This window comes from Nuphar pumila, chromosome 15 (genome assembly GCF_984573655.1).
Source record: "Nuphar pumila chromosome 15, dmNupPumi1.hap1.1, whole genome shotgun sequence".
Taxonomy (NCBI): domain Eukaryota; kingdom Viridiplantae; phylum Streptophyta; class Magnoliopsida; order Nymphaeales; family Nymphaeaceae; genus Nuphar; species Nuphar pumila.
In genome coordinates, this window is record NC_143263.1 from 88,235,363 (window position 1) to 88,362,360 (window position 126,998).

The window sequence follows — 126,998 nt, forward strand, 5'->3', positions numbered from 1 at the left end:
AACCCGACTTCCATTCCCTAGTGGATCCATTGCTTCATCAAAGCCTTTTCAACTCATTCATTGTGAGATTTGGGGAGGATACCAAACCACTTCTTTATCCAAAGCACAATATTTTTTAACCATTGTTGATGATTATTCCAAAACCACATGGGTCCACCTTATGCGGCACAAATATGAAACCATAGTTCAGATCAAAAACTTTTTCTCTATTATTGAAAACCAATTCAACAGTAAGATTTCTAGTCTTAGATTTGACAATGGAACTGAGATCTTTTCCAATGACATGCAAAATTTTTTGAGAGAAAAGGATGTTGAGCATCAACAAAGTTGTGTTGCAACCCCCCAACAAAATGGTGTGGTAGAACGCAAGCACAAAGATCTACTTAATGTCGCTAGGGCCATGCATTTTTAGGCTTTCCTATATATTAAGTTTTGGGGAGAATGTGTTTTAACAGTTTCATACATCATTAATTGCATCCCTTCAAAACCATTATTTGGGAAAACACCATATGAGTTACTACATAAAAAAAAAAAAACTATGATTGTCTTCAAGTTTTTGGATGTTTGTGCTATGCTCATAATAACCATTACTCTCACAAATTTGACAACCGTTCCCACAAAGAAATATTCATAGGGTACTCATATGGTCAAGTGGGATACCATGTGTATGATCTTGAAACACAAAAGATTTTTGTCAGTCGAGATGTCAAGTTTTATGAAAAGGTTTTTCCTTTTCAAGATCATAAAACTCTGAATGATGAAGAAGGGAGTCTCCTACCCATTCCCTTTTTTGAGTCTCAGTCCTACAAGACTCACGAATCCAATGAAAGCATTGTCGATGAAACACCTTCATTCGTTCATGTTGATCCCAGTCTCGACACCATTGAGCCCATTCAAGTCTGAAGATCTAAAAGAAATCGACAGCCACCACTATATCTCAAGGACTACAGTTGCTATATTGTTGCTCCCATACTCCAATCAATCGACGCGAGAGAAAAGGCCCACAGCACAAATCATGCTCTGTCCAAAGTCATAAGGTATGATCGTTTCTCTCAAAAACATTATGCTTTTCTAAGTGCTATTTCCTAATGTCCCGAACCAAAAACCCTTTCCCAAGCCATGAAGTTCTAGTATTGGCGTGATTCCATGACTGCAGAGATTAGGGCATTAGAAGAGAACCACACATGGTCGATTGTGGATTTACCCACCGGCAAACACCCTGTTGGATGCAAATGAGTATACAAAACAAAGTATCGTTCTAATGGCTCTATTGAAAGACATAAAGCCTGCCTCATGGCCAAGGGCTATACTCAGATTGAAGGACTAGACTACAATGAAACTTTTGCTCTGGTTGCTAAATTGGTCATTGTTTGATGCCTAATAGCTATTTCAGCAATAAAGCATTGGCATATTTATCAAATAAACGTTAACAATGCCTTTTATATAGGGATCTCAATAAAGAATTATACATGGACTTGCCACCGGGTTTTTCAGTTCAGGGGGGGTATAAAGTTTGCAAGTTGCATAAATCATTGTATGGTCTCAAATAGTCTTCTCGGAACTGGTTTGCTAAACTATCACATTATATGTTTTAAGAAGATTTTGCTCAGTCTAAGGCTGACTACTCTCTCTTTTCAAAGGCCACTAACGGAGCACACATCTTTGTTTTGGTTTATGTGGACGATATTATTATTGCATGAGATGATCTTACCTACATCGAGAAACTTAAAGTTCACATAAATCACCAATTTTGGCTAAAAGACCTCAGACGATTACAATATTTCCTCAGAATTGAAGTCGCCAGATCGAAGAATGGCATCTTTCTATCTCAACGTAAGTATGCTCTTGATATTCTTCAGGACATGGGATTTCTTAGAGCAAAACTAAGCAAAACACCCATGGAATCCAAGCTTAATCATGAAGATGACGTTTTATTGGACGACTCGGGGCCGTACAGACATTTGGTGGGTCGCTTGCTATACCTGACCATAACCCGTCCAAATATAGTCTTTGTGGTAAACATTCTCAGCCAATTCAGTAGCCAGCTGCGATAACCGTATATGGATGCAGCTATTCAGGTCCTTCGATATATCAAAAGTAGCCCCAAGGAAGGGATTTTAATGTCCTCCACAAGCAGCATCCACGTGACTGGTTATTGCGATTCTGATTGAGCCTCCTGCCCGATCACTCGCAGGTCCACATCTGGTTATTGTATTATGATTGGAGATAACCCCGTTTCATGAAAGACCAAAAAGCACTCTACTGTGTCTCTCTCCTCAACTGAAGTTGAGTACCGATCCATGGCCTCGGCATGTTGAGAACTTACATGGCTCAAGTACCTACTGATGGATCTTGGCATCAGTCACCCCCAGCCCATGAGATCGTATTGCGACAACCAAGCATCCCTTCACATTGCTGCAAATCCAGTCTATCACGAGCACATCACGCACATCAAAATCGATTGCCATTTTGTGCGCGAAAAAATTTAGAGTGGACTGATCAAAACCAGTTTTGTTCCCACGCATTCGCAGTATGCGGATCACTTCACCAAGGCTCTTGGCATTGACTGTTTCTCGCATCTCAAGCCCATCCGCTCCAACTTGAGGGGGAGTAAAAGAAACCTTGTGTATTACCGAATACATGGTATGTCATGTTCCTATGGTATACTGAACTCAATGACTTTCTGTTCATATAGTAAGTCTGTAGAAACCAGAACTCTCTCATTGTTATCTGAATGTAGTCTCTCTTGTATCGGTATTCTAGAGGAAACCGTGCACCTCTAATATAAATAAGGCCTCTTGTATCCAATGTATTCATTCAATTTTTAACACAGTAAAGAAGAATTCTTCTCCTTCTCAGTTCACGTTTTCTTCATTTCCCATAGAGTGACATCATTTCGGCCAAAAACAATCCTGTGGGCGACCTGGCCAGCCATCTTCTGGCAAACCACTGGCCAGGAAATGGTCAGTGACCCAACCATTTTTCGTCCCCGGAATATAGACAGCCACCATTTTTTTGTTTTCAAGTTTTTTTTTTTGTTTTTCATTTGCCAGGTCACCCACTGGCCAGAAAATGGCCGGGTTGGTGTCACCCGGTGAAGGCAACACTGACTCGGCCATTTTATGGCCGGTGACTAGCCGAAAAATAGCCTCTCTTTTTATTTAATTTTTGAGATCAAAACTTAGTTTTGGTCATCCAAACACTTGGACACTCGAGTTTTTGGCAAACCAAGTTTGCCAATAACCTGGTTTCGCTCCATGTCATCCAAGCAGGGCCTTAAAGTGCGCAATCATAGTTTACTTGATCTGAATTCCATCCAATCCCCACCTCCAATATCTTTCCTCTGATATGTTGAACTTGTTAGGTAAAACTATGCATAAAAAAGTTTGTCAACTTCCTTCCAAAGGAGGGGGTAGCATGTCAAACTTTGAAGTTACAGCTGCTGGAAGCAACCCCCTATGCCTCGTGAGAATAGTAATCATGATGGTCACATTTTATGACACCAACTGCATTTTTCCTTACTCATGAAAACAAGTGAAAAATAGAGTCGCCTATCGTCCACGGTCCAAACCTATTGAAATCAATGGCCTGGTCTAGGCTTATGCCTACTATGGTCACACTTATGGGGCAACAACCTTCGATTTTATGTGCATACGTTGAATGTGCTTTGCCACGTTTAAGATGGCTCAGTGATTCATGCATGTTGACGTTGGAGGCAGTAGATAAAGAAGGAAATCAAAGGCGACACAATGATGAAGATTGAAAGAATAGAACTTGACAGAAGGAAAAATAGAATCAAGGAATATGGCCCATGTGACCATCTCCAGTCATACATGGTGAATTATGACATTGTTTGTCTAGGTGTTCCATGCCTTTTTGAATTCTTTTCTTTCCTTTTCTTTTTTAAAAAGCACGATAAAAATAAGTTGGTTGTAAAATAACAATCTTCTTTTCTTTTCTTTTTAAAGGCACACTGGGGTTAGGCAAAGGGATGGCAGTGGGGCGGGGCGGTCCACCCCCGCCCCGCCTCAAGATTTTATCCTCCACCCCCGCCTCCATCCCCGGCGGGGAATGGATTTTATCCTCCATCCCCGCCTTCATCCCTGTTTCATGTCCTCCATCCCTGGTTCAAACGGGGATGAGGCGGGGTGGGGCGGGGATATTGCAGGAAAAAATGGTCGGGGCGGGGACGGGGCGGGGAAAAATTCACGTCCATCCCCGCCTCCACCCCCGGAAGGGGATGGATTTTAACCTTCGTCTCCGCCTCCATCCCCGTTTCATACCCTTCATCCCCGGTCCAAACGGGGCGAGGCCCCGCTTTCCGCCGGTCCACTGCCATCTCTAGTTAGGCAGACCCCTACCAGTTATACAACTATACTATTGGGTTTTGAACCGGCAACGTCCCAACACAAGGTGATCCTACCAGACAAGCTAAGCCCCCGTTGGTAATTTTCTTATTTTTTTGTGTATCCCTTTAAGTCAATAAATCTATCCAGTTTGCATTTAAAGTCAAAGACAAATTTGAGTGGCCTTGACCCCACCACTATAATCAGGTAGCAGAAAAAAGCATTCAAAAAGTTGCAGGTCCATAACTGCCGTTGGTGTAGGACAGCAGGAGTGTCCCCTAGAATCACGAGCAGCATCAATGTGCATGGGTCTACTGTACACAAACAGCTCGGGCTATTAAGTTTAACTTGACATGATCCGAGGAAGTGAAGCAATGCAAACAGGTGACAGGAAAATTGAACAGCTTTCCAGCATTGAAATAAACGAGATGCCAGTCAAAATCTAACGTTGTATACAAAATTTAAAATAATTAGAAATTGGCAGATCAATTGAAGAGTTTTGATATCTCTCTCTCTCTCTCTCTCTCTCTCTCTCTCTCTCTCTCTCTCTCTCTCTCTCTCTCTCTCTCTCTCTCTTGCAAGTTGCTTCTTTTGGAGTGAAGGGAAAAGGATAAAGTCACTTGTCGAAATGGACAAGAGAAGTCTAGCACTACAAGTAAAATCACAAAAAAGAGGGAACAAATAAGACAAGAACGTCCAACTTCCCCCCGACTACTGGAAAGGCAACAAAGCGTCCGATAAATAATATGATATAATTGATATCTACTGGAGACAATGATCCAACAATGGTGGTAGTGAATCTGGTGATGATGACTTTGTTTAATATTACCACTATTGGCGTACTATATTATTAGTCGATTTCTCAGGTATTAGGAAAGGGCAGTGCATCCTGAGAATGTATATATTACTCAAATACTAATTACTCTTTTGGCGTTGCGATTTCTTCCAAGTAATACTCGTTAAAATCTGGCTTGGCATCGTGCTAAACAATCAAACCGATATGAATTTCAGGCAGCTTTTTACTTGGACCCCAAATCCTTCAATACTCAAAGAAATGGCTCATGGTTTGGAGATGGTGGATCTGCGCTGCATGGTGGCGGGTTTGAGAAGCGATGAATTGTAGAATATTCAGAGGAATGATCTCTCAACCTTGCAAAGTAGCTAGATTAATCAAAAGTGAATGAAGGTGTGGCTGAATGAAGGTTTAAATTGGACGCCAATGCATAAATATCACCCTTTGTTCACTGATACAGCAAATATACCAAGCTGACCCTGTGTGGACCTCTCTAATCGGTATATCTGTCATGTAGCTTCTAACTTCATTTGGAGGGGCTTGCGGCATCCTCAGACTTGTATCTTCTAATCATTTTCAATATATTATTTTCTCCATTGCCTCAAAAGAAAACCTAATAACTATGTTGATCCTTCATTTGGTTTTTGAAAACAAACAACTAAAAAGAAAAGGGGTTTTCTAAGAAAAATGCTTTTCTTTTAGAAATAGATTCAATCAATGGGATCCCAACTTGAGATGCGGAGGTTGTTCAGATCTCGCGTCTTTCTTCTTTCTTCCTCTATTGAGAAGGGATCAGCCGGATTAAGGACTTTAGATCTTTATTTTTAGGGTGGCGGCATTGTGAAAGTACTTACCTCGGGTGCAAATCTACTAAAAAGATGAGTTCAATGATGAGAGCCACCAAAACTAAAAAAAAACATGAAAACACAAACAATATATTAATGTTAGCAAGATCTAAACTTATGAAAATGAATAGAATAGATAAAATATAAATAAAAAAGCAACAAATCTCACATGAGGCTTGATTAGCCCTTTCTACCGTCGACAAACGAGAGAGCACAGATGGCACTTCGACTTGGCACGGGCTCAAAATAGATATAAGATTGGAGATTTGGGTTCTAGACTAGGCTCAAACTAGGCTAGATCATCTAGGTTAGGCTAGGCTCTACAGAGATTTCGGCAGAGTAAGGGTGTTAGGAGAGACAAAAACCATATCTTTAATAAGGGTGACCTCCTTATTTATAGTTTTTCTAATGAATTCAGATATGTTTTTTGCATATCTAGGATCCAAATTGATGAACAGTTCCTATTAGATTGATTCAAATGAAGGGCTATGATGAATCCAATGCATGTTGCCTTGAATAAGAGTTTGTTTTTGTAAATAGGATTTAGAAAAGATGATATTTTGATGTATTTTCAGAAGGTAAGTGGCACAGATAAGGGATGGGTGCGCTTTCTAAAAAAAATGCTCAAAATCTGATAACAATAAATGATTTTTTCATTAAAAAGGTGGTTGACGATGCATTTTGCGTTAATGACAAATGAATGTGTCATTAAACCATATAGTGATGACAAACCATGGAGAATGACAGTTGTTGACAGTAATTTATGGGAAGTGATAGGTCTTAACGACAATGGAATGTGTAGCTAATGAATGTTGATGTCACAATCCAGAAGATGGAGGATACTGACTACAATTCAAAGTGTGATAACAATAATTGAATGTGTCGAAATCACTATGAAACTCATTTTGGTCATAACTTCTGATTTTGATGTCAGTTTGACCTGATTTTTGGCTTGTTGAAAAGACAAAAACCTCTTTGACTTTTCTTTTGCTCAAAAACCTTAAAGAGGTTGTTTTGAATGTCAAAAATCATATTGAAATTAACTTAGTGATAAAATTTAAGAATTTTGATATGAAGAATATCATGGTACAAAATGAGGTATCTACAGAATGCCCCTCTTTGTTGTCGAGTGTGAGAAGCTCGATCGATAACAAATAAGTAGACACAACGGCTTTAAAAGAGTGAAAAGTTGGCTCTGGCAAACTTTTTTTGAAAAAGAGGTCTTTGACAATGACGAAAACATAGGCAGCTTGACGATGCAAGATGATAGATAAAGACATGTACGTAGATTAATATAAGGGACTCATTGTGATGCTTGTCATATAGGTAGAGAGGTCTGGCCAAATAAGGTTAGTTTGCATACTAAGCTCGTACATTGTTTCACATGAAAGCTTTTTCTTGAACTCGGTAATGTGAGTGGAAAGTCTTGTTGAGTGGTGTCAAACAAAGATGAAACAAGTACCTTTTTCTTGAAAATCGCATGAAAGGTGAGTGATGATTTTGACAAATTTAAAGACTTCTTTTTTAAAAGACAACGATAGAGACAAACTTTTGGAGACAAAGGCATCAAAAAAATGACTTAAGATATTTTTTTTATTTTTTTAAAAGACATGGAATAAATCTACTTCAAAAAGGCATCGTTGGAAAAAAATGGGGTTGTAATGGTTTACGCGCTCTTCAAATGGATTTCAGATTGCTTTATCAATCTGTAGGATAACCTATGGATCTAATGTCTATCTATGTACAGGATGATCCTAAAATTGTGACATGGATATGCTTTTTCTAAGGGTTTTGACTCGACTTTTTGCAAGAAAATAGGTCAAAGATGTAATATGCATAAAATGCATGAACAAGTGCATTAGGAAATGCTTAAATGAATGAGGAAACATAGGAAAATGCATGAATAAGTGCATTAGAGAATGCTTAAAATGAGAAAATGACACAAAATGCATGAAATGTATGAGAACAATTCTTAAAATAGGAGAAACGATCACTTTGGAATTCCTTGAGAAGGAAAAAATCATCTTGAGGAGTCGGTTGTTGACAACACATTAATGTGTCGTTAAGAGATCTGATAACGATAAATATTGAGTGGAATATGGCATTGCCTTTGTTTTCATTTCTATTGAAGACAAATGAATGTGTTGTTAATGGACTTTCCTTTTTACTAAGAGCACATCTCACTTTTCAACCATCTTTTTGGAAAGTTGCCTTGTGGGCTGCTAACACTTCATGAACCTACTATTTCTTTCGACAACACATGATGTCTACTGATAACAAATTCATTTGTTGTTAACAAGTTTCTGACAGTTTTTTTTATGTCTAGGGCTTCTCTTTTGTTCCAAACTAATAGTGTGTCTTTTATGTCCTCCTTTTATTTAGTTGGCACGTCATTTTTCCTCTTTAACCATGTTGATGATCAAAGGGATGACGTCTTTCTTTGATTTGACATTTTGGGGTTGATCCATGAATACTACTGAATGAAGGAAGGGGATGTGAATTCGTGGAGCATCATCCCTTCTGGCACTCTTTCTTCTTTGTTTATCCAATGGGTGTCGGGTTTCAGTTTTTCATCAAGAGTGTTTGACTGAATTTCACCTCTTGCGTGTTGCTCACCTTTACAATTTAAAGGTTAATGGCTCGTTCATTTTGACTTTAGCGAAAAGATGGAATCCACATACCAACACTTTTTGGCTTCTAATGGGGGAGTTGACTATTATGAGTGCATTTTAATCCTGGGGATTACTATCTCACCTCGAGGTGTAACTGTTTAAAACCAATTTCTTAAATTGTCCTCCCTATGATTAGTGGATAGCTCTGTGAAACCTAACTGGTGGAATAGAATTGCTCCAAATGTACCATGACGAAGTCCCTTGTATGATGTTATGATCTTTTTGTGAAACTATTCACGAGCTCACGGACAGACCTGAGTTGTGTGAGTGCTCCTTGAATAATCTTAGAGGCAACTTCACTTTATGATTGGACTCTTTCATCTTTTTTAGTGAAACCTATTAATCATTGATTCATTCGTCTTTTGAAGCATTGGTTTCGCCAAGGAAAGCAACTGATCTAGACCAAATTTCTACATACCCATAACCATATTCAATCCACCAAGTACTTGAACTTGTGAGACCCACCCATGGGTTGCCACCCCAACCTTAGAGCATTGAAGCACAAGTGGGTCCAAGGGAGCTTAGTGGGACCCACCTCCTTGGTGCCCCAACCATAATTAGAGCTTAAGGAAGGATATGTAAAGGGCCTTAAGTGTTTCTCTATAAGTAGAAGATGGAAGTCCAAGAGAAAAAACTATTTTTGAGTAGAAGTCCATATTTAAGGATTGGTCCAAGTAGGCTTACCCAAAGATATCCTAGGTTCTCAAGACTTTATCTAAAATTAGAGTTTTTCTATTACATTGACATTATAACTTGTGTTGGCTTTATGAGCCCACTCTTGGCCTATACATAGGCCTTTATATTTGAGGTTGAGCTAAGGAATGAAAATTTGGAATCTGCCTCTCTCTCTCAAAATTGTCCATCTCTCTCTCCCTATCTAGCTTGAGTCCTTCTCTCCCTTTACTCGATTCTCTCTCGCTCACTCTTCTAATGAGTCCCTACCTCCTGACTCCTTTCTCTCTCTCTCTCAATGTAACGCTCCAAAAATTTAACACAAAAATACAATAATTTTTTTAAAGTGAATGATGCAAGGCTTTATCGATGACAATGCTCTCAACCAGACTTAGCACTAGAGGCCTGCTGCCTGCCTGAGCGCAAGCACAAGCGTATATTAGCTCACTAGAACTAAGTTGGTGAATGAGATAACTAAAGACAAGAACCCATTAGAATATAACAGAAACATTCATTTTGGTTTCAGTTAGAATTTTGGGCGTGTTACAGGTATTCTAACTCAGCATGGTATTAGAACCATTCCTTGTATAGGACTTAAGTCTGTATCTAAATCGTTAATCAGTTCTAATTTAGGATTCATAATCCAAGATTGAAATAGACATTTCAATTTATGAACCAAATCAAATCGTTCATCAATTAATGAATTATTTGTAAACATTTATCAAAATAAATTAATAAGTCTTGATATTCAAAACAAATTCCAAATCTAAAATAGTTAGTTCATGGCATCAGTTGTAGCATCCTGCCATCACTCTAGCTCATTTACTCATTACCTTAATGTTTATGATATAGAGGTCAGACTCATCAAGTCTTAGTAAGAACATAATAGCATTGCATATATGTACAAGACTAAGCATATATGAAATCATACATCCTTTCAGAATATGTGCAATGCAATATAACAATCATAAGTGTAATACCTGCAAAATTTTATAATTATTTAATAATTACAGATGAAATTTATGTCTTGAATTTGGGTTGAATTTGAATGTCAATTTGAATTTGAATCTCACATTAATTTAAATCTTAATTTGAATTTGAGTTGCAATTTGATTTGAGATTTAATTGAATTTGAACTTGGAATGTGAATTTGAATTTGCGATTTAATTAAACTTGAATTTAGAATTTAATTTAGATTGGATTTCAATTTGAATTTAATTAGGAATTTATTTGACTTAATTAGGAAATTGATTATATAGGGTGGGATGCCCTCCCCCTACCTGGGCCCTCTTGAGGTTAGACACAAATATGGGAAGGATTCAAGTAGGTTCTCAAAATGTTCTACTTTGTTCTAAAGTCAAACTAGGTCATTATTTTCCTATTTCATAAATGAGATTAGTTAGCTTAGGTGTTTCATAGTTTTTTAATTACCTAGAAATTCTATTTAGCTATGATTTTTATATTTACACCTAAAAATCATTGTGTGATTGATGAATACAAATCATTGGATGCATATTCATGGTGTTTTTAATTAAAAAATATAAAGTTATAATGTGTTTTGTTAAAGAATAATCTGGTTCTCCAAAATGGTGAACCCATAAATCTTAAAAATTTAGTAAGATGTTCCAAACACATAGAAGCAATCCTAAAAACAAAAAATTTGGGCGTAATTGAGTTTCTGGTTGGGAGATATGACCTCTACAAGTCGACACAAAATTTTTGTTGTGAAAGAAAATCTATGTATATTGTATATTTTTGTAAAGCTCCCAATATATTCAAGATTTATTATTAAAATTGTTATGTGTGTTAGTTTGTATATTGAACAACAGGCAATAAAAATCTTATGTACTAATTACTTATGGTTTAGAAATTAAAAATCACTCAAATATCATTCAATAACCTGTAATTTTTGAAAAATGGTTTGTTAAAGAACATAAATAACCTATATTGCATGAATTTTAATTATCTATTGAAAATGAGTTTTAAGTCAATGTTTTTGAGCTTCTGTTAGACATGCAAAGCCACCCTCAGTAAAACTCTTAAAATTTATTTAATTATGTATAATACGTGAGTGATATTTTTCTAAAAAGACAACTGAATAGGACTATTCTGTGAACATAAAATAGTTGGTGGTTCCAAAATTTTTATTCTCTGATCCAGAATGAGTTTGGATCTAGGTTTTTTTTATAAACAACTAACATGTATGTGAATCTACAATAAAAATCTTAGAGATAAATTCATTCTATACAAATTATGATAGAATTTCTATTGACTGAGAAATTTGTCTATATAGTCCCGAATAGTGAACTTGGGTTTGCATGCTTGTCATGGTTATAGAAGTGAACCAGTTGGACATAATTTTGTTCCAGAGTTGAACCAGATGGACACACGACATGTTAGTGTACAGTGTAAGCGCCTGATGAGACTGTATGGTTGTTTCATCATTTATAAATATAATTTTATCTTTATGTTGTAATTTTCTATTATAATGCTAAAATAGATAATTTTATGATATGCTTGCATGATAATATGGTATGCAGTATGATGTTTTGCTTACATGCAACATGATATGAAATATGTGAAACATGATGATATGCATATGTATGCATACACGAAGTGACTTATGTGTTGATATTATATTTGAATTATTGCATGCTTGTGCTTGAAAGGTGACAATGTTTGTGCCTGAAAGATGGCTATTGTTGTGCCTAATTTGGTGGCAAAAAGACCTTGTGTGTAATTAATTATCTTTATGCATTCATGGCAAGAGAATTAATTAAATAAATGAAATATGCATTAATTCTCTTATGGGTTACAAAGAGAGTGTAAGCGGTATACTAGACTTTGTGAGATTTCTTATAGCATAAAAGGTTGTTTCCCCATCCACGGAGAGAGAGGGGACTAGGCTACCACTGCAACCATGGGGTGGTAAGTATGGACTTCAACTGAAATAAATTCTGATATATCAGGTTGGTGGGTTTGGGACTCTCTCGATGTTGGATCGCCCCATACCCCGGGATCGGTGATGTTATGCAAGGTTAGGTTAATAAGTCACAAATTGGTTGAAAACACACCTTGGGTCATTGCCTCTTATTCGAATTGATCTGTGTAGTACTCACATAATGGTTTGTGATAGAGGAGCAATATTGTGATGTGCATGTAGTTAGATCATTGCATGCATCATCTAAGTAAGAAAAAAAAAAGTTGTTCATACATTAATTAATTGGGCGTGCATAAAAGGTGATATAAATGTGTGAATTATTGAATATTATGTAAATGTTATTCTTTAGATGTACATGTGTTAATTATTACAATTGGGTCTAATTCTGATTAATGCATGTTGTATTCGAGTTAGTAAGTAACTAAAATTATTTGATGATATATTAGTTTATGCGCATAAATTTTTGCATACTTAGGGGCCTTGTTTAAGATGCTATGGGGGTTTTGGCACTGGGCTCTGATATTGACTTATTGGTTTTGAACCCGGCCTATTATGAATAATTTTACTTAATTGAGTGTGAATGATGATTTTTAAATTTATAAAATTTATTTGAATAATTGTTGGTTTGATATGATATCTATAGCATTCTCGAATTCACATTTTATGCCCTCTTTTTGTTTTCTTGATAAAGGATTCTTGTCCTTGGATGTCTCTTTCTCCAACGTAGCTCTAGTGGGCAATTAAATACTAGCGCTAGCGTGCAAGTTGACTCTCTAGAGCTTAGTTTGGTTAGAGCAATATCATAGATAAGGCCTAACATAAAAAAAATTACTCCAAAAATTGAGTTATAAATCAGGAGTGTTACAATAAGGCATTCAACTGGATAATTATAGCAAATAAATTCATGTATTCATATTTTCAAAACATGAATATATCAATAATTAAGCACTTGAATCATTAAGGGCATGTTTTCAACACAAAATGCATAAGGTGATATTTATCTTCCTTATTAATACTTACTTTTGAATGCATAAACATGTAAGTTTTCTCATGACTCCTCTATGGGTATTGTCACAGGCAAAATTGAAGTACAAGGCAATGCCAGGGGTATTTTCACCCACACACAATTTGTGTTTTATTAATCTGGTATGCACATGTTCCACGGGCTATCATCAGGAATCACCACCTTAAACAACCACCGTCAGAAAATCATCACCCTAGATGGCCACCTTCGGAGAATCACCACTCTAGACGACACTACTTGGTATACTAAGAATGCTTAACAGTTGAAGCCAATCACATCATTCTCAGGTATCAATGGTGGAAAAAGTTCTCTACCATCACGGTTGAGGACACGAGCCCCAATACTATGTTCTTTGGGAAAACACCACCACAAATTTTAGTACCACCATGTCCTCCACAACAACCATCTAAGAATTTCACCTTCTTAGAGGGCAACCAAGGATAGAATTAGCACATTGTTTGGGTATTTTTATACATCTTTAATTTTCATATGTTCTTTTCACATAGAATGGATTTAGAACCACAATATTTATAGCAAGCAATCATGCCACATGAGCCCTATATTCAACTCAAACATGCATATCATCTTGTGCAACATTCGATTGAGTAATCTCCCAGCTTGAACATAAAGTATATTCATCATGTGTCAATAAATGCAAATTATGTCATTCATCATATGGATCCTAACAGAATTTAAACTTTACATTAAATATAATTTTTACAAAAGATTGCATTAGCACACAACCTCAATAGTCTCACATGTTGCCTAACAACATGTCACAAAATATACTTGTGCACTTATGACACTGCATGCATCCTTTTTATAACTTATTGCACACTATCATATACCACATATCATAACGTCATGTTGCACATTATAATATCATGAAAGAATTTAAATCTTTATATAAAAAAAGAATTTATAAAAGATAACATCATGCCTCAGTAGGCCTACATATTATACATCAGTATATCACATGTTCATCTGGTTCACTTCTGAAACCATCACATATCCATCCAGTTCACTTCTGGAATCATCACATGCATTCAAACACAATCCTCTAATTCAAGTTTTTTAACATAGAATTTACTTATCATTGTAAATTTTGTCATAGAATCACACATAACGATTTAGGCTCTAGAATTTTAATAGAAGATTCTTACATATGTTATATGCGTATAAACAAAAAACCAAACCTTAACTCATTACAACTCGGGAATTAAAATTTTTGTAAGCTAAACTATTTTTTGTTCACAGAACAATTTTGTTAAAATTTGTATTTTAAATAAAAATCAATTAAAAATTATACATAATGAACTAGATGTTGGGATTTTTATTATAGGTGCATTGATATGTCTGATTCAAGCACACAAAAACCCATAATGTAATTTGATTTCAGCAAAGAGCTAAATATCTCGTAACACATACAAGTTTTGTTATTTGACAGAATATGTTCCTGAACATGGCAAAATCTAGATTAACTTCTATAAATATTTTTTTTAAACCATGATGAATCGACTTCTAAGATTTTAACATGTGTTCTTTCATCTCTAGGCTAATACACATTAAAATCTTAGCTTCAAATCTAGAGTATTTTGGGAGATATGATTTTTACAAGAATTTGTTGTCTCCGCAGACTTACTGTCCGAACAAGATTTCTATGCTGACTTATAGAGGGCATATCTCACAATCCACGACTCATCTAAGTATGAGATTTAAACTGTGATTACTTTCATATATATGAAATATCTTCATAATTTTCAAAGATTTATGAATTTATGGTTTGGAAAAAATGAATTTATCTTTCTCACTGGTCGGATCATAATACAGTTTTTCAAAAATCAAACGAGAACTTCATGATTTCAACAAAAATATTAAAAAAAACACATCCAATAATTTTCAAACCATCAAGAACACACCAAATTCATGCATATAATTATTTAATCATGTTATAATGACAGAAATACAACACATAACATGAATCTACATCCAAAATCAACCATTTTTCTAAAAAGAACACATTTTCTCAAAAATCAATTTTTGAAAAAGAAATTTGGGTTTTTAAAACCTTCATGCATAATACAATGTTAGTGCTTATGTGAATCTAGGTGGATATGTGTTGATACACATTTGAAGATCATCTCACAACATGCTCATATATCTTAACACTCTACACACGTACAAAGTTACGGTGTACCTACCTTAAAAATCATTGAACCTATGAATACTCTTCTTTAATCATCTTCACATATTGGACTCTCCTTTAGATTGACTAGGTCTCATAATGAGATAAGAAAACAAATTAAATAAATTGACTAAGCTAAGAAGGTGGAAAAAGGGGTGGGGACGTCCCCCGCTTGGATTTACTTTGACTGGTTGAATCCTTCCCAGACCTCATAATCCAAGAGGGCCCATATCCTATTGGTCGTCCCACCCTATGGATCCTATTTATCATATTTGATATAAATTTCTGTATCCAGATGCAATTATCCAAACCCAAATTAAATTTCAAACCAAATTTGATACATAAATTTAATCTTTATTTCTAAAAAAATATCAAAAATTCTCAAGTGTTACACTCAAGGGATAGTCCCTTTCATATTGATGCATTGATCCATGGTGAATATAGCTCACCCAAGTGGACCAAGGTCCACCTCAAACCGGCGCGGTCAACACCGACTCTCCTAAGGTCTCGACCTTACTAAGCCCAACTTGTGGAGCCCTAACTTTCCTCCGTTGAACCAACACATAACTTGGGACTGCAAGAGGCTAAGAGCAAACCTAATCCGGATTTGACAACTCAGAACTTGGACCTGAAGGGACCTCTAGGCTGGCAACATACACATACTCTAGTTGGAGCATGACAAAAGCAAGAGAATTGTGCTTGTGGTTCCAGACTTTGTGGGCCTATGGCTAACGTGTCTGGGGTGTTGTACCTTAATTGATACAGTGTGTTAAGGGTCGAAGGTCTCTAATGGTGATAGTTTAGGAGGTACAGAAAACAACATGATCAATCTAGCTAAATTGGGCAGGACCATTTTGGGTTCGGTGAGTGGTTTGAGCACAAGTTTCAGTCCAGATATGAAAGAATATGATCCCAAGGTTTTGAAACAATCTAAGGATGTATGTTTAGATTTGGTACTAATGTTGGGATTAGAGAGGTCAAATTGTGGTGTTGGAGAGGCAGATAAGGTCAAATGGTCAAAACTATGTGTCCTACCAAATCGGCAGGGTATGGTTTTGGTGTTTCGGGTCCTGAACGTGGATATGGTCTTAACTAAGGCTATGATCAGTTTTAAGAGTTGTGTAGAAGGTCTAGGTAGGTCTTAAAGGGGTCTACATGTTCATGCGTGGTCAAAGTATGTGCAAGATATTAGAAAAAATAAAACAGCCTGCAGAATAGGACTGCACACTTCTTCGAGTGCAGTCTTGGGCTAGGGGACTAGGACGACTTTAGAAAAGGCAAGGGTTGATGATAATGGATTAAGAGAGGTCCAGAGAGTGGATAGATACCTGGGACAAATCTGGAAGGATGACTGATTAGCTGAACCATGGCTGACATGGCTGACATGGCTTCAACTTTAGCTTTTGCTGGTAATGAGGCACTTCGCTACATTTCAAGAATATAAGATGTGTTTGGACTCTTAGCCGAGGTGGACAACCATATCCATGGGTCTGGTCCACATGTTAGCTCAAAGATGTGAGAGGGAAAGACATGAGAGAGGAGAGAGACAGTAGAGAGATGTCAATAGGGTAAGGACATCTGAAGAGGGAGAAGAGAGTGAGAGAGAAAGAGAGGGGGACGGCTAGAGAGAGACTGGAGAAAAGAATTAACTTTATTTCATACTTTAATTGAGTTCTCCAACCCTCTATTTTTAGAGTGGAGGTTTGGAGTCTAATCATAAACCAATTGTGACTTCAAAAAGAATCTTACAAAGAATAATAAACTTAATAAGAGAGAGGTTCATAGAGGTTAATCTCTTTCAGGATTCTTATATTAATTAAAACTTCTTAACAATTAAGAAAGAGAAACAATTAAGTCTCTAGCTAATTAATGATTAATTATTTTTCTAAAAAATCAGGAATCCTTTGAAAGTGGGGGACGTCTCATACTGGTCTCTTAGTTCACGCCTTCTATGTGGGGCCCCACCTGTTGACTCAAGTTCATCCTCCTCAAGATTAACATATATGACTTTTGACTTTTCAATATGTAGGGAGGCCACCTCAACTGTTACATCACCCTTATGGGTCCCACCTAGGCATGGACAACTGTCACTGTCTGCAAGAAAGGCATATAGATCTTGGAGCTCAAAACTTCATCATCTTTTGAAACTTGTGCCATAACAATTTTTGGTCTCCTGTATTAGAAATCTGAGGCAACAACAAAAATAACATAAAAATATCAGAATGTCAGCTTTCCAACTCCACCAAGATCACCTTGATCTAATGAATGGTTGGAGAGAAATGCCTCCAAGAAGCAAACTAGTCGATTGTCAGATTCTCTAGAATGATTTTCTGGTTTCATTTTTTGATCTCATAAATGAGAACCCGAGCGTGGTTTTTGGTTTTGGGTCAAAACTGAAAAGTTTCATATATACTTCACATTTTTCCAACGAATGTGAAAATGTGAATTTTTATTGTCAGATCGTAGAGATATTGGTCTGAGAATAGAAAATTTTCTACAAGAAAGCCATAAAACTTATTGTTTCTTCTGTTTAAGAGTGTTTTCAGAGATAGTAAAACTAGAATAAGAAAATACGCTAAACATGAAAATTGAATAGCTGACTGTCTGCTTTCCAACGAATCCTAAAATGTTAGAACAAAAACTTATAGTCATGAAAATATGACCCTGTCAATCTGGCAATGTTAGGGAAGACAAAAAATAGGAAATGAGGGATTTGGATCCTAGGTGGGTCCAAATTCGAAAATCTAAAAAAACCCACCAAAGCTACTAACCTCACAACACTAAATCCTAGAAACTTGGTTTTTTAGATCACACAAATAGTCCCACCGTGATCATAATTTTGTGGATCCCTCTTTTGGTTTTTGAAAATAAATAACTAAATAAAGGGGTTTTCCACAAAATATATTTTTCTTCTAGAAATGGATCCAATCACTCTAATCCAAACTTGAGATTTAGGGGTTATTCTTCAAGATCCTGCACTTTTCCTCCTCTGCTAAGCAAGGATTAACCAGACTAGAGACCTTTGATCTTCATTTTTTGGGGTGGCGACATTGCGACAATATATGCCTTGGGTGTAAATCTACAAAAAAGATGAGTTCAATGGCAGGAAACACCAAAACTTGGGAAAAACACAAAAACACAAACAATATACCAACATTAGTAAGATCTAAACTTACAAAAATGAATGGAATAGATAAAATATAAACCAAAAAGCACCAAAATCTCACGTCAGGCTTGGGCAACCATGTCTATGGTCGACAAGCGCAGGAGCATGAACGACACTTCGACTTAACATGAGCTCAAAATAGGTGTGAGATTGGGGATCTGGGTCCTAGATTAGGCTCGATATGTGCTCAAACTAGGCTGGGTCAGCTAGGGTAGGCTCTGCAGGGATTTTAGCTGAGTAACAATGCTAGGAGAGACAATTAGATCCTTAATAGAGTGTGGCCTTCCTATTTATAGTTTTTCAAATGGATCTAGATACGTTTCCTGCATAGGTTTCTATTGGATTGATTCAAATGAAGGGCTACGATGAATCCAAGGAATGTTGCCTTGAATAAAAGTTTATTTTTATAATTAAGATTTGGAAAAAATGATGTTTTGATGTATTTTCATAAGATAAGTGACACAAATGAGGGTTAGACACTCTTTCTAAAAAGAACGCTAAGAATATGATAATGACAAATGATTTTGCCATTAAAAAAAGGCGGCTAACAACACATTATGCGTTAACAACAAATGAATGCGTCATTAACCCATATAGTGCTAACAAACTATGGAGAATGATAGTTGTTGACGAGAAATTATGGGAAGTGTCAGGTCTTAACAACAATGGAATGTGTCATTGAGGATGTTGATGTCACAATCCAGAAGACAGAAGAAGCTGATGACAATTCAAAGTGTGATGACGACAATTGAATGTATCATTATCACCTTGAAGCTCATTTTGGTCATAACTTTTGATTTCTATATCAATTTGACATGATTTTTGGTTTGTCGAAAAACCCAAAACTTTTTCTGTAACTTTTGTTTTATCAAAAACTTAAAGAGGTCGATTTGAAGGTTAAAAAATTATATTTAATTTATCTTAGTGATGAAATTTGAGAAGTTTAGTAGGGAGAATATCTTGATCCAAAATGGAGTGCCTAAAACCAATGATGCCTCAATTGCTACTATTAAGAGAGAGAGAGTATTTGGAAATTAAATATGGACAATATGCTGTTATTTAAAGTAGAGAAGAGAAGTGACAAAAAAAAGACATGATAATTAATATACCAAACAAACACACGTCATTTCAAAATGATACCAGAGATACGAATACGAATGTTTTCCTCCTCTCCTCTTGATTTTTATTTCCTAACGATCCTTTCCTGCTTAATTAAATGAATCATAGACAAAAATACTTGCGTCCGCACGATTCGGTGCTTGGAGTGGATTTCCTCATGTCATTTAGCTCCCTTCCTTTGACTACGGGTTTAAATCTCTAATCTGGATTAACCAAAACACTTTCAAATTCAGAGTGTATGGTTGATTTAGTGGTACATCTAATGTACCTTGATGACGTGCATTCCTTTTGCTTTTACAAAGTTAATCTTGAGATTGATTAGGGAAATATTTCCTTCCTGCAATTTCCTGGTTTAGTTTTTTCAATGTAGGCATTACATACGGTTATTGTCCACGAGGTGAAAAAAAAAAACTTGTGAAGTCTTGATGAACAAGCGATAGGGGAGCGTAAAAGAGTGGGTTCCTTTCTTGTTGCCAGAGGAATTTCGGCCAATTTCCAATGGTAGCATATAATCAGATATTTGGAAGCTTTATAGTCTTTGTCGGCAGTAGGGGTGGCAAAATCTGACAGGACCCGCTATCCCGACCCGCCAACCCGCTTCTTAGCTGGGTTTGGGTTTGACTTAAACGGGTTTGTGTCGTAAACGGGTCGACCCGCCTAACCCGTTTATTAAACGGGTCAGGTTCGTGTTAGGGGTCTGCCAACCCGGCTGACCCGTTTAATAAACGGGTTAGGCAGACGGGTCAACCCGTTTACCCGAACCCGACCCACCAACCCGTTTACCTGACCCGCCTGTCAACCCGTTTACTCGTACCCGACACGCCAACCCGTTTACCCGAACCTGACCCGCCAATCCACCCACTAACCCGCCAACACGTTTACCTGACCCGACCCGTTTATTAAACGGGTTAACCATGTCGTGTCGGGTTACCCGTTTAATAAATGGGTCGGGCTCGTGTTTGCCATAACTGACCCGTTTAATAAACGGGTCGGGTTCGTGTTGAGGTATGCCGACCCATCAACTCGCCGACACGACCCGCCAACCCGACCCGATTGCCACCCCTAGTTGGCAGGTGTGAACAATTTGACCAACATTACGATCGTGGGAAGTTTTTTTTTCACCCCTTTTTTCCTGAAAGCATATCAGGTCATGCTGAACATAAGCGTTTTTTCTCGTGCTGACATCTGTTTGCATTTTGGATGAATGCCGCGTGGTTTTGTTGGCTTTTGATCTTTTTAAAATGCAAATCGGATGGCCAGGATGTCCGCATGAGCGAAAACGCTCATGTTCAGAATGACCTCATCTGCTTCCTTTTTTCCCTTGTGTCCTTAGCACTAAAACTGAATCTCATCTGCTTAATTTCTTGAGATTTGCAAGAAAAATTAAATTTTCTGTACTGCAATTGTGGTAGTTGAGATCGTTCATTTGGAGGGACAATGATTATCATTGGGGATTAAATTATTGAGGCGTTTGCTCACAACTTCACATGCAATGTATATAAGTTTTTATCAATTGGTTGAATAAATCAATTGGAGGAAGAAGGAAGGTCAATGTATATAAGTTTTATGGCAAAGCATTCTTTGCTAAAGTAATCGCGTCCAACCATCCTACAAGGCATGGCTTTGGTGAACTTGGTCATGTAAACTGCAAGTGCATTTTTATAATATAACATAATTTCTAAGATACTATTCCTGAAACATGTATTTAGCACTCAGGCCGTGTCATCCAGTATTTCAATTTTCATAAAATCCCATTAAATTTTCTCCGTAATGCGCCACGTAAATGCACCTGAAACTTCATATAAATATCACTAAACATCCTCCAATCTTTTACTATCGTTATCATTGTGATAAATGATGATGAGGGTGATGAATCAAAAAGTTAAAAAGTTTGCCTACACTCCTCTTTTCATAATTTGGATTTTTCTACCTTCCCTTCAACTACTCGACTTGCATTGACCATAATGTCCTCAATTACTATCGACGCTTTTGGCTTAGAAATTTATTTACTCGACTCCAGCTGCTACTGTTTACTTGGCTTAGAAAACAACACGCCTCTTTGAGGCCTTTGGCGTGGTGGTTATCCACGATGTGGATACATCCCCACATTAGGGATGATCCATTCGATAAATGTGCATGCGATTAGGGGGAACGGTTACGCAAACCGTTCCCACCGTATGCTTTAAATTGACTGGGTATCATGAGCGACCCAAGTCTAGCGCAATACAGAAATTAAAAAGGGGAAAAAGGTCGATTTACCGGTAGCATTCGGAGGCCTGCGCTCTTGGTGGCTGCATACCGGATAAGTTGAAGCAAATCTCCTCTCCGGCAAGCACAGCTCTTTCAATGGCCGCCTCAGGTACGCCCTGCGTGTTTTCTGTTTTCTGTTTGCAATGCAGGGCCACTGCTACAAGAAGGCCGTCTAGTATGCCGCCTCGCCGGAAAACTGTCGCCGGACCCATCATTGGGTTATGGGCCCACACCCCGTTTCCTGTTGCCCGGGGTGTGCTCCGGTTTTGACCAGAAACGCAGGTCACCGTGGGGTGACCCTGCTGCTGGTCACCGGCGCCTGTCGCCGGCACCGGCGACTGTCGCCGTTGGGCGACAGTATATAAAAAAAAAAAAAAAAATTCTTACCTCTGTTCATGGGGGTTTTTTTTCCTGTCGGCGAGGATCCCGCCGGCATCTTCATCTTCATCCGCCATCAGGAGGCTGCGGGAGCCGTCGCCGGCGACTATTGAGTCGCCGGATTTCAGAAAAACTTCTGCGGCAACCATTTTGGCCGGCGGATGGTTGTTTTCGCCGGAGTTGGAGCTCCATCTGATGGCGGCGTTGGTCGCCGTCGGATGACGGTGTTTTGGTCGCCGGCGAATGGCAGCGTTGGTCGCCGGTAGGCGCCGGCGCTGGTTGCCGGCAGGCGGCGGCAACACCCTGCAAAATTTTGAAAAAAAGGGGCGAAATGGGGTTCTGTAAACCCTAACTCGACCCTTAATTTTTGTTTTTTTCGGGTCGGGTTCATTTTTGAACCGGACCCAACCACCTGAAATCGATCCACAAAGTGATTCGGATCGGATCAGGGATTCGGGTGGGGACCCGCTCGGGTCCGACCCGGATAAGGAAAACCCCGGGTCAGACCCGGATCCAGCGGTAACCGGGTCCGACCCGGATCCGGTATGTACCGGGTCTGGCCCGGATACAGTTGTTACCGGGTCTGACCCGGATCCGGTTAGTACCGGGTCTGACCCGGATCCGGTTAGTACCGGGTCCGACTCGGATCCAGTTGTTACCGGGTCCGACCCGGATCCGGTTAGTACCGGGTCTGACCCGGATCCGGTCAGTACCGGGTCTGACTCGGATCCAGCTGTAACCGGGTCCGACCCGGATAAGGACAGTACCGGATCCGACCCGGATCCGGATAACCCCGGGTCTGACCCGGATCTAGTAAGCAGTCGGGTCTGACCCGGATCCAGAAGGGTCCAGGCACTATTTGGCCTGAACCGGATCAGGGACTGACTCAGTCCCCTTCCGAGACCGGTTCGAAGCCGTTTTTGGCCGGTTCCTTCCATTTTCTCACCGGTTCCGAGATGCTAAGACCCTATTTTCTTAAATATAAGAAAATATAGGGGTTTTGGCATACGGTTATAGGGTTTTTAATGAACTTTTGTTCATATTTGACCCGGTTCATAAGGTTCAGAACCGGTTCGGACCATTGGATGACCGGTTCGGGGCTGTTTCAGATCGGTTCAGAGTGCTTTAAGACCGGTTCGTGATACATATGACTGGTTCATTCAGTTTAAGAACCATTTCGAGGGTCATATGTCTAGTCCATTCGGTTTACGGACTATTTTAAGATATAATTTTGCATATTAGCATTAAGGATAGTTAAATGAATCAGTGTTTTCATGTCACCAAAGTGACTGAATACACGTGAGTCATGAATGAATTTTATACTATCATACAGTTCCTAAGCCGATATGCACATTGTACTTATATTCATGAAACGATAGACGACCCAAAGGTAGTTTTATCGTGTTTGGAATTTAAGTAGGGTAGAATAAGGTAAATGTGTCGAGATACATCACACATGTGTATCCAAAGATACCTTGTGTTGATGGTCTATCTTCATAAAAACCTTAGTTTTACCGAATATGGTCGGTAGGCGAAGTGGTTTCGCGTGTCGGAGCTCTTACCAAAGTAGGACTCCGATGACCCCCTTCACTCGCCTGGAAAGAAGCATATCAAGGGCCTTTATTATTTTGCTTTTTTCACTAAAGTTTTAGTCTCGTATGAATGTTTCCTGATACGTGTCTTTTGTCATGCAGTTTCTAGTTCTGTGATTTTAGATGGCTCTAGCTCCATACCTTTTCTAGATGGATCCAATTTTAGTGATTGAAAAGAAACTGTTTTATTTGCATTAGGGTATATGGATCTAGATCTGGCCCTAAGAATAGATGAACCCGCTGCCCTCACTGATCAGAGTACTGTTGATCAAAAGATTGCTTTTGAGAAGTGGGAGCGCTCGAATAGACTTAGCTTATTGTTTTTGCAATCTAAAGTAGCTAAGAACATTCGGAGTGTTATCCCACAATGCAGAACAGTGAGGGAATTCATGAATGCCATTGAGGCACAGTTTGTGAGTTCAAACAAGGCCAGAGCCAGTACCCTGATGTCAAAACTGATATCTATGAAATATACTGGAGGGGGAAACATTCGCCAGCACATTTTGGAGATGAGAAACATAGCATCTCAGCTGAATGACATGAAACTCACTATCTCTGATTCTTTCCTAGTGCATTTAGTTCTAACGTCCTTACCCTTGGAATACGGACCTTTCAAAATCTCGTACAACACACATAATGATGAATGGAATTTAATGAACTCATGTCTAAGTGTGTTGAAGAAGAAGAGAGGATGAAAGGTGAGAAGGTGCAAAGTGCACATATGGCTTCTCATACGTCCAAGGTAGGACCAAGGAAGAATGCATTTAAGAGAAATGCTAGGAAAAAGGCAACTGGGGATAAGTCATCCCAAGATAAGCAATCAAACTCTGTTCCCATAAAGTGCTTCTTTTGCAAGAAGAAGGGACACATAAAAGCAGATTGCATAAAGTACAAGAAGTGGTTGGAAAAGAGAGGTAATTTGTCATTTGTTTCTCATGAATGTAATTTATTACAATTTCCTGAAAATAGCTGGTGGATTGATTCTGGTGCTACTGTTCATATTTACAACTGTCTACAGCTGTTCCTGAGCAGAAGGGAACCAACAATGCATGAGAAAAGCATCTATTCGGGAAACAAGATGCGTTCACATGTGAAGGGTGTTGGAACCTGCAGGATTACTCTGGATACAGGCGTAGTTTTAGATCTTCATGATGTCTTTTATATTCCATCGTATAGTAGAAACTTAATTTCAATTTCAAAGTTGGATAAATTTGGATATTGTTTTAAGTTTGAAAATTCCAAATTGTTCATATTCAGAAATTCAATTGAAATTGGTTCTGCATCTGTTTATGATGGTTTATATAGATTGAATGTGAAGATCCAAACTCAGGAGTCTTTGACTTCTGAATACGCATTAGTTGAAAATAAACGCAGCATGATGAATGATAAATCTTACATGCTTTGGCATCGAAGGTTGGGTCATATCTCTGAAAAGAGAATAAAGAGACTGGTAAATGAAGGGATCTTGTAATCTCTAGATTTTACTAACAATGACCCATGTGTTGATTGCATAAAGGCTAAGCATACAAACACATATAAAGAGGGTGCCAAACGCAGTAGTGAGATATTAGAAATAGTTCATACGGATGTATGTGGACCATTTTCCCCCTGTTACACAGGCGAAAAATATTTCGTTACCTTTATTGATGACTATTCTCGGTATATGTATCTCTACTTGATTTTCGAAAAATCTGATGTTTTTCAGATGTTTAAGGAATTTAAGAAAGAAGTAGAGAAACAAACCGATAAGGTTATTAAAATAGTCAGGTCTGATAGAGGTGGCGAATATTATGGTAGGTTTACTGAGATGGGGCAAAGGGAAGAACCATTAGCGCGATTTCTTAAAGAGGAAGGCATTGTGCCTCAATATACCATGCCTGGTAGTGCCTATCAGAATGGTGTAGCTGAAAGGAGAAATCGTACGCTTAAAGAAATGGTCAGGGCTATGTTGAATTATTCAACACTTCCCATAAAGTTGTGGGGTGAAGCCTTAAGGACAACTGTGTATATTTTGAATAAGGTTCCTACGAAATCTGTGCCTAAAACTCCTTACGAGTTGTGGACAGGTAGGAAACCATCACTGTCTTATATGCACATATGGGGATGTCCTGCAGAGGCTAAATTATATAACCCTCACATTAAAGCCTTTGATCCAAGAACAACCAGTGGATATTTCATTGGTTATCCAGAAAGATCAAAAGGGTACAGGTTTTATTGCCCATCTCACTCACCACAGATTGTTGAAACGGATAAGGCTAAATTCCTAGAAGATGGTTCAGTAGGATTAAGTGCACTTCAAAGCATTGGTTTTGAGGAAATATAGGATTCAGTTTCATCACCTGTTAAGGAAAACATCGAAAGATACCACATTGTTATTCCTAATGATGGTGTGGTTGATCATTCGATTGTTAATGCACAAATCCAAAGTGAACCTATTGTGGACAATGCGGAAGAGCACGAACAGGATGATCAGGTTCAATCTGAGCCTGAGGAACGACCTGTTTGGAGATCCACAAGGATTAGGAGATCTGCAATACATCCTGATTATGTGGTGTACCTTCAGGAGCCTGGTGATTTCATAGATATGGATGATGACCCGTTGAATTTTATGGAAGCTGTTGAGAGCAAACAATCTTCGCACTGGATTGAAGCCATGAAAGAAGAGTTAGACTCTATGGCTAAAAATCAAGTGTGGGATCTTGTCACGTTACCTAAAGGAGTAAAGCTCGTAGGGTGTAAATGGGTCTTTAAGACCAAGAAGGACTCCAAAGGTAACATAGAGAGACATAAAGCAAGATTGGTTGCTAAAGGATTCACCCAGATGGAGGGCATTGACTATAATGAGACATTTTCTCCTGTCTCAACTAAGGAGTCAATGAGGATAATTCTGGCCCTCGTAGCTCATTATGACTTAGAGCTACATCAGATGGATGTGAAAACAGCGTTCCTCAACGGGGATCTGAATGAAGAGGTATACATGTAACAACCTTTTGGTTTCTCTGAAAATGATCGTTTGGTTTGTAAGCTTAACAAATCAATATATGGACTTAAACAGGCCTCCCGACAATGGTATATTAAATTTTCCCAAGTCATTGTGACTTTCGGGTTTACAAAAAACATTATTGATCAATGTATATACCTTAAGGAAAGTGGGAGTAAGTTCATTATATTGATGTTGTATGTGGATGACATCTTACTTGCAACCAACGATATTAAGTTACTTTCAGAGACAAAACAGTTTCTTGCATCACATTTTGATATGAAAGATATGGGTGAGGCTGCTTATGTTCTTGGCATTGAGATTCGTCGAGACCGAGCAAAATGGTTTTTAGGCCTCTCCCAAAGATCGTATATAGAAAAGGTGTTAAAGAGATATGGGATGGAGAATTGTTCTCCTACTTCTACACCCATATCAAAAGGTGACAAGCTGAGCCTAAAGGATTGTCCACAGAACGATATTGACAAAGCACAGATGAGTGCTTATCCATATGCATCAGTTGTTGGCAGCTTGCAGTACGCGCAGACATGTTCTCGACCAGATATTTCTTTTGCAGTAGGGGTACTTGGTAGATTTCAGTCTAATCCAGGTTTACCCCATTGGAAGGCTGCCAAGAAAGTCTTGCGATATTTGCAAGGGACAAAAGACTATATGTTAACATATCATAAAGTTGATCACCTCGAGGTCATTGGCTACTCAGATGCGGATTTAGGAGGATGCCTTGATAGTAGAAAGTCTACTACTGGGTACGTCTTCTTACTTGCTGGGGGAGCGATCTCTTGGAGGAGTGGAAAGCAGACGACCACTGTTGCCCACACCATGGAGGCAGAATTCATTACATTGTACGAGACTACTTCGCAGGCTATATGGTTAAAGAACTTCATATCACAGTTAATGGTGGTCGATTCCATTGGGAAGCCACTGAAGGTCTACTGTGATAATGAAGCTGTGGTGTCCTTTTCAAACAACAACAAAAGTACTACCTCATGCAAGCATATGGAATTGAAGTATTTTGTTGTTAAAGAAAGGACGGAGAATCATTTAGTGCATATTGTCAATATTGGTACCAAAGAGATGATCGCTGATCCTCTTACTAAAGGGCTAGCACCGGGATTATATTCTGAACATGTAATGAGGATGGGATTGTTAAACTCTTTTTGACATATGCATATAAATAAAGTGATCACTTTCAGTCTTTTGATTCTCATTATGGTTGTTGTTAATCTCATAAGGATTAGAGATTCAACTAAGGACCTTTAGAATAGAATATAAAGGTCATTCTATTCATCAAGTTATTCCTATAAAGTTTTTTCTGGTTAAAGAATTTATCGTCGGATCAAGTGGGAGAATGTTGGATTAACCACCACGATTGGCGTCACGATTGGCGTGGTGGTTATCCACGATGTGGATACATCCCCACATTAGGGATGATCCATCCGATAAATGTGCATGCGATTAGGGGAAACGGTTACGCAAACCGTTCCCACCGTATGCTTTAAATTGACTGGGTATCATGAGCGACCCAAGTCTAGCGCAATACAGAAATTAAAAAGGGAAAAAAGGTCGACTTACCGGTAGCATTCGGAGGCCTGCGCTCTTGGTGGCTGCATACCGGCTAAGTTGAAGCAAATCTCTTCTCCGGCAAGCACAGCTCTTTCAATGGCCGCCTCAGGTACGCCCTGCGTGTTTTGTGTTTTCTGTTTGCAATGCAGGGCCACTGCTACAAGAAGGCCGTCTAGTATGCCGCCTCGCCGGAAAACTGTCGCCGGACCCATCACTTACTACATGCCACTGTTTCAATCAATCAGAACCTTGCGTCCGATCTGAATCGCGTAAACTGAGCTTTGAACCAGCAGACTTAGCTGAAGTAATTGGCAACCCAGAGCCAAGGGAGTAGTTGGCTCGAGTCAATCTGAGCCGCGCGGTACACACACGAGGTACGGGACGTCAGTGGGTACCAGATCCAGAGGTATTTTAGTCATTTCAACAGATAGAGTTTAATTAGTCCAGTGGTACCATCGAAATTTAGCTAAGAAAAGAGGTTTTGATTGTAAGTCTTTCAGTATATCATTCCCTTTTCTCGCACCCTCTTCCCCCCCCCCAACCCCGCTCCCCCTCTCTCTCTCTCTCTGTTTGCGTTTGTTCGTCGTCTTCCCTCCGTTCCTCTCTTGTTCCCTCACCCGATATGGATCTTAGGATTTCTAATACGATCCGTTTTTTCCCTAATTAATCGCATTGTATGTATTCTTCTTCTCATATCATTTTCTCATTCTCTTGTGTCTCTGTCTTGTTTTGTTCGATTACCAATTTTTTTGTACCCATTTTCAACGTAGCTAACGTTTGTTTCAATTTGGGAAGGTTTTCGTTTGTGTTTCCTTTTTTCGGTGATTTTTTTAATGTTTTTCTTTGTTGGTACGAAGATTTCGGGTTTGTATTCGGTGCCTAGTGACAAATATCCGCGATGGTTTAGAAAACCATCTGGCCCAAGTAAAATTGGGATATATTTCATAGTACAACTTGTTTTTAGAAAAATGTGATAATACCGCGATATTACCATCTTTTTAATATATATATATATATATATATATATATATATATATATATATATATATATATATATATATATTTGTCTCATTTGTTTTTTTAGTTGTATCTACGCCAAGTTATTCTCAAAAGTCATTTTTTTTAAATATCGCGAGGTTTTTCTCTCACGGAGAAGTTCCGGAGACCAAGATTTCTTACACTGGTTCAAGGTTGACCGGTTTATTTTCTGCGAATTTTCGTTCAAGCCGAGATTCATTTTTTTTGTGTGGTTCGATTGGCGTCCGCCCTAATCTAAAAGCATTGTTTTTAGCTAGGTTTGAAAATTGATGTTGAGAATATTTCTGTTGGCAGATGCATAGCGGAGGCGGGAGGCAAGTGTTTTTAACTCGTTTGAATCGATAGCCTTTGATTTGTGCATTTCTTTCGATTTTGTTGGGATTTGGATCGGGATATTCGGCTGATATTGAGAGGTACGGCAGTGGTGAAAAGCTCTGGTTATAGTTCCGGGTCTTTTTCTGTTGTGATTTCTAGTGCATTTGATGAGAAAATGCTTGCTGTGTTTTTTTTTAATTCGCTAGCTTAGGGCTTGAATTGGAGACAATGACGGTGGACTCTCCCTCCGTGACGTCGCAAAGCATGGAAATCAGAAGGTCATTGCTGAGTTCTAGTGAAGGGACTCCTTCACACAATGGAGATGCTGTTTCCAACGGGGATGAGTATGACAGCGATTGTTCTAATTGTTCTAATTTTGCTCCGTGAGTCCTCCCCCACCCCAACTTTTAACTCTCTTTCATTTATTGATTTTAAACCTCTGGTTCTTGGTGGACGTTACGCGCTTCGTACTCTTTGATGGATTGGCGCATGTTAAATTTTTAGTAGCTTGGTCACCCACTTTTGTAGCTCTGTTCTATCCTTCGTGTTATGATTCTGCCAAATATGCTCTAGTTTTGAATAGAAATCAAGATTCTAAATTTCTACCAAATATGATTGTAAAATCCACCCATTCTTTAACCCTTTTTTTAAACATGGAAGCTAAGTTTGCTTAAAGTGGTTTGTCCATGCTTCTGCCTTAATTTATTATTAATATTCAATATGTATTGTTTCCTTGGAAAATATTTTAATATTCATGATTTTATGTGGCACATTATTGTTATTTTCTTGCATGTTTTTGTCTTTCACTTTGCATTTTATGTTAGAGTTTGACGTATGCATTTTGCATTTTTTATATTTACATGAAAAAACCACCCCCAAGATCAGAGACCTAGCTGCGCTGGCTCTGCCTGCCGTACTTACAGTCTCTATTCTGGCAGTGTAAAACTCTGTGAGCTTACCCCTTGCTCCCAGAGAGTTGCCATGCTTCGGCTTGTGCAATGGGTGACGCCCAAGAGATTTGAACCTAGACCACCTGCCTAGCGGCCTAGGTCCCATCCCACTACGCCAAACCCTTTTGGGGCGCATTTTGCATGCTTGAGTTATTGGTTTCCGTACTTGCTCTTGGTCTGTACGTTTACCTTCTTTCCACTTGTTACGCATTGCATTTCCCACTGCATGGTGGCAGAAGCTTGTTGATCATACTATCATGTTACCAAGCCTAAATATGCACTCCTTGTAACATGAGAAATGATGCTATGTTAGTTTTGATCCTTGTTGCAGTACTCCGAGGTGTCTATCACTGTCCGTACCAGCTGAGTTGGCAGGTGCAGTACCTCTTCTAGAGAGGTTTCAGGTGGGGCTTTTTGACTTAAAGTAAACTAAAGATGACCTATTCTCCCTTCTTTAGCATGAAAATATATACTTTTGTTTTCTTAGTAATTAGTCAGATGAGAAGATCCATAATTGAGTCTTAGTTTTAGCAATCAATGCAAACCACATTTTTTTCTCTATTTAATTTATTTTATTTAGACCTGGTTTTGTGATGCTGATGGAAAGCACAGTATGGAATTATCAAATGTGTTTGGTTTCACTAGAGAAAGGTAGTTTTTTTGTGTCTACAGTAATTTTTTTTATTCCTTTCCTTTTTGTAAAACTTGAAGAACTATTTCCTTGTGGTGCGCATGTTGACTGATCTCTTTCATAGAAATGAAATAACATTTATTTGGAATATACTATCATTCGTGAGCTTTTATTGATGCGTGTGCTTCTATTACTAAGTTAATGCATGAATTTGGCAGATGCTTCTGTTCTTTGTTTTAGATGTTTTTTTTTACATTAGTAATTTCATATGAAAGTTCGAAAATCCATTATGGAACACATGCCTTGGTGCATTGTTGATGTTAGCCTCTGTGGGGATAGGGCCTACTAGGATAGTGTTCCATCATAGACAGAAGAAAGAATCAAGGTTATAATGTTGCAGTGGCATTATAAGTTTTGCTCATTATAACAATTGGTAGTGTCCCATAATGGGTTGTGAGAAGAATCAAGGTTTAATGTATCAATGGCATTCCATGCTTTGCTCATTATGCCACAAATTCTGTGCAGTTATATGATAGTTGCTAATGTTGTTTTGTCATTTTCAAATATAAGATGGTGTTTGGAATATATCACAACAGCATATTCTGTTGATTTTTCGCTATCCAATTTTCTACAAAGTTTTCTCTTAATCGTTGTTCTCAATATTCCTTCATAATTATTCATGAAAGATCCTTTCTTGGAACCTTTGGTTCGTATCTAGACCAATCTATGCTTCAATTAATCCAGAGGTTTAATTATGGCAGGATGACTAGATCTCTTGAAAGATATGTGAGGTGTGCTAATTGTAGTGAGAAATTTATTCCAAAACTGGCTATATTTCATGAAGGTTTTTTTGGTTTGCTTGAAACCAAACTTTTGAAGTTCAGAACCATGTTTTTTACTTGATTTTGTATGATCTTACTGGAACATGGATTTGTTAATCAGCCAGTTGAGCAATGTGTTTATGGTTATTTAGGCCATTGCATTAAATAAAATTTTGCTAATCAACATGAAAATGCCTTTTACTTTTTGAAAGAAAAAAGAAATAAAAAAGGTCCTTATGTAGTTATGTTGAAAATGTCCTGGCTGGCCTATTTTTCCTTGAAAATTTCTTTTTAACTTTCTGAAAGTGTCACTGCAAAAAGGATGTTATAAAGTCTCACTAAATTTTATAAAAAGTGGTCACTTTTTTCCTGGACTCAGTCTGGTTCTTGGCCTGTGTGAATGAGAAGTCCCTTATTACTAGTTCTATCATACTCAATGTCAGCTATCACACAAATGTTTATATTGAAATTTGAAAGATACTTGAGTTTGGTCTCTTAAAATTGGATTTGAATAGTATCTCATTTGTATGATCCCATGTTGATTCAACCTAGCTGGCTCTACCAAGGTTTGTCTTGAGTATGCTATCTTGGAAATACAACATGAACCAAAAGCTGCAAATGCCATAGACAAACATTATCATCATCTTCTGAACTTTGTATTTGTATTTGTAGCTTTGTACTATTGCTTGCTGCTATGAGCTGATTTTAGATCTTCAGTTTGTTTGAGTGTGGTTCTTCCATTGCTTTTAGTACCACAGATCATGCTTTTGGAGAAAGTATGATTGTATTTTAATATTTATAAAAGTAAAAGTGCCAACATCAACAATATAGATGAATTTCATGCAGTAAAAAAAGTGCAACCACTAGTACTTTACAATGCTAAAAGATATAATTTTGGTAAACAAGGGATGAAAGGAAAAAGATAAGATGTCTATGAATACTATGAAATATGTGCAAGATATGTAACGACCCCAACTTATCCTCGTGAAAAGTGATTTTTTTTAACAATTACGGAAACCAAACCCAAGGATCCGGGGTCTCACAGATTTAATAAATACCAAACCACGAGAGATAGTGCATTGAATCAAAGAAGGAATAAACAAACTTTATTACTCAATAGAATAAATGTCATAACAGCAGAAATAAATAAATAGTTTGTAGCATAGAGCCACTCTGTCAAGAATTCAAAATACGTCACACAAACTCGCAAGCTCCATGTAGTAAGTCACCCCATCACTGAGCTCCCGGTCCTGAAAAATATTTTTGAAATAAAGGGTAAGAACCAAAGTCTTTTGTACGAATTTGTCTAAAATCCAAATAAAAAAGAAAGAGCATAAACCAAATTCTTGCTTAATTTCAGAAGAATGCAACAACAACAATTTCATTATCAACTTATCAGTCAAACACTTAACACAAGTATCATTCATAACAAATATCATGCGAAACCGAATAAGCAAGAATGCATGAACTAATGCGGAACAATAAAGATGCATGATTAATGCACATGCATGGATAACTTATTAAGTTATTATCAAAGTTTCTTTTGTATGTACATTTTTATTAAATGACGTAATTTTAGTTTTCACTTTTTCTTAAATCCGCAGATAATCAAAACGGGTACCACAATTCTTGAAGTTCAAGTTAGGTTCCCAGTTGTAGCTTAACACACAATTTATATTTTATTATTGAGTTTCACACTTGTTCCTCGACCGATATCAGGAATTAATACCGTCTATCGGAACATTATAAATCAACATCTAATGTCGGGACATTAGAGAATCAACATCCACTGATGCTACTTTCTTGGTATACCAATAATTACAGCTGTGTCAACAACACCACTCCCAGGCAAAGTGACTGAAGTTTTCCTAAAACCGCGGCCGAGAGGTGAACCACCATATTGGGTTTAGGGGCACAATCGCACATGGAGTTTTAGTATCCTTACGGTTTCTCTAAAATCGTCATATATGCCACCTTGCAATCTATATGATTCAAATCTGAACATAGCTACATTGTTCAGAAAAATAACATACCACACTGCCAATCTGATTAAAATCCATGTATCACAAACCATGAAAATATGATCAGATTGCACAAGACTTATCATTCGACAAATTTGATTGGAGTACACATGTGCAATCATTGTCAAATTCGATCAGATTTGTACCTGCACAAACAATGCACAAGTCTGGACAACTTGTACACTCGCAAAGAGTGGCCAGAACTGATGATAAATAAGTATGTATCATCATGTCACTGCTGCACTAAGGCAAACAACAGTGCATAGGAGTGTGCTGTCCACAATGCACAGGAGTGTGCTGTCCACAATGCACAACAATGTGCCGTGAACAATACCTAAAGCTGCACACAGGTGCAACTCGGCTGCTCCTAACAGTTCACCAAAATACAAACTAAATATGCAGCCGAAAACAGGCTGCAACAACAGAGTTATAGGCAGTCAAAAAAAGCATAAACAAAACAGTTTTGACATGTATATTAACAACACCAAATCCCGTTTTGATATGCATAACACTAAAACACCTTTTTTTTATATACATAATCAGCAAAAGAGTCTGTTATACATAATTAACACAACAGTTTGGTATCTATAACACTAAAACAACTTAACAAGCAAAACAACAAATCAAATTTTTGATATACATAATAGCAAAACATGTTTTTGATATACATAATCAGCAAAATAGTTTACATCTACTACATGATGCTAATCTGATCAGCATAGTGGCATGTCACAGTTTGGTTAAGACAGTCACATAATATTCTCAAAATTGAGTTTCACAAAGTGAAACTCAACTAATGACAGTTGGCCAGAAACCAACCAATAATACAACAGTTCACGGTGTGGTTTAACCAATCTGATTTTCAGTCAGGAAAATAAAATTTCATAACAGTTTACGTATAAGTGTCAAAACCAATTTTATGACATGAAATCGAGCTGATGACAGTCGGCCAGCAATCAACCACTATCATGACCAAAAATATGCTCAACACAGTCTACAGTGAGGCATGAAAAAATTCTGGTTATCAGTCCTACAATGATGGGTTTAATAACAGTCCATAACATAGTCTATCAAGTCTGATTTTTGGTCAAAAATTTAGTCTAATAACAGCCCATAATAAACCATTTTTAAATCTAATTTTTCAGTCAAACAAATTGAATTTAATAACAGTCCACTATATGGTTTAACAAATCTGATTATCAGTCAGAAAAATAAAATTTTCATAACACCACAGTTTTGTGTGCATGAGACACTTGGCAGATCTGGGCCAGATCTGTACACATATAGATACGTTGCAGATCTGTACCAGATCTGCATACATAACTATATACTGTAGACCTGTATCAGATCTACTGGCATATATGTATATATGTTGTAGGTCAGATCCCAACAGAATAAAAAATAAATGCAGCTATTGGCTGCATGTGTGAACCGTGACATCTCTTGATGAAATAGGCTAAGAACATGAACCTGTATAATTTATTTTTGTGTCAAAAAGATAACAAAACTAATATATGCCGATTTTATATGAAGAAGAAAATAATAACACATGTAACCGAATCTACACCATGAGCATACATATATATTTTTTTGATGCATGAACCATGAGATTCGATAATATGCCTATACAATGATCACTAAGGTCGATAGATCTGAATATGTTCACACATATTTATACCCTCTTTTTTTTTAACATGAGTGTTTAAAACCCAGCCAATGCCAAAATTGGCAGGGCTAAGAATTCATATATATATATATATACACACAGCACATACGTAACTGAAAGATACTTCATGTTAAACCCTTGATTAAACATAGAAATTGTGGGTAGGATTACTTCATCCAAGGATTTACAAAACCATGATTCAAAATGTTGAGACGTGTTTATAAGGGTCTCGTGGGCTTTCGTATTAATGCCCATTTGGTATGGGTCTTTTTGTAATTTGGTGCTCATGGTTAATCTCTATTTAAGAAGAGATTAACCCTAATATGATAGAACTATTCTTCCTCTCTCTCTGATTTGCTAGAAACCCTAGCCGGTTTCAACATGGTATCAGAGCAGGACATAACTCTGGGCGTCTGACTTGATCGATCCACACACTGATCGATCGGGTGGCACTGTGTACATCGTGAAGAGTGATCCGAACAACGATAAAGTTGATCGCTGTGTGCAGCGACTATAACTATCGCTGTGTACAGAGTATGGATCCAGCATGAACGAGATCGGGTGGCGCTGTGTAACAACATGAACAATGATCAGCCTCTCCAGCAGAAAGTTGATCGGGCGTGTGTTGTGTGTGTAGTAGTAGCAGAAATGCAGATCGGGTGGTGATCGTTGACAGTGTCTACAATGACTGGTGTGCACAGTGGAAGTCGAGTTCTTGTCGTTGCTCGTCGTGGAGTCGAAAACCCTAAAATCTGTCGAAGATGGTGTGTTGTGATTTGGCAGGTTGGAGGCAACATGCTGATATCGTGGCATTGATGCGTACTTTGTTGTTGCATCTGTCGATTTAGTGTCTGTCACATGGTGTTGATCAGATCTGTCTTCAGAACAGATCTGTTAATGTAGTGGATCAGATTTGATCCGTTGTGGACGTGAGGGGGTTGTTGGTGTTTCCGGCGAGCATCAGTCTCTGTGTTGTCGTGTATTGCTATACAGATCACTTGTCAGATCGTGGATCGTGATCTACCTAATTCAGATCATCACACTCGTGGATTCTGCTGTAGATTTAAAAAAAAAAGGTGTTTGGTGTCGTGACCGTGACTGTGGTGCAGTGAGTGCGGATTCTGCTGTTGGCTGACTGTGAGAAGTTACTGCAAGTGTCGTTAAAACGTGGATGAAAGCAATCAGATCAGGTGAAGATCTGATTCTTTGGTTGACGTTGTTGACACAGAAGTCGCAGGGATCTGTCAATCGTTGAAAATCCAAATCTGAAATCAGATTTTACATGAGAAAATCTGTGAAAATCTGATCAGTGTAGGTCAAAATCAAATGGTCGCGGATACAGGTATGAGTTTTGTGTTGAAGTTATGAAGTTGGTAAGAGATTAAATACATATTTTAGTCATGGATCTGCATTTTTTTTTGAGATCTGATCACAGATCCGAGTGTGGTGAATATTATTTTTTTTTGTGAACCTGCATTCTACCTTTTTGGTCTGCTCATATCTGGTCGTCGTGAAAGATTGTTTATATTAAATAGTCGTAGTAATGGCTGATTCATGAAAAGGGGAGCAAAAAGCAGATGGCGTAGATTATTCCAATGATACTGTTACTCTTAGCAGGGCTGAATATGACGAGCTTCTAGCCTTACGCCTATCTACTTCAAATTTTCCTGTGGCCAAGGTTGCGTACTCGGCAGGTGATGGCCTATTTGGCCAAGGTGGTAGGTGGATTATTGATTCAGGAGCATCTAGACACTTATATGGAAATTCGTGTAACTTTTTAAGTTTAAAACCTATGCCTGATCATAAAGGCGTTGTTCTTGCTTATGGGAGTTCTTCTCCAATTGTAGGGCAGGGAAACATGTCTATTTCTCCTACTCTTCAATTGTCAAATGTTCTTTATGCTTTTTCTTTTCCACAAAATCTATTATCTGTCAGTCGAATGACAAAAGAGCTGAATTGTAGGGTGATTTTTGATCCTATGGGTTGCACGCTTCAGGACTTGCTGACGGGGAAGAGAATTGGTGGCGGCTATGAGGAAGGTGGTGTGTATTATCTATATCAACCAGTGGGTTCGGTCTATTCTGCTGTTACATCATCCTAAAGTCCTATATTGTGGCATCATCGCCTGGGTCACCTTCCAGTGCCAAAAGTTCATCATGTCATTCCTCATATACCTCCTTCTGTTTCGTTTCAGTGTGAAACATGTCAATTGGGAAAACATTGCCGAAGCTCCTTTCTCTCTAGTCAGAGTCCGTCGAGTTAAAGAGTCTTTGATCTTCTTCATGTCGATGTATGGGGTCCGAGTAAGATTCCTAGTAGGACTTAGTGTCATTATTTGGTTATTGTTGATGACTTCTCAAGGTTATCGTGCTGATAATGCTCTTGAGTTCAAATCCAAGGACTTGCTTCAATTCTATTCTGCCAATGGGATTCAACCTCAGTTTACATGTCCCCCTACATCCCGCAAAATGATGTAGCTGAGAGGAAACATAGACAAATTCTTAATGTCGCTCGGTGCCTAATGATTCAATCCAATATGCCTGCATCATATTGGGGCGATGCGGTTTTGACTGCCGGCTTTCTTATAAATCGCATGCCTTCAAGTTCTCTAGAAGACTAGATCCCAATTCAAATTCTCCATCCAGAGGTTCCTCTCTTTCCTATCCCCTTAAAGTTTTTGGATGTGCGTGTTTTGTGCATAAGCTGGGTTCTGATCGCGATAAACTTGCTTCGCAGTCTATTAAATGTGTTTTCCTTGGGTATCTTAAGAATAAAAAAGGATATCGTTGCTATGACCCTATATCCCATAAAGAGTATGTCAGTGCGGACGTTACCTTCTTTGAGTCTATTCCATATTTTTCAAGTATTACTCTAAGGTTAAAGGAGAGTCATGGCGATGTCCTTCTTCTGCCGATTCCTCTTTTTCCGTTAGAGTCGTTTTCTCCACAGTCATTGACTCCATCCTTTGGTGAGTCTCGCTACTGAAACCCTCCTATAGTATACACTCACAGGTTACCACCTACCTCCATGCCTCCATTATCTCCTTCTCCTGAGGTAAGCATCTTTGAGCATCCTGAAGTTTCTGCTCTTGATGATGATCTTCCTATTGCTCTGCGCAAAGAAAAAAGACAGTGCACCCTTCATCCCATTTCTCAGTTTGTTTCAGAAGTTAATCTTGGGGCATCTATGAAGAATTTTATTTCGGCTCTGTCTGCCTCCTCTGTTCTGCTTCATCATAGTCAAGCTTTATTCGACCCCAAATGGATGCAGGCTATGCGGGATGAGATGGATGCCCTATGCTCTCGGGGTACTTGGGACTTGGTTGATCCTCCTTCTGATGCAGATATTGTTGGCTGCAAATGGGTATATACCATTAAATATAACTCGGATGGGTCAATTGAACGGTACAAAGCCCGATTGGTTGCAAAAGTCTATACTCAGACTTATGATGTTGACTTTTTTGAAACTTTTTCCCCAATTGCTCGTCTTGGCACTATTTGTCTCGTTCTTTCTGTTGCTGTGCACTATGGATGGCTCTTGTTTTAGTTGGATGTCAAAAATGCCTTTTTGTATGAGGACTTGCATGAAACAGTTTACATACAACAACCCCTAGGCTTTGAGGTTCAGGGGGAGTGTCAGAAGGTGTGCAAGTTGAAGAAGGCTATTTATGGCCTGAAGCAGAGCCTTCGAGCATGGTTTCACAAATTATTTGAGGTAATGTCGAGTTTTGGATTTGTCAGATCAACTTTAGACCATTCCTTATTTATCAAGAAAACTAGTGTTGGAATTGTTGTTATGGTGGTATATGTCGATGACATCATATTGACAGGGAGCAGTGCCCAAGATATTTATGCAACAAAGGATCATTTTCAAAAACATTTTGTTACTAAAGATCTTGGTTTTCTCCGATATTTTCTGGGTATCGATGTTGCAAGAAACAAAGAGGGCTTAGTTTTGTCACAAAGAAAGTATGTGTTGGATTTATTAAAAGAGACTGGAATGCTAGGAGCGAAGCCAACTAACATTTCGATGGATCTCAAAACTCATATGTTCGATGAGAAGTTTGAATATGTGGATAGTGCCAGTTTTAGATCCTTGGTAGGTAAGTTGTTATATGTGATCGTTACTAGACCTGATATTTAATTAGCCGTGGGTAAAATCCGTCAGTTCATGGATAAACCTACCAAAGTTCACTGGGATGCAACTATGATGGTTCTCAGGTACTTAACGTCATCTCCTGATAAATTTAAACAAAATTCTTCCTTGGACGTTGTTGCTTACACTGATGCAAATTATGCAGGGTCTATTGAAGATAGAAAGTCAATAACTGGATTCTGTATTTTTGTGGGAGGAAATCTCGTTGCCTGGAAGAGTAAGAAACAAACTGTTGTAGCCAGGTCGAGTGCTGAATCAGAATACCGAGCTATGGCTCAGACCGCAACTATGATTATGTGGGTAAAATCAGTTTTGACCGACCTTCAGGTGAAAGTATCCCTACCTATGTTGATGATGTGTGACAATAGGGCTGCTACATATATTGCCAACAACCCAGTTTTTCATAAAAGGACTAAACATATTGAAGTTGACTGGCACTACATACGTGGCTTGGTTCTGGTTATATTTGCACAGATGATGTATCTTCCGAAGATCAAGTTGTTGATGTCTTCACCAAGGCTCTTGCGAGGCCTAGTTTCTCTCATTGTTGTGACAAGCTGAACATGATTGATATCTATGCTCCAGCTTGAGGGGGAGTGTTGAGACGTGTTTATAAGGATCTTGTGGGCTTTCGTATTAATGTCCATTTGGTATGGGTCTTTTTGTAATTTGGTGCTCATGGTTAATCTCTATTTAAGAAGAGATTAACCCTAATATGATAGAACTATTCTTCATCTCTCTCTCTCTGATTTGCTAGAAACCCTAGGCGGCTTCAACACAAAACATAGGTTTAAACCTGTTTTCTGAAATCAGATTTGATTTTTCCCTTCAAATTTTTACATAAATCTGATTTAAACCCGTTTCTCCCCGTTCAAATCTAAAGAGGAACCTGTACCTTAGTTTTGATGAGTAGAAGGAACGAAAAATTGTTGGATGTTGGGTGAAAAGGATGGATCTTCCTCCTTTTCTCTTCTTTCTTCCTTCCTCTATTCTCTTTTTTTTTTCTTGTCCCTTTTTCCTTCTCTCTCTCTCCCTCTCTCTCCCATGAGTTGGGCTCCCTCTCTCTCAAGAATATCGATTCTAGAGGGGAAAATCCAGCCTCTTGTAAAGTCTTTCTTAAATTTTTATTTGTTTACTTTCTATATACTTTTTTTGTTTTATCTTATCTCAAAAAGGCTCCTCAAGAGTGTGACGCTGTAACAACTCAAAAAAAATATTGTATTGATTCGGGCCGGATCCGGACCAGACCTGGACCACCGCCTCTCGCTGTCATTAAAGACAGCGAGGCAGGCGGGAGGAGGGTTACGAAACCCCCCTCACCGCCTTTCCCCTCTGCTCTCTCGTCTCTCTCCCTTACCCTCTCGCTCGTCCACTGTCACCGACGCCGGCGACCCCCGATAGCCCGCCGCCACTGACGTCGGCGACCTCCCGTCTCCGGCGAGCTTCTCTCCGGTAGCCTCCCCAGGTACGCTCCTCCTCCTCCCCTTCTTCTCTTTCGCCTGTCTCTCTTTCTTTCCCCCCTCGTTTCTCCGTTATGCAGGGAGGGGGGAAGGGGGGGGGGGGGCGAGCCGCCTCCCTGCTGCCCTAGATCGTAGGGGAGGGAAAAAACCCCCTCCCTGCGACCCCCTTTTTGCGAGGGAGGGACGGAGCTTCTCCCTGTGTCGTGCAGGGTAGGGGAGGGGCCGATTCCCCTCCCGGTGCCCTTTAGTTGCAGGGGTGGGGCCGAGCCCCCTCCCTGCATCTCCGTACGACAGGGGAGGGGTCGAGTCCCACTCCGTGCTCCCTTTTACGGCAGGGGAGGGGCTGAGCCTCCTCCCTGCTTCTTGTTCTTCTAAGAGACCGACAGGGGCCTTTGGCCCCTGTCTCGTTTCCTTGTTTAGCAAGCCGACTGGGGGGGGGGAGCTTTGGCCCCTGCCTCCGCTCCCAAAAGTCGCAGGGGGGCTGTTGGCCCCCTGCGCTTCTCTCTTTCTCTGCCTTTTATCTGTTCCAACAGGGGCCATCGGCCCCTGCCCCTTTTTCTGTTCCAGTAGGGGCCGAAGGCCCCTACCCTTTTTGCTTGCCAGTGGGGGCCGATGGCCCCCTGCCCTTTGTGCACGGGTCTATACCCTTGGCCGACAGGCCCGGGTATATTTCAAAAACTGCATCGTGATGGGGATAGATCATTGTAATGGTTGGTCTTCAACGAGGGATTCCTAGTAAGCGTGAGTCATCACCTCGCGTTGACTACGTCCCTGCTCCTTTGTACATTTCCAGCAGGGGCCGAATGCCTCTGCCTTTTTAAAATAACCAGCGGCGGCCGATGGCCTCTACACCTGTTCTTTTGGCGGCAAGAGCCGTTTGGCCCTACCCCAACCCTATGTATTGGAGAAGTTGAGTCTTCTCCTTATTTTTGCTTTTGTCTTGGTTGCATGTTAATATCACATATTTGCAGCTACAACGGATCGCGCTCCGCGACCCGAGCCGTCAATCGTGTACACCCGCAGACGCTAGCAAGCTTGTAAATCTCCGAGGTAAGGGAAGATTGCACGGAAGACTTGGATAATTGAATTAAGTTTAATTAAACTAAAAATGACCATTAAATATATATATATATATACAAATATATATATTTATACGAGTATGCACTTAACTCAAGGACGCAGTTTCGCGATCCTTGCCCTTTATCTTTTATCAGTCTTTACTTGCCGTCGTGCATCGCGTCGAAGTTTTGCGTTGCACTCGTGCTTATAGTTTTTACTTGTCGTTGCGCGTTGTGCCAAGGTTTTGCATTGCACTTCTGCTTACCGCCTTTACCTTGCCGTCGTGCTTTGCGCCTAGGCTCTTGCTTTTGCATATGTGTTGGTATTGTCTTGCTATTGCAGATGACGTGCAGGTTCTTGCTGCTTGCGTATGCCTTAAAGGCATCCTCGTGGAGGATGCAATGGGCATTTACCACTCTCTCTCTTGTGACGAGAGTTGAGTTGGGAGCTAGCGTTACATCCTCGTCTAAGGAGAGGGATACCTTGCAAGGATCCTGACTCTTCGAGTATGCAGTCCTGCAGACGAGTTGGGGTTCGAGCGAACTACTTAGCAGGGGTTCTGTTGAGAAACCTGTATCTCGTCTATCGAGGCCGCTATCGAGTCATGCGAGGCATGTAGATACCCCGATAGCGGATGAGATTCTAGAAAATCGCATGCATAATGTTGGCACAAGATACTGGCTGTTTCAAAAGATAAAAAATGTCAAAAGTAAAGTTGATAAACATTATATCCTTGTGAAACACTTCTGTTGAGACTTCTATTGAGGAGCTATACCCCCTTCATTCTAGAGTACTTGTAGTCGTGCACAACACGTCTAGTACTGTGATGATCGGATGAGACGGTTGTGCGACCTCGAACAGTGCTAAATGCACAATGCTGTAATCACATAAAACGGCCTCACATTCGCCTTCACAGGCAAGATGCTCGAGTGATTTAAAGACCACAGCATACAATGAGTCATTAATTAAACAACCCCTAACGCACCCATTCGCTTCTTGTTGTCTGTCAAGGGAAAGGACAGAGCGATACAAAACTCCAATGGACATGTTAACAACCACCCTACAGGCAATGATCCGGCCTCCCCAGTCATTGGAGTTAGGGAAAAGGGGCTACAATAGTTAGCTCAATACTTCTGCAGAAGTTGGATGCATCTGTGGCACTGCTTATCAGCCTTTGGGGAATCCTCTCCCGTCTAAAGCCGTCCTTTTAGGAGCGGACTCAACTAGCTATTAGGGTTATTCAAAATACATATAATAACAGACCCCCGAACTAGTCTCAGTTGTTTCTACGTTTTGCCTGCGCGTACCCGCAGACCAGTAATATCGAAACATAAAGTCTGTTCACATTGGTTGTTGGGTCGTGAGATTGACTTACACTACTGACTCACTTGCACTACTTACTCGCTTGTACTACTTACGCGTTTGCACTATTCACCTGCTTGCATTGCTTACCTGTTTAACTGCATATCTGCTTTAAACTGCGTAACCTACTAAATTAAATATACATAATTCAGTTTCCTGTAGTCTCTCTTATGCACCTACTAGTTTTTCGCTAAACTAACTCATTCTATGGGTACATGTGATGATTAGGCACACCACGGGTGATGGTGTGATGGCGAGATGACTCCAAGACTTTCTTCTTCCTGCTCTTAGCTTGCGTCCTGGACGTTTGGGGCTTTTGTAACGGATTTTCCTTGGGATATCCGAATTTTGTACTATTTGGAGAACTTCTTAATAGAAAGTGGCTTTTCTAAGTGCTTACAAGTAGCATGGGTTGTGCGCTTTGGTTCTTTTAGCTAACGCGCCCAAAGTTGTCAGCTTGCCTTTCTGAAATTAACAAAAGAATAGTCTTCCGCTGATTTCACAAACCATCTCTGAGATAAAGAGATTTCTTTTTAGTCTCTTGTCTGTTTTTCTGAAAGGTTTACAAGTTTGGAATTTTGGGGCGTTACAGACGCCCCTTCTAGAGTTCTCTATCCTATAGAGGGTAGAGTTCTACCAAATATATAATTCTCTCTCTCTAACCTCTCTTATTTATCTTCTTATTATCTTATCATTTTTATTTTATTTTTAATTTTTTTAATTAGAGGTCTATCTAGAGGGTGAGGCCTCCTTTAGAGGACCTATCTAGGTAGAGTTCTACTTCACCTTATCCAATAAATAAATTTTTGAAATTTAATTAATTTATATTTTTATTAATTATTTAATATTTAATTATTAAATAATTAATTTTATGAATATTTCAAAGGTTAGCGAAATTCTCTCTCAATTTAACTTTTAAATTGATTTTAAAGTTTTAAATTGGTTACACTTGGATTTTGGATTCAGATCTAAAATCTAAATCCATATCCAAAATCCATATGGATCCCAACCTGGATCAACTCCTAGTTAATATGTGTCCTGAACTGGGTCCAGATCCATATCAACTTGGATCAAACGGATCAGATCTAATCCAATCCAATTTAGAAAAAGGTAAAAATAGAGGCGAGTCATTTTTGAAAAAACGCAATTTTTGGGTCAACCGTAACCCGATTTCAGAAAAGCAAAATACCAATATTCTCAAAATTACGAGACACATCTAACGATATACTTACTTGATTTTTGCCTCTGATTTTGCCTGAATTTAACTTGAATTTTGCTCGATTTTAAAGATTAAAAACAAAAAGTTTTACAAATATTAATCGTCTTAACTAGGTCTTGTCAGTGGGCCTTGGGCCACACCCAGACCCAACTAGCATCACCTAATTTTAAGGTTATTTTTCATAATTTTTATTGATCTCATAAAATACTTAGCCAAAATTTCATAGTTTTCGAATTTAAAAATCATGGAAAAACACAAGATATTACAAGATAGGTACATGAAACTTACATTATATGCATCTTCTACCATGTTTAGCAACTGACTGTTTTCTTGCTTTGTCTAGTAGGTCATGTTATAGTATGCTTTCTCATGCCTTCGTGTATATATATATATATATATTTATTTATTTATTTATTTTGACAACTGCATCTGCTTTGCTCTAGGTGGAAGGGTTCTTAAAATCCATGCAGAAGCAGATACAATCGGCTGGAAAGCGTGGGTTCTTTTCCAAAAAGTCTGTGGGCTTGCAAACTCGGGAAAAGTTTACATTGGAGGATATGCTTTGTTTCCAAAAGGTACTTCTGATATTCACAAGAGCCTCCCTATCAAAATGCCATCATCTGCTGTGATGTTCAAAGTTACTCTGTATTTAGATTATTCCAATTTGGCTTTGCATTATTTTTCATTTTGTTTCTTTTATTATTTTCTAATATATGTCGAGATCTTAGCAGAATCCCATTCCAACTTCTTTGCTTAAGATCAACAGCGATTTGGTAAGCCGGGCAGTTAAACTATTTCAAGTAGTTTTGAAGTATATGGAAGTTGATGCATCTGATAGAGTGAATCATTTGAGCATGGAAGAAAGAATTGAACTTGTTGGAAAACTTTACAAGCAGACTTTAAAACGTTCTGAGCTCCGTGATGAGCTTTTTGCACAGCTACTAAAGCAGACACGAAATAACCATGATCGGTGAGTGTATTCTCTGAATAATTGTGTATTTTTTGTAAGATATGATATTTAAGATATTGGTTAGTTGTTCTGATATTATTTTCTATTAAAAAGTAGTTCTTCCGTGTGGTTGATGATAAGGAATTCTCTACTGTAAAGTTCTCTATGTTACAAGGGTGCTTTGTTATTTTCTTCTCTGTTTCAGCACATGCTGGAAAGAAACCCATTAATGAGTTTTGCATCATGAGTCTAATTTTGGGAGCTCTCTTGGTACTAAGACTGCTTACCCTTGAAAAAACATATTGTGGAAAAACATGAGGATATTGCAGGCAAGTATTTTTCATTTTGTCAATAGTCCTTGCCGTACTTGGTTTCCAGGACAACTATTGGCTCTTGATCATTAGTATTAAGATTGGACAGTTGATCTAAGTTTGCAAAATTGGTGTCTAACTGTCATATGATCATATCGCTACTTTAGTAATGGGTGGACGACATGATTTTGTTGGTGAAAACTTATTAGCAGGGCATAGTAGTTTTGTGAAGTGTTCTGTTTCCCTTTCTTATGGATTATTCAAATGACTTTTAATAACTTTGGAGACAATCCTTTTCAAAATGAGTAGGAACCATTAACTCTTATTGATTTAGAACCTTGCTTATGTCACTTTTATGTGAATCTTCCATATTTTTTTCTCTTTTGGTGAAATGCAGCCAACTCAAATGTGTGTGGATATGTGACATATGGATTCATTGGCTATGCTATTTGCTTTTGTGATTCATTAGAAGCTTGTGAGTGCGTGCATTTAAATGCTTTCTAACTCTATTGTTATACTTCTCTGCAGGCACTGTTTGATAAAAGCTTGGGAACTGATGTATCTATGTGCTTCTGCAATGCCTCCTAGCAAGGATATTGGTGGATATCTATCAGAATATGTTCATAATATAGCTTATGGAGGAAATACAGATCATAAAGTTCAGAATTTAGCCTTAAACACATTGAATGCTTTAAAACATTCTGTTAAAGCAGGTCCTAGGTATACAATTCCTGCAAGGGAAGAGATTGATGCCCTTTTGACCGGTAAAAAATTGACAACCATTGTATTTTTTTTGGATGAGACATTTGAAGAAATCACATATGACATGACAATGACTGTGGCTGATGCTGTTGAGGTATCTTAATGTTATTTTTCTCCTGCATTCTTTTGCTTTCCATATAATATCTTGTGGTTTAGTGGTTAAGATTTTATGATACCTTGTTATTTAATCATTTAGAGCGTACTTCATGTCTTTTGTTTTTATAGTGTTGACTAGATGCACTTGGACATCAACTAATCTAGATTACTCTCACCTCTCAATTTTCTGGAATTAGGCGGCTGGATGCTGCTTAATGTTTTGCCCAAGGTTGTAAGAATCGTATTGTAACCCATTTCCATTTGCTCAAACTAAGATATGTATCATATCGAATCGTAAAAAATCGTAAATTTTGAAAAAAAAATTAAAAATTCTAAAAAAATCAGAAAAAATAACAAAATTATTAAAAAATTGTAACACGCGAAACAATGATGAAATGCACAAAATGCAACCAAAAAATCACATATGAAGCATTTATGTTTCTATGAGCTACATAAGACATAATCAAATATCAACTATCTCACAAGAACAATGCAAAATATTAAATATCATGCAATTAAGAACATGCCACAAGACTCATACTTTCATATTAAATAAACAAAAATATTATGGCTATAGTTGCAATCGATTTTCAGTCGGTTTTCACTCATTACTTGAGTGCCCCATTGCCATGTTGGATTGTTGGAGGAGTGTGGAGCTTGATTTCTACCTTGATATAAATCTTTAATTTTTCATGGATCCAACTTTGCAGTAAGTTGTTTGGGGGTTGTAGGAGAGCAACGCCCCCCGGAGCAATTTTTTCCAGAGAGTAGCTTTGTAATTTTATTTATAATAAAGATTTTTTACTTTTATCCCATTCTTTTAAGTGAAAAAATGATGGAAATGCATTTTTTTACCTTAACCCACTTGTTTGGATGAAAAAATGGTGGAAATGCACTCTTGACGAAATCTCGAAAGCTCTCTCTCCTGCCCAAAGATCGGGCCCCAAAATGATCTCACGGCTCCTAGGGCGCATGGGAAGATCTCCAATATGTTGTATATGAATGAGGGTTTTGGCCATCAAAAGCTCTTTAAAACCCAAAAAATATAAAAGTACAGTTTTGCCAAATTTTAAGTCTACAGGCATCGTATCGTACGATATGGGCCATATCATACATACGATATGATACATGCGATACACCTACGATACACACCCGTATCGTATCGATCTCTTGCATCAATACGATATGTATCGTATCGTATGGTACGGTATGGTACGATACAGACAACATTGGTTTTGCCAATTTGTTGGCTGGCACTTGCATCTTGGTTACTTGAATTGTTATGTTGGCTTGGCTGGGCTTTGTTGGATTATAGCAACTGGGTGAAGGATGCATATGTAAAACTTTGAAAAATGTGAAAGAGAAATTCTCAATCCTAACTATTGAGTGATATGGTTTAAACTGGCCAACTTACTGTTTTATTGGCATTTTTAACCTTGCAGTGCTCTCTCTCCCTCTCTCTCCCACCACCACCATTATCTTCTCCATTCTTTCAATACAAACTCAATAATACCAACCATTATCACTTCCTCTTTCGCCTATCATGGATCTCTCTCTGCAATTTTTTCCCCTTTTTTCTAATCCAACACCATCTTCTTCACTCTCATTGCTGACATAGCACCACCACCAAACATTCCTCTTTCATGTATTATTGCTCACCAACCACTGCCTTTTTTTTCTTTTCGTTTTCTTATTAGTCACATATATTTCATTCTTTTAGACCTCCCAACCACCCATCAATCTCCATTTTTCCTTCTTCCATTGCCATTACAACCACCATCACCATCGTTTCTTACCTTCTACCACATCCATCTTTGCTCTTTCCTTTAATTTTCTTCCTTTTTTTTCAAAATAAACCTGATGGCTGCAAAAGGACTCCAATAGCTGATAATGTAGGGAGAAAGGCTCTGCTGGCAGCCATTGCTTGTTGAAAGTTGGAACAAGCAAATTGGGTTGCGTGCATGAGAGAGAGGGAGAGGTAATCTATCAAACAGATCATTTTGATTAGGTTAGGTGTGTTTTTAGTTATTGCTCATTAGTTAGATGTTATTTTGAAATTTTCCCTATGTGAAAAGAAAGCATTGGCAATGTTAATTGTATTTCTATGACAATGATTGCTGAACAAACTGATATGGTCAAACAGACATAAGTGCGGGTGCAAGTGCTGGTGCAACACGACAGTTTCAAAAACTTGGGTGCAGGGGGTGTGAATATATATATCTATATATATTGCGTGTGTGTTTATACATATTTATGTATATATTATTAGACAAAACTGGACTTAAATAGAGTTGACTGAGTCTAGTTTTGGACAAAAATGGGTCCCGATGCGGTTTACAACACCTGACATTGTGTAAGCCGTGTCCAAGTGTCGCACCTGCATAGACATGGCTGCGACACAGGTGCATTAACCTTTTACAAGTGTCTGTGTTACTTATGACATGGTTGAATTCACAGGTGCAATGACTTTTTGAAAAAGCTGCCATTATGCCTTTAGTCATCTAAAATAAAACTAATGCAAAATCAAGTTCTATATTCCTTTAGCAGATTTTGGCATTTTGGTTGTATGTCTTGCTCATTCCTGTGAAATTAAAATTTTGGATTTCAGGAGCTTGCTGGGATTATAAAGCTATCGGCCTACTCCACTTTTAGCTTATTTGAATGTCGAAAAACTGTTACTGGTTCTAAGTCACCAGATCCTGGAAGCGGTACTCACTTTATATTATGTATATATGTAATTAATTTGTTTGTATGGGAAATATATTATATTTATTAATCATTTTCATGGCTAATTTTTCTTATTGCTTTAGTGTTTTTGTTTATAACAGAGGAATACATTGCACTAGATGACAATAAATATATTGGAGATTTGCTTGCGGAATTCAAGGCAGTAAAAGATCACAGTAAAGGAGAGATTTTGCATTGCAAATTGTCTTTCAAAAAACGGCTGTTTCGTGAATCAGATGATGCAATAGCAGATCCAATGTTTGTTCAGTTATCATATGTGCAGGTTTGGTACCTTTGTTATTTATGTACTTGAATAAATTTTTATATTCTTCGTAATAATAGTTTTAATACTATACTTGATGCCTACTAATTAGGGTATTTTTTGGTAGTTGCAACATGATTATATGTTGGGGAATTATCCAGTTGGGCGGGATGATGCCGCTCAGTTGTCTGCATTACAAATTCTTGTAGAGAATGGATATGTTAGTTCCCCAGAATCATGCACGTTAGTATCCCTTTATAATGGTTACCAACATTTCTTATAATGGATGTTTGAAAAATCAGTGTTTTTCTGAGGCAAAACCTTTTTTGTAGGGACTGGACATTTCTTCTTGAAAGATTCTTGCCAAGACAAATTGCAATTACTCGAGCTAGGAGAGAATGGGAGCTGGATATTCTTTCACGTTATCGTTCAATGGTAAGTCCCAATTTTTTTTTGCCAAATCTGCCAAATTCACAAGTTGGCTTCACCAACTTATGTTGGCTGGTAAGAATGGTGCTCTTGATAACATCTTTTCTAGTGGTTTTGCTTGCAAGAATCTGAAAATCTGGCATTGTAGATCTGCAAGAACAATGGTGAGAAGAGGGTGCACATGGTTAGCTTCTAACAATTTTCTGAGATGAGAAGTAGCTTCTCTATATTTTATCAATGTACGAGTGTCCTAATTGACAAATATTGTGAGGGTGGCATCCCAAAATTCAGAAAAAAATTATAATAGTGACAATTTGATTGCCAAAAAACTTTAGAAGGCTAGCCTCATGTGAACATAACATGTGCAGCCTCATGCTTTTAACTCATTATAATCTGGCTGAACTCCATATAATTTAAAATATGGAGATTGGTTTCCAAGTTTCTTCATTAGTGACCTGTTGGTCACATAAACAGCCGAGTGAAAAGCTTCTGTCCACAAATATAATGGAATGCCACTTCCATGAATCATGGCAAGACCACTCTCTACGACATGGCGATGTTTTCTTTCCACAACGCCATTTTGTTGAGGGGTATAAGGGCAAGATATTTTGCGATTTATTCCATTATCGTGGAGATAATCAATGAAATCCTTCGATGAGAACTCTCCACCCCCATCACATTGGAAATTAAGAATATAAGTAGAGAATTGATTTTTAATAAACAAAAGGAATCTATGAAATATGCCAAACACATCAGATTTGTGCTTCATAAAAAATGTCCATGAATGCCGAGTGAAATCATCAACAAACAAGAGATAAAATTTGCTTCCAAACAGATTTTTCAGGGGCAGGACCCCAAACCTCAGAATGAATTATCTCAAAAGGTTGAGAGAAAACACTATCTGATAATACAACAACAACAACAACAACAACTACGCCTTCATCCCAAAACAATTGGGGTCAGCGATATGAACCAAAAAAGAAATTCATTTTGGGTCTTCCACATGAATCCTTTTCCTCCAATCATTTCTATCCAACGCCATGTCCTCGGTGAGGTTCAAAGCATTCATGTCCTTTCTTATCACCTCCATCCATGTCTTCCTAGGCCTACCCCGACCTCTTTTAACTAATATATTTTCCCATTTCTCCATCCTTCTAACTGGAGCATCATTAGGCCTTCGTCGAATATGTCCAAAACACTATCTGATAATGGAAAAGGTAAAACATGACTTTTACAGACTTGACAACTAGGGCACAGAAAACCCTCAGACCTATTACTTAAACCAAACTCAAGAATAAAACCATTAGAAATAAGTCTTTCAATGAAAGACTTGCTACAATGGGCTAAACGATTATGCCATATTTCAGACTTATTTGACTCATTTACATTGGAAACAAAGACAAAGGAAAATGACAATGGCAGTGACTTTATCTTAAACAACTCACTTGGATCGATCTTTAAAGACTTCACGAGGCTTTCTTTGAGAATATACATGTTTCCACACCTTTCCCCTTCAGCGAACGTCTTCTTCGTGAGAAGATCCTTCACATAAACAGAACTAGGGGTGAATATGATGCTAGAATTCATGTCATCCACAAGTTAAGAAACATGAATTAAATTTTTCTTGATATTGGGAACATAGAATACATTTGACAAAGAGAGCGATTTCGAATTGTTGATGGGAATAGAAACACAATCGATATGAAATGTTTGGTTCCATCTCCAGTTATAACATGACTATTTTCACAATAAGGAATTAGAGCAGAAAACTTACTAGCATCACCACTAATATGATTGCCTGCTCCAGAATCAATATACCAAACTTCCTGTTCATTTTGTTTTAAATTCAACCTAGTGAGTGTAGCCAGCAACATGTCCGAATCTCTTGTTGTACTATTCTGATTTTAGGAGTTTCCTGTTGTGACGTTTGTTCAGGTTTCAGCTGCACCATATTTAATTTTGTGTTGTACCTTGAATCATTCTTATACCAACAATTTGCTTTAATTTGTCATGGCTTCTCGCAAATATAACATGTAGGAACTGTTCTTCCTTGTGTGTTTATAGTTGGAGGCCTATTAGGAGTGGAAAGAATACCTCGTCCTCCTCCATTATTCCTACCATGTCGCCTATTTCTACGAAATCCATGACCTCTGCCTTGAAAAGAATTCATAAACAACACTTCATGATAATCATTTTGATTTTTACTGGTTGCGTCTGTCATACCATTAAGTGTCATTTCATAATGCAGCAACTTTGGCCTTAAATCCTCAAAGGTGGGAAGCACTGAAAGATACAAAAGAGTAGTTGAAAAGACATGATTTTCAGCACCCAGGCCACTTAGAGTTTGGTGAACTTTTTCTTTGTCTGAAACCTCACAGCCTATAAGAGCTAACTGATCAGCAAGACCTTTAACTTTGTTGAGGTATTCCATGACAGTCATATTTCTGTCTTTCTTCAGATTTTGGAACTCCTGCTTCAAAAACATAGCTTTGGACTCAGATATTTGAGAGAAAGTCTGACTTAGATACATCCATAATTGCATTGCAGTGCAATCATCCGGAATACTAATTAAAACTTCCTGTGAAAGAGTTGAAGTAATATAGGCAACAAGTGCCTGATCTTTCTTCATCCAAATAAAAAAATCTGGATTCTTAACATACTTGGTAGTCAAAACCTGTCCTTTCTCGTCTTTTTTTTCATTCAAAATAAATTCCAAAGGAACTGCGAAATGTCCTGACAGATCTTGACTTCTTATAAAAGGGCTAATTTGCCTATTCTAGGTTAAAAAATTAGAATTGTTCAGTTTTTCAGAAACAAGTTGAGGCAAAAAGTTGGACGACAAATTTGAAGAATTGGAATCCATGAAGAAAATGAGATGAAAGAAGAGAATACTGAATAAGAGAATTGACAGTTATGGAGGAAGTAAATTAAAAGAACCAGTCAAGAACAGAGTTGAATTATGAATATAAGTAGTTGATGTTAATTACTAACATACAGAATCAGAAAGCAGATTTGCATGTATTGAGTCAAAGGAGGACACAAATTTTTTAATTAGGGACAGAATTACAGCCAGGAAAAGTAGTGAGGACAGATTCAATATTATATCAGAAAATTAGGGCTTGGAAAGAAAAGGATTTTAGTTAGGAACAAAATTTCTATCAAGATAGATATTAAAGATTTTTGGACAAGGTGTATATGAGAACAAGAGAAAGAAGAAAATACTGAGAACTAGGATTTTAAGAAAAAAATACGAGATAGAAAGCGACTTAGATCAATAGGAAGAAAATAGAACAAGAGAGCATGGAAGAGGCAAAACTAGTAGAACATACCTTGAAGATTTATGTGGATCAACCTTGCTCTGATACCATAATAAATCTGAGCATTTATTCCAAAATATCTGTTGCAGCAAGAAGAAGGAGAAGAAGAGAAAACAAGAGACCCTCTATTTCAGTTTCACGTTTTCCACTCACTGGGAAACGTGGTAACTTCCCTTTAAATAAAGAATATTTTTACTTTACACAAATGCCCTTAATAACTGAACACACATCAATAAAAGGGGTGCCCTTAATAACTGAACACACAGTTATAACTGAACACACAGCAATAAAGCGCGTATGGACATACTACAAATACAGATCTGAATCTATTTACATTTGAACCAAAACTAAACAAAAGGATACCAAACTAACATATGAATCTGGATCAAGAGTTGAACACAATTATCTCCAATAGTTGGTGATGAGAGCACTTTGCCCTCCATAGAACAACTGTAGAGCACCTTTATACTGTGTTGTATTTTTCTTTAGTTTTTGAAACTTTGGTGCCAACTCATATTCTTTTTGTTTTCAGTCATCCATGTGGTTCTTTTAAAACTTTGCCATTTCTTTGTTTGTCCTTTAAGTGAATACATGGTTGCTGTTCATTCATTCTGCATTATTCGTTTACAAATTTATCCTTTTGTGGTCCACTAGAGCTCCTTGCTGGCTTGCTGTTTTGCAAGGAACATAATTGCTCTTTTTTTTCTGCATGTAGTTCTCCTAATATGAAGTGTTTATTCTTTTGCCGAGAGCAATACTATGCTTAACAGATGAAACAAAATAACTGAATTGGGATTGGCATTGCTCTTGTACTTAGATGTGGAAGTGAATTGTTTTATACTATAGGCATGTTTTGCTTGCATCTCATGATTTGAGATCACATATGATTTCATTCCATGTGATTTGAAATCACATGAAAGGTGAACATAATGGCCTCAAATGTGATTTTGAATCTCACTGCACCATTTTCTCACATTTGCTTGCACGCGAAAGTAGAGCAAATGAGAATCTCTTTTTCACAGCCATGAGAGACAGATTCCTCATTTGGGCCCAAGCAAACATGCCCTTGATATTTTTCTTTGTTATGCTGCTACATGTTCTTTTAGTCTCAATTTGGAGATTAACCTGATGCTAGTTTCCCAGAATTATTTTAATGGCTTCATTTGCTTGTTTGACAAACCATTTTACGTACCCATTGCTTGGCCAGTCACAACTAATCATCCTTTGGAAAGGAATTGCAATTTGTTATTAGAATAGGTTCTATATGCTTTACATTTTCTTGTCTTTTTTTTCCTGTAATAGATGCATTCTTTCAGTGGGGAGTGTATCAATTTAACTATGGACATGGAATTGGTAAAATCTGGTGCTTGAGTGTTCTCTTTTTTCCTTTCTTTTCTAATATTACTTTTCACCAGATTAGTCCCATCTTATTTGTGTACTCTTGCATGACCTATGTCACATGGAAATGGCTGTGGATAAGGGGTTAAGGCCATTTTTATGAATTTTCCCGTATGATATATAGAACGGGACATAGCACAGGAGCCAAAATGGAGTACCCAGGTCACATACTGCATAACCTTCCAAACTAGGGACAATAATTTGTGCTTTGGTCACTCTTGATTTGATTCAGCTTTATGATACTATTAGATAGTCATTGGACATTGTTGAACAATGTTTGCAGCACACTTTTACTTACTATGTTTAAAGTGCTGTTGTCTACTGGAATTTGATTGCGTGTTTGTTTGCAGCACACTTTTACTTACTATGTTTAAAGTGCTGTTGTCTACTGGAATTTGATTGCATGTTTTGAAACATTGTGAGTCTGTGACTGTGTAGGAGCACATGTCAAAAGATGATGCAAGGCAGCAGTTCCTTCGAATCTTAAAAGTTCTTCCTTACGGAAACTCGATTTTCTTTGCCGTTCGCAAGATTGATGACCCCATAGGGCTTCTTCCTGGCCGCATCATACTAGGCATCAATAAGCGTGGGGTTTGTCATTACCTTGTGTGCTTTTGACTAATAATCCTTTTAATGTATTGGCTAAGTGCATAACATTCTGATTGATTGCATAAATATTGCAGGTTCATTTCTTCCGGCCAGTTCCGAAAGAATATTTGCACTCTGCTGAGTTGAGGGACATTATGCAATTTGGCAGTAGCAACACCGCTGTGTTCTTTAAGATGAGAGTTGCTGGTGTGCTTCACATATTCCAATTTGAGACTAAGCAGGTAATGATATGCCCTTATATTTTGTTCTATATGATTCTATATGTTTCCTAGAAATATAAACTCATTAATGTCTATTCTAAATCCAATATATGGCTGTTATCTTATAGGGGGAGGAAATATGTGTTGCCCTTCAGACACACATAAATGACGTAATGTTGCGTAGGTACTCAAAGGCCCGCTCTGCTGCCAGTGCCTCTATGCAGGGAGATATCTCACAATCAACTAAGCCTCCTGCTGTGGATGTATATGAAAAACGCTTGCAAGATTTGACAAAAGCAGTTGAAGAATCTCAAAGAAAAGCTGATCGGGTAAGTTGGTACTCAAGTTGTTTCTTCAAATCTTTTCAAGGGTTTCAGCATGCTTTAGATCATTGAGTGAATTTTGAGGAAAAAAGGGTATTTCTGTTCTATAAGACATTCATAACCACAACGAATGTGCAAGTATATGGAAAACACCAATATATAAGTAGTGAAACATTTATTTGTCACTATATTTTTTGTTGTGGTTTTCTGATCTCCCATTTAATGTATAATATTGATTTTTAAATTGTTATCTGGCTAGTTCACTTCATATTGTTTAATAAATCAATATGACATGCTAGATTTCCGGGTTTAGTTGCTGAATTCATTTATTAGTTGTTGGTTTAATGAAGAATGACACTACATTTTGGAAGTTGGTGAATCCATCTGATTTATCATCCTTGCCTTTTGCATATTCAACTGCTTGTTGTATGGCTAGCATTGCCTATGTGTATTATTTGATTGAATGTCATTTGATGCTTGATGGGATATGTTGTTTTTGCCTGAGGCAACAAGTAATGATGATCACTTGGAGCACAACCCTCATCAATTCATGTTTGTTGCTATACCAGAGAATATGTATGCATAAAGTTATTTGCTAAGTTAGGTGCATATAATTTATTAATGTTCTAAAACTATATTTAAAATACATGTAAGAAAAAATAACAAATTATATCAGTAGTTTAGTTTTATTCAAATAGTTAGTGAAAATGGAAAGGGATGTAAGTTTACTGGTTGAATCTTGTTATTCTTGATTAATTGAGCCAACAGCATCATTTGCTCTCCAGTAAAAAATGTGGATTCATGACCATCAACAAGGGCAATCATCTTTTGATTGGTTAGTAGCCTATGACAAGCTTCTCCTCGTAAACAATCAGTGTATTAATGTGCACTTTACGATGTAAGTGATGAGCTGTATTACATATTTTTTGTGTTGCTCAATATTCTATAACTATTTGAGTTCACTTTGCTGGAAGAGGAGATCACTATTCCGAGGGAGGCGAATTGTGGAATTAGTTTCTCATCCAAAAATTATTGTAGTAATAGAAACTGCCATTGAGTGCAGTCCTTTTTTTTTGGGTTTTAAATGGAAAAGAATAAGAAAAAAAATCTATTTGAGTTTTGTTTTAGAGTTAAGAGACACTATTTGGTATTTAGCTGATGGAATTGGCAGAGTTGTTGTACATGAGTTGAATCACACATGGAAGTGCAGTAATGAAGCTATTGATAAAAATCTATCAAGTCACTGATATCTGCATCTTATTCCTATGTAATTTATCTTGACAATGTAGATTTGGAGGAGCCATCTAGGCCCCCTTTAATATAAGGCATGCTAATTTTCCTCGTTAAGGTAATGGATTATTAGCAGCTATGTCACATGGGTGCGGGTGCGACACGGGTGCGGCACAATTTTAAATTTTTTGGACACGGGGACTCGGCAAAAAAAAAAATTATATATATATATATATATATATAATTTTATTTTATTTTTAAAATGCCACGGCACAGTCTGTGTGACTGTGCACAGTCATAGGCACAGTCCACAACACTGTGACTGTGCACAGTCTGTGACTGAAGCACTGTGCCTCTTTTTATATATATATTTTTAAATAAAAAATATAAAAAATTGGTTTTTTAGGGACATTTTTGGACTCGGTCAAAGTTGACCAAGTCCAAAATGTGGACGCACTCGGCCTGGACTCGTTGACCGAGTCTGACTCAGCGTTGACCGAGTCCAGGCCGAGTCCGAAGCCGCACCCATGTCGGGGCGTGTCGACTCGGGTGCGGCACCTCCTTAGCCGAGTCCGTGTGACATAGATGAGCAATAATAATCTGATAGCATGGCCCATCTGTGTTGAATTGAAAATAGGTATGGCAGTGGACTGGGGGGAAACGGGGCCCTGCCTCGCCTTGTTTGGACCGGGGATGAAGGACATGAATCGTGGTTGGAGGTTAAAAACAAAACCCGTGCAGGGTTGGAGGCAGGGATGGACTTACGCTTTTCCCCGCCCTGCCCCCATCCCGATCCCCACCTTGCCCCACCCCACCCCGCCCTGCCCCATCCCATCCCATCCCATCCCATCCCCAATCCTTCTTTAGGGATGGCAATGGATCGAGGGGAAATGGGGCCCCACCTCGCCTTGCCCCGTTTGGATCGGGGATGGAGGCGAGGATGGAGGTTAAAATCAAAACCCGTGCGGGGATGAAGGGCAGGATTTTGAGACTGGGCGGGGGTAGAGACCTTGTCCTCCGCCCCGGTCCACTGCCATCCCTAATTGAAAATTATAAGATCTTGAAGTCACATTGTTTGTTGCGATTCTATACTGTTAATTTTAAAGGCAGCAAGAGGGGACCAGAGTTTTCAGTCTAGGAAGCGGGAAGCGATTCGGGAAGTAGAAGTGGAAAGCGAGGCACTTCTAAAATTTTAGGAAGCGGGAAGCACGAGACGACTTAGAAGTGAACCGGGAATCATCTCGAAAGCGAGAAGGAAAGCAAACCGGAAGCGACATAAGAAGTGAAGAGGGAAGCAACCTAGGATGCGAGTGGGAAGCAAATAGGAATCGAGTTTTTTCGATATTTGTCAAAAAAAAAATTGTTAAAGGTTCCAAGGCCCCCAAAAAAGAAAATTCACTTTCTGATATTGGGAAGCGAGCGGAAAGTAATCCGAAAAGCAAGTGGGAAGCGAAATAGGAAGCATACTTCTCATTTAAAAGGGCCACTTCCCCGAGCGTTTCGGAAGCAATGCATTTCGTGCTTTCAAAATGCGTTTCACGCTTTCGAAACACATTTCGTGGAAGAGCGCTTCCCTAAGTGCTATAGCGTTTCTGGTAACCCTTATTTAGACCCATGTAACATAGGTACTTAAAAATGCTGCAGGTACTCGTGTCAATGCTGGTACTTTTTGGTGCTGGTATTGGGTATCTCTACATATAAATGCATTATTTAATACAATGGATACCTTGTATATGATGTAATGAATTATGCAGAAATACAAAGAATGCTTAAAGCATTCACAATGTCCTACAATGAACAAATACAAGAGAGAGAATAAGAGAAGTCCACTATGGGACAATACCACAAGCCTTTAAAAGGCAACGCATAAAATAATAAGAGATTTATTAGAGAGGAGCTCTAAGGCTTGAAGAATACATGGGGAGCACACCCGTATTTATACAAAAAGAAATGGGAAAAGTGGGAGCCATTGGGGGCTCCCACATGTTGTCGTTGGGAGCCTCCAACAGTTATATTTATGACTGTTGGGGGTCCCAACGACTACATGATGGGACCCCTAATGTGGTACAAAAAAGAAATTTAAAAAAATAAAAATAAGAAATCTAAAAAATAACCTAAGTATTAAAAATAGTTGTTTCTAGAAATAACTATATAAAATAATGAAAATACCCCTATCGGGTATTTCACACACACACACACACACACACACATATATATATATATATATATATATATATATATATATATATATATATAGTACATGTATTTTAACACCCCTCCCCAAACTTTACGGTTAGATGACCGAAAGTTTGCTAAGTAGAAAAATAAAGTGGGGAGCAGGAAGGGCTTTAATGAAGAAGTTCGCCAGTTGATATTCTGATGTGACATATGGCAAGGTAATTGTTCCTCTCAAATATTCATCATGAACATAGTGACAATCCATCTCTATGTGCTTAGTGTGCTCATGGAAGGTGTGATTGCTGGTGGTATGAATTGCACTTTTGTTGTCGCAACATAGCTTCGAAGGACCAAAGATGTTTACACCCATAACTTTTAAAAGACTTCGTATCCAAACAAGTTCCATTGTGGTAGTTGCCATAGCTCTGTATTCAGCTTCAGTAGAGGATAGCGAGACTTTTTGTTGCTTCTTATATCTTCAGGCAATTAAAAAATTTTCTAAAAAGACATAAAAACCAGTAGTTGAGATTCTGTCATTAGGGTTACCTCCCCAATCAGTATCAGTATAAGCAAGTAAATTTAATGAAGATGATGAAGATAAAAACAACCCTTTAGTGATGGTATTTTTGATGTATCTGATGATTTGTAGAACGACACTCATATGCACGGTTGTAGGAGCATGCTGAAACTGGTTAGCAGAGTGAACAACATGCGCAATATCTAGTCTGGTAATGGATAGATACGTGAGAGAACCAATGAGCTGCTTGTAGGGTGTGAGATCTTCTAAGAGAACCCCATCCTCTAGTCTTAATTTAGCATTGATCATTTCAGGAGTCTCCATCTTCTTGTCATCTGAAATCCTAGAGATAGTACATATATCTGCAACAAGTTTCATTTGCGAAAGTATATATCCCCGTAGAGAACATGCAACTTCAATTCCTAAAAAGTATCTTAGGAATCCTAAGCCAGACATATCAAAGTTACTTTTTAACATATTTTTAACATTGCAAATACCAACTTGATAATTTCCTATAACAATCATATCATCAACATAAAGTAAAAGAACAACAATACTAGATCCTGCATTTTTTACAAAGATAGCAGTGTCAGTATAGCATGAGCGAAAACCCAAATTAATCATGACATCACTAAATCTATCATACCAAGCTTTGGGAGCTTGCTTAAGACCATATAATGCTTTTAAAAGTTTAAGAGTTTGACCATGTCCAATATTAAACCCCGGCGGAGGATCCATATAGACTTTTTCATTTAGCTTTTCATTAAGGAAAGTATTTTTAACATCTAATTGATATATATGCCATTTTTTAGTTGATGCTACAACTATTAAAGTTATACCACTAGTCATTCTTGCTACGGTCGCAAAGGCTTTCTCATAATCAATACCATATTCTTGTGAATATCCTTTAGCAACTAATCTTGCTTTGTATCATTCTAAATATCCATCACTCTTAGTTTTAACTTTAAAAAGCCACCGACATCCAATAGGTTTTTTGTTTGAAGAAATTTTGACTATTTTTCAAGTATTAGCCTTTTTAAGAGCATCTAGTTCAATTTTCATGGCTTCAATCCAATGAGGTATATTTTTTGCTTGATGATAATGTGTGGGCTCATGATATGAATGCAAAGTTATTAGGCATGCCCTATAATTCAGTGTTAGTGATTCATATGACACAAACCTATTTGGTGGAATAGATTATCTAGAAGATCGTCTAAGGGAGGTTTTTTCTATAGATTCATTATTTTGAGAATATTTTTCTAGAGCGCTAATAGGTTTATCTTGTTCACGTCGGGTATAAACATGGAGATTTTTATCAATGATGACATCACTACTTGGTGATGTTTCAATATTAGATACTTCATGATGTTGTATCATCTATAATTTCAAAATGATTAATAGAATCATCATACATATCTTTCATTGGGGAAAGATCATACATGAATATATAGTCAATTTCATTTTTTCTTATCAATTTTTTCAAAACAATTTTCATCTTCTAAGAAAGTCACATCTTTTGAAACATAAAGTTTATTGTTTTTGTAATCAAAACATCTATATCCTTTTTTATTTTCACCATATCCAAGGAAAACACATTCAATCGCTTTCGGAGACAACTTATCTCTTTTATGCAAGAGGACAAAGTACTTGCAACAAAAAATACGAAGGCGATTGAAATCGGGTGTAAATTTAAAAAGTTTTTCATAAGGAGAGATATTTTTCAAATTCGATGATGGCATACGATTTATTAAATATGTGGAAATTAAAACGACTTTGGCCAAAAAATTCTTAGTAATATTTTTGGAAATAAGCAACGTTCTAGCGGTTTCTATAATATGCCTATGCTTTCTTTCCGCTATCCCGTTTTGTTGTGGAGTTCTAGGACATGATCTTTGATGACAAATTTTATTTTGCTTTAAGTAATCTTGAAAATCATTGGATAGGTATTCTCCACCCGAATCAGATCTAAGAATGGATATGCTACTTTGAAATTGGTTTTGAACTTTCGTACAAAATTCTTTAAAGAAAGAAAAAACTTTCGATTTAAGATTAAAGAAATAAATCCACACATATCTAGTAAAGTCATCAATGAATATTATGTAATATGAATAACCACCTTTAGATATAACTAGAGATGGACCTCAAACATCCGAGTGCACCAATTCAAAAGGTCTTGTGGAGATAAAAGTTCTAGTTGAAAATGAAATAGACTTCATTTTCTCAAAAATGCAATCTTTGCAATTTATATTTTTTTCTTTACAAAATTTGTTTCCAAAAGGAAAAAGATACATTTTAGACAAACTTGGATGTCCAAGTCTTTTATGCCAAGTTTCAATACTTTTATCTTGGACATAGGTACAAAAAGAGTTTGTAGGAAGAGTCAAATGATCCATATAGTGCAGGTCTCTCTTCCTATGACCTTGTCCAATCCGCTTTCCATGCTGGAGATCCTGCACAAAGCAACCATTAGATGAGAAAGATATTTAACATCCATAGTCGACAATTTGAGAGATCGAAAAAAGATTTAGGTTTAATTTTGGAACCATTCTTACTTTTGGAACACAAGTTTTGAAAATTTTTAGAATCTAGTGTTCCTATACTTTTTATTTTAAAAAGGTTCCATCAACCATAGAGACACAAGATATTTTTGAATTGGTGCATACATCGGTTAAAGCATTTTCTTGAAGGGTCATATGAAAAGATGCTCTGGAATCTAGAATCCAAGAATACATACTGGGTGGTGATGTAGAGGCAATGGCGGCACCTGATGTAGAGGAGGTAGCATTGAGCATTTGTTGAAGAGCCATGGATATTTGTCCAAGTGTTTCGTTGAGATCCTCGCTCTTGCCTTCATCTTCCATTTTGGTGATGGATTATTCAATGAAAATCACCTTAGGCTTGAAAGTTTCACTTAATTTTGGGCAAGCGGGTTTAATATGACCCGACTTATAGCAATGATGACACACAATCATCTTTTTACCTTCATTATAGTTTCCTTGTTTTCCAAAATGAAGTGGTTTGTAGGTTTTAACATTGTTGCCGGGTTTAGACACGGTAAGGACTTCATCTACACTTTTACTCATGCTAAGCTGTGTTTCTTCTTGAGTAATTTCGGCAATGACATCTTCTAAAGGAGGAAGAGTGGATCTATGAAGGAGTGATGATCTTGTTCAAATTCAGATCTAATTCCAAATAAAAATTGAAACAATATTTCTTGTTGTATTTGCTTTTATCTAAGTTCAACATCTTCCATAGCCACCTACTTAGGCTCCAAAAGAGCCAATTCATCCCATAAAGGATTTAGAGCAATATAGTAGTCTTTAATGCTCAAATCCCCTTGCTTAGTGGTTCTTACTTTTTCTTTCAAGAAGTAATCTCTTGCAATGTCTTTTTGGGTATACGTACCCTTCATAAAGAACCAAGCCTCATTGGCTCAAGGAAATTTAGTTATATTTGCACATACCTTGAGTTCAACGTTATTCATAAACCACACAAGGATTTTTGCGTGATTGCTCTCCCAATCCTTCACCTTTCTTTGATGTTCTTCAATTGGTTTGAGACGAACATCTCGCTCAAGAGCCTTTTCTTGATCTCTTTCGATCTTCGTGAGTTTTAGTTGGGGTTCCAGAATAAAACCCATTACATAACCCCAAAGTTTCTTACCTTTGAGATTATTCTCCATTGCGGATGCCCACGTCATGTAGTTCTTGCCATTGAGCTTGAAGGATAGGTCAATTTTGGATTCCATTGTACCAACAAAGTATGAGAGGAAGAATGGAGAGGAATGTCATGCTTTCAATTTTCAAGAATCGTATAGCTATGATACCATGTAATGAACTATGCGAAAATACAAAGAATGCTTAAAGCATTCACAATGTCCTACAATAGACAAATACAAGAGAGAGGATAAGAGAGAAGTCCATTATGGGACAATATCACAAGCCTTTAAAAGGCAACACATAAAATAATAAGAGATTTATTAGAGAGGAGCTCTAAGGCTTAAAGAATACATGGGGAGCACACCTCTATTTATACAAAAAGAAATGAGAAAAGTGGGAGCCATTGGGGGCTCCCACATGTTGTCGTTGGGAGCCCCCAACGGTCATACATGGTGGGACCCCCAATGTGGTACAAAAAAAGAATTTAAAAATAAAAATAAAAATAAGAAATCTAAAAAATATCCTAAGTATTAAAAATAGTTGTTTCTAGAAACAACTATGTAAAATGACGAAAATACCCCTATCAGATATTTCACACACACACATACACACACAGATATATATATATATATATATATATATATATATATATTATATATATATGTGAGTACATGTATTTTAACATATGATTGTATATTTTATACATTTTATGTTTTTCTTTTTCATATTTTTTGTGGATTTGCAAGAAAATATATGTTATTATGTTTCTATGTGTCTGTACAATATGACCCAGTTATACGCTTACATTCACACCCTCATTGAAAACAACCATATTGTACCAGCCATACCTGTATTGCGCCATGTATGAGCAATCTGTACCATTGTTTCAAATGATTTCAGGCCTTTTGTCTGGGTTGCCATCCTGTTCTCACTCTTATTTTGGTTCGGAACCATATTGGTTTAGTTCATCGCTCAAGGGTTATGGGACCTGGTGCTGATCTTCTTTGGGCTCAGACTTTTGAACCAGCACTAAACATGGTTTTGAGGGGCTGGATCTTGATTGCAGTCTAACATGTGCAGGAATGCTCATTGGGGAAGATCTAGACTTTGAAAGATTGCGCCAAAGGTGTATGTCTGGGTTTGTCATAGTTAGATATGGGTCAGCTATAAACTAAGTTTGTTTAGCCAATCTTATTCCTAACATGACCTTATGAGTAGGAATGTAAATGATACTGCTTTGGGTTAGATATTGATGCAGGAGTGGATCAAACATGCAATCTGGGTCTAAAGCATCCATCTAGATCCAGATCTTTGTTTAGATTTTTATTTGAGTTTTTATATATTTTTGGATCTTTATTATGTAATGGATCTATAGCAGATCCAATTTTCATGTTACTTTCTTGCTACTATTATTTTTCCTTCAATTAATTGACTTTCCAGTTTCATCGTATATTTGTAGTGTCCTTTTATGAATCTGGTGCCAGATTTGCATCAGATACCCAACCAAATTGAACTCAGGCTTGTCAAAAAGATTCAGATCTGAGTGTTAAGCGGATTGGATTTTGGCATTGCATCATAGAATTCAATCAGATTTGGCTCTAGATTTTGTATTTGCATTAAGACATTGATATTTGGTTTAAATAGTACACGTGTGCCTGTATCGACTTTGAAAAAAGTGGTAACCGTCATCCTCCTTGTAACTATGCAGCATTAAATAGTGCTTGACACATCAAATAGTAGATTAATTTTTAAGCACTAAAATAATAATAATCCACTAACCCTACTTCAAGAGTACCCCTCATCCTCCTTGAACTGACAACAGCATTAAATAGTGCCTTGACACCATTAAATAGTACCTTAATTTTAAATTCTAAAATAATAATAACAACCTACTAACTTGACTTGAAAGTAACCGTTGGAAAAGTAGTAACTCGATTTCATATGTAATCAATCTAATCCAATCTGATTTCAGTCAAATAGTGGTTTCTGTTCTTATACTCAAACTCATATGTCATTGAAGGAATTTTGTGTTAGACTCCGAATCTGATTTGACTCCAATTAAGGCAATATCTGATTATTTGGATTTAATAATGTATACATCCAAACTGGATCCAAGCCGTTTTCATCCTACCCATGGGTTCATGTGAGCTGTTTGAGACAGTTGTGCTGATTTTTTTTTCAGGTCTACCGAAACAACTTTGCATCCTGCTTCCATCACTACTCTGGCAGTTACTGACATCATCATCATCATCATAATTCATAACACTTGATAAATGTGCCACCATCATCATTGGTGTTTTTCTTATGTGAGAATCTAGTTATTGATGCATTAGCATCATTGTTCAATAATATTGATAAGGCCACCACCATTGCAGCCGTACTCTATTTTATATGACTTTTTTAAACGTACCACTTAATCAATTTTATAGTGTTACTATTTTTGAATTTTGTCTCTTTAGATAGTGCCTGTCCTTATTTTCTTCCCTTCAATTTGGTAGCTTCTTGAAGAACTACAAGAAAAGCAAAAGAGTGAACTAGAATTGAAAGAGGAGTTGGAGGGATTGAAAGATTCTCTACAGTCAGAGAGTCAAAACCTCGGGGATGTTATGGCTGAGCGTGATAGATACAGAATTCTCTGTGAAGAAAAGGATTCTGCATTGCAGGTAATTTGGACTTTAGCACCTAAGCATAGGCTTGACTATTATGTACGTTTATCATGTCATGACAGTTTCTTTTATACTTGAGAAACTATGGTTTATATTTTATGTTCTCATTTTCCGAACTTACAGATAAGACATGCTATTTTTACAGGATGTTTTGACCATGAAGAATAACATGCAACTGAGGGTAGAAATGGATTTTCGCAATGATTCAGTTTCAAAGAACAATGATGGTGTGGTTTTGCCTGAGACTCATGGCCGTGTCGGTGAAACTCTTTTGTTGTACGAGGGACGAGGGAAGAAAAACAGATGTGACTCACAGGTATATCAATGCTGATATGTCATTTTAATATTGAAGCTTTCATTATCATTGTATTTGATTTGCAACTAAAATTGATTGTTTAACTGACCTTGGTCTTGGAATCCAGATGCAAACAAAACTGGAAGAGGAATTGAAGGCACAATCCAATGATCTGCATGCTGCTGAGGAGATGGCTAAGAAACTAGCAAATGACAAACAGCTGCTGGAACAGAAAATTCTTAGGCTACAAAAGAATAAATCTGAGGAGGTACCTATCCGCTTCTTTGTGGCTTGTCATGGAACTGGTTTTTCATGCCTTGAGAGACTGGCATGGTATTCTAAGGTTATTTATTGTGTTTCTAAAGGATTGTAGTCATTGAAGTGTCTACATATATGTGATTTCTTATACCTTATCGAAAGAGAAATGCAATTATCCTTTAGTTTTGTTTGTTTTCTAGCAGTCCAAATCTGTTTTACTTATTCTATCAAAGCTCTCTGCTGGAATTGCAGTACATATATATATATATATATATATATAATATCTTATGGTTATTCAATTACAGATGAAGATTCTTGAGAAGAAATCTGAGCAAGAACGAGGGAAACTTGAGCTTCAAATATCTGAATTGGAGAAGAAATTGACTGTGGCTACACAGGAGCTGGGTGTTGCAGAATCTATGCTAACAATGAGGAATAATGAGTTAGATACACTACAAAGTAGTTTAAAAGAGTTGGAAGAACTCAGAGAGATGAAAGAGGTATTGATCTTCTTTGTTCATATTTTATGATGCTGAGTGCAGATACCGTTATGTGAATCCTGATTTCTATTCCTTCACATATTAAAGGCATTTTCTTTCTCTCAGGACATTGATAGAAAGAATGCACAGACTGCTGAAATTTTGAAGAAACAAGGTGCACAACTCATTGAATTGGAAGCACTTTACAAGGAGGAACAAGTATTAAGAAAGCGTTATTTCAATGCAATAGAAGGTTAGTTCTTATTTGTGAAATGCATTCTATATAGGGGAATCATATTTTTATGCTTGCTATATAGCTGAAGGTCTTTTATATTATTTTGGGCTCTTTGTGTCCAAATTCAAACAGATATGAAGGGAAAGATACGTGTCTATTGTCGCTTGCGTCCCCTCAGTGACAAGGAAATTGCAGATAAAGAAAGATGTATTCTTACAAGTCTTGATGAGTTTACTGTTGAACATCCCTGGAAAGATGAAAAAGCAAAGCAACACATTTATGATCATGTTTTTGATAGCCATGCTTCTCAAGAAGATGTTTTTGAAGATACAAAGGTCTAATTTTGGCATTTATTTTATCCTCTCAAAATATCTACTTTTTGGTGTCATTTTGGCTGTTATCCACCTTTTCTTTTTGTAGTTTTTTGTTCTTAAGCCACTTTTTGTTCTTGGTGATTTACCCATAGTTCTTCTGTCTTTTGTGAGCAGTATGTGGTGCAGTCAGCTGTTGATGGATATAACGTGTGCATTTTTGCTTATGGTCAAACTGGTTCGGGAAAGACATTTACAATATATGGGTCTAATGATAATCCAGGCCTGACCCCTAGAGCTACTGCTGAATTATTCAAGATTTTGAAGCGTGATGGTAAAAAGTTTCTGTTCTCTCTAAAGGTAATTTTTTCAGTCTGATTTAGAAAGGCGATGACACCACAAGCCTCCTTTCATTCAGTTGTAGTAGCATTGTGTCAACCTCTGCATCATCCATTTTCTTGAAATGGATCAAGAGCTGCATGCCCGTACAAGTCGGCAGAGAAATGTTTTAGAAATAACCTAACAGAACTTGAATAAAGAAAAATTCAAAAAAAAAAAAAGGTCAGGGCAGCTATATCTGGTGAGCCAAATGTAAATAGAAAAATGAGGGTATGAAAACCTGTAAGTAAAACCCTCCTCCCATTCCATCCCAAAGGGCTTCCCTGTGTGTGCTGAAATTTTCCTGATATCCACATTGTGTAACACAACGAACCAGCCCAACACTCCCAACCCACAAAAAGAAAGAGATGCCAAGGAAGGGCTGGATAATTCCAAGATGCTCTCATGAGAGCCATAACTCACCAAATTAGAAGCAAAAAATGAAACAAAATTGAACCCATGCTAATTCTGACAAAAAATATACACATTCACATGTATTCAGAAATCCAATGAATACAGTTCTCTGAAGACATGCATTGGAGCTTGCAAAAATCAGCTCTCCAGCAGCTTCGGTTGTTACGGACCTGGCCATAATGGATCGGACCGAACCCCATGGATGAATGGACCTGGCCATGAAGACAGACCCAAAGACCAAGCTTTGGAGCATTATCGACCATTTTGTGATTTGAACAGAACAGATCATGGGATCCAAAAAATGTGAAGGGGGTTTAAGTCCATTTTGGGAAAAGCAAATACGGATTCTTATTTTGTAAACTGGTGATTATCAGGATTTGTCTTAGTTTTGATCTTTAGTAGGCCAATATCTAGGGTAGATGGATAGATTGGATGTCTTGAATTTTGAACAATAAAAGAAGTTGGACCAATGAGCAAGTGATTTTGGGTCTTTGGTTTGGATCACCTCTCTAGATCCCCAACCTGAACTGCAACTATTATTTCTATCGGGTTGAACATGTGGATTGGATTTGACAAATCCAATCTAATCCAAGGGGCCAAGAGTGGCTCAAGATTGGTATCCTTCACTCTTGGAAAGCTTAGCCCATGAAGGTTATATAAAATTAGCTAAATGCATGGGGAATGAGAATCATGAGAGATGAAATAAGATGAACATGAAGATGGCAAGAATAAAAGACTTCTATGGGAACGATTGGCATGAGTTCTCTAAAGGGGATGCTTGGAAAGGAAGTCAAAGTAGGTTCCTAGGGCAGCACTAGGAATTAATTGTGTCGACTTATGGTTGCTTGGGGTATAAGCTATGGAGGTCTATAAAAGGAGAACTACTCCCCTTATATGTATGTTTTTTTGAAATGGCGAAGAGTCTGAGAGCTGAAGGAGTGTGGCCTCTTGAAGTGGCTTTCTCTCTCTCTTAACCTTTAATCTTCTCCCATTCACTCTTGGCCTTACCTCATCACCATCACCACCTCCTTTGCCTCTCACATCTCATCTCTCTCTCATATCAAGTCCTACCACATAGCTCTCTTATTAGGCTCATCTGCACTTCCCTCACATACACATACGAGAGTTACTGAAAGCTTCTTAGATAGGTGGGAAGTGTGCTTTTGGTAAACTCATTTCGAAAGTGTGATATTCCTTGTTTCCAAAACTTGTTTGGAATCTCAATTCTCCCATGCTTCTATGTTTCCCACATGATTTGTCTATGCTTCCTACATGTCCTCGCGCTTCTTTTCATGTTTTCTGTGTGCTCCCTCTCACACTTTCCACTCACTTCCCATGTGCTTTGTCTAAATTGGTAACTATCATTTTTAGATTTTGACAAAATTTTAATTCTTAAACTAAAAAACACGAGTTTTAAGAATAATCATTTTTATTTGTTTCTCATTTGATTCTCATATATTCTTCACTTGTTTGGTTGGAGATGTTAGTGCACGTCACCTTGTGTTGGGACGTTGAAAGTTCAAAACCCAATGGTATGTTCTATGTCATATAACCGGTGAGGGTTTGCCTAACCCCAGCTTGCCTATCAAGAAATAAAACCTCGGTTCTCGCTTCCACTTCTTGTATTGTTTCCTATTTTTGCTTCCTAAACTAACAACCTTCTCTCTCTTTCACCAGTCACACTCCTTTTTAACTACATGGCCACACACACCCTCACTATTTGATGCCTAGACAGAGTTACCGGAAGCGCCCTTGAGAGTGGGGAATCGCTTTCCCGAAGCGCATTTCGGAAGCACGAAACATCGCGCTTTCGAAACATGCTAGGAAGCGCGCTTCCCATTTAGGAGAAGAGAAGCGTGCTTCCTCTAAATGGGAAGCTTGCTTCCCCCTTTTTTTCATTTATTTTTTGTATTTTTAATTAATTAATTTATTTATTTTTCGGTTCCCCTTTGTTTCCTAGGTCGCTTCCGAGACGATTGCTGGTTCGCTTCTAAGTCATTCCACGCTTCCCGCTTCTTAAAATTTTGAAAGTGCCTCGCTTCCCGTTTTCGCTTCCTCGACTGGCAACTCTGTGCCTAGCTAACCTAACTCTACTAGCCCAATCGAGCAGTTCCAACCCTATCCTCTATATCTCTAAATTCCCTCACCTAACACCAAGTCTATTTACCTGTAAGGCTCGAATTTTTTTTTATTATAACTTGGATTCGGGTCGGATCCAGACCCGAACCCGACCCGGACCCAAAGGAGGCACTGCCTCCCTCGTGTCTTTTAAAGACAATGAGGCAAAGGGGGGGAGGTTCTCGAAAACCCCCCTTTCCCCTCTGCTCTCTCGTCTCTCTCTCCCCTGACCGCCTCTCCCACTCTCCTCGTTTCTGCCCGCCGACGAACCACCGCCCCCGACGAGCTCTCCGGCGACCTCTAGGTACGCGCCACCCCTTCTTCTCCTTCTTCCTTCTGTCTCTCTCTCTCCCCCTTCTTCCCCCTTTTTCTTTTCTTCTTCCTTCCGTCGACCGACAGGGGCAAAAGCCCCTGCCTGTCGGTCCGTTACGGTAGGGGCTTAAGCCCCTGCTACTTTGCCGACAAGTCGTCAGGGGTAAAACCCCTGCCGCCTGTAAGAAAGGTTCCGACAGGGGTTTTGGGGCCTCTGCCTGCCTTTTCTTTCACCAGGGAGGGTCGAACCCCCTCCCTGTCTCGATGCGCAGGGGAGGGTTCGACCCTCCCCGCCTTCGATCTTCGCAGGGGAGGGCTCGACCCTCCCTGCCTTCGTAGTACACAGGAGGGATCGAGCCCCTCCCTGCTCTCTTTTACGGCAGAGGAGGGGGGCAGCCCTTCCCTGCTCCCTGTTACGGCAGGGGAGGGGATCAAGCCCCTCCTTGCTCCCTGTTACGGCAGGGGAGGGGGCTGAGCCCCTCCCTGTTCCCTGTTACGGCAGGGGAGGGGGTCGAGCCCCTCCCTGCTCCCTCTTCTCTGGCGTCAGGCAGGGGCTTCGCCCCCTGCCTGTTTGCGTGTTCGACAGACAGGGGCCAAGCCCCTGCCTCTTTGCGTATTCGGCAGGCAGGGGCAAAGCCCCTTGTGTCCCCCCTTGGTGGCTAACGGGCCCCTGCCTCTTTGCCTTTTGGCTAGAAGGGGGGGGGGGGGGGGGCAGAGCCTCCTTTCTCTCCTCCGGCATCAGGCAAGGGTTTCGCCCCCTGCCTGTTCGCATATTCGCTAGGCAGGGGACAAGTCCTTGCCTCCTTGCATGCTTGACAGACAGGGGCGAAGCCCCCTGCCTCTCTGCTACTTTGTCAGGCAGGGGCGCAACCCTTCCTGCCCTCGCTTTCTGAGGACAGGGGTGAAACCCCTGAAAAAGGTGCATAGGATCTGACCCGATCCATGTACCCAATCCATGTAACATGTAATGTAATCTTTGTTTTTCATTTATCGGGTCTGGATACACCAGACCCGGATCCATACTGTAATGTAACTTAAATACCTAAGTTTAGGTCACGATTTCATTACTGAAATCATGACAGCCGTAACTGCTTTCTCTCTCCCTCTCTCTCTCTCTTCTCTTTCTCAACGCAGGTGCAGCGTGAAGGAAATCTTTCATGGTATCAGAGCGTTAGATCCATCTAAGGGTCGAAGGGGATTCCAAAGGTGCGACAGATCAAAGGTTTGAGGTCGTTCATCTCCCATCTTCCTTTCTTCATCAGTTTTTTTTTCTCTACCTCCATCCCCAATTTCTATCTCTCGTTTTCCCTTTTTTTTTGTTTTCTCTTCAGTCTTTTCTTCTCCTGTTTAGTGGATTCACACCTCACGTGAATCCCTAAGCTGTTCACGTAAGGGAATCACGTGAAATCTCTTCAATCTTTTCTTCTTCTACTGGGCTAGATCCGCAGTCTGATCATGCTTTCGGCGCAGACCTGCGACATCAAATCTGGGATTCTAAATCCCTTTGATGTCCAGCCTGCTGTTTGTGTGATAACTTCTTTTGAGCCGACTCTCAGAACCCCTTTCTCGTATTATATTCCTTTTGACTGTTACGAGTGGGATTCACTTTGAAAATACAGTCTGGATCTTCTTTTTCATTAGTTCCTCATTGCTTCCACGTTAAAATTACAGTCTGAATTTCTTTTCATTGCTTAAATATCCGACCTTACAAAAAAAAAACTCAGTCTTGGAATACAGTCTGTATTTTTTTTGACAGCCTCTGGTCGCCAATTTTCGAGTTTCTCAGTCGTCGTAAAAAAAAAAAGTCAACAAATCTTTTTGGCTGCAGACTGAGCACTCTGTGGGTACTCTGGTAACACAAAAAGGGGTTCTTTTTCTTGTTAAAACGCTTCTTCATGGATCTTCATTCCTCTTCATCCAATCTTTCTTCAAGTTTTCTCACTCAACTCGTTTCTGAAAAGTTAACTACCTCAAACTTCTTGATTTGGAAGAGACAAATCATTCCTTTTATAAGGAGTCAAGGTCTCTTAGGTCACCTTGATGGAACCACTCCCGCTCCACTCGAATTTGTTACGAGAAAAAAGACGACAAAGGAGTAAGTTCAATTGTGTATGTCAAGAATGTAGAGTACCTCAACTGGGAAAAGAAAGATCAGTCGATGGTTGCATATATCACTTCCACCTTATCCCAAGAGGTCCTTGTTGCAATTCCCGACAATTGTACTGCTTTGCAACTTTGGGAAAAATTGGTTCAAACATATTTACAAGTTTCGCAGGCACGAATGGTTTTTCTCAAGAGGGAATTTCAAATGCTGAGAGAAGATTCCATGACCATCATGGAATATCTGAACAAGATGAAGACTATCACAGACCAACTTGCAGTTATTGGGTGCGCGGTGAGTGACAGTGATATGGTACAACAGACTCTGAGTGGATTGGGATCCGACTACAATATGATTGTCACTTCACTATTGTGTCTCCCTGCCCTTCCTACCTTTGATGAGTTGCGAGCAAAATTGATTCAGTATGAGATGACTCTAAAAGGGTTCTCTGAGGAATCTCACATTCACACAAATTCCCAAGAAGTTTTTGCCACAGGAGTGACTTATGGTAGAGGACGAGGACGAGGAGGACAAGGGCGAAGTGGACACGAAGGGCGTGGTCTGCTTCCTACTCCAAATACGTTAGCTCATGCGCAGGGATCAAGATCCATTCCTACTTGCTTCCTTTATAACGAAAAGGGGCATATCAAGGCGAATTGTTGGCATAATCCAGAGAATAAAGGAAAGGCTCCACAGACAAAAAACAAAAGGAAGTTATCAAATAGTGGAGAGATTAAAGATCTGCTAATATCTGCCTTGTCAGAGTTGAAATTGAAGCAGAGTGATGATGAAGGTACTTGGTTTGTCGACTCAGGGGCAACGACTCATGTGACAGGTAATTCAGGTAAGATTTCTAATCCCATTCCTTATTTTGGAAAAAGTAAGATTGTCACTTGAGATGGATCCCACCATCCTGTTTCTCATGTCGGAAAAACTGTCATTCCCATGTCATATTCCACTCTTACTCTTTCAGACGTTCTTCATGCTCCTGACATTAAGAAAAATATTGTCTCTGTTTTCAAACTTATTGATGATAATAATGCTTCAGTTGAATTCACTCCCTTCTCTGTGCAGGTCAAGGACCTACGCACGAGGGAAACATTCGCTGAAGGAAAGAGACGAGGCAATATGTATGTCTTTGAAGAAGCTCCTTGTCATGTTGTTCATCCTCTTCTGCTAATGTTTTTAGTATTTCTGAATGTAATAAGTCATTCTTATGGCATAGTCGGTTAGCACATTGTGGGAGTCATTTTATTGAGAAACTTGTATCTAATAATCTCATTCCAAAAGAAAGTCTCAATAGGGATGAGAAAAGTCACAAATGTTCCAGTTGTCTTTCCTGCAAGAGTCATGTATTGCCTTTTCATTCCATTAATAAGAGAGCTTCAAAACCTTTTGAGATAATCTGTTCTGATGTATGGGGACCCGCCCCAATTGTCTTTGGATCTGGAAGCAAATACTATCTAATATTTGTTGATAACTATCCTCGATACACTTGGATATATTTCATAAAAAATAAGTCGGAAGTCTTCTCTTTGTTTCAAAATTTTCTTTCCCTTGTCAAAAATCAATTTTCTGAGTCCATTCAATTTTTCCAATGTGATGGAGGTGGGGAATTCTCATCCCGTGATTTTATTTCTTTTCTTCAAAATAACGGAATAGGAAGAAGGGTGTCCTGTCCTCACACCCCTCAACAAAATGGAATTGCTGAACGAAAACACAGGCATATCGTTGAAAGTGCCATGAGTATGCTGCATGACAGCAATCTTCCAATCAACCTATGGACAAAAGCTTTCCATTCAACCGTGCATGTGATAAATAGACTGCCTATGGTTGTTCTGGAAAATAAGTCTCCTTATCACTGTCTTTTTGGAACTCATCCTAGTTATTATGATCTGCATGTTTTTGGATGTGTCTGTTATGTGCATATCGATCAGTCTCTAAGAAACAAGTTTCAAGACAAAGCCCAAAAGTGCAGATTTGTAGAATATGCAGATGACTACAAAGGATATAGGTGTTATGATCCCACCAACAAACACATCAAAACCTCAAGAAACGTTGTCTTTGATGAACAAAATTTTGATCACGGAGCTGACACAACGAATATGCCAACTGAAATTTACTATCCTTGGCTGAGCTCAGAACTTTTTGCTGGCTCCAATGAAGCATGTTCCTCAGATTGTGTGCAACAAGAAGGAAAGGTGCTTGAGAACACTGGGACGCCGGGGTCACAAAATGCAGAGGAAGTACCGGGCAGATACAAAGGCATTGTCTATTCTAGACAGAGACCGACAACATCAAGCCATTCAGATCATGTCTCAGTCGCCAATCACGCGCCTTCTCATACTCTTGCAGCCAGAAAATCAAACCGCATACGACATCCTATTGACAGGTGGGCTAGTTATAACAACTTCTCCTTGGATCTTCAATTGTTTTTAACTGCCATCAATAAGGACGAAGAGCCCATCATGTATTATCAGGCAGCCGCTTCTATGAAATGGGTAGAAGCCATGAATGATGAAACGCAAGCCTTGCATGAATGTGGAACATGGGAAGGTGTTCCCAGACCACCTGATAAAAATGTTGTGGGAGGCAAATGGGTCTACAAAATCAAGTACAAACCAGATGGAACCATTGAACGATATAAGGCAAGGCTTGTAGCAAAATGATTCACTCAAGAAGCAGGGCAAGACTATGATGAGACTTTTAGTCCGGTTGTAAGAATGGGAACAATTCGAATCATCATCTCCCTGGTTGTTGAACATGGATGGATTTTGAGTCAGCTTGATGTAAAAAATGCATTCTTACATGGGAATTTGAAGGAAGAAGTATACATGGAACAACCCCCTGGATATCAAGAACAAAATTGTAAAACCCATGTATGCAAGCTAAAAAGAGCCATCTACGACCTGAAGCAAGCATCTCGCTCTTGGTTTGATAGCTTCTTGCTAGAGATTCAGAAACATGGATTTTCACGTTCCATGCTGGACCACTCATTATTTATTTTTAAAAGCCCGCCTGCGACCACTCTATTATTAATTTATGTCGATGATATTATCATCACAGGAAACTCTGCGGACCATATCCAAGAAATAAAAGACTTATTAGGTCAAAGGTTCAAAATGAAAGATCCTGGAGTTCTACGCTATTTCCTTGGTGTAGAAGTTGATAACCAGGCTCATGGCTTGACACTCACTCAACACAAGTACACCATAGATGTTCTCAGCAAGGCAGGCATGAAAGACTACAAACCTCTGGGAACTCTGAGTGTACTTCATCAAAAACTTAGCGCTCATGATGGAGATCTGTGTGATGACCCCACCAGGTATCGTAGCATAATAGAAATGTTACAATACCTCACATTCACTAGACCTGATATTGTTTATTCAGTCAATCAAGTGTCTCAGTTTATGCATGCGCCACGTACTGGACATATGGAAGCAGTCAAGAGGATACTTAGATATCTGAAAGAGACTATTGAGGATGGATTGATGTATTTACCACAATCATATGGCCAAGACGAGCACGAAATTACTGTATATTGTGATGCAGACTGGGCAGGGGATCCTGACGAACGAAGATCTACATCAGGATATTGTGCCTTCATTGGAAGAAATTTAGTCTCTTGGAGCAGTAGCAAACAAAAAGCTATCGCTAGATCAAGCACTGAGGCTGAATATAGATCCATGGTTGCTGCCACTGCCGAAGTCACATGGATCAGGCATCTTCTAACTGAAGTAGGAGAAAAGATCTCCCACACTATCTTGCTCTGTGACAATCAAAGTGCCATCAACATGTCTTTCAATCCAGTACATCACAGTCGTGCCAAGCACATTGAGATCGACCAACACTTTGTGAGACAGAAGGTTGAAGAAAAAGAGATTGAGCCTGAGTTTGTCAGCACTGAAAGACAGGTTGCAGACATATTTACCAAAGGGTTAACCAAGGACCGCTTTTGGATGCTTAAAAGCAAGTTGTTCATGGTTCAAAACCATAATCAACTTGAGGGGGGGTGAAAAAGGTGCATAGGATCTGACCCGATCCATGTAACATGTAATGTAATCTTTTTTTTTTATTTATCGGGTCTGGATACACCAGACCCGGATCCATACTGTAATGTAACTTAAATACCTAAGTTTAGGTCACGATTTCATTACTGAAATCGTGACAGCCGTAACTGCTCTCTCTCTCCCTCTCTCTCTCTCTCTTCTCTTTCTCAACGCAGGTGCAGCGTGAAGGAAATCTTTCAACCCCCTACCCCCTCGTAATTTGCTGACAACAGGGAGCCCCTGCCCCTGCTTCTTGCACTGATAGCAGATGCACAAGGGCATGATGCCCCTGTCTCTGCTTCCTTCACGTCAGGTCAACGGTAGTGCCCTTGATCTTTTATTTTTGGTGTTAGCTTGTTAAGACTGTCGCTTTTTTGCAGCTTGTACGATGGATCCCGCTCGCGCTCCGCGACCCGAGTCGTCAATCGTTTACACCTACAGGCGCCAGAAAGCTTGCAATTCCCGACGGCAGGGGAAGATTGCACGGAGGACTTGGACAATTGAATTGAGTTCAATTAACTAAAAAGGACAATTAAATAAATATGTATGCATATATATTTATACGAGTACGCATTTAACTCAAGGACGCGGTTTCACGATCCTTGTCCTTTACTTTCTATCATGTCTTTCCTTTGCTGTCGCGCTTTGCGCCTATGCTTCACTCACGCATTCTTGCTTTCGGTCTTTACTTTGTCGTCGCGCTTTGCGCCCAGACTTTGCGTTTGCACTCGTGCTTACAGTCTTTACTTTGCCGTCGCGCTTTGCGCCCAGGCTCCTGCTTTTGCAAATGTTTCGTTAATGCCTTGCCATTGCAGATGACACACAAGTTCTCGCTCATTGCATGTTCCATAAAAGCATCCTTGTGGAGGATGCAAGAGGCATTTACCGCTCTCTCTCTTGTGACAAGTGTTGAGTCAGGAGCTTAACGATACATCTTTGTCTCAGGAGAGGGATTTCTAGCAGGGATCCTAGCTTTTTGAGTAAGCAGTCCTGCAAAGTAGACTTGAGCGAACTTCTTAGCGGGGGGTTCTGTTGAGAAACTTGTATCATGTCTATCGAGGCTGGTATCGAGTCATGCGAGGCATGTAGATACTACGATAGCGGATGAGATTCTAGAAAATCGCATGCCAAATGTGGTACAAGCTGTTGGCTGTTTCAAAAGATAAATAATGTCAAAAGTAAAGTTTGAGAAACATTACATCTTTGTGAAACACTTCTGTTGAGGCTTTTATTGAGGAGTTATACCCCTTTCATCCTAGAGTACTTGTAGTCGTGCACTACACGCTAGTACTGCGATGATCGGATGAGACGGTCATGCGACCTCGAACCGTGCTAAATGCATAATGCTGTAATCACATAAAATGCTGACTGATTGCCTTCACAGGCTAGATGCTCGAGTGGTTGAAAGACCACAACATAGGATAAGCCGTTAGTTAAGAAACACCTAACGCACCCATTCGCTTCTTGTTGTCTCTCAAAAGAGAGGATGAATCAGTACAAAACTCCAATGGACAGGTTGTTAACAACCACCCCACGGGTAAAGATCCGGCGTCCCCAGTCATTGGAGTTAGGGGAAGGGACTACCAGACATTATCCTAGGTGGTAGATCCCATGGACTTCTGCAGAAGTTGGATGCATCCGTTGCCAAGTACTTACTTTTGGAGAATCCTCTCTCGGCTAAAGTCGCCATCTTAGGAGCGAACTCAACTAGCTATTCGGGTTATTGAAAATATATAGAATAACAGACGCCCAAACTAGTCTCGGTTGTTTCTACGTTTTGCCTGCGCATACTCGTAGACCAGTAATATCGAAACATAAAGTCTGTTCACACTGGTTGATGGGTCATGAGACTTGCTTATTGAGTAGTAGTTCACAACTTACGATCAAATGAATCGTCATGCTGCATTTGACAGTTGTACTGTTTACTTGCTTTGAACTGTCTACCTGTTTTGAACGGCTTACCTGTTTAACTGCATATCTGCTTTAAACTGCTTAGCATGCTGAATTCAATATACTTAATTCAGTTTCGTATAGTCTCTCTTGTGCACTTACTAGTTTGTCGCAAAACTAACCCATTCTATGGGTACATGTGATGATTAGGTACACCACGGGTGATGGCAAGATGACTTCAAGACTTTCTTTTTCCTACTCCTAGCTTGCGTCCTGGACGTTTGTGGGTTTTGTAATGGATTTTCCTTGGGATATCCGAATTTTGTACTATTTGAAAACTTCTTTTAATAAAAGTGGCTTTTCCAAGTAGCATGGATTGTGAGTTTTGGTTCTTTTAGCTAACGTGTCCAAAGTTGTCAGCTTGCCTTTTTAAATTTAACAAAAGAATAGTCTTCCGCTGATTTCATAAACAAACTCTTAAGGAAAGAGATTTTTTCTAGTCTCTTGCCTATTTTCTGAAAGGTTCGCAAGTTTGAAATTTTGGGGCGTTACATTACCAAACCTTCTCCCTAAACTGCATTGTAACCTCATTCCCTTTCTCTTTCTTCCCTCTTGGTGTTTCAAGCTAGTAGGCATTGGGCTTAGGCTTTGCCTTGTTTCCACATGCAGTCTCGTCCTTTGTTACCGTTTTGAGTTGAAAACAGTAAGGTGTGTGCGCTCATGCTGATCGAAACGTTCAAGCACCAAGCCTTCTTGTGATCCATCTATTGGCGTAACTACATGGAATTAAAGCTCTTGAATCGTTTGTGGTGTTAGTTGAATGTTGTCAAGTGGGTTGTGGACAAGCTGCAATCACATTGACCTCCAACCACTGATCCCAAAATTGAGGTGCACACCCTCCATGGGGCATGGCTCTCGCAATTCTGGTTTAACCATGCTCAGATCTACTCTTGAACAGAACCTTGAGTAGAGCCTCCCAGAGGTCATGCTAACCTCCATTTGAGTGGATTTACCGGCCACTGAGCATGAAAAAAATGCCATGACCTGAGTTCAAACCTGCTTCCTCAAACCAGCTGACCTCCACTAAAAATAGGGCTTGCCTTTAGTTAATCTTTTTTTCACATTTTATTTGGTATCTGATTAGCATAATTTGTTCCTCCGTTTTCCCCCTTTTATCATTTCAGTCAAGGGTGTTAAGGAGGACAGTGCACGTGCAAATTGATCTTTTTCTCCTCAATGATGAGAATATAGATTTGTCTCCTTTAAACTGACCTAAGCATCCAGATCCTCATGTCAGCTTGTTTAGAGCTCTATTCTGTTGGACAGACATGTGTCCAGACTAGAAATTTTCTGAAATTAAATACAAATCATAGTCACAAATATCGGTATCGGCTATATCTCGGCGAGGCTATTTCTCGCGATATTATCGGTTTGGTGATAATTCTCGGGAAAATCTTGGGACTTAAAAAATAAAAAATAAAAAATAAAAAATAAAAAATAAAAAAAATTCATGTTTAGACAAAAAAGTACATAAATAATAAAAGAAATAAGTAAAATATGTAAAAGAAAGAAGAAAAACATATTTAAAATGTAAAAAAAAGTAAATAAATAAAACTAATTGATAATATGAAAAAAATGCATGACCTGGTCAAGAAATCATTCAGTGACGGAGCATAGGCCCTTGCATGATGTTATAATAGGCATGCTGATCAAAAGATAATTATGATTTCAGGGTATTGGTTCTGGCTGACATCTTCTTCCATAAGCCCTTTCACATTGGATAAGCTAAATGACTGAATCTGGTTTGAGATTTTTGAAAAAGGTGCAAAGGATGTGACCCGATCCATGTAATTGATCCATGTAATATCCATGTAATGACCATGTAACTCCTTTTCACATTTATCGGGTCTGGATACACCAGACCCAGACCCATACTGTAATGTAAACTTAAATACACAAGTTAGGTCATGATTTCTTTTATTGAAATCGTGACAGCCGTAATTGATCTCTCTATCTCTCTCTTCTCTTTCTCAACGCAGGTGCAGAGGAAAACTTTCATGGTATCAGAGCGTAGATCCATCTAGGGGTTGAGAAGGATTCCAAAGGTGCAACAGATCAAAGGTTTGAGGTTTCTTTCATCTCCCATCTTCTTTTCTTCTTCAGTTTTCTTTTTCTCTACCTCCATTCTCAATCTCCATCTCTCGTTTTCCCCCTTTTCTGTTTTTCTTCAGTATTTTCTTTTCCTTTTAGTGGATTCACGCTTCATGTGAATTCCTAAGTTGTTCACAAAGAGCTCACGTGAACCGGTTCACGATAATCCTGTACATCAAGAAAGGTAAAAGCCTGTTTCACGTGAAACACTAAGATTAAATTATAAACCATTCAATTTTTTTCTTCTCTTTTCTGCGTATCCCTTCTTATACTGGGTTGGATATCCAAGTCTGATCGTGCATTTCGGGCAGACCTGCGACATCAAATTTGGGATTCTAAACCCTTTTGATGTCCAGCCTGCTGTGTGACAATCTCTTTTGATTCGACTCTCAGAACCCCTTTCTCGTATCATATTTCTTTTGACTGTTACGAGTGGGATCCACATTGAAAATACAGTCTGTTTTTTTTTCTTCTCTTCCTTTCCTCATTGCTTTCACATTGAAAATACAGTCTGAATTTCTTTTTCATTGCTTAAATATCCGACCTTTCAAAAGTAGAAAAGAAAACTCAGTCTTGGAATACAGCCTGAATTTCTTCTGACAGCCTCTGGTCGCCAATTTTTGAGTTTCTCAGCCGTAAAAAAAAAATCTTTGGCTGCAGACTGAGCACTCTGTGGATACTCTGGTAACACAAAAAGGGGTTCCTTTTCTTGTTAAAACTCTTCTTCATGGATATTCATTCCTCTTCATCCAATCTTTCTTCAAGTTTTCTCACTCAACTCGTTTCTGAAAAGTTAACTACCTCAAACTTCTTGATTTGGAAGAGACAAATCATTCCTTTTATAAGGAGTCAAGGTCTCTTAGGTCACCTTGATGGAACCACTCCCGCTCCACTCGAATTTGTTACGAGAAAAAAGACGACAAAGGAGTAAGTTCAATTGTGTATGTCAAGAATGTAGAGTACCTCAACTGGGAAAAGAAAGATCAGTCGATGGTTGCATATATCACTTCCACCTTATCCCAAGAGGTCCTTGTTGCAATTCCCGACAATTGTACTGCTTTGCAACTTTGGGAAAAATTGGTTCAAACATATTCACAAGTTTCGCAGGCACGAATGGTTTTTCTCAAGAGGGAATTTCAAATGCTGAGAGAAGATTCCATGACCATCATGGAATATCTGAACAAGATGAAGACTATCACAGACCAACTTGCAGTTATTGGGTGCGCGGTGAGTGACAGTGATATGGTACAACAGACTCTGAGTGGATTGGGATCCGACTACAATATGATTGTCACTTCACTATTGTGTCTCCCTGCCCTTCCTACCTTTGATGAGTTGCGAGCAAAATTGATTCAGTATGAGATGACTCTAAAAGGGTTCTCTGAGGAATCTCACATTCACACAAATTCTCAGGAAGTTTTTTGCCACAGGAGTGACTTATGGTAGAGGACGAGGACGAGGAGGACAAGGGCGAAGTGGACACGGAGGGCGTGGTCTGCTTCCTACTCCAAATACGTTAGCTCATGCGCAGGGATCAAGATCCATTCCTACTTGCTTCCTTTATAACGAAAAGGGGCATATCAAGGCGAATTGTTGGCATAATCCAGAGAATAAAGGAAAGGGTCCACAGACAGAAAACAAAAGGAAGTTATCAAATAGTGGAGAGATTAAAGATCTGCTAATATCTGCCTTGTCAGAGTTGAAATTGAAGCAGAGTGATGAAGGTACTTGGTTTGTCGACTCAGGGGCAACGACTCATGTGACAGGTAATTCAGGTAAGATTTCTAATCCCATTCCTTATTTTGGAAAAAGTAAGATTGTCACTTGAGATGGATCCCACCATCCTGTTTCTCATGTCGGAAAAACTGTCATTCCCATGTCATATTCCACTCTTACTCTTTCAGACGTTTTTCATGCTCCTGACATTAAGAAAAATATTGTCTCTGTTTCCAAACTTATTGATGATAATAATGCTTCAGTTGAATTCACTCCCTTCTCTGTGCAGGTCAAGGACCTACGCACGAGGGAAACATTCGCTGAAGGAAAGAGACGAGGCAATATGTATGTCTTTGAAGAAGCTCCTTGTCATGTTGTTCATCCTCTTCTGCTAATGTTTTTAGTATTTCTGAATGTAATAAGTCATTCTTATGGCATAGTCGGTTAGCACATTGTGGGAGTCATTTTATTGAGAAACTTGTATCTAATAATCTCATTCCAAAAGAAAGTCTCAATAGGGATGAGAAAAGTCACAAATGTTCCAGTTGTCTTTCCTGCAAGAGTCATGTATTGCCTTTTCATTCCATTAATAAGAGAGCTTCAAAACCTTTTGAGATAATCTGTTCTGATGTATGGGGACCCGCCCCAATTGTCTTTGGATCTGGAAGCAAATACTATCTAATATTTGTTGATAACTATCCTCGATACACTTGGATATATTTCATAAAAAATAAGTCAGAAGTCTTCTCTTTGTTTCAAAATTTTCTTTCCCTTGTCAAAAATCAATTTTCTGAGTCCATTCAATTTTTCCAATGTGATGGAGGTGGGGAATTCTCATCTCGTGATTTTATTTCTTTTCTTCAAAATAACGGAATAGGAAGAAGGGTGTCCTGTCCTCACACCCCTCAACAAAATGGAATTGCTGAACGAAAACACAGGCATATCGTTGAAAGTGCCATGAGTATGCTGCATGACAGCAATCTTCCAATCAACCTATGGACAGAAGCTTTCCATTCAACCGTGCATGTGATAAATAGACTGCCTATGGTTGTTCTGGAAAATAAGTCTCCTTATCACTGTCTTTTTGGAACTCATCCTAGTTATTATGATCTGCATGTTTTTGGATGTGTCTGTTATGTGCATATCGATCAGTCTCTAAGAAACAAGTTTCAAGACAAAGCCCAAAAGTGCAGATTTGTAGAATATGCAGATGACTACAAAGGATATAGGTGTTATGATCCCACCAACAAACACATCAAAACCTCAAGAAACGTTGTCTTTGATGAACAAAATTTTGATCACGGAGCTGACACAACGAATATGCCAACTGAAATTTACTATCCTTGGCTGAGCTCAGAACTTTTTGCTGGCTCCAATGAAGCATGTTCCTCAGATTGTGTGCAACAAGAAGGAAAGGTGCTTGAGAACACTGGGACGCCGGGGTCACAAAATGCAGAGGAAGTACCGGGCAGATACAAAGGCATTGTCTATTCTAGACAGAGACCGACAACATCAAGCCATTCAGATCATGTCTCAGTCGCCAATCACGCGCCTTCTCATACTCTTGCAGCCAGAAAATCAAACCGCATACGACATCCTATTGACAGGTGGGCTAGTTATAACAACTTCTCCTTGGATCTTCAATTGTTTTTAACTGCCATCAATAAGGACGAAGAGCCCATCATGTATTATCAGGCAGCCGCTTCTATGAAATGAGTAGAAGCCATGAATGATGAAATGCAAGCCTTGCATGAATGTGGAACATGGGAAGGTGTTCCCAGACCACCTGATAAAAATGTTGTGGGAGGCAAATGGGTCTACAAAATCAAGTACAAACCAGATGGAACCATTGAACGATATAAGGCAAGGCTTGTAGCAAAATGATTCACTCAAGAAGCAGGGCAAGACTATGATGAGACTTTTAGTCCGGTTGTAAGAAAGGGAAGGATTCGAATCATCATCTCTCTGGCTGTTGAACATGGATGGAAGTTGAGTCAGCTTGATGTAAAAAATGCATTTTTACATGGAACAACCCCCTGGATATCAAGAACAAAATTGTAAAACCCATGTATGCAAGCTAAAAAGAGCCATCTACGGCCTGAAGCAAGCATCTCGCTCTTGGTTTGATAGCTTCTTGCTAGAGATTCAGAAACATGGATTTTCACGTTCCATGCTGGACCACTCATTATTTATTTTTAAAAGCCCGCCTGTGACCACTCTATTATTAATTTATGTCGATGATATTATCATCACAGGAAACTCTGCGGACCATATCCAAGAAATAAAAGACTTATTAGGTCAAAGGTTCAAAATGAAAGATCCTGGAGTTCTATGCTATTTCCTTGGTGTAGAAGTTGATAACCAGGCTCATGGCTTGACACTCACTCAACACAAGTACACCATAGATGTTCTCAGCAAGGCAGGCATGAAAGACTGCAAACCTCTGGGAACTCCGAGTGTACTTCATCAAAAACTTAGCGCTCATGATGGAGATCTGTGTGATGACCCCACCAGGTATCGTAGCATAATAGAAATGTTACAATACCTCACATTCACTAGACCTGATATTGTTTATTCAGTCAATCAAGTGTCTCAGTTTATGCATGCGCCACGTACTGGACATATGGAAGCAGTCAAGAGGATACTTAGATATCTGAAAGAGACTATTGAGGATGGATTGATGTATTTACCACAGTCATATGGCCAAAACGAGCATGAAATTACTGTATATTGTGATGCAGACTGGGCAGGAGATCCTGACGAACGAAGATCTACATCAGGATATTGTGCCTTCATTGGAAGAAATTTAGTCTCTTGGAGCAGTAGAAAACAAAAAACTATCGCTAGATCAAGCACTGAGGCTGAATATAGATCCATGGTTGCTGCCACTGCCGAAGTCACATGGATCAGGCATCTTCTAACTGAAGTAGGAGAAAAGATCTCCCACACTACCTTGCTCTGTGACAATCAAAGTGCCATCAACATGTCATTCAATCCAGTACATCACAGTCGTGCCAATCACATTGAGATCGACCAACACTTTGTGAGACAGAAGGTTGAAGAAAAAGAGATTGAGCCTGAGTTTGTCAGCACTGAAAGACAGGTTGCAGACATATTTACCAAAGGGTTAACCAAGAACCGCTTTTGGATGCTTAAAAGCAAGTTGTTCATGGTTCAAAACCATAATCAACTTGAGGGGGGGTGAAAAAGGTGCAAAGGATCTGACCCGATCCATATAATATCCATGTAACTCCTTTTTTACATTTATCGGGTCTGGATACACCAGACCCGGACCCATACTGTAATGTAAACTTAAATACACAAGTTAGGTCACGATTTCTTTTACTGAAATCGTGACAGCCATAATTGATCTCTCTCTCCCTCTCCCTCTCTCTCTCTCTCTCTCTTCTCTTTCTCAACGCAGGTGCAGAGGAAAACTTTCAATCTTCATACCATACCCCTACTGGAACCTGACTAATACTCCATTTCTAGTTATGGTAAAATGCTAAGCCCTATCTGTTTTTGGGTTTGAATTTGAATCTAATTTTTTCAGATTCACATCTGTACTTATTTCAAACTCTTTATACTGCTTGGAAAAATTTCACAAGTAATTTGGAAACACCCTTCAACTGTGTGTGTGTGTGTGTGTGTGTGTGTGTGTGTGTGTGTGTGTGAATCAGCCCTACTGTCCCAACCACGAAACACTTGCAGAAGCTCTAAGTGGGAAAAAACAGCTGCAGTCCCCTTGGCCTTTGTTTCCCATAAATGATTTCATTCCGGTCAAAGTCAGTTATTATGACAACTGAGCAATGTTGTTTTAATTGTTGAATTGAATGACCTAAAAAAGCTGGTTACAGATTTCCCTTTGCCATCTTGAATGGTTCTAACAGGTAGGAAAGAGGAGAATGGAATCATAAGGATCTTGGCCTCAAAAGAAAGGGGGATATGGAAAAATTGGTAGATGCTATGGACTTGATTGAATTGAGCCTTGGTATGGAAACCTACTAAGTGGTAACTTCCAAATTCAGAGAAACCCTGGAATTAAAAATGGGCAATCCTAAGCCAAACCCTGTTTACAGAAAACAAGGGTTCCTTTACTAGAAAGAGAGAATAAAAAAAGGATAAGTGCAGAGACTCAATGGAAGCTGTTCCAAGGAATGAATGGGGTTGAGTTCTTTATTCTTGTAAAAGGACGTGTTTTAATGAGGTCTTGTGTATTAGCAGGTAATCTCTCCCTGTGTGGCTTAGTCACAATCTCAGTTCTCACAAGATCTAGTTTTCCAGGTTCTGTGCACCCCATCCCTTACCTTTGTTGATGAATTAATAATGAAGCTCAAGCACTCTCAATTTCACAATCCATGATAGCCCCAATTAAGTTTGGGGAACATTCTCTAGAAGCAACTCCACCAAAAGACTTTACATGTTAAGAGTCGGTTTCCCTTGTACTATGACTAAATAATACATAACGTGCAACTATATATATGCACAAACACACACTATACATAAATGGTATAATAATGTGAGAGTAGAAGAATGCTGTTAATACATGCTAATACAGAAATTGCTCAATGGCCAAGCTAACAATTTTACACATGAACTAGCATGTAAATGGCTGCTTCTGTTATTTATGATATGTTCTTTTGCCATATACAATCATCTACTATCGAACTGTTTGATGAGTTTCCAATTTGATTTATTCTTTTGTTCCTGCCTACGGTACTGGAGATAACTTATTGACCAAATGTTGCAGGCATATATGGTTGAACTCTATCAGGATACACTCATAGACCTTCTTTTGCCAAGAAATGCAAAGCGTATGAAGCTTGAGATTAAGAAGGATTCAAAAGTAATGTTCATATTCCCTTCTATGTTCTGCATGTTTTGGAAGCACCTGTTACCTGGGTACGGGTACGAGGATACGGCTATATATATATATAATAAATTCAAAATAAACTGAATATAATCTAAATATATATGCTATATATAAAATATATATTATGTACTGAAAATATAAAGTTATAAACTGAAAATATAATTATTAATTATAAATGGAATACAAACTTGTATGTACAGAGGGTAAAATGGCGTGTCCAGGTGTCGACGTGTGTCGACACGGGTACGGAGGGCAAAATGGAGTGTTTGTGTGATATAGGGTATCACGTTTAAAGTTTACTTTATTTCCTTTATATTACAAGAAATTAGTTTCAAAAGTCTGCTGTTTTCCAACAGAAGAGCACTTTATTCCCCCAAAAAATGAAAATTTGAAGTTTTGAAGAATTCTTTTCTTCTTTTCCTATATTGTATTACAATATTCAATGTTCCAATCTTTACAGGGGATGGTTGTGGTAGAAAATGTGACAGTTATTGCAATCTCAAGTCTCGAGGAGTTGAACTCAATTATTTCTAGGGGATTTGAGCAGCGGCATACATCTGGAACACAGATGAATGATGAGAGCTCAAGATCACATTTAATATTTTCAGTTGTTATTGAAAGTACTAATCTGCAAACCCAATCTCAAGCAAGGGGAAAGGTAGACATTTGTGCTTGGCTTTTGATCAATTCAGGTTCATTTCAAGTCAACTAATGATTAACTTGTTATAGTAGATAGATTTCTGTTGCAAGCTGCTTGAACTGACTACTTTGTGTTACTAAAGCTATATTCATACAACGTCAATATAAGACATTTTTGTTGTTTTTGTTTCTTAAAAGCATGGAAATTTGCAATTAATTTTATTTAGTAATGTTGTTCTTTACTGGATATTATTACTTGGTGACAAAATCTTCTTCCATAAATTTCACCTGTATTTTCATTGTTCTGTTTAAAGGTGCTGAATTTGATTGTCTATTCATGTTGTTTCTTCTCTTCAGGCATTTGAACAGATTTTTGTTTTCAAGTGCTAACATTGTGGTCACATTTAAATATTGCAAATAGGACACTTGAACCTATGTGGGAGATATTCTCCACTTCTATGGCTGCTAAGAAGTTTTTATTATTATTTTTCTAATGTAACTGAGATAGACAACTTATTTTGCTATATAAATTGAAGTTGACAAATTGGATCGTTTCACATTTTTCGTGTAGCACTCTAGAATTTGATCAGGAAGACTCGTTCACTTTATTCATTCTTCGGTATGATAATATTCCCTATATTATTTTAATAACCTAATCATTTTTACTTTTATTGCATTGATTTCTTGCGCAGTTAAGCTTCGTAGATCTTGCTGGTTCTGAAAGGGTGAAGAAATCTGGGTCTTCTGGCCATCAACTCAAAGAAGCACAGAGCATAAATCGGTCACTTTCAGCCCTTGGAGATGTGATCAGTGCATTATCTTCAGAAGGGCAGCATATTCCTTACAGGAATCACAAGTTGACAATGCTTATGAGTGACTCTCTTGGTGGCAATGCTAAAACCTTGATGTTTGTAAATGTTCCTCTATCTGAATCCAACTTGGACGAGACCCATAATTCTCTCATGTATGTGTGCCTGCTGTCTTCTTTTGAAATAGTTACCCAATTTTTTTGACATTTTTGGTTTGCTTTACATGTATGTTCATTCCAATAACCAATTTGTGATTGTCAAAATAACAAAGAAAGCTCCTTTATTTCTAGGTTAATTTTCAATGTCACTTTTATTTCCAGCTTCATATTGGTCTAGTATAGGTTATTTCTGACTCCACACCATGGTTGTGAGGATGCCCATATCTTTTCATATCTTAAATTTGAGAAAAGGAATATGCTTATTTTTCACTAAAGATTCACCACATTAGATTTCATATGCATATAGTTGAACTTGAAATCATGCATGGTTGCAAAATCTGTGTTTAGTAACTGGATCCCCTAATATAGATGATATCACCAATCCCAATCTGCCTTGTTGATGGTGGAAAATTTTTATGATCATTTGCACCGGGACCATAGATGAGGCAAAAGAGAATGTAGTATTCCATCTCACAGTGCCCTTAGAATAATGTGATTCTCCTCTTCTTCAATGGATACAATTCCAACAATGATAGGGCTAGAAACCAACATGACTGGTGTCTTACATGTTGGAGGTTAGCATATACCTGTGTTTTGTTGTGCTGGAAAAGTGAGATAAATATTCACACACACACACACACACACACACACACACACACACACACACACACACACACACACACACACACACACACGCACGCGTCCGCCGCAGAAGCACATATAATTTGAAGCACGCATGCACACAGACAACACGTATGATTTTAAGTTTAAGACCTTTGTATTGATGTTTGGTTTACTTAGCATAAAATTACCAAGCGTAGCATTCTTTAACATTTATTGTTGCTTTCTGGTGTAAAAGGAATTCAATTTTGGTGAACTAAAGTTGTTAAACTAACCTGTGGTACATTTTGGAAATCTTATTTCACTTTTACTTTTTCCTCTCAAAGAAGATATAGTGTTCCCATAAAAGTAACAATATTAATTTCAAAGTTGCTACACCTTTGAGGTAGTTTGGTAATTCTATGTTGGATGTTTGGTTTTTTATGTTTCTTTTCAATGGCATTGAAGAGCCACGGTTAGCACGCATTCTTCTTGTTGGAGTTTTTTTGTTTACACTGTTATGTGTTATGCTGTTGCAGGTATGCCTCGAGGGTTCGCTCTATTGTGAACGATCCAAGCAAAAATGTCTCCTCCAGGGAAGTTGCTCGACTGAAGAAGTTAGTAGCCTACTGGAAGGAACAGGCAGGCAGGAAGGGAGAGGAAGATGAATTGGAAGAAATCCAGGAAGAGCGACCTGCTTCAGCAAAAGAGCACCCTGACAATCGGTTCTCCATGTAGAATCATGCTTGATGGTACAACTATAGCCAGAGAGACATTAGCTTCTGTTTAGGCATGCCTCTTGGGCGTATTCATTTATGGGATGGATTCTGCTTCTCTTTGCATCGTCATTGGTCCTTCCTGGTGCCATATAAGAAGATTAACATAAACTGGAGATCCAGACCCGTGGGCGGTGGTTATCATCTGAGTGGATCCACAGCCCCATACTTGTATATTTGAGGGATATCTACTGCTCTGCTTATTAGTTAGTGTTGTAATTTTGTAAGTCGTATTTTTTTATCAGGTGGTTATTTTATGCAAAATGCATAATTTGTAGATAAATGCAATATCTTTTCTTTCACTATTTCGTCTTTTGTTTTTGGTCTGGTGCTTAACCGGCCTTGGAATTTCAATGTTTTTGAAATCCTACTATGGTCTACTTGTATTGGTCTGTAAAAGGTTTTTTGGTTGCTATTTTATCTTTTAAATGGAAAAATTAGTTAAATGGGAAGTATTGCGCCGAGTCCTTCAGGACTTGGTTCCAGCTTGACCTAGTCAAAAATAAAATCCTTGTGTCTGAGAGAGAGAGAGAGAGAGAGAGAGAGAGAGAGAGAGAGAGAGAGAGAGGGAGGGGGATTATTTTCAACCGGCACCAACTCTACTCCAAGAGAATTTAAGCTTTAGAGTGAAGCAAAGTTTTTCAGGTTTAGATATTGACGAGCAGAACAGATCTATGTCCTCACTGTCAACTTCCCCATTTCCCAGATAATGTAAAAATGATTGCTTCCCCTGAAGAAAAGGAGCTTTTCCTGAGGGCAAAAAACAAGAGTTAAATTGAAGCTCTGGTTTTGCTTTAAAAAAAATATAATAATTGAAACTGTTTTACTTAAAAAAAAGTTGCTCTGTTTGGGAGCCTTGAGTCAAAAGTATGCTGTGGCTTTCCCCAGTGTTCTCATGCTCTCTGTTTGTAAGCAGTGGTATTGCTTAAACATTGGAAACGAAATTGGCAGCCTCGATCCTGCATTTCAACACCATTCACAAGATGTCTTTGGCAATTGAATCTTCAACACCAGATCTTGACCACACATTGTTTGGTTTTTCCATCTCAATGCAAGCTCCCAAAGGGCGCCTGAATTGCTTTGAGCTGAAATTTCATGGTTGGACCAATGTCAGCAATTCCCACCTAAATGAGTCGTTTTCTGAGGTGGGTGCTTTGTGTCGATTTTTACCCGGATTGGTTTCGATAAAATTGGTTTTTTTCTTTTTTCCTTGTTCTGGCTGGCATCTATTGGGTCCATTTTATTTCTTTGACATGATGTTTCATACTTGTTAGCGGGCCATGCACCCCAGCGTTTGTTCTGCCGTTACATTTGACATAAGGCAGTCTTTTACATGGTGACTGGTAGGGTTGAGAAACTAGATGAGTTGTTCGTGGTTTTGCTCATGCTTGGCTAGATCGAACTCACAAAATAAGCTCAGCAAGCTGAATGCAAACAAGAGGTATTTAGCTAACTTGGTTCGACTTGTACAATTTCGGTTAGTAATAAATAAGTCTATTTTATATATATCACATAATTTAGTAGAAAATAAACGGTCGAAGTGATTGGCATGCAAATAATAAGTTTAGAGTCCAAATCTATTGCTTCCAATTTTGAAACGATGTATTTTGTTTCTGAAAGAAGACAGCTTGAGTTTGGTCAAGTACTCTTAGGGTTCAATTCCCATTATTTACAGCTTTGAAACTTCTTTTTCTTCGGGGGGAGGGGAGTGGGGGATGAGACAGCTAAGGACCGGTTCATGTAGCTCAAGCTCGGCTCAACTCTGTACAAAAACCAGTCAAACTTGAATACCTCAAGTTCGGCTCATTTCAGCTTGTTTACTAGCCCTAGTGATAGATTTGATGCATATTGGTGGAATCATTTAAAAGTCTCATGCCTGCATTTGGCAATTGATGGTCAGCCATTTGATCCGGACAACTGACAGTAGTCACAAGTATGATAAAGTCACATTGAAGGCAGTTGCCGGCCAATCTGTAGGATTATTTTCGAATGGATTTCATTATTGGCAGGTGAAGTTTGCCCAATTCTTAGGTATGCATTTGACCTGGGACTTATACTATGTAAGCTTATATCCATGCCCTAAGAGAATGCGCATGTTAGGGGACCCTCCCTCTCTGAATTGGCACTTTGTAACGCATAGACAATGATGCCTTGAGATCTTTTAAGCCCTGTTTGGTTGTAAATCTAGAAATTTAGTTTTCTAGCTTTTTACTTTTCAAAATGTTAGAAGTTCAGTTTTTTTCAAATTTCTAGAGAGGTGTAGTGCTTGGTTGCACTTGAAAATCTAGAAAAGATACCCAGATTTAAAAATTTCAATTGTTTGGCTGTGTATTGAAATTTATCTCGCTTTCTCTAAAAGAGTTTAAAGATAAAAATATAGAATAATTTGCTTATACAACATAACATCATGATGATATATCATCATGCTGAAGAAGAATGGTGAAGTCATCAATAAATACACATTAGAAGCATGCATCGAGAGAGGCTAAATATACAGATCTCTGTGCTAAAAGGCCATATATAAAACAAGTGAATCTGAGATGCAGGTTTGAAAATGTAACATGCCTGTAAAGTTTAGAAGCAATTATAAGCAGGTTCATTGAACTGATCTGCACAAGAAAAGCAGAACTGAAACATCTTTCTGGAATTATCCGAAAATGGACAGCCCAATTGTAAATATGAAAACATTGTGCAGCTTATCATAAATTTTCAAAATTCTAACACCTCTATGAAAATTCTTAACGTAATTTTCTGCTAATTAAACAAAACAGTGCCACTATTTCGGGCCCATCTTTCGGAATGGGGCATGGGCAGTGTGGAACTCTACTGAGTAAAAAATGCATCGAGTGTAGGAACACACGGTATGTGTTCACTTGATCAGTGACGTGCGGTGGTAGCATGACATGCGATAGACATTGGTATCGTCATTAGTGCATCATTGTGTGGTAGAACAAATGTAAAGCGTTGTTCGGTTAAACAGTGCCAGTGGATCAGAGGATGTTGCCTTTGAAGATTTGGTTAAGGACCTCTCGGCTTTCAAGATTGTCCCATGCGTAGCGATTGTATGTGATTCCAACCGAGTATGGTGACTCGAGACTAGGCGAGAGAATGCCTAGGCACCAACGAATGAGTCTGGGTGGTGCTCTTTGCTATAATGTTCAATCATCATCTGGTCTTCAAACTGGGGGTCGTAAGGTCTTGTTCCTTCAGTTGTGAGGTTTTGCTATATCGTGCGCATGAAGCTGCAATACGCTTCATGGCACGCAAGGCTAAGACAAAGTTTATGCTTCTTTCAGAAGTGATAGCTGGTATGAGACAACTATGCACTAAGCGGTATGGACTACATGGAATGCACATTTAAAAATGTGCTTGATCAGCTTCCGTTAGGCAGCTGCGCAGGGCTAATGAAATTGATTCAACACATAGAAAGGTGTTGGTACGCAGCCTTTGGCCATTAGACTGGCCAGCTTGGCGCATTGCGGGTTCGCGAAACATTCTATGCCCATGACAGAGCAATAGAAAGACTTGCGACGGTAAGGAAGGACCGTTGTGCCGCACTGGCTTATTAAAAAAAGTAAGCATGTGACAAATTGGTATCAAAGCAGAAAGATTCACAAAGACATTGTTCTTCATTGTGTGCGACACTGTAAAGGACAATAATGGTTTATCTTGGTTACAAAAATTTTTGTAGTTGAAGTGTGGTTGACCGAGCACAGAAGTAAGATGTTGGCAGGATGGTATGAGACATTTTGTCGATGAAAAGCAAAAGTGTAAGGTTGCTTTTCAGTTGGCTAAGGAAACGTAGATAAGCCTAAGATTCCTATCAATTGTACGTTAGGCTACATAGACTTCTACTAGAATAAGAGAGGTTATGCAAATTATGTATAAAAATTTGAAGAAAACCAGCCTCATGGTTTGTTATTTGATCATGCATTTATTTTAGCATTTAATCATATTAATTCATGCATGATCTGATAAATAATCACATTAAAATCCTACATTTAATGTTAGTTTCGAGAAAACACGCGAAAAAGGTAAAAAAAAAACATAAATTGCAAGTTAATTTGGTGAATTAGGTTGTTTAGAAATTAGTTAGCCATATTTTCCTTTAGGATTTAGTTTTTTAATTGATTTAGGTTCGAAAGAAATAAGTAAACGCAACATCTTTTAGAAGTTTTAGTAATTAGGTAAATAGTGTAGATTTTTAGGGTTTCTTTTATAACATTTCTTTTGAAAAGCCCTTTTTTAGAATTTAGGAAAAATACGTGGGGCATTTTGAAAACTCCTCTTCTTTAAAACCCCACGTATGGGTTTGAGAGGGGTGTCTCCTCTCATGTACGCATGCTTTCCTCTCTCCTTCCCCCTCTTCCATCCAGAGTTCTTCTCTCTCCCTTCTTTCCCTCTTCCTTCCTTCCTCTCTTCTTCCATTTTCCTTCTTCTTCTTCTCCGGTGGAGCAACATACCAGCGGTGGTGCATACGGTGGAGTACAACTTTCTCTTCTCAACCAAAACGGTAAGTTCTTCCTCTTCTTTCTTTCCTCATCTTCCTCCTCTTCTTCTTCTTCTTCTTTTCTTCTGTAATCTTTTCTTGTATAATCTGGTATCAATCTTGTATATTTTGGTTTTTGCATTTTTATTGCATCATCTGTCATTCACCGCATACATCATCTTTGCCTCTGTTTTAGCATCAGCATCCACCATGTTTCATTGCATCAGTTGCATCTGATCGGAATTCATTAGCATCACCAAAGGATAAATCATCGTGATCGATTGATTGATTCATTAGCATCAACATTAACTAATTTTTTCGGCAATTGATAGCAGTTTGTGTGAAGGTTAATCGATCATCTCATCGAGTATTTGTCTTTTTTCGGTAATCGATTATGTATTTTCCAGCAACGAAAGCCAGTTTGCGTGAAGGATCAAGTAAATGTAGTTGATCGATTATAATTTGTTCCGATGATAATTTGGATCATCTTATTAGAATCCGGCGATAATCTGATCATTGAATTATTGTTTGTTTGTGTGAAGGAGCATCATGATCATCTGATCTACTGATCTTCAGTTTGATCAGACGTCTGGATCGATTCTATTCTGTACGAATTAGTGTTGTTACTGTTCTGATTTCTATCGGAATCTTGTTAATCACTATTGCTAATTCTGATTCCCGACGATTATTGTTTCCAAAGTCGATCAACGATTTCCGAATATTGATTTCCAAAGCTGTTCTTCGGTTTGGAATTTTGATCGATTCCAGTCCAACAATCGAATACACGAGTTTTGATCGATTGAAATTGAATATTTGAATATCAACTGTCTGAATATCGATTGAAATTCAAAAGTTCTGATTGTTGTGTTTTTTTAATGTTCTTCGATGAGAGTGTTGTTACTGACTTCTGGATTTTTGGATCGGTTTGATCGAATGACTGGATCTGATTGGAGTGCTGAGATATTGCTTGTCTATTAGATCCGGTGATTGTTACTATTATTGATGTCTGGATTGTTTATTGTTTACTGGATTTGGTTAGAGTGCTGAGATACTGATTGTTTACTAGATCCGGTGATTGTTATTGTTATTGATGTCTGGATTGTTTACTGTTTATTGGATCGGTTTGGTGAAGTGCTATTTACAGAGTTCTTGAATCAAATCACCGATTTACTGATTTCTGAGCATTACTTAGTGCTTAGGTTACTTAGTGAGTTGACATTAGGTTTAAAATAGTTAGTAGTATTACTTAGTAGTGATTTAAAATAGTTAATAGAGTGTTACTTAGGTGTTTAGTAGTATTACTTTGAAATCATTTACACTAGTAGTTAGTAGTTAGCTTGCATACATTAGCATTATATATTTAGTATGTTTTTTTTACTTGTCATTTAAAAGTTAGCACTCATTTAATAAAATTCATTCAAACTTGTCATTGCATTCCTTTCATATTATCTTTTCTTGTTTCGATTTAGAATTTAGCATTTATTTGGTATATTTTGCTTAGTATAGTTTTTGTTCTTCTATTGTGCTGCTCGTGTACTTTTGAATTGTGCAGGAAAGTGTGGAGCAAGAGCAGAAGCAAGCAAGCGAGTGATACTAGTTGTGAACGCATTCGACATGTGACATGGAAGCACAAGCATAGAAGACTTTCATTTTTTTAGGAGTTTGAATTTCCATTTAATTCTTGGGTTGTAATAAAACCATTTTAAACCCTCTGTGTAAGGTATTCATTTATTGTAATAGTTAATTAGTTTTACTTTCCTTGTATTTTTCTCATTTTGACAATAAAGAATAGTTAATTGTGTGTTTTAATACAATGTATTACCCGTTCTCTGAGTTCGACCGAGTCTCTACTACTAGTGAGAGCTGGTTTTATATTTGGTGTCTAGTTTTCACATAAAAAAATATTTCATAAAAAGAAAGGACATCAAATTTTTGGCGACGTTGTCGGGGAACCACGAAATACGAGTATTCACTTTATTGTCTTGTGTTTGTTCTCTTATTTTATGTTGTTAGTTTAATTCATTTCTTAAATTAAAATTGTTTAGTTGATTAATTAAGATTGTTTAGTTTGCTTTTTGTACTTAGGATTAGAACCACGTGTTTGCACAACGTAGAGAACAATTTACTTTTCCTGCATAGCCACCCATTAGGATTCCATTAGAAGTGACTGTGTACGATTGATACCGTGCATATAGATTTCATTTTTGCAAATTTTCTGTTGAGTGCAACTGCGTGGTGCTTGTTTATTTCTCGTTTTTTGTATTTGTTTTTATTTACTCGCTTTGTGGTTTGTGTGGTTTGGCCGCTAGCGTGTTAGTTAGGTAAAAAAACCCAAAAGTTAGGATATGTGCTACACCGATCTACTTCGAAGTGTATGCACGGGCGACGATCACTCGACCCCGAGCTAGTTGAGTCTATTGAGGATCCCGAGTCTCTCATTAGGAGATCCCCTCATCCCATAACCATGGCAAAAAATCAGTCATTGTTTCGTACCCTTAGGGAGTACTTCATGCCCAACATATACACTCCTGCCTTCTGCATCATGAGACTTGATGTAGGAGCAAATCAATTCGAAATAAAGACCAGTGTCATTCGAATGCTATCATCCTTTCATGGCCTTAGCAATGAAGACCCATATAGTCATCTCGATAATTTTCTTGAGATTTGCTCAACAGTGCGAATCAATAACTTTGGAGATGACGTGTTAAGGTTGACGTTGTTTCCGTTCTCCCTCAAAGATAAAGCCAAGCATTGACTAAAGGCTCTCGATACAGTTCAGATTACTACTTTAGAAGGAATGCAGCGTGAGTACCTTAAAAAGTACTTTCCAATTTGTAAGACAAATTAATTTCATAAAGCCATAACCAGTTTCTCGCAGATTAAGGAAGAACAATTCTACGAGACTTGGGAGAGGATGAAAGATCTTTTCTGCAAGTGTTCTCACCACCAGGTGCCTCGCTGGCAATTGGTGTAATATTTTTATGATGATCTTACTGAGAATAACAGTCAAATGGTTGATGTTGCCTGTGGGGGCACTTTTATGCTAAAAAGTGAAGACAAAGCATGGACTTTCTTTGAGACCTTGAGCGAAAATTCTATACATCATGCTTCACGATTTGATAGGGCCACACCTACGTAGGATAGCGCAAAGAAGGCAAGTATTCTTGAGATAGGAATGCACTTTGAGTTGAGTAATAAGGTTGACCAGTTGTCCTAGAAATTGGATCAGTTTTTGTCGAGTCCCTCTCCTGCCATGCAGGTGTGTGTGTTATGTGCTCTGCACACCATGTGGTTGAATGCCCAGTCGAGCCGCAGTACCTTGAGTTTGTCCAAGAGCAAGCTCAGATGACACAGAATTTCGCTAGGCCTGCACCCAATCGATATGTCAACACATATAACCCGCACTGGCAAAATCACCCCAACTTTGTATGGAAAAATCCACAAGATCTGCCCCATCAGCCCCTTCAGACAAAACACAGTCAAAGTAACTTTTCACAAGGTTACTCGCGTCCCATATTTCCACAGGTCCACCCTCAGTTTAACTTGTCTTCTCATCAGGAGCCCACTTCGAGCACATCATTTCAAAAGAAGATGTTAGAGGTCTTTTCTGACATTAAGGTCACTCTTTGTTCTCACACGCAGTCAATAGCGAAGCTAGAGACTCAAATGAGACAATTGGCGGATACCTTGAGCAGGCGCAACGAGAGGAGCCTCCCTAGTCAGTTTGTAGTTAACTCGAAGGGTAAGGAACCCATGTCTTTTGGCCTGCACCTCACAGATTCCCACCAAGAGCAGGCCAACTCTGTTATATCCTTTCAGAGTAGGAAATCATATCACCCCATACATGAGTCAACTTCTGAGCCCACTTCCATACTTATTGACCAATCGACCCCTTCCACCAGTCTCGAGAAAATTAGGCAGGGTCCACGGACCGTGACCACTCCATCGTATATCCCTAGAGCCCCTTTTCCTCAGGCCCTCACCAACCCCCACGATGTTAGCAAGTAGGGGACGCGTATGCGTGAGATAATTGACCTATTCAAGCAAGTTCATATAAATATCCCTCTGCTCGAGGTCATCCAACAAGTGTCTGTCTATGCAAAGTTCCTTAAAGAACTTTGTATGCAGAAGAGAAAAGCGATGTCGTTGCCCAAGACGATCCTCTCGACTGCACAGGTGAGCTCCGTGTTTCGACACCAAGTGCCACCTAAGCTCAAGGACCCTGGGGCACCGATTATCTCTTGTGTTATCAGGAACACGACTATCGAGCATGCACTGCTCAATCTTGGAGCAAGTGTGAATATTTTGTCGGGTTCTCTGTATGACACTTTTAAGATCGGGGATTTAAAGCCCACGACCACTGTGTTGCAGTTGGTTGATAGATCGACCAAGCATCTGCGAGGAATCTTGAAAGATGTGTTAGTCAAGGTTGAGGACTTCTACTTCCTTGTTGATTTTCTTGTTCTGGACATAAAAGACACAAATGTCACTCACCAGATCCCTATTATGTTTGGCAGACCATTCTTGACCACTGCCCATGCTCGTATAGATTATTTTGCTGAGGGAATGGAGATTTTATTTGGCAACAAGCGTGTGTGGTTGCATATCTTTGATGTTGCCAACAGAGTGATAGGACATGGCGATTGCTTCCAGGTGGCAGATGTCATAGGGAAGCAGTCTAATTCGCAGTTAGATGTGTGTCCTACTAGTCGTTCGGGTTATGACTCTTCTTTTGAGCATAGTCTCCACGAGGAGACTAACCTCCTGCCATCTAGTGTCAAGAGTCATGGTATCACCTATAGGGGTAGAGTTGGCAAAAACATTGTGCGCAGTGTCACAGATGATACTCTTTTTCTCAAAGAGCCCGATTGAGCCTGACTTCATGTCCATTGATCTCATGGACGATGAAGGGTTTTTCTAGGGATCCGTCTGACTGGGGATGTGAAGCTTAGCACTTTATGGGAAGCAACCCATATCTTGTATATTATTAGATTTGCCTTTAGGATTTGTAGATTTTATTAGGTTTTATTTTTCCTTTTTCGTTTCATTCATGAGTTTTTATGTTATATTATGTCATGTATACATTGCATTCATTGTAGTCATAGAATGTGCATTTATATTTCATGTTAGGTGTTTCTACTATTTTCTCTCATTTATTGTGTCTCATGTGCATTGACTTAGCTTCATATAAACATGGGGGAGTGCCACTGGGACAGTATCATTTAAGCATGGGGGAGGGTGTAGTTTGCACACCCTGATATTTCTGTCTACGTTCTTACACATGGTTACATATATTTCACGAAAAGTAGGTTTTCAAAGAAATAGTTTGAACTTATATGATTGTTATTTCAAATCTAATGTTTTTAGAGAATTTTTAAGCCCCGCGATTTTTTTCAGACATGGATCTAGAAATTATGGTTGTTTATACGGATTTCAAAAAAATGATGATAGATATATGTTAGAGTTTATTTCGAATCACAAATATGAATATGCACAGTTTTATTTTTGAAAAACTAAGAAAATGAATAAAAGCGCAAAAATGAGCTCAAAAGTAAAAAGAGCATGCGTTAGGTTGCTTGGATAATTTCACAATCCCTAGTATATGAGACATAGACGTAAGTTGAAGCGTTTGAGTTTCATTTCAAAAAGAAGAGTGAGAATCTCCGTGATCCTTAGTAGCTGAGAATAGACACAAGTTGAAGTGTTTGAGTCTCATGTCAAAAAGGTAAATGAAAGAAGTCACTTTTTTGTCTTAGTCAATATCTTTTAGTATACATTGAAAAAGTATAAAAGATATTGGCATTGCACAGAGCATAAAAGCAGACCATACACAAGCCATAAAATAAAAATAAGTGCGCAAAAAGAAAAAACGTGAAAAATTGAAAATCAAGAAAGAAAAGAGCTTAAAAAGAAAAAGTTCACTACTTAGAAGTGTGATTGAGAAAACCTATGCAGAAAACATATGAGTGATGATAAGTAAATAATAACTTATTTTTATTTGACTTTCTGAGAATAAAACATAAACAATTATTATATTTAGAAAAGTGAAAAAAATCTTTTTATTCTGTGGTGGTATATAAAAGATTCTAATTATGTTTTGATTATGTAATAACAGGAAATATTTGTAAAAACAAAATCTTTAATTACCTACTACTTGTGAAGATGTGTAATATTATGCATACATGCAAAGATATTTGTGGGTAGCATCACTGTAAACCCTCACGAGACCTTACTTGTCCACTGGGGTAACCCAGGGGTTGAAAGAGCTTGTTGCATGTACTAAATGCAACTGTGATTCCTACGAAAGTGAGTTAGTTGAGTAGTCTTATTTCTTGCAGTTTTGCTTCAGTTTGCTCGAAGACTAGCAAATGATAAGCATAGGGGCATTTGATCATGCATTTATTTTAGCATTTAATCATATTAATTCATGTATGGACCGATAAATAATCACATTAAAATTCCACATTTATCGTTAGTTTCGAGAAAATGTGCAAAAAAAGGTAAAATTTGTAAAAAGCATAAATTGCAAGTTAATTTGGTGAATTAGGTTGTTTAGAAATTAGTCAGCCATATTTTCTTTTAGGATTTAGTTTTTTTTAATTGAATTAGGTTTGAAAGAAATAAGTAAACAAAACATCTTTTAGAAGTTTTAGTAATTAGGTAAATAGTGTAGGTTTTTAGGGTCTCTTTTATAACATTTCTTTTGAAAAGCCCTTTTTTAGAATTTAGGAAAAATACGTGGGGCATTTTGAAAACTCCTCTTCTTTAAAACCCCACGTATGGGTTTGAGAGGGGTGTCTCCTCTCATGTACGCATGCTTCCCTCTCTCCTTCCCCTTCTTCCATCCGGAGTTATCTCTCCCTTCTTTCCCTTTTTCTTCCTTCCTCTCTTCTTCCCTTTTCCTTCTTCTTCTTCTCCGGTGGAGCAACATACCGACGACGGCGCATACGGTGGAGTCCAACTTTCTCTTCTCAACCAAAATGGTAAGTTCTTCCTCTTCTTTCTTTCCTCATCTTTCTCTTCTTTTCTTCTGTAATTTTTTTTTGTATAATCTGGTATCAATCTTGTATGTTTTGGTTTTTGGTTTTTGGTTTTTGGTTTTTGCATTTTTATTACATCATCTGTCATTCACCGCATTCATCATCTTTGACTCTGTTTCAGCATCAGCATCCACCATGTTTCATTGCATCAGTTGCATCTGATCGGAATTCATTAGCATCATCAAAGGATAAGTCATCGTGATCGATCGATTGATTCATTAGCATCAACATTTACTAATTTTTTCGACAATCGATATCAGTTTGTGTGAAGGTTAATCGATCATCTCATCGAGTATTTGTCTTTTTTCGGTAATCGATTATGTATTTTCCAGCAACGGAAGCCAGTTTGTGTGAAGGATCAAGTAAATGTAGCTGATCAATTATAATTTGTTCCGGTGATAATTTGGATCATCTTATTAGAATCCGATGATAATCTGATCATCAAATTATTGTTTGTTTGTGTGAAGGAGCATCATGATCATCTGATCTACTGATCTTCAGTTTGATCAGACGTCTGGATTGATTCTATTATGTACGAATTAGTGTTGTTATTGTTCTGATTTCTATCGAAATCTTGTTAATCACTGTTGCTAATTCTGATTCCCGACGATTATTGTTTCCAAAGCCGATCAACGATTTCCGAATATCAATTTCCAAAGCTGATCTTCGGCTTGGAATTTTGATAAATTGCAGTCCAACAATCGAATACACGAGTTTTGATCGGTTGAAATTGAATATTTGAATATCAACTGTCTGAATATCGATCAAAATTCAAAAGTTCTTATTGTCGTGTTTTTTTTACTGTTCTTCGATGAGTGTGTTGTTACTGATTTCTGGATTTTTGGATCGGTTTGATCAGATGACTGGATCCGATTGGAGTGCTGAGATACTGCTTGTCTACTGGATCCAGTGATTGTTACTGTTTCTGATGTCTGGATTGTTTATTGTTTACTGGATTTGGTTAGAGTGTTGAGATACTAATTGTCTACTAGATCCGGTGATTGTTATTGTTATTGATGTCTGGATTGTTTACTGTTTATTGGATCGGTTTGGTGAAGTGTTGTTTACAGAGTTCTTGAATCAATTCACTGATTTCTGAGCATTACTTAGTGCTTATGTTACTTAGTGAGTTGTCATTAGGTTTAAAATAGTTAGTAGTATTACTTAGTAGTGATTTAAAATAGTTAATAGAGTGTTACTTTGGTGTTTAGTAGTATTACTTTGAAATCATTTATACTAGTAGTTAGTAGTTAGCTTGCATACATTAGCATTATATGTTTAGTATATTTTTTTTACTTACTTGTCATTTAGAAGTTAGCACTCATTTAATAAATTTCATTCAAACTTGTCATTGCATTCCTTTCACATTATCTTTCCTTGTTTCGATTTAGAATTTAACATTTATTTGGTATATTTTGCTTAGTATAGTTTTTGTTTTTCTCTTGTGCTGCTCGTGTGCTTTTGAATTGTGCAGGAAAGCGTGGAGCAGGAGCAAGTAAGCGAGTGATACTAGTTGTGAACGCATTCGACATATGACATGGAAGCACAAGCATAGAAGACTTTCATTTTTTTTAGGAGTTTTAATTTTTATTTAATTCTTGGGTTGTAATGAAACCATTTTAAACCCTCTGCGTAGGGTATTTATTTGTTGTAATAGTTAATTAGCTTTACTTTCCTCGTATTTTTCTCATTTTGACAATAAAGAATAGTTACTTGTGTGTTTGAATACAAAGTATTACTTGTTCCCTGAGTTCGACCCGGTCTCTACCACTAGTGAGAACCAATTTTATATTTGGTGTCTTGTTTTTACATTACTTTTCATTTAAAAATCTTTTTAAAAATCAATTTGAGACATCATAAACCGAAGCTTCTTGCTACATGGGAAAGCTTGATACATAAGCCAGAAACTTTTGTTTTTCTCAAAATAGAGAAAACTTTGGGAAATTCACTTCTGAAATATGTTATACTTGATTCTTTGTAGTAATAAGCTCACTTCCTCGTTTATCATATGGATTCCTTTTGGCTTCCTTAATCTTTCCTCTAGCTTATTGTCACTTTTTACTCTCTTCTCTTTCACTTCATATGTTTTTCATATTAAAAAAAAATTATAAATTTTTTTATAACAAACTTAAGTGTTGGTTTTATTTCTGTCAATATTTGTGTTTATATTATCTTTTATTCCCTTCATATTGCTTTTATGTTTATCCTTTTCATTTACATCCACTTACATAATCACTTCATAACTGTATCCTAATTCCCTCTTTATACTACTTTTAACTCATTTTTTTGTTTTCGTTTCAATCACTTCTCGTGTCCGTTTCATTTCTTGGTAAATATGGTTTATCCTTTACCAACGGGGTCTCCGCTTGCTTAGGGAAGTACGGACTTTCCTCGGCGTGACCAACGTTGCAAGTTCGAACCTCAAATGATATCAAATGATATGGTTGTATAACTGGTAGGGGTCTGCCTAACCCCAGCTTTCTCTGTCATAAAAAAAAAACTATGGTTTATCCTTTAAAAAAAGATAAACTCCAAGGTTCCTTACATAAGTTGGAGAACAAGTAACCTAGGGTATTTTGTTTTTAATTTAGGCATTTGATTTTCATTGAGTAATTCTCGTGAAATTTGGTAAACGTGAAAAAAGAGTAATCTCACGCTTCCAGCGCGAACTTCCGATGATTTAAGGAGTTTCCGGTGGTGACACAACGCACAGAAACGCAGTGGCTTCTACTTCCAAACCTAAAACTCACCAGCTCTCTCTCTCTCTCTCTACCAGCTCTCTCTCTCTCTCTCTTAAAAGAACGACAACCATGCGAGCGAGAGTTCTGAGAGCTCTATTGAACCCACTAACGTATTCATTACATCAAAACCCTTCACCCCTCAACCCACCAAGCCTTTCATCTCTCCCAAGTCTCTCATCATCTCCCTCCCGCTCTCTACACAACCCCCAGTTCAGCACGCTCCCAGAGAGACCAACGCGAAAACCCAAAGAATCCCCAAAAGCCAGCGATCTATTCCGCCAGTTCAAGCTCACGGAAGATGAAGAAGAAGAAGAAAAACCAGGGAATACCCAACAAACCTCTCGTGTTGAAGCCACCGAGAATGGCGTCGAACCCCAACTTGAACCCGCGGCGGACGCCCAACAAATCTTCAAGAAGATGAAAGAGACCGGAATGATCCCGAACGCGGTTGCCATGCTCGATGGTCTCTGCAAAGATGGTCTGATTCAGGAAGCCATGAAGCTCTTCGGGCTTATGCGGGAGAAGGGGACGATCCCGGAAATCGTAATCTACACTGCCGTCGTTGATGGGTTCTGCAAGGCCATGAAATTCGATGATGCAAAGAGGATCTTCAAGAAGATGCAATCCAATGGGATCGTCCCCAATGCGTACAGCTATACTGTGATGATTCAGGGATTGTGCATGGGAAGGAAGTTGGACGATGCCTTGGATTACTCTCTGGAGATGCTCGAAGGTGGGCATTACCCGAATGTGGCAACGTTCGTTATGTTGATCGATGGTTACTGTAAACAGAATAGGATGGGCGAGGTGGAGAGTGTAATTGGGAGATTGAGAGAGAAGGGTTTCGCTTTGGATGAGAAGCGTCTCAGGGAGCACCTGGATAAGAAGGGACCATTTTCTAAGGGGATTCGGGAAGTGATATTTGGAAAGAGAACCTTGTAGGCACTACCTTAGACCACTTTTCTTGCCTGTAAAAAATCGGTTGTTGTGAGGTATGTGCTCATCGGAATGTTGAGACTTTGGCTGTTAGACTAATTCAGAAGTTAAAAAACCTTATTTTTCTTTCTTGTTATGAATTCGAATGGATGAATACCAACGCAAAATGGCTCTGCAATCAATTGGATCTGTTCTCTTTTGTTTTTGTGTTTTATGGTTAGTAAGTGTAGTATCAAATTTGCTTTTCGAATTGAGCTCATTGTGTTATTAATTCTATCTGGGATATAATTGTTAACCTCTTCTTTGTAAAAGTACGCGATTGTTGGTATTTATGTGCAAAATTTTCTTGCTGAATACTTCATGACATTCATGCTATTATTTTGATGGTGATACTTAATACACTGAATTTAGCATCTTCTCTCCTTGTGTACTCGGTGGCAGTTTTTCTTTTAAGCTGTCATTATTGACAATTTTATCAGTAAATATTTCTGTGGTTTTATCTTTGCTTCCTGTTGTATTTTCTCTTTCCTGTTAAAACCTTGTTAGCTGACCCTTTTTATGCTGGGTGCTTGCTTTCCAAGGAGGTTGCTTTGGGCCCCTGGCCACTTCCTAGGGCCATTGTGTTTGCCTGGCTGGTTTCCTTGAATTAGAGTCAGACTCAATTAGGTGGGAAGCAGAAATACATTGCCAGAAATACATTGCCATCATGAGCGGTTGCATTATTCACCTGATCACTGATGAACTCTCCAAACACCCTTTCCTGTGCCTTGTTAAAAAATGATTCCACTCGGCATGTTCTGAAGGGGAGAGGAATCATAGCATCACTGTAAGAAATCTTATCTAGGCTCATGGACAAGGAGAAGGGGAAGGGGAAGGGGAAGGGGAAGAATGAAGAATGATTTGGAGATGGTGATTAATTCTAGCATGATTTGGGGTGTAATCTGAGCCTCTTCAAAGAGGTGGTGCAATCATAGTAGAGTACACAAAGGGATATCCTTGTATGTGCTAAAGAAAAAGAACCCAAAATGGATTTAGCTAGTATCAGTTCAGTGGACATCAGCACTTCTCCCTTTTTTATTGGTTTTTGTGTTTGCCTTTGATGTGTCCTCATCACCTTTTGTGTCACTTCACTTTGTTTGTTGAATATAGTTACTTCCCTTTTCTGAAAAGGAAGAACTATGAAAACATTCCTCCTTCATGAGACGTTTGAAGGGTTTTTTTTTTTTTACTTATTTGGATGATCAAGGTAATGGAACTTTATTTATCATGGATATTCAATTACCAAGTTAATATCTTTGAGTCATGAACCATATGCTTGTATTCTATCAGTCATAATGTTGTTTTATTTTATGTTAAACAAGGTTGACCAGAATCAGGGGTTGACAACAGGCCAGCCCAACCCATCTTTTGGAAAGATCTTGCCCTGGTCAAGCTCAGCCAGCCAAAGGGTCTGGCCAGGCTTATTCCCAATCCAAGGTAGGCCAAGGGCCTAAACCCCGACCCAGATGGGTGGGGCTCCTTGATAGCTTTGAATGCGTAGGCAAGAAGCTAGGATGAGCTGGATCAACCTAGCTCTTATTTGTCTAGGTTGACCAGCTAGTTGATGGGAAATGGGACACGGTCGATCATGCCCAGCCTGGCCTTCCAGCTTGGGATGGATCAACACGCAAAATGACTGCCCAAAATCCAGATGGTTTGGGCTGTTGAGTCCGATGAGCATCCTTATTTGGAGAATGCTAATGGGTTTAGTTTACAAGATAATATTCATTAGTGAATGTTACAATTCCATCAAAATAGAATTCTTTTCTAGCCAATTACAAGAGCTTATTGATGTTGGTAAAAGATAGTGATTTGCTAAATTAATGCATTTATTCAATTAGCACATTTAAGGAAACATAAGTTATAAAGTGTAGCTTTAATATCGTGATCAGCTAGATCCCTATTGAAAATTTCAAAGGTAGGGAGTATGTATCTTGCCATATCTTTTATGGAGTAAGATTGTGGTAAGTTGAGATGAAGTAGAGGGCTTGATGCTTGAACAATGCTTAAGATGGCCTATGCTTCAAAATTTTAGGAAAGTTATTGGGAAGAATGATAAATTTTATTGGTTGTTGGATACTGCTAATGTTGTTAAGAATTGCATGAACTTGAGTATCTCTTATGATTGCAATATTTGAAGGAGTTGGACTTTTGTAATGAGGCCTGGTGGACATAATTGTGAAGCAAAATAAAACTTACTAGGTTATATCTAGAGATTGATGAGATTAAAGCTCTAGGTATTTTCCACCATAGAAGAATCTTACAAAAGTGTTGATGTGATAATCACCAACATTACAAAGAGAAAGATTAGCTGAGCACTATTCAAGTGCTTGCACATCATAAGAAATCACTTGTACCTTTGCTTCTTTTCTCCTTGAGACTTTTTTTTGCATGAGGTTTTTGCTTCAAGAATGTAGGCCATGATTTATGTACAATATAAAGATGACAATTATTAACTTTAATTAGTAGGCCTTCGGGTGCAACACGACAATAGAGACAAAATTTTAGAATAAAAATCCTGACCTCTTGAGGTTAAAACAAAAAGGGTCCTCTTGAGAGGAATTTCTCTGCGAAAAATTTTCGGTGTTTGATGTGACAAGGGAAAAGCAAGGATTCCATATGGTTTAAAGAAATTTATCTTCCTTGCAATCAAAATCACTAATGATATCTGAAAGGAAATTTTGAGTAGCACTTAAATCTGTTTATAAAAAAATACTTCTCTCTCTTATAAAACCATGTTTATCCTCTTGTTTTTCATTAGTCATAGTTTCTTACATACCACCTCACATTGAGCACTGGCAAGGAAGTACAAGGAAGGAAGTTCTTGGTGATGTGTTACAATCCTCAAGCTTGTAACCTCGGATCTAGGTGGAATTAGAGGGAAATGAGGGAGAATTGAATAGGGAGAGGTAAGACAGCTAGGATCGTGATGAATGACTATGATGAAGAGGTGAGTATGAGTTGATGATCTCTAGATCTTAGATAGATCTAAGCCCTAGAGCCTCTCTAACACTAGGTTAGAGCCAATTCTATACTAGAGAACTAGCGTAGGCCAAGAGAACTCAAAAGGAGTGTTCAATTGATTAATTGGCAAAAGATTACAAAATGAAGGTCCTATTATTCGGTAGCCAAATCTGGATCTGATTAAAAATCAGATTCAATACTAATTTTTCATTGAAATCCGAATTCGATTAAAACTCGAATCCGACTAAGATCTGAATCCGATTAAGTGCTAATATTGGGTTTTGGACTAGTCAGATCCAGATTATGCTCTATCTTTTTCCATCTGAATCTGATTAGATCAGATCCGATTGAGTTGGATTCGGTAATGCCTAGATCCAACCCGTTGACATTCATGTCCTCAAAGCAAGTACTTTGGAACGTAAAAGTGTAGTTTGCCTTGATCGTGCTTGTAGCCTTCTTGCATCCAAATGTACTCAAGTAGGTTTTCTTTAAGTCTTCCCAGTGTCTTTTCTCGTGTAGTCTTGTTTGGATCCAAGCTCATCTTCAATTATGGTGGCTGACCCTCATCATAATATCCAACCCATTTACATGGCTCAACCAATTACAATTAGGGTCTCAACCATGGTTGCCAGTTGAGGAAGTGGGAGCGGGAAGCGTGGGACCACTTAGGAGCGAATCGGGAATCGTCTCGGAAGCGACCTAGGAAGCGAACCAGAAGCGACCTAGGAAGCGAGGGGGAAGCGAAAAATAAGAAAATAAAAAAAATAAAAAAATAAAAAAATAAAAAAATAAAAAATGGGGGAAGCGAGGGGGAAGCATGCTTCCCAAATGGCGCTTTCCCATGCATTTTGGAAGCATGACGTTTTGCGCTTTCGAAGCGTGCTTCCCCACTTACCTAGGCGCTTCCGGTAACTCTGGGCTCAACCAAACTTACACTTTAATTGGGTGAGTGAAGCTTTGGTACTCAAACCCATTACATCATAAGTAAACCCAACATTGTATCTTTTTACATATATTCTCAAGCACCCAACATATAAAAGTTATTATGAACCACATATGATTCTTTTATTTCTATACTCTACTAGAGTGTCACCACAATTCCAAGATGTTGTTAAGATTAATGTATCCTTTTTGTATATATATATATATATATATATATATATATATATATTAAGTCAACTAAAGTTGACTTACTTCTAGTCATTGGGAACTAAGCCCAACCCGCCTTTCTAGCCGTTGGACTAGGTCTAATGGCTAGAGAGGACTCTCTCTCCTTTCTCTCTCTTCCTCTCCTTTTTCTCTATAAATAGGTGTGTATTTTGTAAAGTGTGGGAGTGATGGGTAGATTTAGGTTTTCTTTGCGAGTGTTTTGTAGTAAGGTTCTTTGTATTTTTAAATTTCATTCTTAATAAAATTATTCATTCATAATACTTGTGTTCCTTTTTATTTCTTATGGTGAGCTTGTATTCAAATACAATATATTTCAGTTCTTGGTATTCATGTCGAAGTGCATCGGGATCCATGCCATTTCGTGACATGGTATCGGAGCAAGGTATCATGGTCTTAGAAAAGATTCATATTAACGAATGATATGAATTCAACAATTTCGCATTCTGATATGTATGGTAGGTGTTTTTAAAAAGAGTTATATTAAAAATAAATGTTTTTTTTAGAATATGTAGAAATTGTTGTCTTTTGATATATGAAATATATGTTTTAGATTATGGATATGTATGTTGAAAAATTATATTTTGCAAAAATATGTGGTTTCTTAAAGTCTTATATGTGTTTTATGTTTTGCAAAAATACTAAATTTTATGTTGTATTTCTTTCGTGAATGTCTTCTAACATACGTGTATACATGGATTATCTTTGGGATTTTTAATCGTGATGTTTCTTTGGTGATTTTAATTATGTGACAAAGCATGAATTTTGAAGATATATTGTGTGAACTCCATGATTAAGATTGTGGATCTTAGAATTTTTTTTATGGTGATTGGTTATAACATAGATGTTTTTTATGCTCTCATAAGGTCCTTCTATCTTCGTGTGAATGCGTTATTCTATGTATATTTGAGTGATATTGTTCTATTTTAAAAATATCTTATTAAGTAAGATTATTTTTAAGTTAATGACTTATGTATAATATTAGATTAAGGAATACTTAGGTATATGTCACAAGTAGCCTTTATGATTGAATAGCATAATTTTGGCTTGTCATCATGTGCTCCAATGCATATTTTAATAATATTAAACATGTTTTTCTATTGTGTTATAATTTTTTCTTAGTGGATTCTTGTGTTTATGCTTCTTCTTGAGCATTTTTAAAATCTTAATTTTTTAAAACTCTTGTATGCTTGTCTCTTAGCCCTTAGTGGCTTTATGTGCTTTTGCCTCTTGGTGGCTTATTAATTTGTGTACTTGTGTACTCTTGTAACCCTTAGTGGTTTCTCTCTTGAGCATTGATATTTCATAACATGCTTTTTAGAGATTTTATATTTGTTGGAGATAGTTATATATGTTATTGAATTTTTATATAGCTCTTTGTGTATCTCTATTTGTTTGCCTTCAATTGTCTCATAGTAGACTTATGATTTAAATTTAACTTCTTAGAATAATTCTTGTCTCTTTATTGAGATTTATTGGATCTTTTGTATGTAATGTGCCTTAGTGCACATGTTCCTTGATTGGTGGATTTATGATTTTATTATCTTTTGAAGGATACTTAAACTTCATAAATTTCATCTCTTCTATGTAGATTGCTTATATTGGGCATGATCTTCATCCCTTATTTGCTTGTTCAAGTTTGTAGAATTGTCATGAGACATCTTGTGTTGCATATGATTGCACTTATTTCTAAAAAAAATTTATTGAACTTGATTTGAAAGTGTAACTTTTAAATCAATTTATGTATTTAAATTCACCTTATTTAAAATTGATCTTTTCATGAGTTCGTTATTGCCATAATATGGCTTTTATTTGTCCATCACAGAATTTTATATTATGCATCATTTCTTTTGTAGTGTTTTGTAGTGAGGTTCTTTATATTTTGAATTTCTTCTTTGTATTTTTGAATTTCATTCTTAATGAAATTATTCATTCATAATACTTGTGTTCCTTTTTATTTCTTATGGTGAGTTTGTATTCAAATACATTATATTTCAGTTTTTGGTATTTATTTCAAAGTGCTTTGGGATCTGTGCCATTTTGTGACAGGTGTAAATCCCCGAAATGCATGTATGGAATTGAGTAGAAATGGGTTTCTTTCACTTTCTACTCTTCTCTCATCACCACACCCATGTTTGATTTCCCTGGTTGGTGGTTCTTTGCAAGTGTTTTGGTACAATCTTGCACTTATCTGGCCTTAGTATGAATCTTGTTATTGAACACATAAATTTGATATGGCCTGACACTCATAAGTTAGGAAATTGTAAGTCTCTTCTCCATCTCCTCTCTTTTTCTCTTGTAATCTTCCACTATAGTTGTGTACACGAGGTCACAATGGTGGTTGGGTTGTTGCTTCATATTACAAAGTGTGCATAGATCATGCCTATAATGCTCGCTATATTTTTGTTTTGTATGAACAAAATTTACAATTTGTAGAATTAGATAAGACTTTTCATGTTCTTCATCTTCTTCTATAGTTGGATCTATAAAGAAGGAAACAAGATTGACTTGATCCAATATCTGATCCATAACTAAGCATATCTCACATGGTCCCACAAATAAGGAAGGTCCACTTCTTCTGGTACTTTATTTGTGATCCATTGTGCCTTTCGATCTTCCCATCTCTAATCATACCATGCACATTCATATGTTGAGAATTTTGCCATCATCTTCTTTAGGTCCTCCATGAGTAATAAAATGAATGCATCCCGTTTCAAAACATCTGAGAGTGTATAGTGGAGATGTTCAATGGCCTCATTTAGGAGTTTCAAACACTTGGATTCCCATGGTTCAACTTTTGTAATAGTGACTAAAAGCAATCTTTTGAAACATGATTAGGTCTCCTAATCCAGAATTCCAATGGCGGTGCTACTAGTGGCGTTTGAAAGTAGACACAGAGATCTATCTGGCAGCCAAATTCCACACCTGAATTCCACATTGACTGGTCACGACAGCTGCACAAAGTTGTACTAAAAACAAAGATTGATACACAATTTTCTGCTGCTGGAAAATCTGTTCTACTGCTGTAATAGGCTGACCAAATCTAAGATTTTCTGAAATGAAACTTCAAATTTTTTGTTTTAGTCACTTTCCTTAAGGTCTTAGCTAGGTTCTGGGTTTTTTGGGGGATTTTAACAGATCACTAAATAGGTGAAAATCACTATACTACAGGGTTTAGTTTCTGTGACAGAATGCAGTGTTATCAGTCACCAGAAACAAGTCTTGGGAAAATGACTATCTCATGATCTGGAAATGGTATTGAGGTGATTCTTGTGGGGTTTGAAAATAGACAGGTGAGACTAACTATCTGCTATTTTTTGGGATTTTTATATGATAGGGTTAGGATTTCCACAACTGCACAAGTTTAGGGAATTTTTAGTTCTGAGACAGTTCTGGGATAGAGTAGGTTCAGGACAAGGTTTAATGAATCCAATAGTTCAGCAGCTACAGAAGTGCAATTTTAAAAATTCAAAACTCTAGCAGCAACTAGACTTCTTAAAAAATCTTCAATCCAAAGCTTGGAATTTTGCCACAAATCTTTCCTTCTGAACTCGAATTTTCAAAACAGATCAAATTTTGGTATTCGTAACAGAAACAGAAACTAGATCTGAATCTATACTGACTTTGATCACATTTTTTGTGCTAATCACAACTCCAATTTGAAGGCAATAAATTCTAAATTGAAGCTCAATATCTGAAGAATCTATCCTCCAGATTTCAACCTCAGAAGATACACAACCAATTCCCAGTAATCCAATCTTTCGGATGTGTTTTTTGTATTTTTTGCTGCAAAAAGAAACTTCTGAAACACTTTTCCTGTCACTTTCTTGTCAGATTCCGGTGACAAATGTCCAAAATTTTGGTGTCTTCACTCCACCAGATGTGAAGTATTATATATCTACGATACCAGAGCTCGTTCCGGCCTTGTAGAGGCAAGAGAGCACTCTGATTTACTCGGATCAATTAATACAACAATAGTTTCACTGTAAAAAAGCAGGATAAGTGCAGAATTTAACTTTTCAACTTCAATTTCCACTCTATTTGTCTCAAATCATAAGATCTACTAAAATTGGCTTTAATTCTATCAGATTTCAACTTCTACACACTTCATTTGGCTGATCTGCCTTGAAGAAACAAGATCTAATTGAATTTCATGGTGAAATAGGAAAATCTCACCAATTTAAAGCCAAATTTACGCCAATTGAGATTGATCTTGATGAATTGGCTTGAAACCTCTTCGATATGATCTAGTAGTTCTCCACGATCTAAACACGATCAATGGCCGATCTATGTAAATATCTCATGAATTATAGAGCAGCGCACAAATTCCTCTAATCTTCACATAAAAATCAACTAGATCTTCAAATCGGCCACAAGTTGTTTTTTTTAAATCTAAGAGGCTCTATGGTACTGGGACATGCCATTTCGGTCAGTGCGCCCATGTCGACATGGGGGCGGGTACAGGATACACCATTTTGTGTGTCCTATCCATTTTTAGTTTATAACTTTATATTTTAAGTATAATATATACTTTAGATATAGCATATATATTTAGATTATATTCAGTTTATTTTGAATATATATATATATATATATATATATATATATATATATATATATATATATATATATCCGTGTCCCCATATCTACATTTTTTGGAATTGTCGTGTCGTCGTACCCGCACCCATACCCAGGTGACATAGAAGAGGTTATTTTTGGTATTTTTAATGCTAACAATAGTAGATCTATGTTATGGTATCAAATGATATATGCCTCAAGCTTGTATCCTTAGATCTAGGTGGAATTGGAGGGAAATGAGGAAGAATTAAATAGGGAGAGGTAGGCCGGCTAGGATTATGAGAGGTTTTAGATGGAATAAGATGGACATATGTGATGGAGAGGTGAGTATGAGATGATGATCTCTATAACGTAGATAGCTCTAAGCTCTAGAGCATCTCTAACACTAGGCTAGAGCCAATCCTATACTAGAGAACTAGAGTAGGCCAAGAACTCAAGAAGAGTGCTCAGTTGATTAATTGTCCAAAAGATTACAAAATGAGAGATGGATTCATATTGTCAATGGTGAAATACTTTGGAACATATACGTGAAACTTCTTTGGAACATGCCAATGGTGCTTAAAGAGCAACCTATTGAATAATATTATCGTACAGCTTTCAGGGAGATGTTTAGAATAATAATGGTGTAACAATTAACCATGTACTTTTATATATTTATGTTTGCTGTGTCATGTCATATTTTCAGTTGTGGTAGCTGTGTCTATATGAGTGCTCTTTAATCCTAAACACTAGCATTACACCAATCTGGGCACATGTTTAATTCAAATGTTTCACCTTTTGCCACTTATCTTTCATCTTGGCATCATTTCTGCTCTTCCTGTATTAGTTTCAACACGTTGCTGGAGCACACCAAAAGTAACAGAAGGAGCATGTTTTAAGTGGCTTAGACAGCTTTCTTTTTCAATTTCAAAGGCATCTTAGATATCTTTTTATTCTCTAAAATCATCTTATTTATGATGCTAACTGGGATTGGGCATAACTGCTGACGCCCAATGGATGCACCAGGAGTGTCCAATGGGCAGACAAATGCACACATATGTCCTTTAGCTGTGAAAAAACAAAGGTGATGTGGATTTCATAAGCATAATTTCCAGAATCTGAAGTTTTATTGCAATTTGGGGCTTGCATGTCATTTTGGTAATAAAGGGGAATATGGTGCCCCCATTGATGGGGTCACTCGATTAGGGCGAGCATGAGGATGTCCAGTGTCACATATGTCATGAGCTTGATTCCCCTGGGATCAAACCTGTGACAGGTATGGAGCAGCAGTAAGGCCTGTCCATTCTCCTAGAGTTTACTGCTGTAGGGTGGGGCCAATTAGCACTGAATCCGGGTAGTTCCTTGTCATTAGAAAAAAAAATCTTGTAATTTTAATGGTATCTTAGGAGCTAGCAAATTAATTGGTTTTCAGGTGGTTTTCAATATCGGATTTGGTTTTCAAGAGTTGTGAAGAAACACGAATATGATAAACATTCAAGAGGGGTCGATCAACTAATCAAGGCACTATCCACTTAGCTAAGGATAAACCTTATTATAAAAGAAAAAAAAGGAGGAAATCCTGGGAGAGAGGCATAACCCAACATGGTAATTAGAATGGCCAAGTAGGAGAACGTCATTTAGCATCCACTGCTTATGGGTATTAATAGTTTCTTATTGGAAAATGACGCACTATGCATGATCATGTTGGAAAACAAAGCCCTATGATTTTCTGCTGCCGCTTTTGAAGTTAAACTTTCAAAGGATGTCCTTCATCTTTATTATTGCTTTCAATGCTGAACTGTTGATAGTGCACACATGGTAGCTGGTGCCATTTTTAGGCCATGTTTACAGTTGCAGTTTCAGAAGAAACTACACTTGGTAGCAAATGGCCATGCTAACCCTAAATTTTTTCAGACCTTTGGTGAAGGCCAAATATTATAGACATTTTTCACAAGATGCTAAGATGCTTCTTTTTCTCTTATTTCTGCAGATAAAATGGGCTCTTGCGTACAGTTTACTGGCATGGCAAAATTCTTGGAGTAGCCAAAATTAGCAAGGTACCTGTTAGGCAACTTGCTCAATCAGCTAAAGTTGGGCTTTTTATGGGTTCTCGAGATTGTTGGTTGCCATGCTGCTGCCTTGCTTTGGGTTTTCTCTGTTTAAAGCAACACTGGGCATGACATTCGTGTTTTTCATTTTCTTAATGGTGCATGGATTTGTTCATCAACCATGTGTTCATGGGAACTTTTCACATAAAAGTTGTGAACATTTCTTTTCTTTTCTTTTTTCTCTTGATTCTTATGATATGCAAATCAGAGGTTAGATAGTTCAAGGAACCTTGTAGATAGCTTTTTTTGAAAGGCAAGCTGGGGTTAGTCCGACGCCTACCAGATTTCATTAAACTGAAAAACCTTACGTGTCTATATGCAATCCCTCAATGGGAACCAGTCTGGTCCTTCCAGGACTTGTGCAGCCCTCCCTTTGGCCAATTTGGCTAATTATTTCACTGTTGTGTTGGTGTTAAATTGGATACCATGTATACAAAAATTATCAAAGCTGTACAAAACTGGAATGAGCTCCACCAGAAAGGAAGGGGTCTAAAACTTACCTTGAAGGACTTGTTTTATTTTGGCTACCAGATTCGTCCTTCCACTTTCCAAAACAACCTGTGAGCTGGGTCACCCGATTGAGGATGCTGTGCCACCCACACCATTCCTTATACTCCAGGTTGCCAGTCACCGTGAAGCAGCCTGTCTCAATTAAGTATCCAAAATGGTTGTGAATCGTAAACCTGAAGTGCCAGGCCATCTTAAGTTGATCGAACAAATCCTTAATTTTCAACAACGAATACTTATTATTAATCATCACTTTACTGAGCATCTTATAGTTTATGCACAATTGTAGAGTCCCATCATTCTTCTTAACGAAAAGAACATGAGCACTCCACGATGAAACTCTCGGCCAGATGAAACCTTGCTCCAAAAGCTCTTTCAACTGCCTCTTCAATTCAGCTAGCTCAATAGATGCCATACGGTATGATACTTTAGATACAAGAGTTGTAACAAACACTAAAATCTATTAAGAACTCTACGTCTCTCGGTGGCAGTAAACTAGGCAAATCCTCAAGAAAGACATTTACAAATTCTTGAACAACTTCTATGTCATAAATCAATGATTCCTCGTGGTTCAATACTATCATGTTGGCGAGGAACATCTGACCTTGGCGATGCACCAACTTTGAAGCTCTCAACGAAGAGATCACCCTCCCATCATTAGAGGGGTCGAACTGTACAAAACTCGACTAGGCGCTGACCAAGTCTCTCCAACAAGACCCTATGCCCACGACACTCCAAACTGGCAAAGTTCTCACAAAGTCAATCCATTTCGAGAATGACATCAAAGTCTATCATCTTGAGAAGGATGAGGTTCGTCAGGAACACCTCACTTTCGACCGACACTGCAACTCTGGGGAGATACGACACACAATATGTCTTCACTCCAAATTAGAAGGTGGCTATCACCACATAGTGATCTATCTCGACTGCGAGAATGTCAACAATCGAGCAAAAGCCTTCCACACAAAAGAATGTCTGACACCATAATCGAACAATACTCGAGCTGAAAAGTCAGCGATGTCCAAAGTACCTTCAAAGACCTGATGGCTCAGGTTTGCATCATTTGTTGGAGTCACGTACACACAACCTGCTATCCTCTTCTACTGCTAGGTCAGATGGGATTGTTGTGGCTGGGAAGGCCGCTGAAACTCGATATGTTACAACATTTGCCACTGCTGCAAAGGCTAAGGAGTAGCCAATCTCTTTGGACAAAATCTGATAAAGTGGTTGTTATAGCTACAATGCAAACCATAGTTTAAAAACTCATCGGGTTGACTCGGTGACTCAATTGACTCAGCTCGGATTGCCCAATTACCAGGACAAAAAACATGTATAACTTAGCTTTAACAAAACTCAGTCGAGTCATGGGAGAGTCATATATATATAATTACTATATGAAATATAATATAAATATTATGTATATTATATATAAAAAAATATGATTATATATGTATTAATAAAAGTATATATTAAATATATTATAAAAATATCATATAATATATATTATATATAATATATTGGTAAAATACAATAAAATAGATAATATATATTTATATATTTTATATAAAATATAAAATTACATGACCCATCCGAGTCATGAGTCACTCAAGGACGAGCTGAGTGATGAGTCTCCAGGTTTTAAAACCTTGATGCAAACAGGCGCCAATCACCATGGGACAAGGTTGTCTCGTGTGATCTCTTTGGCATCTCTGACACCTCCCAGTAGACTGCCTTTGTTGCCTGCCCTTGAACCTTGGTTGCTTTTGGTATGGAGCTGGCATCTGGTTCTTCTTTTGTTGGTTCTTCCAAAATGGTTTCTTGAAGGACTTTTGTGAATCCTTCTTCTTTCCTAATAATGATTTCCTAATATTCTTCTCAAAGGACCTCTAGTATTCATTGATGATATTGGCCGCCTTGATCGCCTCCAACAGTATCTGGGGGCACCCTATTAGGACCTTTCTCTATATTCAATCACAAAGTCCTCGCACGAACTTCAGTGCTCGTGCCTTCTTCGTCAAAAAGGTGTTGGTGCAGTATCGCTCTAGATGCTAGAATCTACTCATGTACTCCAATAGAGTTGAGCTACCTTGTTTCAGCTCCAAAAATTCATGAGCCTTCTTATCTCTGGAATAGTCAGAGAAATAAGTCAAGATTGCCCTTGGTCATCTCCCCAAGTAATGTATGTGAATGTTGTGTCTATGATAAACAACATGAATGGTTATTTCTAGTTAAAAAAGAATAGAGAGCTCGTGAGCCGTTAGAATTAGTCCATATTAATGTATGTGGGCCAATGAAAATGATGTCAATGAATAATAATAGGTATTTTTTATTATTCAATGATGACTTCACCAGAATGAGTTGGATTTATTTTCTTTCTCAAAAATCTAATGCTATTGAAAATTTTAAAGATTTGAAGGCCTTTATGGAAAAAGATAGTGGGATATAAAGACCCTCCGTACAAAAACCGAGGGAGAATTTTTACCTAATGAATTTTGTATATTCTATAAGCAAAATGACATTCACAAACAATTAACAATTAGAAAAACTCCTCGGCAAAGTGATGTTGCTGAGATGGCTCGAAGCATGCACAATGCAAAGCAACTACCAGACAATTATTGGGTAGAATGGTGTAACACCTGTAAATTTTTTGGCATTTATTAAATAAATAAAGATGAATTATGTCTTAATTCTAGATTTAATTTTTTTATTTAAATATGCATTTGAATTAGAATCTAATGGGTACTTAAATCCATGAATATAGATTGTAGCACTTGGGATTGTTCCATAAAATAAAAAGGAAAAATCGATGTCTCATAGTGGGTTTGAATTTAGTTTGAGTTAAATGTACAATTAAACATGAATTTGATTCTGGATGAAATATACTATTGAATTAGATTGAGTGTGCATTAAAAATCTAGGATAAATGTACATTTGAGTTGAATAAAGGTGCATTTGAATTTGATTGATTATGCATTTGAAATTGGAATTTATTTGTATGTAAGTTAGAGATAATTTTCAATTTGAAGTAAAATCAAATTTCATGGTCAACGTGGATTTGGATTGGATCTTAAGTTAGAACCAAATTGAACAATTAGATCCTTAGGGTGGGACGACCTAGGTGGGTCCTATGCCCAAGCCAAGGCGGGATAGCCCACTTTACTTCTCTATAAATTAAGTAAGGTGATTAATTGGTTAGGTAACCTAATTAGACTAAGTTAGCTAAGGATCCTAGCTAAATTAATAAAAGAATAATATCCTAACAAAGTTGGGAAACTTTGAAGTTTCCTCTCTCCCTCTAATGTTTTTGAAGAGGAGGAGGTGCTATAGGAGAAATTCAAAGAAGAAAGTTTAATCTTTCTTAACTCTCCTCTATCTAACGATTTTGAGAAGGATTCAACCATGTGAGAGGAGACCTAAGTAAGGTAGGAGTGTTGAGCAGGCAAGCATCCTAATCCTAGTGAGATTAGTAAGGTGAGTCTTTATATAGAGACCCCTCTCACGCCCCTTCCATCTCTCTCTTTCTCCTTTTTAATTTTTGTTTCCTCTCTCCCTCTTCCTTTTTCCTTCTTCCTTATTGTAAGACCCCACAACTTTTTAATGAAAATTCTGAATAAAACTAAGAGGTATTTTATCTAAAATTATCATATAAACCTGAAATGCGAAACAAATAGAGTTCAACGAATCAATTATACTTATGATGTATATATCCTCGAAGATATATGCTCAAACAGTCAGGGCACCATAACTCTCTCCATAAACAAAATTAAGAGATTTCAATGAGCCAATTTGCTTAATCTCGTCGATATGAAGAAAATGGTGTATTCATATTTTTTTGCGAAAAATATCAACAAAACCCTAAAAATACGCGAGCCCCACACAAATATCTGGTGGACCATACGAGAATATCTCACAAAAAATATCTTATGGGCCCCACATAAATATCTCATGAATTAAGTGGGCTCCATAGGGACATAGATGTTATTTAGTTACTTTGCCACTAAGTTTGGATCTTGGATTAAGTAGTTCATCTGGATCAGACCCAGACCCCATGTGGATCCAAGATCCACATTTTTGCCTATAAATAAGAGGAGACCTCTCTTTTTACAAAAAGTTTCAGCCCCCCCCCTCTCTCTCTCCTTTTTCTCTCTTCTCTCTCTTGGTTATAGCTCAAGTTAAGCCTAGTTGACTTAGACCAAGCTCACTTGCAGTGATCTTGGACCTGCCTAGCCTAGGCTGAGCCCAGTTGGGTTAAATCGACATGACCTACTAGGCTAGCTTTTCTCTCTCTTCCCTTGTCTTGGTCTTAGCCTAGATCAAACTCACTTGACCTATACTAAGCCTACTTGAGGTAAACTTGGATCCACCAGACCTAGACTGAACCCAATTGAGAAAAAACCCCTTAACCTTGACCTACTCTATCATTTTCTTGACTAGGTCTAACACATCTAACCTAGCCTAGCTTAATTGAGGTAGGTTCAAACCCAATTGGACCTAAACTAGGTCCAATTCAATTCTGGTCTAAACCTTATTGTATCACCGTACCATTGAGTTCTGCAAGAGATATTCTTGGTTGTGACCATACCGTATGTAAAGGACGTGTCGACCATGACTTAGGAGTGCCTCAACTGCCTCGTTGAAGCACCGTCGCCTAGCTTTGGTAGGTTTGCGCGCCAAACAGTGTCAAAACTCTTGCTTTTCTCGATATATATGTATTTTATTATGCATTTTAGATTGTTGTTGCGCTGAACGATGTCAAGACTCATGCTATCTTCAATATATACGTATTTGCTTATACATTTGAGATTGTTATCACATCGAATAGTGTCAAGACTTCTGCTTTCCGCAATATATAAGTATTTTCATATGCATTTGAGATTGTGGTCGCACTGAACGATGCCAAGGCTCCTGTCTTTCGTAATATATACATGTTTTCTTCATTTAAGATTGTCGTCGCACTGAACGGTGCCAAGGCTCCTACTTTCTGCAAGTTATTTAGTCAAATTTCACCCGTCGGGTCTTACATATGCTTTCACATTGTTGACGTGTTATATTGTGCACATGCTCTCACTTTTACCATATATAGTTGTGCATAAGTAAGCGTACAAATAGAGATCTACTCCTTATTGCCAAATGCAATTTCAAATACTCATCCTCTTTCAAGATGTTGTTTGGCAATGGAAGCCCTATTGAAAATGTTTCGCTATTTGCATAAAATCGCTTTTACGTAAACATCTAAGTCACTTGTGTATGGTCTAACTAAGGCCTGAGATTGCAATAAAACATGGTAGGTATAAAGTATGCACAACGGTGCACATCTATCCCCAAATAAGTGTAGCACTTTCTTCGTTAAAGAGAAAAGTTGTTGCTAAATTTTTGAAAAGATATTTACTGAGCTTAAAAGAATGTAACACTTTCTCCGTCAAAGAGAGGAGGTGCTGCCAAATTTTTCCAAAAGATGGTCAACAAGTTTAAAAGAGCATAGCATTTTCTTCATCAAACTAAAGAGGTGCTGCCAAAATTATGATGTCACCTTCCATACTAAAATGGAACGTCACACTTCCTTCATCAAATATTGGAAGTGATGCTGAAATTTTTGGCAAAATACTTGCCTGAGTTAGTATGAATGGCACAATGATGCCCCCATTGTCGAAACCTTGCCTAGAAGGCTCGTTCCACTTCTGCCTCCAAGGGCACCACACTCGTATGGGTCGATGCGCTAGAGTAGTCATTGCGCCTTGATTAAGCCAGTGTTCATTGCAGTTACATATGCCGAGCAGTCGATCCAAAGTGATCGTTGTCTATACATGCCCATGTGAAATATTATTCTGCAACAAGACTCGTAAGGGCCATTGTGTCGTAGTTGGTTGTCCACCCAAAAGGGGTGAAATGCTCGAGAAGGTCATAGATGTCGAGAGCGAGGTCCTACATGCATGTGAATAAAACATAACAGTAGTCTCTGGACCACACGGGCGGCCCGTGCTGCAGAATATTGAGTGGGGTTTTGGGTGGATGTTTCCTTGGTGCAGAATGCACTGGATTGCCTATGTGACACTCGGCGTTCTAATAAGAAAGATTATGTCGTCGAATCCTTTCAGGACTTGCGCTCACCATGGCATGACAGTGATGGTACCACCTTGAGTGATCTGTACTATGTTATGAACCAAAGAGTTTAAGGGACCTCCCGTCACTCAGAGGTTTGAAAGTGGGGTTATTCTTAAGATCTAGGGATTGAACCTCGCTACTTTAGTAGAAGGATGCATTCGAAACAACCTGGTGGGGGTCTCTCAGCATGAGCTTTGACTGCCGCCCCACTACGGACAAGGTTACTCAGGACTCTGGGGTATACAAAATACATAGCATAATAAACTCCTTAGATGACTTTGTTTGATGTCGAAGCTAATTTCTCTCACGTACCAAGGGATGAACGAGTAAATATCAGAACAATACATTAGTTATAGGTTCAGTGATGAATGAATGAATACACATTATTATTACTCATGCATAACCTTGTAAAAGGTATTGTTATCGGTACACTACTGGAATGATCGGGCAAAGGACCCAAGTTGTATTCGCACGACTAAGCTAAGCTCGAGGAGCTCTTGCTTTGATTCATGGGATACTGATATGCTAAGTCGTGAAGACTTAAGTTACGTCCAACTGCATCCCTGAAGAGGCTTTTTCGTGTTTATATGCTAAGTCGTGAAGACTTGAGCTACGATATTCCAACTGCGGCCCTGAAGAGGCATTTATATTTATATGCTAAGTCATGGAGACTTGAGTTACGTTGTTTTCAACTACGGCCTGAAGAGGCTCCTTGTATTTTCAACCTTTATACTTGTTTTAAATTGGAATGCTTTCCTACCAGACTAGCGATGCTTCTGACCTTGTTTTATGAGGGATACTGGTATTGAACTTGTGATGTGATATATGAAGCATAACGACATAGAGATTCAGGGTTTCTCCAGACTGTGTTGAACATTTCATTTATAAAACCAATGTAATAGAATACTGCTTTTCCAAGCAGTGATGTTTGTAATAAATAACTCATTTTGATAAATAAAATACTTTGGTGGTCAATGAGTGCTTGGCCACATACCTATGACTTGCCCAACATCTTCTAAAACTGATGACTCATTGTTGTTTATTTTCGCTGCTAAAAACCATTTCTAAATTCCACTGCAAAGAAAAAAAATCCATGAATTTGTTACCAAGTTTTATTTTGGAAATCTAGGGCCTTACACTCATGGTGGAGAAGGACTCTATTAGTAGAGGTACTGAACTGAAGAGCTCTGCTATACGTTGGAGAGGTCTCTATTGAAGGAGGTACTTTTTCATCTCTCCCTCTTTCTCCTTTTCAAATTTTGTTTCCTATCTCCCTTTTCCTTCTTCTTCCTCATATTGGAGCACTCCATTGGTAGAGGTGTTGAACCAAAGATCTTTACTATACGTTAAAGAGGGCTGGTTGAGGAAGGCACTAAACCAATAGTGGACCAGCAATTAGATCCAAAGTAGGCACTGAACTGGGCTACTCTCCTTTTTTCGGTGTCTCAATCTTTTGAAAGGTAGGTACACACTCTTTTTGTATCTACCTCATGCTAAGTGGCACATGAACACCATTCAATTTCAGATATATGCACTATGATATATATATATATATATGCTCAGCCTAGAATGTGAATCATGGTCTGTATAGCATAGAACATAAACTATGAACCGGTCTTAGGACATTTATACTTCATGGGATATTCATCAACAATTTTAGAATTATCAGACTTTTATAAATTTTATGATTCTCTGACTATTCCAGGGATAAGAAGGCTCATGATTTTTTGGAGCTAAAACACACTAGCTCAACTCTATTGGAGTACATGAGTAGATTCTAGCATCTAGAGCGATACTGCACCAACACCTTTTTGACTGAGAAGGAACGAGCACTGAAGTTCGTGCGAGGACTTTGTGATTGAATATAAAGAAAGGTCCTAATAGGGTGCCCCCAGATACTGTTGGAGGCGATCGAGGTGGCCAATATCATCAATGAAAACTAGAGGTCCTCTGAGAAGAATCAGCGCATCATTATTAGGAAAGAAAAAGGATTCACAAAAGTCCTTCAAGAAACCATTTTGGAAGAACCAACAAAAGAAGAACCAGAGGCCAGCCCCATACCAGAAGCAACCAAGGTTCAGGGGCAGGCAGCAAAGGCAGTCTACTGGGAGGTATCAGAGGTGCCAAAGAGATCACACGAGACAACCTTGTCCCATGGTGATTGGCGCCTGTTTGCATCAAGGTTTCAAAATCCGGTGACTCATCACTCAGCTCGTCCTAGAGTGACTCATGACTTGGCTGGGTCATGTAACTTTATATTTTATATAAAATATAATATATATATATATATATTATATATGATATTTTTATAATATTTTTTATATATAATATACATAATATTTATATTATATTTCATATAGTATTTGAAATTATATATAAAATATTATATATATATATATATATATATATATATATATATATATGCATGACTCGCCCATGACTCTACTGAGTTTTGTTAAAGCTAAGTTGTACATGTTTTTTGACCCGGTAATTAGGCGATCCGAGCCGAGTCAATTGAGTCACCGAGTCAACCCGATGAGTTTTTAAACTATGGTTTGCATTGTAGCTATAACAACCACTTTATTAGATTTTGTCCAAAGAGATTGGCTACTCCTTAGCCTTTGCAGTAGTGGCAAATGCTGCAACATATCCAGTTTCAACGGCCTTCCCAGCCACAACAGTCCCATCCGACCTAGCAGTAGAAGAGGATAGCAGGTCGTGTGTACGCGACTCTAGCAGATGAGGCAGACCTGAGCCACCAGGTCATTGAAGGTACTTTGGACATCGCTGACTTTTCAGCTCGAGTATTGTTCGATTACGGTGTCAGACATTCTTTTGTGTGAAAGGCTTTTGCTCGATTGTTGACATTCTCGCATTCGAGATAGATCACTATGTGGTGATAGCCACCTTCT

At 38.2% G+C, this 126,998-nt stretch overlaps 3 protein-coding genes across 4 annotated transcripts; 2 read left to right on the plus strand and 1 right to left on the minus strand.

Annotated features, from left to right (window-relative positions):
- Positions 1-29,076: 29,076 nt before the first annotated feature.
- Positions 29,077-91,873, plus strand: LOC149815919 (kinesin-like protein KIN-14I). 2 transcript variants are annotated; one of them, XM_089989193.1, is made up of 25 exons: positions 29,077-29,218; positions 29,877-29,995; positions 30,104-30,280; positions 31,179-31,251; positions 45,685-45,816; positions 45,973-46,211; positions 47,030-47,357; positions 49,968-50,067; positions 50,170-50,369; positions 50,476-50,591; positions 50,681-50,783; positions 55,931-56,083; positions 56,176-56,322; positions 56,430-56,630; positions 66,707-66,871; positions 67,020-67,190; positions 67,297-67,437; positions 67,733-67,927; positions 68,033-68,159; positions 68,274-68,476; positions 68,630-68,812; positions 88,332-88,427; positions 88,915-89,112; positions 89,786-90,057; positions 91,200-91,873. In XM_089989193.1, the coding sequence occupies exons 3-25, from the start codon at positions 30,126-30,128 to the stop codon at positions 91,396-91,398; spliced, it is 3,897 nt and encodes a 1,298-aa protein (XP_089845319.1). In that variant the 5' UTR covers positions 29,077-29,218; positions 29,877-29,995; positions 30,104-30,125; the 3' UTR covers positions 91,399-91,873. The 2 variants fall into 2 exon arrangements, with proteins under 2 accessions (XP_089845319.1, XP_089845320.1); XM_089989194.1 differs by having other exon boundaries at positions 50,188-50,369.
- Positions 91,874-105,680: 13,807 nt separating this feature from the next.
- Positions 105,681-117,644, plus strand: LOC149815920 (uncharacterized). Its single transcript, XM_089988970.1, has 2 exons — positions 105,681-106,698; positions 117,360-117,644. Exon 1 carries the CDS (start codon positions 105,776-105,778, stop codon positions 106,646-106,648), a length of 873 nt encoding a protein of 290 aa, XP_089845096.1. The 5' UTR covers positions 105,681-105,775; the 3' UTR covers positions 106,649-106,698; positions 117,360-117,644.
- LOC149815921 (uncharacterized) lies at positions 116,564-118,399 on the minus strand. The gene is made up of 3 exons (XM_089990649.1): positions 118,243-118,399; positions 117,978-118,119; positions 116,564-116,636 (listed from the first exon to the last, which is right to left on the minus strand). The coding sequence occupies exons 1-3, from the start codon at positions 118,397-118,399 to the stop codon at positions 116,564-116,566; spliced, it is 372 nt and encodes a 123-aa protein (XP_089846775.1).
- Between the last annotated feature and the right edge of the window lie 8,599 nt (positions 118,400-126,998).

Coding starts and splice junctions, on each gene's coding strand:
- LOC149815920 (XM_089988970.1), top strand. CDS start 105,776: ATGCGAGCGAGAGTTCTGAGAGCTCTATTGAACCCACTAACGTATTCA.
- LOC149815921 (XM_089990649.1), bottom strand. CDS start 118,399: ATGGCATCTATTGAGCTAGCTGAATTGAAGAGGCAGTTGAAAGAGCTT. Junction 118,120..118,242: donor CATAAACTATAAGATGCTCA/GTAAAGTGATGA, acceptor TAATTGAGACAG/GCTGCTTCACGGTGACTGGC. Junction 116,637..117,977: donor AATAAAACAAGTCCTTCAAG/GTAAGTTTTAGA, acceptor TACCTGTCACAG/GTTTGATCCCAGGGGAATCA.
- LOC149815919 (XM_089989193.1), top strand. CDS start 30,126: ATGACGGTGGACTCTCCCTCCGTGACGTCGCAAAGCATGGAAATCAGA. Junction 67,191..67,296: donor AAAACAGATGTGACTCACAG/GTATATCAATGC, acceptor CTTGGAATCCAG/ATGCAAACAAAACTGGAAGA. Junction 68,813..88,331: donor AGTTTCTGTTCTCTCTAAAG/GTAATTTTTTCA, acceptor CAAATGTTGCAG/GCATATATGGTTGAACTCTA.